The sequence below is a fragment of the Phaethon aethereus genome (genome assembly GCF_964289735.1).
Source record: "Phaethon aethereus genome assembly, chromosome: 4".
Lineage (NCBI taxonomy): Eukaryota > Metazoa > Chordata > Aves > Phaethontiformes > Phaethontidae > Phaethon > Phaethon aethereus.
In genome coordinates this window covers 28,973,275-29,117,453 of record NC_138578.1, presented here as the reverse complement: position 1 = coordinate 29,117,453, position 144,179 = coordinate 28,973,275, and the positions used below count along the sequence as shown (strand labels likewise).

Sequence of the window (144,179 nt, the reverse complement as noted above, 5' to 3'; positions counted from 1 at the left end):
ATAAGCAGAGACAATCCCTACTTTTTAACAGTTCATAAACTGAAGCTAAATATGGAAGAATGAATTGTTGCATATTACTTTCCCCCAAAAAGCTAGAAAATTTTCCAGATACCCAACTGTATTGAGATTTGAGGCAAAGTTGAAAAGGATGCTGACAAAATCCTGAAGAAGCAGTCTGTCTGTGGAATAAGAATGTCCACATAGGGTGTTAAACACATGTAACAGAAGGAAGATGTCACACCTGCCTGGTAAACCTCCTGATGTTGACTGATCTTAAGTTCTGACCCCATAACATGGTCCCTGAAGACAGACTACTGGTGTAAAAGCCCCTTCTTTTCTGCAGTCTGAGCAGGCCTGCAGCTTACATTTTTCCCCTTAAGTCAAAAAGGAAGTCTGCAGCCAAGCTGGAGAGTGAACACGCATGTCCTGAGCTTCAGTTCAAACTGGATTTCTAAAGACCATCCTTTGCCTCCCCTTCCAGTTAAGAATCTCATTCATTTTCGTCATAGTTTTTTCATAATCTATGACTTCAGCCTTTCATATACCAAAACCATTCATGGCTCATGTCAACTGATACGTATGCAGACAGGTGAGGTGCGGTGAGAACAGTTCCTCTCTGCAAGATGTGCAGATTGTCTAGCAGTGTGCTGAGTGGAGCACTGATCAAAGGCAGCACAGCAGGGATCAGTAGCTTCAGTGTAGCTTCAGAATGTCAGCTGTGCTCCCAGTATCATAGCTAGCATCCAGAGAAGGCTGGAAGAGCAGAAGAAGGGGAGGAGGAGGGGAGGACAGAGGCTCTCAACGACAATGTGAAGTTGTTTGATTCAGAGCTGAAGAATTTACCTTATGTATCTTCAGCCTTACGTATTTTCCCCTCAGAAAGTTTCACAAACAAGTTTACATCATGACATCTGATGTGTACTCTTTACAGAATAATCAGACATTTTCCTCTTTCATTATCTTGTCTAATAGCAGGCATTTGCCTACACAAGAAGGAATCATCTTAGGACATCAGACATAGTCATTACAAGCATAAACTCAGATGAGGTAGGGAACTAAGATACTCTGAGATCACAGGAATATTCTCACTAGATAAAGAAGATGATTCATGAGGAAATGTTAATGTAGGGTCACAGGTAGAAAAGTAATATTAAGGCCAGAAGCACAAACAAGCTCGATTTGTTTGTCTAAAACCTAGCTTCCAGTATTTGGGTTTTTCTGCCTTAGTTCTTCTTTATGGTGATTTTAACTTTTGGTTAATATTGTTCTGAATCGACCACTAAAGCAAACTAGTGAAAGAGATCTAGCACTGGGCTTGTATATCCTAGTCAATACAAGGCAAACTCGACTGCCAAGTAGATTCAGGCAAAGACAGACCAGTGGGTTCATCTGACTCAAAAAATACCTATAATTACTCTTTCATTACTTTTCTCAACCCTACCTATTAACTTACCCCAAAACTTCTTACTTACCAATTCTGGGCTGGCAGGAAAAGTGCACAGTTGATACGGGCAGATATGATGTGGTTTCCATACAGTGAGGGAGGAGAGAAAACTGTGGTCCAGTCAATATCATGTAAGGAAGGAGATATGTCTTCTAGAAGCATGCGCTGCTTTAGCCTCCCTGAAGATGCTTGTGCTCTGTGCTATATGTTATTAGCACTTGATGGATTCACTCACAGTAGCAAAGCATCTTGCACCAAACGGCGTTGGACTCATGACCATGGACTAATGCAAGAGTTCTCAGGTCTGGCTGGATCATCTAAATTGACCCAGAATGGATGCATACTTCCCATTTTTTCACCTGGCTATACAGGAGCAATCTTCTACGCCAAAATGACCAATCTCCTTGACACAAAATGAAATAAAATTAAGTAACCCGCTCAGTGATAGAGCTTGTTCTGCGCAAACTATTGCCAAACACGAGGCAGATGGGCCTCTCCTCATAATATTAAACCTCTCAGCAGTCACATTATCCCACCTCAGAAGAGTTATGATACCCTATAAAAAACATCATTCATATAAAGAAAAATTTTCAGTCTTTTACTTCACATTTTTAAGACTGTCGACATGAAATGCACTCTAACGCAACAGGATGATGACAGGTAATATAAGGCCTATAAGTCATAAGCCACACATTATTGAAGTCGTACTCCCTCACCTCCGTAGCTGTTATCTTCAAGTGAGGCCTGCCCAGGCTAAGCAGGGCCCAAGCGACCAGCCGGACATCACCACAGACCCGCAGGCCGGGCGCTGCCTCCAGAGGCACTCTAGTTGGCTGCCAGCGGCCACGGCACCGGCCCGTGCCCCCCACCCCACGCCGCCCCGGCCCGGCCCGGCCCCGCTGCCCACCGGGCTGCGCTCGCGCCGCCGCTCCCTCCTGGCCCTAACGTCCGGCACCGCCCGCGCGCCTCCTCGCGGCGGCAGCATTACCGACCCCCGCGCGGCAGCGCCCCCTCTGCGGCGCCCGCAGGAAACGCGGCCCGAGCGTAGGGGAACAGGGGTGTCTCCCTGAGCGCATGCGCACGCGGGGAGGGCACAAGCGTCGCCCCGCCGCGCATGCGCACGCGGGGAGGGCACAAGCGTCGCCCGCCGCGCATGCGCGGCGGCAGTAGCCCAAGGAAGCGCGCGGGTCGCGGCGGGAGTTGGTGGTCGTGTAGCGCTCCCTTCCCTTCCCAACGGCTGCCGCCATGGTGCTGGAGAGCTTGGCCCGCATCGTCAAGGTCCAGCTGCCCGCGTATCTCAAGCGCCTACCGCTGCCTGAGAGCGTCGGCGGCTTCATCCGCCTCACAGGTAGGTGGAGGGGGCCCGGCAGCCTGGACCCCCTTCCCGCTCTGCCGCCCGCGGGAAGGGGCCGGGTCGGGAGGCGTGCTTCTGCCTGGACATGGGCGTCCGCCGGGCCGCCGGCACATCTCCCGGGCCTGTCGTGTGTCGGGCTGCGACTTCCACTCCTCGCTCCAGGCATAGCTCTTTCCCCCGGCCGTGCTAGACAAGTTATCTGTTACAGAAGCGGGGAACCGCAAACGTTAAGTCGCCTTTAAAGTGTTTCAGCAGGAAAATTATCTGACAAGACGTTTAAGATGTCCTGTGAGGTAGATGATAACAGAGTAAAAGGTAGTGATCGAGCGAACCGTACCAGGCTCCTCGGCCCCAGCTCGTTTGCACTGTACTTAAAATTCCTCTCTGTGCAAGTACCAGCAAGTCACAGGCTGCGCACATAAAGAAAATGGGATTTTAGCTGAAGGCCTAAAACACTGCCTCTTCATTTGCTTAAAAAGTGAAAGGGAGCATCTACACTGATTGAAAAAGATAGATTTGTTTCTGGGAGCCTGCTACATACGCAAGGTTATCTTACTTAATAATTTTATAAGTTATTTTCTGGGTGTGGGAGTGAAAATACTGATTTATTAATCATAGCCCTATCTCAGAGCGAACAAGAAAGAAAACTAAATACTAGCAAATGTATTTCAGTGCTTTGCAAATTGGAACTATCAGAGCCCAGGCTCAGCTGTGATGATAAAGGCAGAACCTCAAGCAGTGTCAAACGACAAGGTTAGTTTGGCTGTAATAAATAAGAGGAATGCTCTAACAGAAACTCCCTGGAAATAGAAAAGGTCTTCAAAGTGTAGAATCAACCTTATATGTTTGTTTTGCAGCACTAAGCTATATGAATTTAATAATGCTGGAAAATGGTTTCATTTAGAACAGGCACAATTTATTTAAAACCAGGTTTGAGTACTTTTTTTCCTAGCATATTTGTGCTGCTTGTAAATGTAAAGTCCCATTATCTTTCCCAGGACAAGGAAACCCATTTTAAGTGAACCGTTCTTTTCCCACAACTACTCTCTCATCTGAAAATGCTGTTAATTACATTTACTGAATAGAGAAATTCAGGTGCTGCAAAGTTGGGAGGATGGGGATACAAAAAGCTACAGAACAGTGCCGCTTCTTAAATTCTTAGCATTTGGCAGTTTCCTGCTTAAGTCATTGCCCTTTTAACCACAAGTTGTACTTAAAATTTGTTAAGCTTAGTAATGCTTGAGTTTAATCTCTTCTTGCTTCACTTGTCCAAATGCACATTTCTGTAACAGAATTATTTGTGCAGTCTCTGTACTTATTCACACTACATAGTAGTAATATAATCTGTTCTGAAAACCTCTAGTCAGAACTGTTGGGGGTTTTTTTTAATAGAATGATCAATGGGGAGAACTGGTTTGCTGTCATGTTATTTACCCCACTGACAGGTACTTCCTTGAATTTGGAGGAAGGGCAAGAAGCAAATGACTGAATCTGTAAGTGCAGACCAAACATGTGAAATGTCAGTCCCAAAAATATTAAACAAAGGTAAAAAAGAAGGAACCGAGTCAGAAATTGCTTTGAGACCTGGTAGGACTCAATGAGCATACATGAAAAAATCTGCTGCCTCTAGTTCTTACTGATTTCTTTGACTGGTCATGTGCTAAACACTCTAAAAGGGAGAAAGAGAGGTGTAATTAAAAATACATAGCTATAGAGACAACATTTTTACAGTTTTTTTCATTTTTTTCAACAGTCAGCTAGACTAGACTAATATCTGCTGTCGTGCTTATATATCTTCCTCTTAGGGCATACATGAATGAAAATGGGAAAACCAGCAAAACTGTACAAGGTGCTTAAAGTTATGGCATAGGGTAAATGCAACATGGTGAGGCTTTTCAAAAGGAAATTGTAGGACACCACTTCCTAGGCACCTACGTTAAGAAATGATCCTCTCTTGGTGCTTAAAAGCTATTGAAAGTCATTGAAACCTCATTGCTCATTAGAGTCCTGTACTTACCTGGACTCAAGAGCTGCTGTCAGCCTAAAGTTTCACCTGAGAAAAATTGATTGCTTCAGCAAGTGCTGCCTTTTTTGTATTGTTGTTGTGGTCTTAGTCTGTCCTGTCCTAAAGTCCTAAGCCTCTAAGGGCAGGGGATTCCCAATTCTGGGAGTTATTTTGCAGCAGCGACTTAGAGGATCATATGTATTGAATTACCATTAGTGAAAGACTATTAGACAATAGAGAAGATTAGATTAATATTATCTTCTGTGTTAACTACTACTACAAATTACAGAGGAGCATATTCTTTGGAAAATGACGTATCAAACATGTCAAGCACTTTTTTTTCCTTTTTGGAAAGTGAGAAATAATACTGATTTTAAAACATTTTAAGTGCATTAGTATTTGTCCTTTGGTAGCATCTACTGAATTTAGTCGGGGACCAGTGCTATAAAACACTGGCTAGCGTAGACGTTGTTTGTGAAGGCAGACCAGAACCCAAATCTAGAACAGTGCAGCCCTTTGCTTGTTCGGTCTTTTATTGCTTCTGTAAACCCTCATTAGCTTCCAGGCAGATGCAACTTCCATTCCTGTAGTGCATCAGTTGTAGAAACAACAGACCAAAAGTATAGGGAGGATCCTTTTGTATAGGTTATTGTATAATGTGCTGGTTAAAAATCTCAAGACACCTGTTGTCTGTCATGACCCCACCAAATCCCAGTGGAAGACTGCTTGCTTGGAGAGAGGAGGACTGTTAACATCCAGTGCAAAACTCCTGAAGGTAAAAGCAATGAGGGAGGAAGGAAAGAATGTTTGACCTTGGGTTTGAAAGTGGATATCTAAATTGTCGTGCTGCTGCTCAGAAGTGTCTTTCAGTTTCATGTCATAGCTGCTTTACCCTTCCCTTCTCAAGTTCACTGAAATGAAGTGTTATCTCATGCTGGCATTGCTTTTTATCCTGGTACATGTCATTAAAATGGCACAGATGTTCACCTCAAAATAGCATGTGGTTAGAGTGAGAAAAGGGAATTTCAAGGTTTATGTAAGAATCTAGGTGCTAGTCTCCTTTCTGTAAACCTGACACAGTCCTGTGTGAGCTGTCTTACACTTGGCCTACATGTTAAGAGGGACTTCAACGTAACAAGTTGCCAGGCAGGAAGACACCAGTTTTGTGGATCATCTTTTACAGGTTGAAGAAGGTTGATACCATGACAACAGAATCTTCAGAACCCATTTGAACAATGAAATTGGCATTTGCAGAGTGTCTTGCTAACCTACCCATAGCTTTGGCTTTTAATTTATTTAAAGTGTGCTATGTCACTAAAAGGACTGTCACCTCTTTACCTTCATACCTGCTGAGTAAGCTAATAGACATATAAAAGTGGTGTGTGGAGTCCTTTGTGTTTAGTTTGTGTAGCAATGAGAACACCTGTAAGAGACCCAAGAAAACAACAGAAAACAGTTAGGATAGAACTGCTTTTTAGTTCTGAAGAGAATGTAATTGAGCAAGTAATTTGAATTTGCATGAAGAATTTAATCAGTTTAGGGAATACACAATCACAGTTCCCATCTTCATTTTGATTTGATATGTGTTAAAATTTTGGCTTGCAGTCAAGCTGTTATCGTAAGAAGTTGCTTTTGGGTCTGCATAGGGTAATTTCCACAGAAGTTAGCTGAAACATAAAGGATATCAAAGGAGTAGTTGGTGAAGGACAAGCAGGGACCACTTGCTTTGATTTGACTCTCAGTGGCTGGCCAGTCCCTTTCTGTTCACAGTGTTTGTGTTTCTTCTTTTTTTTGGATGACTTATTGTTGGACTAAAAGTTAAGACAGCCTCGCCTTGAAAATGTAAATGTGGCCTATGGTCCATGGCCTCAGCTTCTTGGAATTCTCTGGGCATTCCTGTCTCAGTGATGTTCCTGATACTTTCCAGGACTTATCTTTGGGACTGGTCTCTGTCAAACACAAGTCAAGTTTGAAGACTAACCTCTTCGATACTCTACTCTCCATTTCTGGTTCCAAAGACTGCCTCTTCCCATGGAGCAGAACTGATAAAGAATCTCCAAGAATCAATGTAATTACTGAATTCTGAGTTATCAGCTGTGAAAATAAACAGTCTTGTGAATTGCCTTGCATCTGCTTCAGAAAGGTATGAATGGCTTCGAAAAACACAGAGCAGCTTGCAGTTGTAGGAAGATATCATTGCATTAGTTTGGGTGAAGCTTTTCCTCCCATCCCTGCCCATGTGACAGTATCTTGTCTCTCAGCCCCTAGAAGCATGGTCGTGTTGATTTTTCAATCTAAAAGTACCAGCTTCTGGCACTCTTTTGGCAATAACAAGTCAGTTTATGATCAGTATACACATTGGTGTAATTGGGGGCTTATTGGAGGCTCCTAGATTAGAAATATGTAAAGAAATCATTGGCTAGTGAGGACAAAACCCTTTATCAGCAGTTAGCATGACACAAATATTAAATAATAACCATGATAAATAACACCCTGGTCCTTCCTATTCCTGTTTATTTCTAATTTCCTTTATCAGGGGTTACAGCTATCATGTTCCTGTTTCATTTGGATGAACCCAACTGGTTATTAGTCTCCCATAGGCATGACTACTGTTCCAAGTTTGATGTTGTATCAGGGAGTTTCAAGCTGTATTGAGATGCCACTTGCAGTTTAGCTGCAGGTCTCTTTTAACGATGTTTAATTCTGATGCAGGACATTTCATTTTTGTGTGTCAGTCTTAGGCCAATTGTATTCATCACACACTTGATAGGTGCCCTGCTGCTGGTTATCGTGCACCTGTTGGAATGTCTGTTCTGTCTTGATGTTCAGAGTAGCTTTGTAGAGATCCACCTCTTTGCCAACAGTCAGGTTAGATGCTCAATTTGGAAATTTTTTTCAGTGATCAAATACGTTTCCTCTCTTTAAAAGTACATTCCAAGTCGGTCCTTCACGTAAGGTCAGAAAGTGCATTTGGATTTGTATTGACGGGGTGTTCTGGAACAGCGCATCTCAATTGACATTGCTCACATGATACTCTTTTTGCAGTATGAGTGACAAGGCTGGAACGTGGCTTAGTTTATACTGCTTGTCTGTAGTTAATATAATTTACTTCTCAGACTCATTAATATTTCTGAGACGTTGATTAGTCCTTTCTGATACTGCTAATTCAAAGAGTAAGTGAAGTTATGCCGACTGATTCTGACCTACCTAGCATCCTTAGCCTGCTCTATTGCCTTTCCTTTCTTGTACATCTTAATCTTGAAAAACAAACTTTTTGTTATGTCCTGATTCTAAATAGTTTTAAAGAGGAGCTTGATTACAGTGTCTTGTCTTACAAAGTGCTTGTGCAGCTATTTGTGCTCCAGCTCATTACACCTCTCTGTTTCTCATTTTAAAATATTGTTAAACTACTCTCCTATATTTGTATATGAGTGTTTAGATTTAGTGTTTTCTCCAGAAATTTAGAAAAATGCTATTGCACCACAGTACTTAAATTACATTGGAGTATTGTCACAGTATGTTTTGCTGGAAAGTGGATCCACCTTTAATATATACATAGGTATTATGTCAGGTGCTGATGAATTTCTTAAAGTCCAGTAAGCCTTTCTCTTACCAGTGTGTCTAGAAGATTTATAGAGATGCAGCAAGGCAGTTAAGTCTGCAGATGATACTTGAATCTTTTACCTGTACTTACAAGTTCCTCAGCTTGGTAAAAAGCAATTTTCTGTGGCTTGACTTACCTGATCTTAGGACTCTTTTTTTCTCTGTATTGTAGAAACTGGTTGCAGATCCCTGAGCAAACAGAGCTCTGAAAAATAAAACCAAAAAGATTGATGAAGGTTTTGTGAGTGCTTACCTAATAATCTGTGTAACTTCTACCAGAAGTTTCTAAAAAAACTTGGAGCAAATAAAATGGGGAAAACTTCAAGAAGCCAAAAAATCTGAAATTAGCAATTAAAAATTGAATTATGAAACATACTGAAGTTATTCATATAGAGAATGTTAAGATACTGGTACTGAATATACTTACCACATGTAATCATGCCCAGTTTGCTAGTAGACAGTGCTGCATTACCTTGGGTGAGCAGAACCCCTGTAATTTTAGGGTTCCTCATTTCAGTATGTCTTTTTGTTTTGGATTTATTCTCTTCCAATGAGTCATCTTTTAGAGCGTTAAAATTAAACTTCAGGTGAAACTCTAGGAGTCAAATTTTTACCTTGGCTACAGGAACAACCAGGTTTTAATCTGGCTCTTCTTTCTTCTTAAGACTTACCCACAAAGTCTTGTTTGCCCTCAGAGTCTTGCTGACTGAGCAACCCCATTCCTTACCCTAAGCCTAAGTCATTTGAGAGTAGCTGATGCTGCACCATGCTGAAGTGGTGTCAAGAGCCAATCTAAATTCCACCTGTCTTTAGTTTCAGAATGGCTGCGGTTATTGCCTTTCCTGGGTGTGCTGGCCTTGCTTGGCTATCTTGCTGTTCGCCCATTCCTCCCCAAGAAGAAACAGCAAAAGGATAGCTTGATTAACCACAAGATCCAGAAGGAAAATCCAAAAGTAGTGAATGAAATAAACATTGAAGATCTGTGCCTCACTAAAGCTTACTGCAGGTGTTGGCGTTCTAAGACGGTAAGATACTTTGTGCTACTGTAGGATTAAAGATTGAAACTTATATCTTTTTATCAGTGTTTTGGTGGTAATTTGCCACATGTTGACCTGCTGCTTTTCTCTGGAGGTGGAACATGTTCCTGTTTTTTGAGAATGGCACAGTTCTTATTTTTATCCACTGTAAACCTACCTACATGCAGAAAGAAACTGTAGAAACTTGTAAGAAACACAGCAGGGTGTGCCACTTACAGAGTGACTACCTGTGTGTAGATTAAAACTGAGCAAGCCTTGTTTAATATTTGGAAATACATTGCAAGTAATTAGAAGATAGCTACTCTCTTTTGCAAAAACAATGCTTAGAAAGTTGTTCATATTAGAAAGAAAGTAAGGCTGGACCTGTGTTGGTGAGGGAGAGCATATCCCCATGTGGTCCAGACCAGCCAGTAGATGACTGGCTTGGGTAGTCCATATCCCCCAAATCAAGTACATGTACATGGGTATCTGTCATCTACCCTTAATTTCTTTTGAACGTCCTGACTGCACTCTGGTTTTGTCCTCTCTGGACTGGATGCTTTCTTGTTTTAACAAAAAAAATCTGTCCTGGAACCAAAAAACCCTCTCAACTATTCTCCCTTCAGGATAAGCACTTCAGCAAAGTATTCCAGCTTTCCTTAAAAGAGTACTTTCTGGTTGCAAATGATTAAATCTATTCAAGCACTTTTACTAGTTCGACAGTAAACCTTAAACCTTTTGTTGCTGCAATGGCTGCTTTGCTTGCTGTTCTTCCATGGAAAAGGTTTTGTCCTTGACCTTGTGTCTATGAACAGCTATTTTAGGACCTCACAAACTTAGTTACCTGTTAGCAATGTTTTTTTTCCTTAGTAACAGGTGTCCTGTGTCTGATAGGAGAGAGGGAGTTTAATGGTGAAATGTGACGTAGTAGGAAGAGCTAGCAACATCAAAGTGCTCTTGGCATAGGAAGAAATGTGAAGATCACCATGCAATTGCTGTACAGAGTTATACTAATTCCTCATGTATGTTTTCTTTCAGTTCCCTGTCTGTGATGGCTCCCACAACAAGCACAATGAATTAACAGGAGATAATGTAGGTCCACTAATACTCAAGAAGAAAGAAGTATAGCAGATGCTTCATCCACTAGATCATGACTGATAAAAAGTCTTTTTATACAGTTGTAGTTGCAAAGGACAGCATTTTATTTTGTGATTGGTATGATTTAGTCTAATGATTGCTGTAGATTTCTTTTTGGAATAAACTGCACTTAGACAGTGCTAAATCTGCCAGTGTTTGATACTTTATTTTGAGAAGAATTATGTCTGCTTTGTAAAACTGTAAAGTAACTATCTCTGCATATAAGTCAGTCATTTATTTCAACAATAAAATGACTTCCTACAATTAAGCCTTTTTTGTATGAACATGCAATTATAAAACAGTCACTATTTCTGAGTGACAGAAGTGCACTTTTCTGTTGATTTTGTTCTGCTGAGGAGCCATGTTTTATTCTGCTTTTCAGGAACAAATTTAAGTGCACTTAAGTGGGGGAGAAAAAAAGATACTAAATTAATCCGTTGTGAATATACCTAAGCATACCACTGAGGGCAGGCAGCATACCAATGTTAAGCACAGTGCAGGCCAGACCTTCACCTACTGTAACCTAAGTGGGCAGTTTGTTAAGTCTCATGTCCAGCTCAGACAAACTCCACGCAGCTGGAAAGTCTCATACAGCATCCTCAGTGGAGTGCTGCAGTTCCAGACCATATAAACTAAACTATTGAGCAGGTCAGCCACTAACATTATCCTTTTAGTTTGGGCCCCTGTGTTGATCATTCATGAGCTCCTGTAAGGAAACATAAATTTGCTTCTTGCAAGTTCACTTGCCCTGTAGCTGCTACTTTTTGGAAGGAATTGGTTAAATGAGGGAACCAACAAAGCAGACCTGAGTTGTATTCTTGGCTTGTTACACATTCAGAATGATTATTGGGGCAAGTCAGAACTTTAATGTGGTATGGCTTAATTTCAGATACAGGTAAATAATTGCTACTTATCTAACTGCTAGACTTCCAAAAAATTCTTCTAAAGTGCTTTGTTCTCCAATGAAAGACTGTATTAAAAATAAAAATTTGATCCATGCTACCATTTTAGACAATTGTACTAAGGCAGATTTCAACTGTACCTTAACAGCATTTCATTTGACCCAATGTTAGGCAGGTGTGAAGCCCAAGAGCAGTCTGCCATTGCCAAAGCTGATCCCCACAGTGCTGAAACAAAGCAAGTCAGAAAGCAGTGCTCACGTAATGGCTGTCGCAGCAGCAGTACAACCAAGGTAGATTGTTCCTCCTGTGTTTGTAAAGTTGTAGTTCTAGGTACCTAAACCTCTTGCCTTCCTGCAGAAGATGGCAGGTTAGGATGTGATGGTATGTTAAATGCCTGACTCTGTTATAGAACCATGGTACAGTCTCTAACATTTAAATGCTTCATGGTGGTCTTTCTTAACTTAATGGATGAGCAAACTGTAAACATTAGGATATAAGATTAGTAAGAGAGGAAAATCCATAACATTACTAAGCATCTTATATTCAGTCTTCGCAGGAGACAGCTAGCTAAGGACTGCAGTGTCAACAGAGCCCTGTATCTCACCACTACTTGAGAGAGTTGAACCAATTACCTGCTAGGATGTGCTTGGTCATGTCTTGGCACTGAATCACTTTTCTAACCTAATTTGGAAGTTCCACACAAAGGGATACATTTGCCCCTAATGCTAATAAAGACCAGGACTGAGGCAGCAGACCACATCTTCACAGTCTTTATACAAAAGGGGGAAGCTGACCTTAGCGTGTCATGACACACCTTTTTACTCAACAGGAATAGTAGTAATGTTTACCTTTCTTTTGATTATGAATTTGAACAATAGCTATAGTAGACTACAAATAAACTTGTAAAACAAATACATTTAGATAAAGGTGTCTGACTCCTGGCAACTGCTGGACAAAGTAAATTACTTGAAGTGCAGCTGGCACAAAATTTATCTTCTGCACTCTTATTTAAAAAGCAAAACGCAAATACTGTATCATTCACTGTTTTGTGGCTGTATTGCACTGTGAATGTTTCATAGTTAATTTTAACTTAAGTCTAAATTCCCTAAAACATTCAGTTTGGCTGAAAAAAAAGAGAGGGAAAGCAATGATTATAATTACATTATCGCTGCATCCCCTGGCCTGTGCGACCCACTGCTTCCAGATGGCCAGTTTCTGTCCTTTCCCATATGCTGCCTGCTGTAACTCTGCCTGCTGCTCACTGCCAGGTGCGTGCTGTGCTGTCAGACCCTTCTGCTGCAGAGGTTCTTGTGAACCTTCTGGAACCTCACATGCTTACTGTGCTCAATACTCTCCCGCATTATGCCTGTGATCATGTCTGCTTGACAGCGGGCCTCCTCTGGTTATAGTTTACTGCAGATTGTGCTCTAATTTTATTTCCTGCAAATAAGAGGAGGGGCATGGCATTAAGATTTTATTGGCTTGAATTTATGCATTATTTATGAATGATTTCATGGCATTTTGTTAGAAGGGAGGTGATCGTAAATGTCATGACTGTGCCCACACAAACTCACTCTGATAAAAAGTGAAATTGTATCTCTCAAAGTGAACTGCTATTTAAAATCAGCTGAAATTGTCACAATACTTATTTAAAAAAAATAGTCTCAGAGGTTCTTAGCCCTGATATAACATTTCTTTTCATGACAAGATGCAAATGTTTCATTCCTTTCTGGAAGGCAAGGAGAGGAGCATTAGAAAGCACTAATGCTTTCATTTTAGAGCTGGCAAGTCTGTGTAATAGCTTCAACCTGATTCTTTTTGAATTTTTAATAAAAGCCAGGGGAAAGGGGTCTTGTGAGAAACATCCAGACATGGATGCAAGGAAAGGAAAATTGATTCAATTTTATTTAGAGAACAAGAAGATACTTTTCAGTGGTATAGCTATTCAAGCACTCAGAATGGTGGGAGTGATCTAATGAATGAAAGTGCAGTGAGGTTAAGGGAACATGCTAAATACAATTTATGAGATGCTGTCACGATAGTGAGCAAGCATTAGAGGCTAGCATGAACAGGGGCTGTTTGTCAGAGGTTTGCTTGCATGCTTAAGGTTGGGTTCCGATTTAGGGGGGTATAATCCTTACATGTCACACTTCTGTTATTGAACAGACTCCGAATTTGGCATAGTGATCCCATCCTGCAGGAGGATTCTACTTTTTATAAATCTTTATGAAAAAGTGTACTACATAAAGCTTCTACTCCTGTAAGTTTCACTCAAGCAGAATTATTTTATAGACAGTCATTGATGAACCAAACACCATGTTCCCTCATCAGTTAGGTTTACAGACATTAGAATTTCCAAATACAGGAACCTCCTATTAAAACTACCCTGTTTAAGTAACAGAGTGCCTCTGTTAGCTGAGCACAGTAGGCAGAACAGGCACAGAAGTCAATGGCTGACACAATAACCACCAAGCACAGGTGGAAGAGAGAACAGCAGTGTGTATAGTAAGAAAAATGTCAATGTACTTGACCACTGCTAGGGGAAAAACTTACCGAAGTATTTCCTGCTATTTTTATCACTGTGCTGGAATTGCAGGCTATGAACCTTAAATACTTTTCAGGAAGCTTTCTTTTTGGCTTGGAGAGGAGGGCATATACAAAGGCACAAATACTGAGCTATAAGTAACCTATATACAGAGACACTCTGCAAATAATAGTTTCAGACATTTTTTGTTTAAAAGCATTTTTGTACATTTTTGTGTTGCATATTGAAAGTATAAAAGCTAAAATAGAATTGATTAATTCTTACTAATGCCAAAAATATCTAGACACATCAAATGTATTCCATACAGTATCCTGTAAACTGAGTTCAGTGAACTGTAGCATGGAAATCTGCAGGAAGGCATTGTCCACTTCAATTACAGGCACAATCTAACATCCTTACTAAAAAACGAACAAAATAAAACTTTCAGTTTCTGAGGGATGCTGTACAGACTCCATGCCTCAGAATGGAGCTGGAAATGACCTACTTGGAGCTAGTTACTTGTGCAAAACGTAGCAGAATAAGAAAGACTTGCTAGCATCTGTCAATACTAAACCCTAACTGATACCACAGCTGAAGGCAAGAGCAGAATTTTGATCAACAGAGGAAGTTTACTCCTGGCTTTAGGATAGTCAAGGAGAACAGCAAGGAAACTCTCTGGGAACAGGAAAAATCAAATGTGAACTATATTGCAACTGACTGTGCAGGACGCATCTATATTAAATAAAATGAAGAAAACCACATTTGAGCTCTTTGCTCCCCCTGGTGAAATACTTTGGCATGATATTTGACACAAGTGTTGCCAGTCACAACCATGATCCACAGCCGCACACAACTTGTGTTTCTGGAAAGACCCACAGGATCTGTGTGTACATGCTGAGGGTGCTAGTGCTGTCCCCCGAACGCTGCTTCCTCATGACACCTGCCTTCACACAGCAGCCCTTCTGAAGGCTCCTTTCACTTTGCACCACCTGTCTCAGCACTGCATTTTCAAGGCCGTTCATTTAAAGAATGTTAGTTTTCTGCATCAGAGGTAAAAAATGCCCTGGCAAATCTGAGAGGCCTCCACTTTCCGGTCAATCCAGCCAGCCACCTCTTGGAAAAATGAGCATTAACTGGCTGTATTTTTAGCAAATACCTGGTTTTCTTTGCTGCAGTTATACAGATGAAGATGTGAGAAGGACCTGATTATGGCATTTTCTCAGCCAGATGAATATTCAAGTTAGGACAAAGCAACAGGAGATCCCAGCTGACCCATGAATCTTGATTTGAGAAGAGGTCTGCTGCTACTGCATAGTTCCCCAAAAGGAGCTGAGGAAGAAAGGGGCAACTCTTTGCCACCTTGGTCTTGCCCTGTCAGCAAACCCCACCTGAGAAGAGCTCTCCCCTCTGTCCTACAGTGGCCAGCACAAGAATGTAGCCACTCTCAGTGGCTGAAGAGCTGGCTTTCCCTCCCCTGACATCATGTTGTGTGAAGGCTGAGGTATACAGGTGAGGAAGCAGCCATCCCAATCCCATATAACCCTCTCCCAGTCCTTAGAGCCTTCCCACAACCCTCATCCCATTTTCAAGCTCAGTCTTTTTTTCTACTAGCACCAGCAACACCTGTATTACCACAGTCCATGACGGACTCAGCTGTCTCTTTCAGCACATAAGTACCACTTGCTGTTTCTTGCAGAGCAGACAGTCCCTTGAAGGCACAAAGGAGTGCATGAGTTGTAAAAGAAGAACAGCAATAGGAAAAGGCAAGTTTTGGAACTCAAATGAGGAAAGAAGGGGAATCATCAACCCCTGGCAGGACTTGTTCACCGTGCATCACCAGTCTCTTATTCAGAAGTTGCATTCTTTGAGCTGTTGAACTTGTCATCTTATGGCCCATTTTCAACCATCAAGAAGTTATTCATATTAGTCTTCATTTTCTTCTATTTATATTCCATCTCATGACTCCACTCCATGCCTGAACAATTCTGATCCTTTCCCTGGCCTCACACCCACACATTTCAAGTAAGCATTGACTGCTAACTTCTCAGTGACTCACTGCCTGGCCAGCCTATTCACTGCATGTTTAGCTATTTCATCTCTTAAGGCACCATCAACACATAAAAATATTTTATAAAACTCCACCAGGGCTGTTTTTACAATGGCAGACATAACTGATACTTGTTTTGGTTCCCTCCAGAAAGATTACAGACATGCTGTGTTTACTCAACAGAAGTGTAAGGGCTGAAGGACCATATTCCTGTAGATGTCTGTCTTACGAATGTTCACAGGCCTCTGACACTTCTCCAACCTCAGCGCCTTCTTCATCCTCCTTGCTGTTTGTCTGAGCCTTCTGCAAAAGTCTTGGCCCTGCCAAGCCAATAACCAGGGCTCCAACCGGAGCGGTGATCAAGATAGCCAAGAAAGCTACTGTCAGTACATCCATTCCATACTTTTCCAGTTGCTCATCTTGATGACTTCTCGCTGTATCCAGGGCAAGGGAACCTATTGCAGCCTGGAGGAAATAAAACATTGCTGAGATGGAGCAAGTAACCTTTACCACTGAAAGAGGAAAAAAGGAACTAATCATCAGTCACCATTTAACGTAAATTTGACATTTTTAGTATATTTAACCCATTCATTTCTAGGCAGTACATAGAAAAGTAAATGTTTTATCACACCTATGAGAACAATTTTCACTTGGCTACATGTTGAATTTCCCAAGCTAATGAGTTTATCTGTGTGGTTCCCTCCTGCAAAGAACATTGCTTAGCTGTCATCTTATCCAAATTTCTGGAGAATACACAATTACAGAAATGGACCAGTATATTGCATATTACAGCTGTTAAAATGCCACACCTTGAGAAAGTGTCCCGACAGCAGAAGACCAGTAGCAGCTTCTGAAAAATTAATTCACAAATCTTGCAATAATCCTTGCCTGTTCTGATGATTAACTTCTGTTTGCAATTAATCATGCTATTGAGGCGAAGTCTAAATGACTTAATGATCACTGAAATAAAGGAGCAGGAATGCAGCCAGCCTGAGGCTTCTCTAGCAATACGGCTGTCAGACTATCCGTTACAAAAATGACTACAAACTGAAAACCCATCCTGAGCCTCCGGTGTGACTGTCCCTGCAGACATTTCATGTGGTGTAAGAGGGAAACACTTTTACCTTTGTTTTGAGAATTCTCTGAATCGGTATGCAAAGGCACAACAACCTGCAATAGCTGAGAAATAGTTAAACTTCCTACGATATAGGCGCAGTTCTCTGTCATTAAGTGTACAACGCAGGATATAAGCAAAAACACCTTCACACAGAAGGCTCTCCATGCACTTTTCAAGCAGACTTAGTACAGTTTAGAATACGAACTGTCCATATACTAAAGTCTGCTGTTACAGAGCTTGACCTTCTCCCTGTTTAGTGCTGTGCTAATTATGAGGAGCTTTCTAAGCACAACAGATCTAGCCTGGAATGAGAGTGATGTTGGACTGTTTACCTGGACAGTGGCTTTGGGAATCCATGCCAATGAGACAAATACTTTCTCTTTGAAATTAAACCCAGCAAAACACACCATCAGGAACGTTGCTGTGATTCGCACAACTAGGGCGATGCCCAATGTAGCAACACAGAGTCCTGCAACAAAGACAAACACTTCTCAGTACTTTTGTGCATAGATGCCCTAGGAGAATAATCCTCCTAAAACTGTAGCTTCACAGCGGGGTTGAGTTTTGTTTTTTGGGGTTTCTTTGGGCAGCCATAGTCTGCCTTGCTTTAGGTATCTTTACAGGGATTCTTTGGAAGCCAGTCATGAAAACTAGATAATGAATGAGTGATCTTACCAACAGTTTCAGGCCTAAGAGACAAAACAGACACTTCTGCTCCAATTAAACCAAAAAGAAAAGGTTGAAAGATATTCCATGCAACTGCGACAATTTTTTCTACTTCCCTCTGCAATGAAAACAAAAATAATCTGTAAATTCACAAAAATATGGACAAGTAGACACAACATTTAATTAATCAAAGGACAAAGTGAAAATGTATCATAAAGATTGGTCAGAATGGCTCCTCCTCCTTTGACTTAATACTAAAAAGATTCAAAATCGATTGTACAACTTTTGAAGGTCAGAGTGTGTCTAGCTCTGCTAGTAAATAAATGCTTGCTATCTCAAGAAGAGAAATAAAGACCACTGACGTTTGAACAGTAATAGAGCATTTTGCAGAAAGGAGGAAAATAAAGCATAGCTGATATTTAGTATTTAGGAAGAGGTAATTTGAACAGCTTTGCTATGAAGTGTCTGAGCCTTTGGGAACTGCTGCTTAAACATGTTCTTCCATTCGCATCTGAGCAGAGTCAGACTCTCAAAAGTTTCAGTCATGACCTAACTCCACTCATGCTGCACTCAGAGGCCTGTGGCCATGTCAGCAGAAGCAAAGTTAGACTGAACAAGTCTGGAAACCCATACTAGTAAAAAGTGTTGAACTTTCCAGCATGATGTACTGCACAAGGGCAAAGCCATCTTTTCTCCTTGTGTTTGAACTTTACACCTAACAATTTTCCTAAAACAACTGCTGCCAGGATAGACAGGAATCTTCCACTTACGTGAAAAGGTAGACATAGCATATCTAATAGCACTTATTTTTCAATTAAGTGGGTTCTACAATAGCAAATGAACCTTCAGGCTGGAGTGTGTGGAAAATATAAGTGCAGTGCTCTGTCACTTAATAATCAGGCCAGGGCCTAGACTTGTCTTGTCCTTGGTGTTCTCTCTGGGGCTGATCCTGCAACATCTCTTGCTCTTCATCAATGGAATGGTAGAGGACTACAACACAAAAACTTCTGTAACCTGAGAGAGAATGAAGTGGAAATATACAGACTTCTAAACATTTTTCTTTATTTGCCTCATTTCTCCTTGTTATCTCATCCTTTCCTGGTTTTGGGAAAAAAAAAAATTCTCTTTATAGATGTTAGCATTATTTCAGTCTGTTTACCGCCCATTTAACTGTTCCAGCGATAGGTACAATGTTCCTTGTTCTCTGTGGACAGTATTTGCCAAGTGACAGCATGAGGCAGTGGCCTTTGAGAAGCTCAGCAGGAAAATCTTGGTAATATATTGAGTATACAGTATGCAGACAACTCCGTATCTGATAAAGAGCTAAGGCATTTGAAATCAACATCCTCAAGGCCAAGCGGCTTCATTCACTGAACATAATTTAAACCAAGCATTTATAAGCTGCATATACTCTTAAGGTCCTTCCTTCTGAAGCTGTTTAAAAGCTTTTCAATAGAGAGCTTTATCAGCTGTAATGTCCTTAAGTACTTAAGTCCCAAGATGAGTTTTTCGTCTTTTAAAATTGGACAACAATGTAATACTTTTAAACAGAAACCATGGTTTCTTTTTTGTTGTTTTAACAAACCTTGAGATCACACTGAAGTCAGGATCTAGATGGGGATAATAATGTTGACTCTGCTATACCTGATGCCCTTTCCTTTCTCCTCTTCTCCTACTGCATGTCACAAGGCTACAGCTGTGGAGAGAAAGATGCCCTCAAAACATTGAGTGTAGATGGAATCAAGCAAAAGAGGCAGTGAGACATGCCAGGGTACAGAAATGCAGCAGGGCAGCAACAGTAAGAGGAAGCAGGCTTAGCAGCTAACAGTAAGTGACTAAAAAGCAGTCTTTTGTATGGTTTTTATATGTCTTCATATCACCATTTATTGTGGACATCTTGCTCTCTAATTTATCCATAATACACTGGCTGGGATTTGGGAAAGATGAGAGAGCATGGTTAATTACTGTTTTCCATTTCACCCCCCAAAACCCCAGGGAACAAAAGCTCAGGGTATTCAGGCCATGCGTACAACTGTATTTGGGCACCTGTTTGTAAATCTTACCATAAAGTGACTGTGTAAGCTTACAGACACTCACAGAGCGGGGACTAAAGCTTTGGATTCCTAGTCAAATGCCTTGACAACTAAGTCTCCTTTATATGGCTTAAGATGTCTAACAAAAGCTTGTAAGCTTTTCTCTGTCAGTATGTTAGGACTCTGTATCAATATATATTCACATACATGGTAACTTTCTGTGATGCTAAATGTTAAAGACTTTGTAAACAAACAGAGAATGTTTTTTTAATCTGTACAACACCTAAAGCTTCATCAATGCACCTTTACCACTCCTGGCAAGCTGTACATTCAAAGGAGTGCTGGTATGGTATGCTTCTTATGTAAACATTCACCTTTTCATCAGACCATCCCACACCTGCAACAAAAGCTAAGACTAATGTGCAGAGCCCTCCTGATCCAGGGAAGCCAAAGTAGATGCTGCCAAAAACAGCTAACATTGATAGCCCAAGTACAAAGTATGACCTCTTCCATGCCAGAGATGCCTGCAGCCAGGGAAAGAAACAAACAAAAAAGTAAATTGCTTTTAGAAATGGAGGAAAAAAGGTTACTGCTGTTAATTTTAAAAATAGCAATTTGAAAATAACAATTACCATTAACCACTGTGAAAGAATCAAAACTTTCAAGTGAGACTTGAACTATTCAGTTGAGTGTTTTGTCAGACATTAATTCCTAAGAAATTAAAATTTTGGAAATTTAGTATTTTCTTTCCTCTGCCTATCCAAGATTCTTACTGTCAAAAGGCTTTTTGTATCACAAGGAGCATGATGCTCTATTCTAACAGCGCTGCTTCAACTCTGTGATAACAGGATTTTCTACCTGTACAGTCAAGTACTGGAACAGTTTATCCAAGGAGAGGTGAAATCCTTGCCACTAGGTATTTTTAAAGGACAAGTCAAACATTTGACAGGGACAGTCTAATTTTATTTCATTTCACAGCAGACAGTTATATCTCTGCCATTGTTCCCCATTTCCATTTATCTGTTTGGCTCCTGTAACACACTTCTTATGTTATTTAATAAGAGGAAAATTTCATCCTTCTGAGGGCAATAGATGCTTTGCAAATTTACTTCAGTAGTCCAGAACATACCTACTTTCTTCCACAATTTTCTGTTCACTTAATGGCCTCTTGATAGTAAATTCATCTATCACTTTATACTTTTAATTTTCATTGAAAGTAACACATTCTCATTAGCATTAATGATATGCTGAATCACCTAAAGCCCACGATCTGTCTGCTTTACTCATTTTTAATCTTAGGCCTAATGGAAACATCTTACAGAAGTAAAAGTGTTGCACATCAAACTAACTGGTGATTATTTTACTGCCTGAAATAGGTATCAGACCCTTTCTCCTTTAGGTACTGAGATTGCTACCACCTTCAAGGAGAGCAGGATGGCCAGCTGGGTTCCAAACTCTGCATCAGGGAACACTATGAGATTGTATATTGTTGTTGTTGCAGTAAACAAGTAATCACCTATAAAACACATCCTCACTTGATAGGCTTTGCAACCTGGAAGCTGTTAGTGCTGTACACAGCTTTCGCCAAAAGCAGCTTCACATGAAGCTTGAAAATGAGTAACTTGAGTAACTTGAGAATACCATCCCTTAGCAAAGACTCTTTATTTTATAAGTGTGGTTTTTGGTGGGTTGTTTTTTTTTTTTTTTTTTTTTACTGGGTTTTTACCTGATCATGGCTTGGGAAATATCGAACAAACATTCCCAGAATCCCCCCAGCTGCTATGCCAACAGCAACCTCCAGCACTCCATGGAGCACACTGTACAGAGTAGAACCTATTTGGCAAAGAAAAATAGGCTCAGTAAGCCATACACAGACCCTTCATGCACAAACCACAGTGCAAACCTATAAGGGTGATTCTAGGACAGTGTCTGCTTTAAATTACTTGGGGATAAAGGGGCTCAGAAAGGAACCTATGACCCTGAAACAACTGGGTAGTGCAAGTTCATGCCAAGAAAGAATGCCAGAGAAGCCAGAGAAAGAGCCACAGCAAGAACATTGCCAAACCCATGGAAATTTGACAGTACTTATGCTGGGCATGCAGGCACCAGACTTGGCAAACTGAGGGAGCAGACAGGGAAAAATCTTCTCTGAAAGCTGATGTGACCCACAACTCAGAGCAGACAATGTTACACCAAGACTTTTGATCATGGGTCATTGCCCTCTCAATATTCACGTCCACGCATGAACTTTATAAGGAGATGTCATTAAGTTACAAACCAGTCAGTCATAACAGAGCACACATTCCTCAAAATATCACTGTTTGTTCTGGATTTCACTACGTGCAGATTAACCAGCATACCGGAAGAGAAAGCCATCCCAAGGCAAGTGTTGAAGCCTGTAATAGCCAGAATGTCATCAATGCTGCCAGCTGCCATTAGCAAAGTCGGGACACCTTTCTCTACCCCATATCCCCCAGCCTGTAGAATCAGCATTGAGGGAACCACCACAGCAGGGGAGACTGCACCTAGAACAAAACTGAAAACACACAGGTTCAGACTCTCTTAAGAAGAAAACACTGAACTAAACTTCAAAATGTTCTGACCCCAATTCTTTTAAAGTATAAACAAACAGACCTTTACATTAGGTATTTTTCCTTATTTTCCCCCGCTAAGTACAAGCAGGGATATTTCCATGCAGATCTGCAATCAGCTCTTACTTCCTGCTCAACTCAATAGTATTTAAAGTAAAGGGTTCCGCAGACTAAGACTTCAGTCTACGCTGCAAGCCAGTTATGCTCCCCTGATATATGCCTTGATTGTCCAATTTAGGAACCTGGTCTAGACATGCTTATGACTCATTAGCCCAGTTCCTTCTCATAAAAATCAGCGTGTGACAGACAAGAAGTTCATCTGTCTTGCCTCCAGTATATGGGTCTGGACCAAGTCCCCCAGTTTAGGTAGAACTCGATGGAAAAGGTTTCTTCTTCAAGGGTATTACTCCAGAATATAACATGCCATATCCTTATTCTTGACTTGTGACAGGAAGACTCTCCTACATGCATATCTCTGTGGGGAAATTCTGAATTCCAGCATGAATTGTGGTATCATTTTCTGTCCCTAAAAGCCCCTTGTGTTGTGGTTGAAGACTCGGGGATTGCACCATCCTTGTTCTTTCTTCAAGTGCCCAGATCACAAACATAGAAAAGCAATGATGCAAGTACTCCTCCAGAGCCTGAAAATGTGACCTTCAAATTAGCCACAGAGCCAGACATGAATGGCAACAAAAACAACCACAGGGGCTAAGCACAGCTTCCTAATTGGCATTAAACTGAGGTCTCTGCTTGGTACAGAGAACTAACTGCACTTGGACCATTTAACTGTAGCATGAAAACATGCACCTTTGTCATACAGGAGAAAAGAAAGTCCCTTACCCTAATATAAATCCCCATTGCCATGGCAAATGCATGAACAGATAGGCAAGAACAGCAGCTGCGCATGTTTCTGAGATGCATGGTCCAAAAGAAAGCCGTAAACAGACTGCTTTGAGTTTCTTAAGAGCCTGCAACATAAAAGCACATTCAGACATTAGCATCAGTACCCTTGGATTTATAGAGAGAAAACACATTTATGGTCTGATATGTTTTTTAAAAGAATCCCCTCTGAGCTGCAGTACAGGATATTACAGATTACATGGCCTAAGCCAGAGATAAGACTCAAGCACAACTGGGTTTGGATATAAAATTCTAAGTGTGACAGTGAAACCCACTGACTCTAGATTCAACAAGGTTCCTGCATGTCACAGGAAGGAGTGGCAGAGAAGTTTGTTTGGCTTTTTGTGCAGAGCAGATTAAGTATGAGAGGCTGGACTAGCTGGGATCCATTTGAAAAGTGCACCCTCAACACAGCTGACTTACAGTCACTTGAAGTCATTTGCTCCATCCACAAAAGATTTTTGCTATAATCCCACGAGTTGCATGACTGTGATGGAGCACATGTCCTCAAGATGTTCTGCTCACAAAATTCAGGAAATTTCTTTAAGGCAAGGGGGAAAATAGTCATAAAATCAGGACTGCTTGCCTACTTTACAAATCCAACTGCCAATATTAACATATGTCTATACAATAAAAACTATGCTTTCTGTAACACTCTAATTTGCAGATCTTCTACGACTGAAGAGTTAAATATTTTTAACAGAACCAATTATTCAATTTTTTTTGTGGGCTGTTGTATACTTTGCCACACACAAACGGCTGGTGCCATACCTGTGGATCAAGGCCGAGTCCTGCTCGGGTCAAGATAATTGAAAGAGCAATATTCCTCAGTGCTGCAGACCAGCGTAGGTTTATCTGGACAATGTCACTAATGAATGGAGTATTTCGGATTAGGAAACCAGCAAGTAGCATCCCTTAAATGAAAGCAAATAAGCTCCTGTCAAATTATTTGCTTTTATTGCACTAAAAGCTTGCACAAAGTTCTTAAAAATAGACACTATTTTATATATTTATGAGAGACAGAGAAACAATTTATGTTCTGAATTATTAGCCTTATTTTAACGATGGGGACTGAGGCATAGAAAGAGCACCATGTTTAACGCAATGAAAGTAGCCCAAGAACACCCTAGGTCACCAATGAATAAATCTGCAGGATGCTGACACATTGCTTTAGTGCGAGTCAACGGAATTCAGCTTGGTTCACCAGGTGCAGGTCACACTTACCATAAGCAGACACCTCTGCATCCTTAAAGATATTTTGCATGTTAGCTTCTTTTAACATGAAAAGAGGAAGATCATCTAATATTGTGTATTTATCTCAGGAGTTGGAAATTGTCAAAAATCCTCTTAGGTGTAAGAAATGTAGGTATCACAGGAACCATAATGCTGAGTTGATTGGGAAATATAATTTAAAACAGCTAATCATGGACTAACTTAGACATTTTAAAATGCTCTGGCAATATGACTCATGCAAAGAGGGGAGAAAAAAAAGGGGAGGAAACAGGAACTTGGTCTTATCCTCTATTTAAGCTGCTTGCAAGATCCAACCTTTTGCAAATATTAGCAAAACTGTCTAATCAGAGACTTCCTGCAAAGGTATTGGAACTGTAGCTCTGTGAGAACATAGAAAAGTACAGGAAAGGTTGACCTGCATATATAGATCTGCAGAGATTCATTGTAGGTCCTGATGATTCAAAGATACATTTTTGTGGCATAATTTTACATTAGCCACCTTAAGAAACAGGAAACCAAAAAAGACAAAAAGTGAACAAACGCTGTGCTCAGGTTGGCCCCAGCTTGGCGTGAGCCTTGGCTGTGGACTTCATTTGTCCTGGAACACACTAAGCTTTCCGACATTGCTCTTCCCACCACCTCCCGGAAAAAAAACAGTGGCATAATTAATCTGCAGTACCTCATGACAGTTATATCAGACTAGCATAATGATCACATGCTCTTTACAGTGTTTGCATGAGGTCCAAGTTACTGGAGCTACCCTGCTCTAGAAATCTACTTAAAGCAAAAAACTCCACCTCAGGGGATATCTTCACTGTTCTGCTCTGTGTTGCCTGCTGCAAAAACCTCTCTGCAATATATGGCTAAAATATACTATATGACTGTTTCAGTTGCAATTTCACTCCCTTTTTCCTGAGACAGAGGCTCACTATAAGGTGCTTAATTGCTGAGCCAGCCACATTACACTCAACTGCACCTAGCACGAGTGGATTAAAGGCATGTTTGAGTACAAGATTCATATTTTTAGTGTAAAAAAGAATATTAAAAAATATTGTCTATCTCCTCTGACTCATAGATTCCTCCAATTTTCCTCAAAGACTGGGGATCTCAACAGTGAACTCTGACCTAAGCAACTGCCAGGTGCTGTCATGCTTAAGTTTCTGTTGTTCAGTATTACCTGGCTGACAAGTTTCATGCTCAACTCATAGCCTTTAGATACAGATAGAGTTAAAAAAAAGCAGAATCCAAACAGTCAGAAGCTTTTTTTTTTTAAGGGGTGTTTACTTCAAAAGGGCAGACTCCCTGTGTGTTACATTCTGTATTCATATTATTGCCAGCATGCATGCCGTATGCAAAACTTCCCTCATTTGAATTTTCTCTCGCTCGTGAAACTAAGCAGTGCAAGAACACGCAGGGTGCCCGGACACGGCCGTATGTGAAGCTATCCAGCCCCCTGTAAGCAGTGCTGCTTGGGCTAAGTGCATCACCAGCTATGCAGGTTACTAAGTCACATCCGTGCACTACAAGCAGGTATTTGTAGCCTACTCTGCCATGAAGTTTTACTGTCAACAGCTTTACTCATTTACACACTAAGCATAGCAAGGGCGCAGCGTACAGCTGGTGAAGAACCTGGAGCTTCATTTTTCAGCTGTGCTGACATCACAGCACTTCACAATATTGCACCCATCTAAACAAACCCTCCTCTAGGAAAGAAGTCTGAAAAGGTTCCAATGATGTCAGAATAAACGTCATTTTCATCTCCCATTTCTATTTTGCATTTTTATGTAAAATAAGATGTTGATATGAAAAACAATATTATGATTGATTCAACATAACTCTTCAGAAGAATTACTCCTTGTGGTATATTTATTTTCTCAGATTTCAGTTATCTTGAGGTAAGGGAAGGAGAAGAAAAATTGCTTTGGATTACCAGTAGTAGGGAATTCCTGCAGTGTTTTGTTTGGAAAACATTTTCATTGTGTCAGATACATGCGAAACAGCTCAGCAATAATTTCCTTATGAATTAATTATTCTACTGTAACAGGTGGTCTAGATTAAGACTACTGTTTGGTGCTAGTAAACACAAATTTTAAGTAACTGTGAAAGGGGACTGAAGGACTATAACCTGTGAATTTGTAGGTTTAAAATTCTTTGGGGGCCAGAGAATTAAGAGGAGCGCTTTAGTAACATACAAACAATTTCACTTGAGCCAGCTGTGGGAATTTTGCACCTTCTCAGAGAGACCAGATAAGAGTCACTTCAAAAAGCTACAGATTTGGAGCATGACAGTTTGTCTGTTCCCAATCCAAACATACGTAGCATGCAGATATCACCTGACAGTTTAAACAATACAAGTATGTAGGAAGAAAAGAATGAAGGATATCTTACCCAGAAGAGCAGGGAGAGGGGGTAGTGTTCGTATTTTAATTAATCCAAAAATTTTACCTCCAATGACAGCAAAAAAATAAAGAAACAAAATTCCAAACAGATTTCCACCTGGGAGACACTCAGTCCCAGTGATGGACCAAACCACAGCCCAAACCAGGACCACGACTGCAACTGGAACAAAACAAGAAATATTTATATTTAATCATCTCTCAGGGACAACTTTCTTTGCTAATAGATCACATCTGTTTTTCTACTAATGAAAAAGGTACCATAACTTTCAGAAATAAAATCACTTACCTGAAAAATTAGTTTAATCATAACATGTTTAATTTTTGACACTCTCTAAACTGATGTTCTGATTTTACAGATGCTATAAAAAATCGTAACAGGAACATCATTAGGTTCTGAATGAGCCTTGGGCCACTGTGGAAAGCACTTGGTGCCAAACTTAAAGCAGACTTTCACTAACTTATCTTGCATTTGCTTATCTTCCTTCAGCTGCTTCAGAACTCAGTAAGAACCTGCTGCTGTACAGCGTCGCAGATCTTAGAGCTAATGACTGCAGCTACAGTCTAATTTTTAAAAGAATTTGAGTATAATTTTTTGAACGGATGTGCTTGGGCAATACATTGCTATCCCTGGGGAGAAAAAAAAAAAAATTCTGAGACGGTCATGTCTCTGGATAGTGCAAAGCAGTACAGGTACTTCCCTCAATACAGCAATCAAAGAGGGATAATACACAGGGAAAAAATCCTGAAAAATATTACAGGAACATTAAGTGAAAATATTATAAAATATGTGAAAATATTATGCTCTTTCCAGGTTCCCAAATCTGTTCCTACAGTTATCCAACAAGAACAGGCATGCACAGATATAAAAGCAGACGACAGAAGGAGAGGAAAAAATGTGTTGAATAAATCTCTCTTCTCATAATCGTAAGAAAATGTATCGTTGCATTTTCAGATTGGATTTTTCTTAATCTTATTTGAGGGTGACAGGTGGCAAAGGGAAGACCAGTATATTTCCAAACATAAAAGCCTAAGAATCCCAAGTGAGATAGCAGCTGTGGAAGCTTTCAAAGCCACAGGAAGTATCTTTTGTTAGGAAAAGTCTGAAATAGCCTAAGAATCCCAAGTGAGAGAGAAGACTGTGGAAGCAGTCAAAGCCACAGGAAGTGTCTTATTGTTAGGAAAAGTCTGAAATAACTAGTTAGCCAGGCATTCTTTTCTGTGAGCCTTCAGTGTAGGGCAAATCTCAAACTGAATGGGTCAGTTTGCCTTGCAGTTAGGCTTCTTGGCTTTAGAAGGTGGGGCTATTAAGGAACAAAAGAAGGTATCACTGCCTTAATTCAACAAAAAGTCCTCCAGTGTGCCCAAAATACCACTGTGTTTATAATCGTCTTAATGCTCTCACACCAAAATGAACTATCAAGATGAGAATTAAGAGGTCTTTCTTCTGATGAAAACAATTTGCAATGCAAAAACGTATCTACCATGTTAAACACAGAAGAGAGGATGGAGGAACAAAACCTATATATTCAAATCTTTGTTTCACCTCTTTTTTTTCTGCTAAAACATTAAAACAAAAGTGCGTTATGTAAAACATAGCTGTTTCCCTTCATTATTTTGCAAGGCCAGTGGACAGATATCATCACATCCAGAGAAACGAGTACTTCATTTGCCATTTCTCATTTTAATTAAACTCTGTCTTTCTTACATACCATTTGTCACTGTTTGGGCCAGTAAACCCTGAGGTGGACAAGTAAATATTTGCCTCCATGTTCTTGCAGGTGTTGAAGACCCTGCTATGGGTTCCGGGGGCTGCTGAGCACAATGATTCAAGAGAGCAGTTTCTTCTGTTTGTATATTCCCATCAGTACCTTTGGCATCTACTGTTGGTCCCTCCTGAATGAAAACAATGAGACTCTCTCAGAAGCAGCACCGTATACATTTGAAGTAGCGTATAAGACCTGAAATCAGCTGTGATGCACAAGATCCACATTGTCTACAGAAGACTAGATTAACTAAACAATTAGTGTAGGAATGGTTCAGCTTTGTACTACAATTTGGGGTTTTGGGCTATGTGTTTGTTTTTGCATGGCACAGAGAACTGCATATGAGAGACTGCGGGACATTTGCCTTTTTATCTGCAAGTGACAGGACTCCTGTCCCAGTACAAATAGCACCTGGTCAGCACAAATATCAGCATATTTGATGAAGAAACGATATTAACAGGCCAGGTTCAGCTTGTCTTGTGTACAAGCTAAATATGTGTTAATATTTTCTACAATTTTATAAGGTTCTGCTTCCGGAATGGATTTCACAATACAGTTAACAATTAGCATCATTCCAGTGAGACACTGCCTTTAATATAATTCCTAAATAAATTCTGTTGCAAAGCCTTGAACCAAAATAACAAGACATACTTATGATTAGACAAAGATGAAAGAAACAGAACACCTGGCCAGTGCAAGCATTACTCACATGATCCATTGCTGGAAGGCTCAAGCTGGTAAATCAAGGTAGAGATGAAGAAATACTACCCTGGGAGTTATTTCCTTGAAGAATGGTTCCTTGAAGCTGTTCTCTTATACTGATTCATCTACTTATCCATATTCATAGCCAAAGCACTTTTTGACCATTTTTGGATATGTTTCTCAATTTTAGGGTCCTTATTTTTGACAAGTTAATCATCTACCTTCCCTTATGATTATTCACCTTCATGTCAGCTCATTGTCATAGCATGGACATGGAATTCTTGCCTATACTGTGGTTTGGCCCTCCTCCAGTAATAGTTCCACATTTCCAATTATTTTTCTGTCTCCTCTCTCTTGATTTTGTGTGTGTGTGTGTGCGTGTATATATATTTTTTTATACACACACACTCCCTTACTCAGAGTCACAGTTGGAACACAAATCTTGTGAGCTTTCAGGATGGAGTTACTTATTTATTTACCCTGTGATTCTGTGATCACCAGCTATACGTGTGTATAAAGATACGCCATACAGAACTTATCTTTACAGTTAACACTATACATTTACTCTAAAGCGCCTTTCATGTTAAGAATTTTATTCTTATTTGCATTTATTGCAAATCTTTAAGGCCAGAGAAGTTTCCAAGAACACTGGAAATATGCATATAGAAGTTTAAAACTGGGGTTTCTTATTTTTATTAGATAAGAAAAGGAAGATACTCATGAACAACTTCCAGCAAGTGGACCAACAGGCACAATTTGAAACCAAAGCAGCCATCTTAACGTCCACATAATTCTCTTCCATAGCTGATTGTAAAATGTATGCTGATGCATTTTCCAATTCAAGCTGAAATTGCAACCACTGATTTCCAGCAATCCAACACACCACAGACTTCTGAAAACTGAACATTTGTTAATTGTAAGAAATTCCCACTGAGGAGACTTCTCTTTGTATTCCCTTCAGATGTAGGGATTTTAACAGGTGTAGGAGGAAAAAGGAAAGGAAAAGGAGGGTTCCCTCTGACTAAAATTGTACTTTGAGATTCTAATTAGTTACCTCACTTTGCTCATGCATGGGAATCATGCCATTTCTCTCACATATTGGTGGCTTAGAATCTTCACTGTCATTTACAATATCCTCCTTCACCATTGTTGCAAACCTAAGGAAAGCAGTAAAGACAGAAAAGTTAGAGAGAAGCAAGTAATGCTATTTTCCACATAGAAGACTTTTCTATGATGTTGTCTCCTTCCCTGTAGATCAGGTGAAAAAACCCTCATAGCCCAATTTGGAATCTAATGTTTTGTGCATGCTTATGTATGCTATACGGAAGAACAAGAAACAGAAACAAACAGAAGAACAGTATTAAGCTTAAAGTCAGGCAGTTAGAAAAGTAAAATAAGAAAATCTGAGTTTTAAATTGTGATGATCTGTGCTAAGCTGTTATTTCCTCCTTAAAAGTATGGCTGTAATATATATGTATTACAATATATATATTGTGCCTCTTATCAGCACAAGATAAAGGTTATTTGCTGTCAACACCACTTACCAGGACCATTGGTTCTGAGAGTCACAGGCCCTGTGCACATGGCAGTGCCAAGCTTTATGAAATGGATGCTAAGAACAACAAATACAGTTTCTAAAGCATACACATTTTTAACCTAAACCTGACCAGATCCAGCTTGACTTTCAGGGCAGTTTTCAAGAACATGGTTCTGTGAGGCATCACTATTCACAAACACACTGACTGAATGTCTAAGAAACAGGAGATGCCTGTTGGAATAAAAATCAGGGCTATGCACAACTGTGCACTTTATATTCAGGTGAGGCTCATCAAACATGGCTCTTTTTTACTGCTTATATCCCATGGAGATACTTCACAGAGTGGGAAATAAGGTCCAAGTTGTTTGTGGGTAATTGTCATTGTATTTACTCAGTCTAACTGGTCCACTTCTTGTCCCATAGATGCTGACAAGTGATATGGCAGTGAACTGTTCTGTATGTCAGGATTATTTTTTTGTACAATATATTGACTGCAGTTTCACAAGTCTGAGCCACCAGAGTCACATGCACATATCTGAAGACAAGGCTTACTAGTGTTCTTCTCTGTTACAGCAAAGGTGTGTATATATACTCTACCAACTAAATTTCAGTGCTAACAGCATTTTCATGAAGTTTTCTACATTGCTCTGGCCATATAAAACACCACTCAGAACTTTTAAGCCAAGAAATTCCTTCCTTGCAAAATTGCTGGAAGCAAGTCAGAGCACCGATTCTCACAATTATCAAGCCTTCAGTTTATAATAAGTCTGATATTTGGGAACAACTGATGCCACGAACAAAGACAGGGGCTATTGTAACACCTGGGTGGTTTTATTTGAGCTGTTCTGATATGAAACTGGCTTGAGACATGGCCAAGGCATAGAGGAAAAATACAGAGCCATAGGCAAGCACTTTCAATGTGTTACAAGGTAATAATTTTGCTTTCTTTCCTTTCAAAAATGTAAAGTGTTAATTTACTCAAATTCCAGTACTTTTTTGTTCCACAAGTAGTAATTAAAAATACAGAATAGTTGTGATGTCGAAGTTTTTTAAGTAAATAATTGCTGCTTGTTTTTTTTCTCCATAGGATTGTTCAGCTTTTCACTGGGGATGGGAATCCACAAGTACCAGTCTACTAACTAGAATAGAAAGGTATCAACAACCTACCAGCACCTCCTTCCCTTCAGCAACCACTTCCCCAGGGTATGCATACTTAATTTTGTAGTTATGAAAGGGGTGCATGTGCGCAAGTGACAGAAGGATACTGCTCTCCGTCCAGCTTTGCACCGGCAACGTGCCAGTACTTGGGGTCATGTAGTTGTTGACATGAAATACGTTCATACTTCTGAGAAAGCCCAATCCACCTCACAACAGCTTCAGCTCCTGAATGCATTGTTCACAGTAGCACATAGGAAAGGAAAGACTGACTGAGCAAGGAGATCAGATGTTCTGTTTAGCAGAAATGGTTTCAAGGTGCGAATGAGGAGTCTGATAGCCTATGTGCTGTCCTTACCCATTTTGTGACAGGTCTTCACCACATTAGGTTCTTGATACTGCTACAGCCAGTTGGATTAATGAGACCAAAGTGAATAGTTAATTAGTTTACTCACATCAGGGTGAGGGGTTTTTTTGATTCATGGTATTTGTTTGGGGTTTTTTTGGGGGGGGGGGGTGGGGTGGGGCTTGTTTTGTTTTTTAAACTTCACCCCCTTATACAAACAAAATCAGCGATTGAGAAATCATGGAGCAGAATTCATGCCACAGGGTTAACGCCTGTACCATGGAAACCAGCCAGTTCTTCGTATTTTAGTCCCTCCCTGTAAAATATACTTTCCTTATTTTGAAATGAGAAAGTTTTTTGTTAGTTCCTCTCATTTTACTTGTTATTAATGGCAGGGAGGAGGAAAGAGAGGGAGAGCTGAACTGAAGAGATGACTGACAGGGACAGCATGCACATGCCTGTATTAGTAGCTCTATTGCCCTGGTGACCATGAACGTTCTGCTTTGCGCACACACAGTACAGAAAGGAATACAAACAAAATACCACAACCACTGCCAGAGCAGCTAACAAACAAACAAACAAAGACAACCTAAACCATGCATCATCATCCACAAAAAGACGTAAGTAAACCCTGATGCAACCTCCTTCCCCGCCTCCCCAACAGCTTCCTGCCGGCAGAGCCAGCCAACAGCCCCCCACGTTACCTCTCCAGCCACCGGGGACGGAGGCCGAGGGGCTGAGAACTAACCTGGGGAACGGCAGGCAGCGGCGGGAGGGAAGGGGCTCGCTGTGCAGCCGCTCTCGCACGGCTGGTGCCGGCGCACGGAGGCGGGGAGGGGATAACCCGCTGCCTGCGAGCGGCAGCAGCTCTGTGCCAGCCCTGGCTCCTCCTCCGCGCTGCTGCTGCTGCCGCCACAGTCCCTCCTCCAAGGCCACGGCTTCGCTACACCAGCGGCAAAACCGAGCTGAGGCTGGGGCTTGAGAAGACCGAAAGGGCCTCCCGGGTGCCTTTCGTGCCTCTTGGCGCTGTGACTAGGTGGGGGTGAGGGCGGGCTATGGTCGGAGCTGTCAAAGAGGCATCAGGTTGGTTTGAGCAATGGACCAGGCCTGAGCCCACAGCATCCAGGAGGACGAGGGATGAGAAGGAAATAGATTTGTGTGTCTCATGTAGCCAGCCCTCCGCTTCCCATGTCATTTCATTGCAACCTGTACACATTAAAAAGGTTGCTTTCTACACTGCCTTTCCCCTGGCCATGGGAAGAGGCATGGGGAGGCTACATACAACCCTCTTGGAGTGCAGCAAGTTAGAGGTTAGCTGGAAAGAAAGGGTAAGGATCTCGATGATTCTGCTCTGGATGCACGCAGAAGAATTGCATCAGGGCAGGCAGAATAATAATAATAAAAAAAATACTTGCAAGGTTCTGGTGTTCCCATGAAGGCATTTCTACTTCTTAAAGAAGAATCAAGTGTGTCCACCTCATCTGTAAGTGCACAGGAGAGAGTGAAACAGACCTTCTCCGTCAACCTCATTTTGCAAGCTACACTGGGTGCATGCGAAAGGAGATTCAAATGCAACATGTTGCTAATTTGCTCCTAGTAGGATTACACAGAATTAAGCCGACTACAAATCTGAGAGGAAAAAAAGCACTGTTTCTTCATCAGACTAAATTTTCTGGAAGGACTCTGAATCAGGGAAGTCTCTTCTTCCCTCCCCCACAAGAGAAAGGTTTGACCTAGATTCTGAAGAGTCAAAAAAACTCCTCTTTATATTATCACTGGGGTGCAAAGAAAACAGAATTACCCAGTTCTATTAAAAATAGACCAGGGAATTAAGAGGTCACAAGAGTATTAAGCAGCATTCTCCTTTAATAATTCCAGCAAGTCTTCTGTAAAAGCCCTTAGACATTAGAACACATTTCAGAGTTGTAGCTGTTAACACATCCATGAAAAGCATTGCTAATAAGGCAAGCGACACCAGCCTCTGCTGATTTTTTTTTCTGCTCCATCAGCTTCTTGGAGTACCACTGAAAAAAACATACCTCTGTGCTTTTAAGTGCAATGTAAAAAGCAGATGGCATCTCTTTTTCTTGCCAGAGTGCTTTGACGAAAAAGCCATTTCTGAGTAGCATCTGTATATTACAATCACGTATGAGCTTAGAAATATTAACTAATAAAGTTCAATATGCAATAAGTATAATGAATTTTCTCTCAGGTTCTTAATTATATTTTCAGAATGCACAGTGCAAGTTTCCCATGTTACTGCAGTGGGGAGATCCTCTTTTCAAGGTAAGCCATCTACAAGTACTACAGAGGCAGGACTTTGGCCTTCATACTAAACTCTGAAACCACTGAAACAGTATTCTGCCAGCCTGAATTTCTGACCTCTGAGTTTACGTCAGTGAACATTGCTGGAACTGTTTTGGATAACCTTGGATTTCTGCCTCAACTTGATCCTGCTTGGCTGCCAGGGCCACTTTATTGAAATACTAGATACTCAAAAACATACTACACAAGATCAGAATGCTCCAACCATGATTAAAAGGTAAAAGTTAAACCCATAACAAGCCTAAGAAAGCCAACATCCATAATACTTTCTCATTTGTAAAAGTTACATTTACATACAATTTTAAAATAAGAAGCCTGATTTTAACTAAACATGTTCCATTATCTTTGAAATAAAATTATTTATATTAATGCTTCAGCTAATATTGAAAAGCTTAAGCAATAATTTTTTAAAACGTGGTAGTTGTTAGAGACACACACAAAATATTGTACATTTTCCCTGTGCTTTCTGATTACTGATCAAACATACTCAGTAGCATTTATTCTTCAATTCCCCCCCCCATATAGGCATATTTAATATATATGTATATATATGAAATTATATACAGCTTCATTCACAAACTAGGTAAATGGAGCTGTGTGCAATTTTAAGGTAACCATATTTATAGGCAGTCAGCCCATGTCATTCATGTCAATTTTAACTGTATGTTGGCAAAACAAATAGTTTTGGAATTCAGGTTATTCATTGCCTTAGATCTCTGGGTCAGGATCTATGTTTTCTTCCAGAATATGAGACTATGATAATAGGGTTCTGATTCATAAATCAAAGCTCTCATGTGCTACCACAATAGAAACATCAACACAAATTCTTGTAGAAACAGTCCTTTTCAGCGGAACTTAGCCTTGTGTTTTAGCATGAACTACTGTATTGGTATTTGAGAACCAAGCAACAGAATACCAAAGCCTAGCACCTAGCATACAGATTTGACATTATTTAGCCAATATTAGTACATCCTTTTGAAGAGGAATATATTGGCCCTGGATAGAGTGTCAGTGTCACTCCTTTTGCTTTTGTGCCAGAAGCCAACCATATTCATGAAGATTCACCTATGTATGTAAGAATATTTCTCCTACATATACCCCCATCCACACCCACCAGAGTGATGTCCTTGCATAATACTTTCTGTACATGGAAAGGGGGTGGGGGGAAGATATGATACTTCCAAGACCATTTTAGGAGTGATCTATACCATAATGAAACAATTCTGGTCTCTATTTCTCCCACTAGGAATTTTCTAACATTGTAAAACTACATGTGATTCCCTATGCTCTCTACAGGCTGTAACCTTTAGTCTTAAGCGTTAGAGGAGGCTCCTTTCCATTGTTTCTGCTTTATGAAGCCAGTGACTACAGTGGTTATGTGCTTAAACAAACAAACCGTCCCAAACTCCACAAAGTGGCCAAGCCTACTGCTTCTACTGGTAATCTGTTGCCTCACCTTTTGTGCTACTGCTTTCCCAGATTCCAACAGCCTAACTTGCCCAGGATCTGGAAAATGGACATTGTAGTTGCACGCACCAGCTGTGCATGTACTCTGACTCTTTGCAGTATATGCAGGAAGTTTCGTGTACTCATACACCATGTTATCTACAGTGTTTGACTGTCTTGCCCAGCCCACTTTGGATCTGTAAGTGTTGTCAGGCTTGGGACATATTCTTTTCAGCAATTCTGACTGTTTTTCTATAGTTACAGTTCTAAAACATTTTGCTAATGATACTACAGAACAGAAAGAACTTACTTTGTAATTTGAAAAGCAGAATGTGCTTTCAAGTACAATTTGCAACTAGCATGTTCTCTAATATAGAAACACCTATTACCTGTAACAAAATGATTCAAAAGTTCCAATCTTCAAACTTGCTATTACTTCTGCTTTCTTCTGTTTAAACCGCTCTTAGTTCAGAATCCCGTTGGCTGATTAAATAGTAGTTGCTCTGTTTTCTCTGGATAGTGTGTCAGTGCTAGTAGGAAACCTAATTATGAATATTTAGCTTCCACATGCTTTGCAGGGTGAGAATAAAGGTAGTATTTAATTCCTTTCACTCAGATCTGCTTAAAACACAACTCGGATCTTGTACCTTAAATAATATTCTTTGCCTTCTGAAATCTTAAACATTAAATTGCTATTCTTTCATGTTTTTGGAGTTACCATAAATTGAAGGTACATGACATGTGTTTTACTCCAGTGTTTCACTATTTAGGGAAAAGTGAATCAGTAAGATCAATCTAGAAAGAGATCATACAGCAGTAAAAATGCACCAGATTTGTTTTGAAAGACATCATGTGCGTGATCTAAATCTTTGCAAGCTATCTTAACTAAGAAACATGATCCTCACTTTTTGCCTTTCATGGTATGAATTTCCATTTGCAGGTAGGGTCGATCACAAGCTCCATCCTCCATCAATGATCAGTTCATTACCAGTCACGTAGGCAGACTGAAATTACATAAAAAGTAACAAGGATTTTAACTACTTTTTCATGCCTATTAATTACCGGGAAACACTTTTTCTTTAAACTCAAAAAATGCTTTCTTTTTATACAAACAATCTTTTGTTTTACAAAAATATCTGAATAAGTAGAATATAAACAAAATTTGAAATGGAAGCCTTTCAGCTAACTCAGGGGAGTGTAACAAAAGTAGTATTAGAGGCATTAATATGAGAATGCATCCCGAGTGTACAAATTCACATAAGCTAGACTTCAGGTATCACAGACTCATTAAGGTTGGAGAAGACCATTAAGATCATCAAGTCAAACCATCAACCCAACACCACCATGCCCACTAAACCATGTCCTGAAGTGCTATCGCACCTGCAGGAATAATACCTCACACTATGATGTTATTAGCTCTGTTCAACTGAGCAGAATCTCACCAGGTCAGCCAATAATTAAAGGGGACCTCACTGAAAATTTAGATGATGCAGATAGTGAGGTAAGCAACTGACCTGTTGACATTCTCCTCTGTGTCAGTACTGAAGCATACTGGAATATATTGGAAAACTGTAATTCTGTCTACACATGGCTGAAAACCCTATGACCAGACTGGAAAAAAATTAGTAGCTTTACAGAAACACTAAAACAAAGATGAAAATTATAAACAGATTACTGATAGATAGCAACATTAAGACTGAATTAATTCCATTGAAGTATTGTTCTATGCTCAGTAGGACTGCTGGACAAGTCCAGAGGAATCCGGTCCAATTTTAGATTCATAGTAAATTTATGGCACCTGAAATAACCTTGATGTGCGCTCATTAGTATTGGTGGTATTTGCAGTGGCCATTAAAAGTTTGGTGTGTAACAACCTCGGTAGGTCTATTGTCTTCCTTACACTGAAAGGGTAGATTCAATCAGAGCATTAGCCCTTTTTGCTAAAGCGTTCAGCAGTTCTATGCAAATATTTGCTCTTTAATAGTGAACGTAGGTGATGACTACTAATTCTGCCACCTTAAAACATGATCTAGCTGTGGTGCAAACTTGGGAAAGCAGACAAGCCCATTTCTCCTACCATTCAGAATGGTTTGGGGTCAGTCAGTTTGCTCAGATGACATGAAACCACTGGGCTGTGGTAGCATATACATAATGCCTTCGTCACTATCAACATTCAGAGTACTTTTTGTATTGTAGGTTAAACTCAGTAAAAGATCATATTTTTTTTTATTTTTGTAATAATCCAGCTCAAAGACAATATAAATCCTCCTAAAACAAATTCTCTCTACTGTGAAGCAGCAAAGTAGCATGGCATTCTGTGACAGGAAATTTTACTGTTCCATACTTACTTCATCAGAAGCCAAGTACACAAAGAGATGGGCCACTTCTTCAGCAGTAGCCATCCTACCAGTCTTCTGTCTGGCTAGAAAGTCTTTCAATGCCTAGATATACAACAGCATTTAGTACACAAAAAGTAAAAAAACAATTATTTTAACCTGATTAGTATGACATGTACAAAGCAATACTGGAAACAGGCCGTAAGTCATGACTTCTTTTAGTACACTGAGTAGGGAATTTAGGCTAGAAAAAGAAATTAGGTTATTAACAGTGGTATGAATTTCATGTTGAAAAATAGTAGGAGACTGGACCTAAGTCTCTGGTTCCAGAATAAAGCCAACATAAGTTCTTCCTTTGGTGGTAGATATTCCCAGGCTCTTCAAACAAGGGCTCAAAGTTACCTAGTCAGTATGGTTAAGTAATAATTTTGAAATGCATAGGCCAGCATGCCCTTTCTATCATGATTTTGCACTAGTTTGTGGCTGCCACATGCCACAGTAGAACATGTCTTCTACTTTTGCACTAGATACTGTAACCAATGGTTGTAAATGCTTCCATAGATGACAGTCCCTCTGTATTCACTAAGCAATAGTATCCTTCTATGGCATTTTAAGACTTCTGTCTTGAGTACAAACTGACCAAACTGTCAAAGGAGACACTACTGTTTTGTTATCATTGCTCCTTTGAAATATGGGACATTCCTGAATACAGGCAGAAGTGGCACTATATATATTTTTTTTTTTAAAGGGAGTTAAAACATATGTATGCACATGATCAAATTAATAAACTGCTTTCTCACCTGTTCTGGGTTAGGCCGGGCTTGGATTCTTTCCTGTAAAGATGGTGTGTCAACAGTTCCTAAACAAAATTTTAAATTCAATATTAAAAATCAACTGCATCAACAATCATGACAAAAAAATGCAGTTCATTGGCTCTATTTGTATATCTTAACACTTATGTGTATCTTCATAATGTGATTCAGGAGAAAGACTGCAGAACTATCAACGTAGCATAGGATTCTAAATTTCAATAGAAGGCCAGACTTTTGAGAATTAGATTCAATACTTTTCAGAATGTTAAACAGTGGCTAGCTTCTTAGCTAGCCCTTGCCTGATTCTAACTTCCTAGACTATATCTTTGAAAATAAACATTCAAATAATGTGCAATGCATATATAATGTGCATGTGCTGGGTTAACAGACTAAACATACAGTACAAAAGTAACAACTTTTCTATTTTAAATCTCAGAATGTTTCAAGCATTGTCCTGTTCCTTTAGATTGCTGGGAACTTTAGTTGCCACTTGTAAGTCTATTCTTTGTTAATAAGGTTAAGCTAAATCTGACCACTTAGCATCTGCTCCTAGTTTACAAAATAATGTAAGAATACTTACCAGGACATATGCAGTTACATCTGATGCCTTGTTCAATGAAATCAGCAGCCACAGACTTTGTTAGACCAATAACTGCTGCCTTTGAAGTACTATATACACATCTGTTCACAACTCCTAACAGAAGGTCAGCGTGAAGGCAGTGTAGAAACATATTTTGCAAATTAAAAAAAAAAAACAAAACAGGAAGGGGAAAGAAAAAAAGAGAGCCAAGTTTGTTCAATATACACCTGCTTCTGGACTCCAGCATTTGCTGTAGCACCTGTAGTCTTTCCCTAAGGGGAGGCTAACTAGAACGCTGGCTGCCAAAATTCTACTCAGGCATACACCAGAGGAAAGCACACAATCTTTCAACAGTATAAGTTTGGGGAGTAGTCTAGAAAAGTTAACAAAGCAAACAAGGATTTAGGAACAGCAGATACCCATCTGTTAGTCACCATCAGGCTTCCTTGGGAAGCATAGCTATGCCACTTACGTAATTGTCATTTCTTCCTTGTTTCTCTGAAGAACATATGTAGCAAGGTATCACTGGAAGTAATTCCTTTTTAGTTAATACAAACTGATAAAGAGGATTCTACAAAACATTCAGGACAGATTCAAAAGTTCAGAGGCAAGGATCTTAGTGTTTCTGCAATTTTCCATCTTCCTTGCGTGTATGAGTTGATGTGTTCACTTTCTTTTTTTAGCTGCATCCCTCCACAGGATTGGCAATAACCTCTAAATTCAAAGTTGTGCAATATTTATTTTGCATTCCCATAATTTTAAGTTTGAGATAACGAACTCTAGCAAGCTACTGACCTTTAATGCTAGATGCCACAGAAGACATATTTATAATATTTCCAGATTTCTGTTTAAGCATCTGCAAAAGAATCATAAAATTGTTTAGGTTGGAGAAGACATTTAACATCAAGTCCAACTGTCAAGCTAGCACTGCCAAGCCCACCACTAAACCATGTCCTTAAGTGCCACATCTACATGTCTTTCAAATACCTCCAGGGATGGTGACTCAACCACTTCCCTGGGCAGCCTGCTCCTGCGCTTGACAACTCTTTCAGCGAAGAAATTTTTCCTAATATCCAATCTAAACCTCCCCTGGCACAACTTGAGGCTGTTTCCTCTTGCCCTATCACTTGTTACTTGGGAAGAGAGACCAAAACCAACTTTGCTACAACCCCCTTTCAGCTAGTTGTAGAGAGTGATAAGGTCTCCCCCCAACCTCCTTTCGTCCAGGCTAAACAACCCCGGTTCCCTCAGCTGCTCCTCGTAAGACTTGCACTCCGGACCGTTCACCAGCTTCATTGCCCCTTTTTGGACACGCTCCAGCAACTCAATGCCTTTCTTGTCGTGAGGGGCCCAAAACTAAACACGGTATTCGAGGTGCAGCCTCACTAGTGCTGAGTACAGGGGCACAATCACATCCCTCGTCCTGCTGGCCACATGATTTCTGATACAGGCGGGATGCTGTTGGCCTTCTTGGCCACCTGGGCGCACTGCCAGCTCATATTTAGATGGCTGTTGACCAACACCCCCAGGTCATTTTCTACCAGGCAGCTTTTCATCCACTCATCCCCAAGCCTGTAGCGTTGCATGGGGTTGTTGTGGCCGAAGTGCAGGACCCAGCACTTCATACACTTGGCCTCAGCCCATCAATCCAGCCTGTCCAAATCCCTCTGCAGAACCTTCCTATGCTCCAGCAGATCAACACTCCTGCCTGACTTGGTGTCACCTGCAAACTTACTGAGGGTACACGCAAACCCCTCGTCCAGATCCTTGATGAAACTTGCCCCAATACTGAACGCTGAGGAACACCAGCTGCCCACCAGATTTAACTCCATTCACCACAACTCTTTGGGCCCAGCCACCCAGCCAGTTTTTTTACCCAGCGAAGAGTACACCCATCCAAGCCACGAGCAGCCAGTTTCTCCAGGAAAATGCTGTGGGAAATGGTGTCAAAGGTTTTACTAAAGTCCAGGTAAACAACATCCACAGCATTTCCCTCATCTGTTAAGTGGGTCACCTTGTGATAGAAGGAGATCAGGTTAGTCAAACAGGACCTGCCTTTCATAAACCCATGCTGACTGGGCCTGATCACCTGGTTGTCCTGTATGTGCCGTGTGATGGCACTCAAGATAACCTGCTCCGTAACCTTCCCTGGCACTCAGGTCAGACTGACAGGCCTGCAGTTCCCCGGATCCTCCTTCCGACCTTTCTTGTAGATGGGCATCACACTTGCTAACTTCCAGTCAACTGGGACGTCCCTGGTTAGCCAAGACTGCTGATAAAAATGATGGAGAATGGCTTGGTGGGCACTTCTGCCAGCTCCCTCAGTACCCTTGGGTGGATCCCATCCAGACCCATAGATTTATGTGTGTCTAAGTGGTGTAGGAGGTTGCTAGCCATTTCCCCTTGGATTATGGGGGCTTCATTCTGCTCCCAGTCCCTGCCTTCCAGCTTCAGGGGGCTGGGTAACCTGAGAACAGCTGGTCTTACTATTAAAGACTGAAGCAGAGAAGGCATTAAGTACCCCAGCCTTTTCCTCATCCTTGTCACTATGTTTCTCCCCCACATCCAGTGAAGGATGGCGATTCTCCTTAGCTCTCCTTTTGTTGCTAATTTATTTATAGGAACAATTTTTTTATTGTCTTTTACCACAGCAGCTAGATTAAGTTCTAAGTGGACCTTGGCCCTTCTAATTTTCACCCTGCATAACCTCACAACATCCTTGTAGTCCTCCTGAGTTGCCTGCCGCTTCTTCCAGAGGTCATAAACTCTACTTTTTTTTCCCCCCCAAGGTCCAGCCAAAGCTCTCTGTTCAGCCAGTCCAGTCTTCTTCCCCACCAGCTTGTCTCTCAGCACATGGGGATGGCCTGTTCCTGTGACTTTAAGATATTGTTCTTGAAGAATTTCCAGCCTTCCTGGACTCCTTTGCCCTTCAGGACTGCTGCCCAAGGGACTCAGTCAACCAGTCTCCTAAACAGGCCAAAGTCTGCCGTCCGGAAGTCCAAGGCAGCAGTTCTGCTGACCCCCCTCCTTACTTCACCAAGAAATGAAAACTCTATCATTTTGTAATAGCTATGCCCAAGATGGCCTCCAGCCATCACATCACCCACAAGCCCTTCCCTGTTCACAAACAACAGGTCCAGCCTTCCCTAGTTGGCTCACTTACCAGCTCTGTCAAGAAATTATCTCTAGGAACCTCCTAGACTGTTTCCTCTCTGCTCTATTTCCAGCAGACACCTGGTAAGTTGAAGTCCCCCATGAGAACAAGGGATAGCAATTGTGAGACTTCTCCCAGCTGCTTATAGAATATTTAACCTGCCTCTTCATCCTGGTTGGGTGGTCTACAACAGACTCCCACCATGATATCTGCCTTGTTGGCCTTCCCCCGATTCTTCCCCATAAACACTCAACCCTATAATCACCATCACTAAGTTCTAGACAATCAAAACACTCCTTAACATACAGGACTACCCCACTGCCTCTCCTTTCTTGCCTATCGCTTCTGAAGAGTTTATAGCCATCCATTGCAGCATTCCAGTTGTGCGAGTCATCCCACCACGTCTCCGTGATGGCAACTGTATCTTAGTTTTCCTGCTGCACAATGGCTTCCAGCTCCTCGTGTTTGTTGCTTATGCTGCATGCATTGGTGTAGGTGCACTTCAGTTGAGCTATTTATCCCACCACCTTTTTGAGGAGGGAGAAGACCTAATTCCATTTTCAGGCACTTCCATGGTTTCTAACACGTCAATAACCCTTGCGTCTTTGCTGCAGCTTGGGTCTCCAGCCCCTGCCTCCACTAAGACGGCAGATCAATGGACCTGACTAGCGCACTGTCCTTCAAACATCTGTGTGCAACCCCAAGGCTTATCTCTAGCAAGCCTGGATTTACCCCTTCCCCTTGAAATCTAGTTTAAAGCTCTTTCAGTGAGCCCTGCTAAATCCTGTACAAAGATCCTTTTCCCCCTTTGAGACAGGTGTACCCCATCTGTCGCCAGCAGGCCTGGTGTCATGTAAACCAACCCATGATCAAAAAACTCATAATTCTGCTGGTGACACAAGGTTCAGAGCCAGGTATTGATCTGCTGGCTCTTCCTGTTTCTTCCCTCATCATTCCCTGCAACTGAAAGGATAGGGGAGAACACTGCTTGTGCTCCTGATCCCTTAACCAGTCATCCCAAGGCCCTGAAGTCTCTCTTGATTGCCCTCAGACTTCATGTTGCAACCTCATCCCTGCCTACCTGAAAAATCAATAACGGATAATAACCTGAGGACCATACCAGAACAGGAAATTTTCTCTTCACATCTTTAACATGGACTCCAGGGAGGCAGCAGACTTCCCTAAGTAAGTGGGTCTGATCTCCATAGTGGACCTTCTGTTCCCTTCAGAAGGGAGTCTCCTATGACAATGACCTGTCTTCTTCTTGGAAGCAGTTTTGACACAGGGTATAGCCAATTTAAGCTTGGCAAGACTTCCAAGCTAGATGAACCATTGCCCTCATTATTGTTTGGTTCCACTTGCAGAACCTCATACCTATTATGCGAGGGCACCAGGGAAGGTGGGGTAGTCACAGAGGAGATGCACCTGCTGCTCCAGGCAGGAACTTGTCACCATTATGCCCCCATCCTTTAAGTCACTGTGTTCATCCAGGCACAGAGAGGACAGGGAATCAATCGTCTGTATCATGTGTCCTGTCTGCCCATTGGGCCTCTCCTAGGGAAGGCAGGGTGCGATTCCAGTAGTCAGCCTCTCTTTCACCCACCCTGATACTCTTCAACCTGCTCGCCTCTCCCCAGAGCTCTGTCACTAAGCAGAGGGGTTCCTCTACCTGTGCGCAGCTCTCACAGCTGTGCTCACTGCTGCTGTCCCATACTGGCGTTAAGAGCAGAGCACAGACTGCGGCCTGACACCTGGGTGTCTGCATATTCCCACCGGAGCTCTGTCGGTCACGGCAGGTGCAGAGCTTGAGAGGCCATGGCTTTCTGCTGAGTAGATACCATTGCTCCCTGGTCAAGCTGGCAGAGCTTCAGCGCCCTTCCCGCACGCCCTTCTGCATGAACTGACGCACCATGCCCTGTTTGCCAGTGCTCTCCAGGGGCTTCTTTTATAGGTGTGGGGGCTTGGCTGCCATTGCTCCTGGCCCTGCCCATGTCTTGTCAGCCTCTGTGGCATGAGCTGCAGGCTCCTGGCAGCTCTCTCTGCTCCCCTGGAGATTTCCCTGATTTGGGAACCCTGCTGTGCACAGTGCTGGAGTGCTCTGCTGCGCATCTTGCCAGCATCAGAGCCACTCGCCTCGGTGACTTACGTCATTCAAATGCAAACTATTTTTTTATCTGCAGGTCCAGCAAAACAGCCCACTACCACTCGCAGAACAGCCCTACGTGCAATTGATACGCAGGGTAGCAAAGCTTAATTGGCATGAACCGGTGCATATCTCTTTTTGATCTATTCACTGAAGCAGAATCTGCAATTCTCACTAGGTTTTCCTAAGTCATCTCAGGGATGAAGACTATGACAGGGAAGGATTTTTTTCCTAGATAGCCACCTCTGAATCATTGCCCTCTTGTCACCACAGTAAGTTATGCTACACAGACATCTGTTCATGCTATCTACTAATGCAGTAATTCACTGATCCCATTCAAACTCTTCTTGCTTTGGAGAAGACTATAACACAACTCTCTAGCATCTTTGAATTGTAGCTAACTTTTTTTACATTATAACAGTTTTAGGCATCCCAAAACTTGAGATGCCTAAAGTTGTTATAAATAACCTTTGAAAATGAAGATCAGCTAAGAAAACAAACAAACAAACAAAATCAACCAATCAACCAAGGACTAGAACAGCACTTTTCAGAGCAGTCGTTATCCAGTCATGGTCACAGCTTTCACATCTGGCCTTTGCATTTACAGGAATACAAATGCCTTATTCAGTCCACAAGTTTTTGTAGCCCCAAACCTAGTTATTACATCAAACACAAGTGCTCTCAAACTGCTAGACTAATTGAATTGTTCTGATATAACCAGCATGTTAGCATCAGTGGCGCTGAATTGCTTCACAAGATAGTTTCCAGAGTTCCATAAAATTCATGTTAATATACATTAATTATAAATATTTTGTAGCAGTGATAGTGGGCAGCTGTGTGCTATAGTATAAGCTATATATATAGCACTGTATTCAATGGCTCCCTCACTGCTCTGAGTTTGAAGGGGTTTAGTTACAAATTACATAGGGCAAAATCCCTGAATTAGTCTTCTCTACAATATCCTTTAGATAGATTGTCTACTTGAAGGATTACACAGTGCAGAGAATGCTTTAGAGTAGGATCGCTATACTCTAAGGGCCTCCCCACCCAAAGCTGCATGCTTGCATTTTTATCTCAAATTCCATGCTGTCACAGCAGCAACAACTTAAGACCTCTCACTTTAAATACAATGCAGCAGAGACTAAAAGTCATGAGCAAGCCAAGCCTTACCTTCGGAAGGAATGTCTTGATCATTAGATACATGCTGCGAACATTGAGGTTCATAGTGAAGTTCCAGTCTTGCTCCTCACAGTCCACAATGGTTCCATGATGAACAAACCTAGAATAAGCGCATGAAATGGATTACTGTCTGTGGTTTACATTTCTATGGCTTTTTATGCACAAGGCAGTCTCGATATGTGCAAAGAAATGCTTAGCAATAGGGAAATAAAAAAAGTCAAGTAGTAGCAGACCATCAACTTTGCTCACTGTTGTGCTAGGAGGGACACTCACACAGCTGTGCCTGTGCCATAGTATAGGGCACCCACAGAGTGTGGAAAACAACTAATGCCAAAGCCATCCTATCTTGGTCTGGGTAACATGGCTGCGCACAAAAAATTCCGTTTTGATGAAGACACATGAAAGTTTGTATTAAAGGTATAAAATGCATTAAAACAAAAGAAAGAAAAGACATTTAAGTAAAAGAAAGTACTTCTGGAGGACAGGGAAAACTGGAAAAATAGGATCAAATAAAAGCTGGTTACCCTGCAATGTTACAGAGGACGTCAATCTTTTCAATCTCCTTGGCCAGATTTTCTATCTGCTCCTTTTTGGTGACATCCAGAACCCGTATTTGAATGCCTAGAAAAACACGGTATTTGCTTCGCTGTATTTGGCTAAAGATCAGCAGTTTATTTTTCTGAAGTGCTGAGGATTGCATCTGCAATTCAAGCCAGTGGCTTGCCAGGAACGATCCACACTCAGAGGTGCATCAAGACATGGACACTCAATGAGTGAGAATTACACTTAATGATTAAATTAGTGTAATGGTTAAATTGGGACAGCAGTGGACAGCATGTCATACTATTTAAAATTTCAGAAGGGAATTAAAAAGAAATCAACTGATTTGATTGTCATACAGCATCACACAAGCAAAAGAGCTAACATCATTTACCATAAAAACATTTCCAATAAATTTGAATTCCACTCTACTCTCACTGAGGAATTATAGAACCTGTATAATCATAACAAGCTGTCATGCCATTATAGAATAATAATTACTTGGAACTAGTTACATGTGTCACACACTCGCAGTCACATTACATGCCATCTATCCATGTGTAGTTGAGGATATTATGAATCAGCTTTATATAATTTAACTAATGAGGAAAAGTGATTTTACATAAGACATTGATTTATATTATCTGGAATGATATTATAGCAATTATTTAATTGCAAAAACATAGCAAGCATTGTATTTGTAAACTTCTTTATAAACAAAAGAAGGCTTGGAATCTCACTGCTTTTCACTGTAACCGTCTACTTATTTCAGCCTCTGACAGCTGTTACTGTCAGTGCTTATAGCACGAGCTGTGCCTGTGCCATACCTTCAAGACACTGATAACAAAAAAAAACACCCCAAACCTTATATTTTGTTCAGAGAAGTTACCTCTGAAAGATTGAGACACATAGTTACTGCAAAACAAGGACAGGCACAACTCTTCCAGCCACTTTTTGATAGAATCAGCCCCTCTAACAGAACTGCCTTAGGGCCAACCACAGCAGTGCCACTCCTGGGACAGAGGTGGAAAGAGCTAAGTAAAAGAACTTCCAGATGAATTGTAATATATATGATAGATATGATATAATCTAAGTGTTATTTTACCTCATTTTACTTAAGTATCTTCCAGCAATCTAAGACAACTAGCTTCTCTCACCCATGTCAAGGCTGAATGCTTACTATGGAATAGGCATACTTCATGATACATGTTGCCTGCACCCTCACTCCATATTGCATGTAAAGATTGAGCTGTATCCCCTTCTCAAATATGTGAACTTTTCATCCAAAGGAAACCTGGATGAGTAGCAAAGGAGGAGTCGGGGTATACGCCAGTAATTCCCTTAGCAGGTACAATTAGAGTCCCAGGGCACTAAGACTTGCTGCTGATCACCTTTTTGCCACAGCCTCATCACAGCATATCCTGCATCTAGGGTAGAGGGATGTCTAGTGCAGAACACACCTGTGCCCCAAACAGTGTGGGGCAGTTCTGGTTTGGTTGTGTGGTGTGTTGGTTTTTTGGGGTTTTTTTTGTTTATTTGTTTGTTTTTTTAACCACACAATTTAGTCATGTGCAACTAGTGACACACAGTCTAGTAAGCATCTACAACTACCTGGTGAGATTGTAGAAGAGATGGAGCCAGACTTCCAGGGCCCACAGTGGAAGGATGAAAGGCAGTAAAAAGAAGTTGGAACATAAGGAAGTTTGACCGAATGTAACGTGTTTGGTTTTTGTGAGTTTTGGTGGGTTTTTCTTGTTTGGTTGTTTTTTTTAAATATCATTATCATTTTAAAACCATGATAGCAGTTGCACTTGAACAGGGGCCTACAGAGTTCGTTGAGGAAATTCCATCCTTAGAGATGTTCAGAACTTGACTCAACACAGCCCTAAGCAACCTGCTCTAACCAGAGCAGCAGGCAGAACTAAGTGGCCTCCAGAGGTCTCATCCAGTGTACATACTGTAAAGCTGTCTAAAGCATCTGAGTGATGTCTAAATTATGGAAGAATTTGATTTGAAATGGATAAAAACCTGTTTCTTTTGAAGCCAAAATGACAAGACCATGAACAGGCTGTATATGTCTTAGTTAAATGATATAGACACTTTTAAAGAGATTTGTGTATAACAATGCAATTAGACTACAGGCTGGTGATTAACATCAGCACTGGAATTACCTCTCCTGGATAAAATTCAAAGACCACGATGTGCCTTGATGAATTACAGCTTACCTAATCACATGTCAAAAGGCTGGAAATGGCTCAGAGTATATTGAAAATTACCCCTTTCCTTCTGAACACACTAGCAGAGGGAAAAAATGCACAGTTCAAAATGTAACACTCTCCTAAACACCCTCAGAATGACCCTGGAAAGCCCTAAAGGAATTCCTAAGGAATTGCTGGTGGTAAACTCCAGTCAGTAGAGACCGATGTTCACACTAAAAGCTGTGCCAGAGAAAAGTGTTTTTGCATATTTGATTGTCACCCTGTAATAGGAATTCATTAAACCCACTTCCTTCCATCAAATTAAGTTGGAAGCCCTTTCAGTTTTAAAATATATGCAACTCTTAATTTTTATTTCAAGATTGAAAAGATAATTTTTTTAATATAACGTCCCATACTTGTGTCACTTATGATTAAGAAATGCAGCTATGCAAAACCTGCTCCTTGAAGTATGTTCCTGTGATATCAGTAGGAAAGCAACCTTCAGGCATGAGCATTTGTACAAACAGAACAGGCTTATCTAGCACTGGTGGAGTTAGTTTCCGAAGACATACAAATTCTACTAGATAGCTATACTTTTAATACTTTCCTTAGTAAGTATAGACCATGGAAATGCAAGACATTATATCTACTTTTTATATAGCTGGATGTTAGTTCTTGTGATCAGAGAAAAGCATTCCATGCCTTTTAGAATAATATGTTTGACAACTAGCCTAGAGATCTCAAAAGGTAACTGAAATGGGTGCTGTTCTGGGAAGCAGAAATCAACTGCTGCTGTGACACAAGAAACTCAAAGTTATTCCACATGCCTGGAATAATACTGTCTGATGTGCTGATGTTGCAGTATTTTACATGCTAAATCTCTGCCATTCCACACCACAGAATAAAGCAATGCCAACATCTAAAGAATTAGTCTGGACATTTTCCATTTTTTCTGGCCTTTTGAAATTTGCCCTATCCTCAAATCATATTTCAGCCAGTCTACAACAAAACTTCCAAGAGCTGAACTAATGCCAACTGTAAGTCTTTTACCTGGATATTTCTTCAGTTTTTGCAGCTTAGACTCATTGATGTCTATAGCAAGGACTTTGGCTCCTTCTTTAGCAAAAGTCTGAAAAATACAAGTAAGAGAATCAGTTTATATTTAGATATTCCAGATCTTACCAGAAAGAAAATCTGTTTTCTTCTCATTTCATTTTTGGCTCAGAAGAAAAGTTGGCTGAAGGCAGCTGATCTCTCACTTGTCATTCTGGGCATGTCAGGGAGTAATGGACATCAATTACCACACATCCTGGGCACAACTAATATCATGTAACTATACATGATAAAAGATGGATTCAAGATCTTTTCCCTAAGGTAAAGAATCCATAAATGAAGTATAAAACCAGTAACCAGACTAAGACAAGTGGTATTATTATTGCCCTTACTAGCTCCATGTGCACTAGCAAGCACGTTACAAACACGTAGGAGTAGAATTGTCTGTATTGTTGGATTTAAATGAAGTTATGGGATTTGACAGGTAAAGACATGAGTCATAAAAAAGGAATAGTGGTATATAAGCTTTATGAAAATAATTTTCCTCCAAATCATTGGAACAGAGCAATATTAAACAGAGCATGACTTTTCTTTAATACTTAAGCAGAGATACTCCTTCATTCTTGATGCACCCTTCAAAACCTGCTTTCTCTGCATTGTAATTACTCATAAGTCAACAGCTATGCTAAGAGAGTAACCTCCACATCAAAAGTATTCTGACATCTCAGCCTGTAGCCCCTAATCTTCAAAGTAAGTGTCTCAAGTGCAACTTCAGAGGATAGTGGTGTTCAACACGCCAGCCTTCCGTGGCTTGTTGGGTATTTACAAAGTGAAATCATTAGGAAGATTACCTACTCCTTGGACTGAGCATTTTAATGTGAGTGCCAAGATCAGCAGTCTTCTGCATTCTTAACTGCATGCATGAGAAACTAACTAGTCTGGCAAAGATCCTACTTACAGGAGCTTTTCCTGGCTTGTTGACTACATTGCAGGGATACTGAGGTAACTCTACTGGTTTATCTGCTACAGAAGGAAGTAGCAGGGGAAGAACTAGTCAAAAGGAATTAAAAGGTAACCAGAAAGTTAATACATATGTTGAATTCTGTTTAACAGTAATTGAATAAAATTTGTGAAGGATTTCTCGCAGTTGCTCATTGTTAACAACATTGTAGCATTATTAGTATCATGTAGACTTGGTTACGTCAACTATTAATGTAGATAAAATATTTTGGCTTTACTGTAGGGGATCTTTGCAGTATGCACCTTACAACAGGAAATATTTCCTCTATCCTCCTTATCTTCTCCCAGAACAAAGCAGCAGACATATTGGATTAAAGGTACAGACAGTACCAACCATATATTGTTAGAAAAGCAGTTGCAGCTGTTCTCAAATCTTGCCTTTATCCTTGCCTAACATCACCCTCAGAGCTGAAGACTTTCAGAAACTGAAACAGCACAAAGCATGCATGGTACAGTATAGTGATTATTTTATTCCCTAAATTTTTCAACGGGTAGTTCTGGCTTCTTACCTGTGGTTTATTAATTCAAGCACTTGTTTGGTGCAGGTGTCATTGGACAAGCTAGCATTACAGACCGAGCTCAAGTACAGGACAACAAACATTTTCCAACTTACTATAGCAGCTGCTCGTCCAATCCCCTGTGCTGCTGCAGAGAGGAGTATGAACTTCCCATCAAGCCGACCCATATTGCTGACCTGTGCAGACAGAAGGTGTCACAGAATCTTTAACAAAAAGATGAGCCAACAACACTCCCTGGGAATCAGATACAAACGCATTCCAAAAACCAGACGTGATTCAGAGTACCTCTGCCATCAAATCGTATCACAGATTGTCCTGTTTGGCTGCAGTGTGACCATGAGTCATCCAGGGTTCTGCCTCAACTCCCCGCCCCCCCCAAGTAAGAGCCTCAAAAAGATCAAAAGGCATTTGAGCTCAAAAGCCAAGCTTTATTATAACAGAAGCCAGACTTTATTTTCCTTAAACAGGGAAAAAAAAAGTCAAAATGAAACAGAAGTACAATAACTTGTAATCTAGTGCTTCCACGGTCCATGGTGTTCTTAGAAAGGTCTTTCTTCTACTCCTCTCAAACTATAAACTCTTCAACTTCCTAGATTGCAATAAATTCCACACAATACCCTGGCCTTGGTGTCTGCTCTGAATTGACTGAGGAATCTTCCAGCACAGCAGATTCCCAGCTCCAACAAGGCCAGGGTGGGGAATGAAGCTTTGTTCTGTCTTGCCTCTCGCACATTGCTTGCTCTCAGGGAACTACTGAGCATGCTTAGGCAAGCAGTAGAAAGTCTCTAGGAGGTTCCACCTTACTCAATGTGTAGCAGCCAAAAGGCAAAATGTAGCCCTCTTCTGCCCAAGCACTTTCGAATGGTACATTATGTTTAAAAGAAATACAGCATGTAAACAAGTAAAAGCAAATGCCATCCGCTCACTCCTATGGATTCAAAGTGTTCCAGTAGGATTTTTGGTTATTTAAGGAGTAAACTTAATACTTTTTAGACAGTTCTCTGAAACATCGTAAGGTCACTGTTCCAGTCAGAGTGCGATACCTGGTTTGGTAACTGGGCTCCCAATAAGCAAAGCTTTCTGCACTTTATAATTCACAGAGCAAAATTTGTTTATGTAGCCATGAGCGCAGAAAGGTGTCCCAAGAAGCCGAAGTCTTTAAACATATACATGAATCCAACATACCGAGTACTTCACTGAGAAGTTAAGATGCCAGAACCTAGGCATAAGTTAACCCCTAGGTTAGCAGCCAATGCTATCATCTAGAGATGCTCAAATCCATGCTGTGACTCAGGTTACGGAGTCGAATTTAGTGTCCTACATCTCAAACCAGATTAATAATTTCTCTGATTTTGACCAGAAATTCCGTTTCCTCCGCACCTTTTTCTGACAAAAGTTGCGGCAATTCAACAAATTCAACAAATGAGGCTTCTGAAGCAGTTTATCTGAAAAATTCTTTCTGTTCTAATATGCAAAACATTATTTCTTTTGATTTAAAGACAGATTGAGTTACAGACTGCATTTCAAGACATTGAAATTTTTCACTGTAGGTTTTCTGCCCATAATTGGGACGCACAAGCACACAGACACACACACAAAGAAACAAAGCACAAAACAAGAGTCTCCTATGCAAACAGTAACCAAGATGTACCTTTCTAGTTAGGAAAAAGCAAAATAACTTAAAATCACTTTTTAGGCTGGGTAGTAAAAAGACGGCTCTTCAGAAGCCTCTGGTGGTACGCCATATAAGGTTATATGAGACTGGGCCTGTCTTAGCAAAGGTGAAAAATACCAAATTAACTGAGCAAAATGAGATTACACCCACAACTAGGTTGCACTGTCTCTCCAAGGTACAAAGTTTCCAAAATGCAATTCCTCAAACACAAAATTCTGGGAAAGGTTCTATTAATTGTAGCAAGTTCTGAGTATCTCAACAATGAGCTCAAGTGTTCATGCGAGGCAGAGGAAGCTCACTCTTATTCTTTGTCATCACATACATCTTTTCAGTGGAAAAAAACCCGTCAGAGTACTCCCCGAAATCACCTTAACACTTTGGAAGCAAAATGCACTATAAATACATTTTTCAATCTAACAGACAGTTTTTATGAACATTTGCCACACTGATTTTATGACACATTTAGAAATAAATATTAATATAGTCACTCACCAAGAGATCTCAAACAGCTTGTTATGTTTGCTGACCTTTGAACAAAAGGAAGTCTTATGCTTTTTTTTGCTGTGCTTGTTGGGATTTGTAGTCTAACTGGTAAGTTTCTCTATATATGAAGGTAATTTCCTGTTGAAACATTGAGATGCTGCCATCTAGTGAAACTCAATTTTAAAAGTGTGATTTTCTTCTGCACAGGAAAGGACAAAAAAGGATCAGCAGCATTAGCTGTCCATTCTCCCTAAGGAATTAAAAAAATCATCAGGATTCCCACCAAAAAAGGCCACAAACATGTTTTTCCCAAGGAATCCATCTTTATCAATATAAGCTATCAAATTCCAAACTAGGACAACACTTGAATGATGAGTTTTGTTATTTTTAGGGGGTTTTTTGTTTGTTTGTCATAGTATCTAGTGGTTTAACTTACATTTGTTAAGGCAAAGTTAATATCATCAGACTGGAAAATTCTAGGACAAACCAATTTAGTTATAAGCTCACATCAGACCTAAAGCTACCCTAATAGCATTCTTAAAGAATTTGGAGTCCTGCCTGAACTTCAGCTGGGCCCATTTTTCTCAGAAAAGCCATTTCTGTGGGTGAACTGGGACACACATACACAAAGTTCAGTCATACTAAGTTATCTTGTCTTTCTGCTAAGCTATGATAGCTTTCTAAGGCTTTGTAAATCATCTCCCCAGTAAACAAAATCTTTAATGACTAGGTTTTCTAAAAGCATTTATCCTTCTGTCCCTAACCTTTTGCCTACTAAATTCAGACACAGACCTGTACTTGTTTGAACAGGTTCCTGTTTTTCAGCTCAATAACCAGAAAAATCTCCAAATCTAGAAATGATCCAGGCAAGCAATCATTAACATTCCCCCTCCCCCCTTGAAACTGTAGATAAAAGTTAGAGAGAGAGATATACACACACACCCTCACCCCCCTTGGTTCCCCCTCTGGAAGGAGGAAGTCAGTTGAATTAATTTATTAGAACACTGAAATGCAGGGAATGAAAAAAAAAAAAAAACAAACCTGGTAGCCAAAGGAAATCTCTTTCAACCATAGTGGGAAATGGAAAAAAAACCCCACCCAAACCAAAGAAAAAACACCCAACCCCCAAAACAAAACAAAGGACCCACCACACAAACACCAGCACTTTGCACTTACCACTGTCAGGAAATAAATTGCTCCTACATACCTATGGAAAGGAGACACTGCAGTGCTGAACTCAGTAACGGTATTTAGAACATGTGTATTTTTAGCTAGTAGTATCTTTAAAAGTTTCCCAAAATACATTCCAGGTTAGAGATTTAGAGATAAGTACTTGCAATTTTTTAGTAGTTACAGTAGTTGGCAGAGTTTGCAGCTATTCAAGGTAAATAGATAGTTGGTTCTTTATATTAAAGATCTCTGAAGTACCTCCATCAGGTGAATAATCCTTGTGAAACTCTTCCAATTCCAGTAACTGCTGAATGCCCAGGAACATGTCAATGTAACCATTTGCTTATCAGGTTGGGTAACCCAGAACAGAGTACTTAAGAGACCTAGCATCATTTAGAGCTTTATGCCCATAAAATAAGGATGATGCTTTTGATGCAGTTATCTTTGTTAGGTAGTATGACTTTCTCGTCTCATGAGGATGATTTAATTAACAGAGTTGATCTCCTCAGGTTTTGAATACGAAAATTCTTTTTAGCTGGCAGCAGAGGGCATGTGGGAAGAAAGGGAGGAGTATCTATCTTTTAGACTTCAAACATTTCCTTACAGAGAAAGATTCAGTTAGAAAGAAGAATTCAACAAAAACATCTGTGACACAGACTTGTGCAACAGTAAACTTCTGCATAAAGTAATTATTGCAGAAAGTTAGAGAGGACACAGGAAAGAAGCGAAATAATGATGGAATTGGTGAGGTTACTACAAGAGTCTTTAGACACTGAATATCTTAGATCATAGCACAAGTGAAGCGATCAGCAAAAATATTTTTAAATACTTAGCACATTAAAGTTTATTGTCAAAACAAACCTTCTTATACAAAACAAACAAAAATAGGCCTCAATGCAGATAAGCAGGCTAGTAAAATAGTCCATCTTGCAGCCCTGATCATCCAGTTTATTTTCCATTCACTGCAGTAGCAGGAAAGCATCAGGTCCATTGCTTACTATTAAAAAAATCCAATACCCAACTTTAGAGAGGAACTAGAAGTATATTGAAAGACGATGCGAAATACAAAGTTACTCTTGGCACCATAATTGGCTGAGCTGCAGAAATATTGTAGGGCATTTAAGAGGAACTCTTGATTGTGTGCCCTACAAACAGAAAATTAATAACTTCAGTTGCAATGTCCAGACAGAGAGGTTAAAGTTGTGGTGAAAATGCAGTTTCTGTGGACTGAGAGAAAGCATGGTATAAAAACCATATGCTGAGAAACAAAAAGTATAGTTCTTTGCAACTCAACAGCAGTCTGAACATACAAATTTCAACCACCCAGAAGAGGGCTGTTTTAGGAATGACAGAATGAAAAGTTTAAGACTGAGAAGTTTCACAGTAGATTAGTTTGTGATCCATTCCTGCTTCCTTTTTTTTTTTTCCTTCAATACGTTGGCTTTTCTTTCTTTGACATAAAAAAAAAATAAACCCACCAAAGTAGAACCTCATCAGATCAGCAAGTTGTGGGCAACATGACTGCTTTTCCATCTTTGTTCTTTTATTCCAGCTTTTCCAATTGTGGGAAGTAGCAACTCCAAGACAGCAAGGGATCTGCATGCCACCAGAGCTCTTCCCACAATTTGTGGAAAAGGCTGATGGCTTTTGACCTGAAGCAATTGTCTTTTGTATATGCAGATTCTGGCTGTAGCCACAGCAAAAGCAGCTTACAACAGAGCACCTTTACTGGGTGGTACAATCGGGGGCTTTATCTTTCTCTGAAGTTCCAAACCAGTGCTTAAGATGTTCTTCTGTGGGCTCTATTCCTGCAGGTCGCGTATCTATACAGAAGACAAGAACATTAAAGTAACACTTTAACTTTCCCAGTTAGACAAGCAGTAGGAATAAGCAATTTAATCTTGACTGGTGTTTTAAATGTCAACTATCAAAGCTTGCCTCTGAGGAGCTTTGTGTTGTGAGAAAGTCTGTACTATTATGAAGTTAGCCATCACAAGAAACAGCAATGAGTCATTTTTTCAGAAGTCTGCCATTAATACCTTGAAAACTGGTTAACTCTTCAACATGTCTGCTGGGGCCTTCTGAAAGTTTAGAAGCAAGTATATTGATGAGGGCAGTAGCATTAATATGCTAGCTTAGATCACTGGGAGACTTCCCCAGAAGTCATCAGGCCAGGTATAAGAAATCCTGAATAGGGCTGAGGAACTGAAGTTATCAAAACAACTATTACTGCAACTACAGCCAGGCAGATTTGCAGATTCAACATCAAAGACTAAAGTCTACTATCTTGAAGAAGTTTAGAAAAAAGTTAACCAGAGGTTAACTTTGAATAGTTTTGCCAGAGGTCTGTGCTTAACCAATGTGAAGTTAAAAAGCAAAATGTTTTAGAGCATCAGCTATCTAGTAATGACATTCTGCTAATTCACTTTTTAAAGTCAGTCATCAACACTTCCACTGCAGCAAGAGGAAAAAAAGTTTGTATAATCTTCAGGGAGTGCAGGACTCATTTAAGTATTTAGGTTCTGTAGAACACATGTAAGCTTCACAGCTCCAGCTGGTCAACCCTTCAACAGTCAGACTAACCATTCAAGAAACTTGCATTGTCATGCAAGTTTCAGGTCTGAATATAGAAAGTACAGAACATTTACCCTCAACTTACAGACCACCATATTTTGCTTCTCCAAATCTTTATAGGACATCACCACTGCACTACACACCTGTTAGTGTACCCAAGCTGGAATTATCAAAGAAATTCGTTGGACAAGTCAGTGGCAGAGGCTTTGATATGTCCTGAGTCACAATTTCCTGAGAAGTAGGTTCCTTGGAGGGTGAAGGCATTTGCTCTTTAAGCGAATATGACACTGTCTTCCTTGGAGACCTTGGTACTGTCTCTCGAGTGGTTTCTCTTGAGGATCGTTCTTTCCATTTTAGCGCTCTTTCTTTCCATTTTCTGAGTTCGTCTTTCAGTTGAAGTTCATTACTGAAAAAAAAAAAAAAACCAACCAGCACTTAAGAAAAATTCGAAGTAGTTCCTTTAAATAAGAAAAATTCCCGACAGACACTTCCTGTATCTTCAGATGACATACACAAATATAGTCTTGCCTTGCCCTGTCTGTGGTATCTTGCTTCCAGAGGCATAGTTTTTCTAAAGCTAAAATTCCTTCTAACATAAAACTTAAGGATATCTTCCAGCATTTGAGATATTCTTATGAAAGAAAGCACTTTAAAGTTCAAAAGCCATAGATATATATAAACAATAAATCAGCATCTTTAAAGAAAATTTTTTCATCTGAAAGAATCTAGAAAATCTAAAATTAGTAATTACTCACTTCTCCCAGAAAGAAACACTAATGACATGGATAGTTAAATAGCAACAAATGATTTGACATGTCACTGATCAGCATTATACTTACCTTAGTAGAAGGTCATTTTGTTTCTTCAGGTGCAAGTTTTCTTTCTGTAGCTTAGCTTGTTCAGATTTTAGAACAAGTATTTGAGTGCTCTGCACAATACCACTGCCACCACCACAAGTAAGGGGTATTTGAGATTGCTGAGAAACTTCTTTTTCCAGCACTGCTAGGAAACAGTTTTATACAGATGTGCATGTTATTTGGACAGTGCTTAAAACCAAGTCAACATATTTTTTAGCCTATTGTTTCCTACGGTCTTATATGTAAGACCTCAACTAGGTTACAAGTGCCATTACAACAGATTTTTTTTTTTTTTAAATACACAAACATACCTACATTCAGAATGACAGGGAGATGTTAAGAAACATAAAATATTCTTCACTGGGCCATTTAGAGTTAAAATATTTATAGTCTCAGGTACACCATAATTAGGATTAGAACTAGCTATTCATGTGTCAATTCGGTCATGGAAAAAACAGCAACAGGAGCTACTACAGCTGCAGCTTACCCCACCCCAAGTGCAAACATGGCTGGAGAAATAAAAAAAAGAACTGATGTGATTCTAATGCAGTGTACATGCAGATAAAATATTTTACTTTCTACTTCATCTTCAAAAGCACCCAATCCTCCTCATACCCTTTGAAATAAAAGGCCTGCATCTCAGTCTGGACTTCAACCATATAACCTTAAAACTGCATGTTTAACATGAAAGAGTGCCTTATATTTATCTTGAATTTACCAGTAACATCTTGTTCTTGTTGTGCTCTTCTAAGTTCTTCTTTTAACTTTCTTAACTGTTGTTCTTGGTGTTCTGCAAGAGCTTTATAATTAGCAAGTCTATGTTGGGCAGGAAGAGAGGAAAAAAAGAAACCTCTGGTTAGTAATTATTACAGTTGCAGGAGAGCTAGCTTGATTTCCAAATAAGCTATCAAATACAAAACATACCCAAGTTATATAGATAAAACTACATAAAACTGGTTGTCCGTTAGATTTTGGGTAGTAAAGTGCAGAAAACCAAAAGTTGGACTAGAATTATTCTCTGTGTATCCCTTCTCTCCTATGAACTAGAGAGTGATTTCAATTAATGCTTTCCCTTCAACCTTATTTTGTCAGAAGTTATTTCATTTATGGATGGACACGGGTTGGGTTGAGACATTTTGGTGGGTGTATAGAGAAGGAGTTTTGTAATGAACCCAAGATGCATATGGTTTTTACTTTCTCTGGAATTTAGCTACAATAAAGCCCTAGGACACCTAAAGGTTAATGCTCACTTCTTATTCTGTGGAAAAAGTAAACACAAAAGTAGAAGCTAAGAACTAAATAGTTAAGAATTGTAACAAGGTAAAATTTGAACTTACTTCATATCAAAAGAGTTGGATTGTTTCATTCTTTCCATATCATATTTTACCAATTGTGTTTTGAGATGATCAATTTCTTCTTTGTACAACTCAGCACCTTTATCTAATTTTGCCTGAAAATAAAATAAAACATCTAGTGTGAAGAAGCGATTGTTACTTAGCAGTGACTTTAAGGGTTGGTTGCTTTATACGTTTACTATGATCTACTACATTGTGCAGGACAGGACTGGGAGCAGAAGTTATTTTGGAATAAGAATGCCCACATTACTAACTAGCACTATAGTATTAGTTGGCAGCCTAACTCTGGTGTATTACATGCAATCATGTTTTATCAGGTTTTGCTGACTTGTTTGCAAATCTAAGTTGGGAATTTTGAACTAGTATGCAAATACATTACATAGAAAAAACAACTTATGCTTCAGTTTCAGAATTTAAAATTTCTTTTAGAATATTTCAGAAATGCATCACGTACAAGTGATAAATTTAGCTTCTAATATAACAACATGGGTTCGAAATTTTGTCTCTGAAGGTTGCATTGGTAGAATGTGAAACTGCATGCTAAACAGGCAACTAAAGCGTTTTACTAGAAGAATGCCATACAGAACAATACATTGACTTGAGAGCTATGTTTCATCTACAGCTGTTATCAAGCATGCTCTCGCTCTCAGATCAGAGGAGAATGAGAAGAGTAAAGTACTTCGCTCATACCTGGAGACTCTGATTTTCTGCTAAGGCAGTTCTAAGGCACTTCTCTGTCTCATTCAGTTTGGCTTGCAGTTGGGTGAGCTCACTTGTTGCTGTTCTTATTCTTATCTGTGCTTGTAACTTGTTTATCTTGTCATCTTTCTCTTTGACATTTTTTCCTACTTCATTTATTACATTTTCCAACTTGTGAATTTTTACCACCATAGCCTATTGAGATATATCAATCAGTTATGAGTACTTATACCAAGAGATATAACAGTAACAGCACATGGTCATATTCTCAATAAAAACAAACAAAAACCCCAAACTACACAAAGAATCCAACACTATAGGCTCTGTGGCAACTCTTGGTGTCTACCTCACTGTTTTATGTCACCTTTTAGCATTCTGGAACACTCAAGTCTAAGAAAAAAAGCTATTTGAACAAGGGTAACTGTGACATAAAAAACAGGACAGAGAGAAAATGAGTCCTCTATTCCTAGGATTAAAGGCAGAATTCTTCTCCAGCTTCCAGTTTGACGTAGTGAATACCATATACTTAAAAGAAGCATCAAGAGTATAACAATATTAAAATCAATACTTCAAAAAACAAATGGGAACATTTCATATAGATTTCTAAACTGACATCTATTTGTGTACAGAAAACAGGCAATTAAAATAATCACATTACAGGCAAGAGCTCAAACTTTTACTTTGTGAAGAAAAAAGCTACAAAAATAAAGTGCACTCTGGGCCAGTCTATCGTGTGGCAGAGATTCGCAGTCACCATCAATCTTTATTTTCTTTTCAGTTTGAAGTACTCTCACTTAGAAAACAAGCAAAGACGTTTTCCTTAGAAACAAATATTGGTACCTTTATATCCTGTTCCGCAGCCTTTAATTTGTTATGAAGCCTGTAGTTTTCTTCTTCTAACACGAGACTGGCAGAACCTCCAGGTGCCAGTTGTTTTTTAAGAGTATTTAGTTCCTGAAGCAACTCTTCACTTTTCTCTTTTCTCTGTTCTGATTCAACATCAGCATTTTTACAATAATCGGCAGTTCTGGTGTCCAGCTCTGAAGAAAGTTGAAGGAGTATCTGAAAATAAGTAGTGCCATAAAGATAAATTTTAAATAATTTTTGAATCAAGTAGAAATAAGGTAAGTGAAGTAACAGGAAGTATCTTGGCCTGTATTAATTTCACATTCCTGTTTCAGTCTCCCATTTGAAGATGCTTGCTATCAGAAATAGAATCACCTAACACTCAAAAGTCTAGTCTCATTTCCAAAAGAGGGGGAGGCAGGAAGGGGCACAAGAGAAAATTACACATTTTACCAGTATTTCTGCATTAACTCAAACAAACACTAACATTATAGAAACAAAAGAAACTATAATGGAAAGACTACTTGAATGTCAGTAACAGAGAGAAGCACAATTGTTCACAGAAGTTTTGTCTAGAATGTACTCATTGACTAAAGTGAAACCATTTGAGAGAAAACATACACTGGACTATTCTAGAAACCCATAGGCTTAACATGCTAGATAAAGAAAAGCTTCACATTTGGTCAGGAAATGACAACATTATCCTAGATTATTTTTTTTTGTTTGTTTGGTAAAAGCTTTGATCCACATAATACGTCTGTCAGGGAACTCTTCCAAAAAGCCTGCCAGTGTTGGGAAATCCTTAAGAAGTCAAGACTGGCTGTTGACTCTACCAAAGAAAATTTTTAACATTGACTAAACTTTACAACACAGACCAGAGTCACAATAGTGGGGGAAGGAGGGTGATAAGCTCTTCATACTTAAGAGTGATACTAGTCAAAGAAATAATAGTATGAACACACCAGGAACTTCCAGGATACACTTGTTAGGAAGACTGCTCCTAACAACTAATCAAAAGGTAACGGATTCCCTCCCATAATCTGTTTCAAGAAATGTTCAATACATTTAATCAGAGATGAAGTCTCATGAAATCCAGTTCATTATGCACTTAGCCCTGTAAAACACTTTGTCTTTTTTCCCCCCAAAGGGCACGAGAGGTAAAAAGAAGGAAAGAATAGGCAAAGGAAGGCTGAACCACCTCTAGAATAACTTGACTTTCTGAAGTTAGAAAAGGTGTGAGAATATAAATTACAATTGAGTTTAAAAAATGGCTAAAGTAGTTTTGATAAAGTTGGCTTGAAGATGGTAGACAATCTTGTGGGCATAAAGCCTGGAAAAAGCAATTGTATCAGGCTGCCAAGTTCTGCAAGCAAAGCTATGTGGCAATTTTGAGTCTACAGTTTCCAGAATTCAGCCTACCAAAAATGCAAACGAACACAAAACCCACACACACATTTATTGCCTAGAAAGTCTTTTACAAAGCAAGTTTCCAAGTTTGGATGCATGAGGAAAGAAGTCTTTAGAAGTCGTCTTCTAAGTATTCCTACATCTTACCGTTAAGTATGAATTTAGTAAGTGCTGATAAAAATGAATACTCTTTAAATAGCCTTTTGTGTTTTGTTTTCTATCGGACTATAGGCATTTACAGAGTGCTTACACAAAATACATTTCTGATTAAAGAAGATTTAACTTCACCTTTACTTTAGGAGTCCAGAAGTTAATGACTTGCAAAAGCCTTTCACTATCTATCTTTAATTCTTCTTTAAGTTCCTCCGCGTCACAGTGAGTTCCTGAACAGGCTTCCCAGAACCGTGTTGTTTCTTTTCTAGCACTTTCCTCCTGCTGTAACTTTGCCTCTATGCTGAGAAGTTCGCTTTCCATTTCTGATACCTCTTTGAGAATGCTCTTTAAAAAAAAAAAAAAAAAAGAGGGAATTCAAGTTTAAATATTGCTTTGATAATTACATATCTAAACATACATTTTGCCCTCTTCGCGTCCAAATACCATATAAAAGGAATTTTGCCATACTTAAGTTACACCCTACTGTGAAAATGAGAAGACAATCTACATTCCTAGAGCAGGTGGGAAGGGGAAAGGGGAATAATATGCATGTTAGTAAAAGTTCCTCTCATTGTTTTAAAAGTCATCTTGGTATCGGGTAGTACATATTTTACAGGGCAAATGAGTAAATAACATTCTCACTGTTTTATAACCTAGTAATTTCACTTTGAGCCACTTTATAAAACAGAATGTTCATATTATAGAATTAGTAGCACAAAAAAATATAAATTCTAGCCCCCACCTTAAGTGAAGTCTTAACAGGTACAAACACCACCATTAGATTAGCACCACCACCACCACACCCCATGCCTTGAAATATGCAAGTCTTTGTCTGAAAAATGCTTCAAATTCTACCTCTGCATTCAAATGCAAACTCTGCAGCACTTCATTGATGTTGAACAATTTAGAAGATACTTCATCCTGGTTCAAATAAATCTTCCTGAGACAATGAATCTGAGCTTGTAGCTGATCTTGTTTTCTTTTTTCCTCAAGCAATTTCATTTCATACGTGTTAACAGTAGCATGATATTCTCTTTTCTTCGAGCAAACACGACTGAACAGAAACTGTTGTAGAAGTACAGGGTATATCAGTGAGTATGCTTTAAAATGGTAGCCTGCATCCAGCTAGAATTGCATTTTATAATTCAACCTATTTGTTCTCCTAGTCCATAGGTATCCAGGACAACTAAAACATGACTAAGAACATTAAGTTCACATGTGCTGTATAGCAGTGGCATATAAGACTTTTAGCTGGATCAGCATTTCTGAAGTATGCTAATTTTTGTAGACTCCTGAAAAGGCTAAAAAGTCTAAAAGGCTCAGACAGCCTTCCATGAATCTAGACTTTGAAAAGCTAAGTATTCTTTGTTGTATTTATTTTCTCGTAGAGTTGTGAAAGGTGCAGATGATCCACAAGAATAATATCATGATGCTGATTTAAAGCTTTTAAATAGTGATCGCTACTAGAATAATGTTAAACATCTTTAACCATAGAAGTTGAAAGGTATCTATGGGAAAAGAGAACAAGATCAAAACCTAAAAATCGTAAGTGAAGTTATGAAATAAGGCTCTTTGAAATACTTTTTAGCTAATGCATATTTATAGAGATGACTCTCAAGATCACGTCCAGTATTTTTGTACACTGGACATGAATGTTGCCCACTCCTGGCCCTGTCCGCCCGCAAACCGAAAGCCTTTAACATTTCATGGTAAATAAACAGAAAAAAACTTCATGCAGAAGTACAGTAAACGGTATGATAACAGGAATTCTTTTCCAATTCCCCTTAACTTTTCTGATAATTGGCATCAGTTTCTCCACTGAACTATGAATTGGGGAAGGTCTGCAAGGCTATAGACCTTATCAAACTACTTGGGTAGTTTTGCAGAGTAAGCATGCATCTCCAAGGCATGTGTCTCCTCCCCACAATACAATACATTCTTAGGGGTCCATAATTTTATTTATGGAGTACAGGAAGAAAACTTCTTTTTGCAATTAAAATGTATTAATATTAATGAAATATTACTGTGCAAAGCAGCTTACCTACAGTCAAAAACTAAGGTTGACTAACTTACCTAAATAATTCCAGTTTTCCAGGATTGTAAAGCATTTACTATCAATATATTTTCCACAAGATATGCATTCACAAAACTCAAAGCTAGAGTATATGCAATCCTAGCTGTTAATATTGAGAGCTTATTTAAAAAAAAAAAACAAACCCAAGCAATACAAAGCATCCACATGTTCAACATTTTAAGCTGGTACCTTCAGTTTGTTCAATAAACTCTGGAGATGACTGTTTATTTTCTCATTTTCAGTTTGAAGTCTTTTGACTTGTTTACTCTGTTCCGATGAAAGCTGAGTCAGTATGACAGCTATCAGTGCCTTCTGCCTATTCAGTTCATTCTTTAGATTAAGTGACACTGTAGAGAGACATTCATACCTCTTCCCCATATTTGGAAATTTCTCAAGAAGCTCCTAAATGCAAGTGAAACAAATTCATTCAGTCACAATAAGGAGAATTGTGATTAGCTATAAACAGAAGCTTAAAATAAACCATCAGACTCCAGGACTAACCCCTACAGTATGCATTGGTTTTACAACAGAAAATTTAATAGGACTAAGACTTCAGTTTTGACTTGCCACAGGAATATGACAAAAAAAAACTAAGCCAGGCACAAAAGCAGAGAATTTCTCACTTTCCAGAAAAACATGTTTCACAAGCTCAAATTATTTTCATGATTTAAATTGCCTAGTCACATCAAGATATGTAGATCAGGCTCAAAATTAAGTTGTCGCCTGTTCACAAGTGTGCCAGCTGGGCTGCCCTCAGGATGGGCTCCCAAGTTGATCTGTTTGGTCCTTTGTTGAAAAAAAGGGATCATGAAATTGTTCCTAGCACTCTGCTATAAAAAGGGAGATGTGATCAAGGCTGAGAAATGCAATAGACTTCAGGGCATTCCTGGTAAACTACAACTCAAGTATTGCATAGGAAGCTAAGCTATACATTTTCAAGTAAGTATAAAACTTCCTAGGCGTACTGGCTCCATCTTTGTTCCTTAGTTGAAAGAAGCAGGATTCACTAGTTTAACTCTTCACTCCACAGTAGCAACACTGGAACTAACATACACCCTGCATCCAACAGGAGCAAGTACAAGATACTTGAGAAAATTGCCCAAGAAAGAAGCAGACAAGATCTTACCTATTACAAATGTCAGAAGGAGAGAGGGCCATTAAAGGGGATCGATGTTGTTTATTTCCCTCATTATTAGCTCCCTACTGCTGATGTAGGATAGATGGAAAGATGGTGTGAATGGAGAAAGCTACACATACCCGACTTTGGCAATTCAGTCCATTACCACTTTTGGTGTTAACTGAAGAAGCACTCAGGGCTTTTCTAGCATGTATAGAATGATGCCCAAATCTGCTGCACAGATGTACAAACTGCAGCACAATGGTACTCTTTAAAGTGTTTCATACACATTCATAAATCTTGGTTTATTTAGGTTTTCAGTAGGTTAGCAGTACTTCTCACATCTGTGAGAAAGTATACTCAGGGTAGTTAACTAACAAAAGCTCTGAGGAATTACAGGAGCTTCCTATTTTGAGGAGAGAAGCTATTTATTGGAAACCTATTTATTTTTGATGGGGAGTAATGGAAGGGAGGATTTGGTGGGGATTTTGCAAAAAAAGAAAAAGATTAAGTGCTTCTACATAACTAGTTATTTTCATTGGGGTGGCTGGAGGGTGACAAAACCAAGCAAGACGTCTGAACTGAGAAGTTCCATTTAACATTCTCAGAACAGGATGCACAGCCACTGAACAGCAGATCAACTCATCCCATGGTTTGCAGCATCTTAGCAAGATTCACAAACAATTTTATAGATTATACACAGAAACAAGGTTTCCGCTCCAAAACAAACGGTATTAAGGTTTTACATGCATCCCTAAAATAAGCAGAGAAGTTTACCGTAATTTTCAAGGTTTTTTCCTTCAGGCTGTCATCAACCATCTGCTCTGCGTTATCCATTGAATTCACCTGAATGGACACGTCATTCAAGCTTCTCTGCTTCAGCTGGTCTAGAGCACATTTCAGTTTTGCATTTGTTTCAACACACTAAAATAAAAGCATACGTATTTAAGTACCATTCAAGAAGAGAAGTAACGAATAACTTAGGTATGCAACTTGCAACACCAACCATCTCAGAATTTTTTTGCAATTCTGTCTTGAGCTGGTCCCGCTCAGACCTGACATCCTGGAGAATTTTTTGTAGCTCATCTTTTTCTTGATTAATTGATGAGATTTGTTCTTTAAGTTGGAAAGAGTGACTAGTTCTTTCAGCCAATAACTGGTCTTTTTCACATGATATGCTATTTAGCGTCTCAGTTAACTGTTGAATCTATAATAGTGAAGAAAAAACAAGAATTATGATTTGGTCCTGGTCTGTATACTCCCCTATGAAGTACTCAAATCACTTGTGTCAAATGACTCTAAAATTCACACTAACAGCAAGAGAAGTTTAAAAATAATTTTGGTGTTCTAATCACTCAGAAACAGAAATTAAAAGGAAGAGGAATAGCATTACACCCAGAGAACTCTAATCAACTTTGGTCTTCAGTAAAGCAAGGGGAAACAAACAAAAAGGCAGTCAACATAATTCCACATCACAAGAAAATGAAAAGAAATACAAGATTAGCATAAGAGATGGACAATGGAATTGTCTTCATATCTGCTCTAATGATTGGAACAGCAACACATTTGCTAATCTGAAGCAATCCTTAATTATACTTTTTAATCTACACACAAAGGAAGAGTTTGACAGGTCAAAAGTGAAGAAGTGAAAATGGCAAAAAGACTGAGCTGGCAAGAGCTAAGTGCAAGACTTTCTAAATAACAGATACAGTTTGAAAGAGTGCAAAGCACCAAGGATTCCAAACCCACTTAGGTTCACACTGTCTACGCAGTGCCTTTAAAGTCTGAATAAATACATGTACAATTATGACTATTATATTAAGCCTGCACACATTGGATAAATCAGTGTCCATTCTAATGGAGTGACCAACCCAGCTGGTTACAAGGCTGAGACAAGTTGAGGATGCTACTTCTAAAGATCACTGAAGAAACTTCTACAAAATCCTTTGCCCATCTTCATGCTTGTTTAGCACCCATAAAAATGATGCGCTAAGAATAATTAAATTGGATTTGTCTTGAGCAAAAGCTTAGTACAGCAGTGATAAACGTCAGAAGAGAGAACTGCAGAATAGGTACTAAAAAGAAAACTCCTCACCTTGTTTGTTAGGCTGTCCTCCAAAATCTCTGACCGCCTCTGAACCTTTAACAAATGTTCTTCCCTTTCTTCAGCTTTGACCTTCTCATTGCTGAGGAGTTCTTGTTGCCACTTTAATTCCTTTTCAGTTTCAAGAATCTGGAGTAAAAATAAAGCAGCAAATATAAAATTAAGTTCTGAGATAGCATGTGAATCTACCTCTCGCACACCAGGCCATTCGATATTTCATAGGAGTCAAAATACTTGGCACAAAAAACCTGCTTTAGTGTGAGTACAAGAAATTTCAAATTTTGTCTTGGAGTTTCTCCTTTCATCAAGCAGCATGTGCCAACTAACATATTGATAAATCCTTAGTAATGTAAAGAATTAGACAAAATATGCTACAAACATGTTTGGACAAATTTTCTGCAAACCCTGCTTACACAGATGAGTAACACAAAGCAGAGATATAATTTGAGTAGAGTTTACATCAAGTACTATCTAGAAATTGCTACTTTTTTTTTAAATTACACAATTTTGAATTGAACTGTTGTCAGAGTGCTGTTAAATTATCTTTGATAATATTACAGAACTAGCAGTCCTTTCACTAAATCTCTGAATTTCCAGTGAAGTTGAAGTTTCACAGCAAGACAATTGATACTCAAAAAGAGGTGAACTGGTAAGTATTGGTAATGGGTAAGAAGATTCTCCTCCCACCATAGATTTGAATTACCTACAGATATTTGAAATGATTACTCATTATCTGAACAAGGACTACTGCTCAATGGATACCACCCAATTCACTAATCTTCACTGTTGTGAAGATATGCCTCATCCAGAAGAGAAATAAACAGTGTCAGAATTTGTCAGCTTTCAAAACTTTGGAGCTCAATTACAAAACATACCACTACATCAAATTAATTAAAAAAGTCTGTTAAGTATTTTGGTAATGAAGCCCATGTATTTTCTGATTCCTCATTTATTCCCAAATCAAGCAGCCTCAGATAACATTTTCTAAAGAATTTACATACATCTTTACATACTATTCCACGCGACAGAAGTTAAAGCATACCTAGACTGAAGAATATTGACATATAACATTAATACTTGTAAGATATTTTTCAGCTTGAAGACAGCTTCAAGAATTAACCATCTTCCTCTACAAAGCATTTTATAGTCATTATACTTTAATCAAAGGTAAAGTACCTTATCAACACTCTCCTGTAGGTTAGTCTCCAGTTTGTTCTTTTCTGCTCGAATACCTTCCAGCATTTCCCCAAGCTGATCTCTCTCCTGTGTTAACAAATCACACTGTTTCTCCAGCTGTTGAAGTTTACTGCTTTCACTCTCAGTCTTTTCTTTCAGTTCTCCCAGGAGCTGGTGCCTTTCCTTAGTTACCAGATTTAAGTCCTCATTCAACTTGACTACCTATTAAAAACATTTTAAAAAAGTATAAAATCAACACATAACTATTACAAAAAACTCCTGTTCTATTGCTAAGTTGTACTACCGTAACATCATGTATTGGACCAATAAAATAGTACAAGTTATGTGGAACTAATGTGTAATTAAATATGTGTTATTCTAATGAGTCGTTGAGGGGACATGCTCCAAATTATTTTTAAGCGTTTCTTATTATTGTACTTGCCTCTTCCTTCAGTTTGTTTATTTCTCCATTTAGTTTTTCTTCAGTGTTTTGCAATTGCTCTTCTACATTTGCTAGCATGTTCTTCTGGATATCAGTTTGCTCTTTCTGATGCTTTAGTTCTTCCTGTAGATTTTCCATTTCTGTCAGAACTTTTAAGGACTGCAGAACAAGGTATTACATGAATGTTCACTCAGTATGATTAAGTTTTGCTTATCAGGAGTTAAGAATGATAAGTCAAAGCATTTGAATTTCTAGGAGAGAACTATCAGAATAATCAGTCTTTTACTTTAGGAAAAAACCTCAGTTGTCATTCCCCCTGCCAAAGTCTTTAGAAATAGTCTTTATCAGTTTGGGAAAAAGGAAAAAAAAAAGAAAAAAAGAAGTAGGCAGAAGTAAAGAGAAAAGGGAAGACTGTTGTGGATATGTAGAAGGCTATTAAAAAAAGCAAAACCAAAACATCCCACCCTTATTCTTGCGGCAACTGCCACCAGTTACATGAACAATTTGTCCAATTGTTTAGTAGCAAGATGTAAATCTAAAATTAAAGATTTGATAATCCTAGTTTGCTGATTTTAGTTTTTAAGTTAGTTTGTCTATACATACTTAAGAGATCAGTGGTTCTACCTGAGGCTTGCTAAAATTCATATGAAAGCTTTTACTTCTCAAAATAATTTGCAGAGCTTCTCTTAGGAAAAAATACTTTCCAAACTTCCTTTTAACTTTAGAAATTATCAGCTTGTTTTTTGTTAACTACATATCGGAACAAATTTGTCTGAAACAGTGTCAACATAAGCATACTTTTCGTGCAAATACTTGGAATATTGAAGTCACTAATCTGTTGGGAAATAAGACATCTAGAAGGAGAAATATGATAGCTCATCAGTTTCTTCTCTGGGTTTACCTTTCTTTTCATCAATTCAGAATGAGTTGAGGTGGTATGAGAATTAAGCTCTTGGATATCAGAAAACCTGGATTACAGTAGACTATTCATCACTAAATGCAAAGCCACTGTAGATGTAAGGTGTAATAGGAACTTGCTGAGTGTTTGTCCAGCAGGTGGCAGACAATTGTGTCTCAACCCAGGGCAGCAGTGACCAAAAGGGCAGGAAGGGGACAGGGAGAAGAAAAAAAGAGACAGCTTCCAAAATCCAGATTAAATTAGTAAACTACATTTTTAGTTTACTGCTGCTATGAACAAGTGAAAGGAGATGAAGAGATGCTGAATAGCAGAAGGCTTCATAACCGAAATAATTCAGAGTGGTACAACCTGTCTTTAAAACATTTAAGTGATTTTATACATACTCTCTCCTTGCTTTCCCGACAGTCAGCCTCCAACTGATCTCTTTCCGCTTTACAAGTCTCTACAATTTGCTGTAGCTCATCTTTCTCTTGATTAAGTAAAGTGATTTTCTCAAGCTGCTGACAGATATGCTCATTCATTGTTCTTTCAGTTTGTTCTTTTTCTGCTAGTAGCTTGTCATACTCAGAAGAGGCATGAGTCAGGTTTTCAGTTACTTCAGTGAGCTGAAAGAACAAATAAGTACCAGTATTAATATTTCTAATAATCTCTAGTGTGGGTAGAAGTAATTTGATAATTAGTTTGGGAAAAACACAGTAACATTTTAATTTTAACAAATTTTGTTGTCCCAGTAATCAGGTTCTGATTTAAGAGTGTGATTGGGTCATATTTTCACAAATGTACATATCTGTACATATGGGTTGTTATAACTGAATTATTTTACAGAAGGCATCTCCATTAGTTTACTGCTATAAGGAAAGAAAGATGTAACAATTTTGCTTAGAAGTCTTCTAAAGCCACAAGAGCTTCAGACATGAAACTAGTAAGTAGATAAATTTCTAATAGTGCAGAAGTTAAAGAATGAGCTAATCTACCTTTTAGTTGCTCAGGTATCTTCAGCGATACATAGCTAAATGACATATTAGAATTTGAAAAGTTTTAAGACTTGGAAAATGCATTGCAGTCAAAGAGCAGTAGTAATTCCAAATAATATTCCATCATTCAGCACTAAGACATGTTTAGTTATAAGTAAGGGTTGTAGCTTGCAGGTCAAATTGCATTTGATCATCTTTTCACTACCTGTGTTTCTATAAAATTCTTTTGAGAAGCAGTACAGGGGGAAAAAAAAGAAGGGAAAACCTTTTAATTAAGTTTCATTATTACATTTACTGAACCCTTACAAACTGAAGTCTGCAGAGGACATGGGTTGCCAATCCTGATAGAATTTTTAAGTTTACTTGACAAAACTGCATCTGACCTTCTGCTGCAGTACATCAGTTGTTTCCTTCAATATCTCTTGTGCTTTCAAGAGTTGATTTTCTTTCTCTGAAATACTTCCTTTCAGCTCCACAATAGTATCCTGATATTGTCTGAGAGAGTTATGAGCACACCTCAACTCTTCCTGCATCTCTGAATTCTTTGGACACAACACAGTTAAAGTACATTAAAGCCCAAACAACACTTCCAAAAAGTTAAGACAGAAGTTTACTAAAGCTGTTATCCTAAAGGAATAGGACTATTTCTTTTACCATGCTAACGGTCTCCTGTACAGTTCCTCTTAGCTGGTGTCTCTCATTTTGGAGATTCTCCAGTTGCATTTTAAGGTTATTATCTCCTCTTTCTGTCAGAGTGCTCACTTCCTGACAGTCATGTAATTTTGGAATAAAACCTGTTCTCCCCATTTTTTCAGATTCTCTTTGACATTCATTGGCCTTTGCTTCTTCCAGGTCATGCAATTTCCTTTGTGCCTGGCTCAGCTCTTCTCTCAGAAGAATTAATTCTTGCTCAATAGATCTTTCTTGAATCTGTGGTATCTATTTTACAGAGAGATAGAAATCAACACATTTGGGGAAGTAGCTTTAAGAGAAACATATCTAATCTTTGACAGGTTGATTATGTAAAACAAACAGAAACAATGTTTTAGAGAGAATTGTATTTTTTCAGAATAGTAAGATTTGACTGAATTCAATATGCAATTCAAGTTTCTTGAAATAACACACGTAAAAGCAAAATTTGAAGCGAGAACTTCTGAAATAAGTTACCAGAAGTAGAACTCCATGCTCGCAATTTTAGCCTAAGGGGGTTAAAAAAACCCCCCACAACACCCAAACAAACCAACACTCCCCCCACCCAAGCCCCAACCAACCCAAAAAACAATACTACCCAAACAAATAAAACCACAACCACAAAAAGTCCTCACAAACCAGACCACAGAGACCTTATCCATATTTCTAGTCTCAACAGTAGATAGTAATGGTGTCAAAGCAATTATTTCCTTGAAATTTGTCCACTCCCCCCATAAATATAAAAATATATGAATACACTTTTACTTTTTTCAAAGTGTATATATACACACATAAACAAACATGTGCAATCAGCATGTCCAATTAAGGAAAACATTGGCTGCAATGTCCCTTACCGTACACTTCCAGGAAAAAAAGTGAATTCTATCTATGGTTTGAAAAAGACCAGAACCACCCTTTCCAGATGAGCAATTTTTAGCTTCAATTACTTAATTACTCACATCACCATCCTGTATCCTGTTAAAATTCTATTTACAGGAAAAACACTTGTCATATCCTACTACTAGTTGTTCATGTACAACAATATGGGTGGAATATATTTCAAGCAAACAGTAATAATCCTGGTGTTTAGTGGTCTGCAGTTAAGTAGCAGGACCCTTCTCTCCAGTTTGTTTTGCAAGTTATTTTCACTCAAGTGAAAATTTAAATAAGCTTGCTTTCCATTATGGCCTTAGCATAATTACCAAAGTTCCTTCTCCATACTCTTCTTTTTTCAAGGGTAAACTGTCCAGCTTATCCTGCAATGAGTTGTTCTCTTGCGTAAGGAAAAAGATTTGTTCCTTTAGTGCCTGAAGCTGATCATTTTCTCTATAGTCGTTATTTTCTGATTTTTCTTCAGCAAGCTGGTCTCTCTCCGATGTGATGATTTTTATTTCTTCTGTCATTTGTGATAGCTATTAAAAAAATGTGCAAAGATAGTATTTCCATCAATTCAAAACAAAAATTAAATGCAAAAGTTGTTTTATTCACCCTACTACAGTATTTTTAACACCAAACCAGAAAAACTCCAGAACTAAGTCTTTAGCATTTAAAACAAAACAGGTGTCAAAGGCCAACCTTTTAGCAGTCTCTTCTGCAACACTGGCCAGATTTTTATCCGGAAAAAGTCTAAGAGGAAGAAGCCAAATAAGAAACACCTGTTGGATTATTTTTACACATTTATTCCAAAACATGCAAGTGCTGAAGACCACCATTGCCTTACTGGGTCTGGCAGCTGATATACTTCGAGAAAAAACCAATCTCGCATACTGCAGATTCTCCCTCTAGAGAAACTGTGCCACTGAAGCAACTGTGTAATATACAATATTCTCAGCACCCTTCTTTGTCAGTTATTGAACAAACAGGCACAAAAGCAGTGGGTCAGCCTTCTGCTGTATGTTGGGAAGTGAGCTGCCATTTACAACCATGTACGACACTCCTCATTGGGACTGAGTATTATAAACCTCAAAAAAGCCTCATTCCTAGCCTTAGGTACATAGATGTAACCCTTAGATCTTCTTCCATTTGCTATTTATTTCATGCCACCACTCAAACTGACAACCATGGGGCACGCTAGTTAAGCAAAGGCTTATTGGAGTGTACATTACAGCTCGAAGCTCTACAGAAGTAGATCAGCAACTGGTAAAGACTTGGATCAGGCAGTAGTACTTTCTTGCCCACTTTCCAAAAGCCTAGAAATTTTCTAAGGACAAGTAGAAGATTATTATAAACAGACTAACTAGGCTTGCTTTCACAGTGTTAGAAAACACATTCAATGCATTTTATTTTGAATGATTGCATGATGTTTTACCTGTGTTTCGAGTTCTTTGATTGTTTTCCCTAGTGCTTCTTCAACACTTAGAATCTGAGATTCTTTTTCACAAATATTTCTTTCCAACTTCTTGACAGTGTCCTGGGATTGCTTCAGAGAACTCTGTGTATTTCTCAGTTCTTCATGTGCCAAAATGTTCTTTAGAATAAAAGGAAGAAAATCCACAACAGAGAATTCAATTATTCCGCAGCACTAGCAAGTACTCCTTGATTAAAAAAAAAACCAAAACAAACACACAAAACCCCACTACCCTGTATATTTCAATATAGTTTATAAATATTCTTACACTCTTCCCCTTAACATGTATGGTCCATTTCTGTAAAGGTAGAATTCCTACCATTGATACAGTGTCCTTTATATCCTCTTTGAGTTGGTCTGTCTCAGCTTGGAGAGACTCCTCTTTTTGCTTCAAGTAATCTCTTTCCTGGGTTAGCGTTTTTATTTCTTCCCGACATTTGGTAAGCTGCTGAAGAACTGCCTGGATCTCTGAATCCTTGGCCTCCAGTCTCAACTGCATAATCTTTTCTTGTTCTTTTAGTTGCTCCATTTCATTTAACTTCTGCTGAGTCCTAATAAAATCTTCTCTTACTTCAAGAAGTTGTTTGTGCTCTGATGTCTTTTCTTCCAGTTCTTTCATTTTGCTAGAGAGCTTTAGTTTGTAAAGGAAAAGGCCAGACACTTCCATTGTAATGCAGAACTGCATAATGTGTACATGTTCTCACAGAATCTTATATTAGTTTAGAAAGGGTGAGAGAGGCTAGCTTTCAACAAGAGAGTAGGAAGTTCATAATTTCACTTTAAGTTGCTGCTTATATTCTTGCCCACATTAAATAAACATTGGTTTGTGAAACCTTCCTGTGGTTTCTCCTTAGCAGCAAAAGTCTTACTAAAACATAATGCTACACACGAAACTGTAGCATATCTTAGGAGTTATCAAATTAGGATTATCAAATCCATAGCTGGAATATGACAGCCATAGCAGTGCCAAAAGCCTTGTCAAAAATATGAATCTTTAGTTCCCATCTTAATTTTTTTTTCCTTTCTAATTGCCAATTTATGTGGTGATTCCCTTTGCTTTGGAAGTTCCCAATGAGAAAACTTTGTTTCTATGACTTCAGATAGAGTAAGTCATAGCAGCGTATTTAAAAAAAAATTGCATAAAGATAACTTAAGAATGGGAAAAGAAAAGCTCAAGTACAGAAGGAGAACATATAACCTGCAGCAACATACACATTTCTTTGCCTATGAAGAAAGAGACTGCTGAGCTTCATAATCCTGCAACCTTATACACCTAACACAGAATAAGTAATATCCAACTCGTGCTAGAGGAATTTCAATGACAATGTTATTTATACCTTTAAGACTACTTCTCCAAAAAAAGTTGGGTTTTTTTTGTAATACTATCAACAAACTCCTCATGTCTTGTCTGTAAAAAGGAGCAAGCTGACACTGACCTCTAATTTAACTTCATCCAAAGTTGTTTTAGACTCTCGTGCTTCTTTAGATAGAATATCTATTTGGAGCTTCATTTGTTCGTTGTTTTCTAATGCAACTATATATTTTTGCTCTAGTTCTTCATGGAGCTGTTTAAGTGCAACATATTCCTGATCAGACTTTACATATTTAAGTTGTGCATCTGCTAGATCATCTTTTGATTTTCCAATTTCTTCAGTCATATGTTCACATTTAACTTCATTATCAGCTACTTCAGAAAGCAGCTTTTCTCTTTCCAATTTTAATAAGCGTAGCTCCTCACATTTTTCAAGAATCTGCCAACAGAAAAGCAATATTAATAGCATTTTCTAAATCAGCATTTGTCATAGTTGCATAATAAAAAACACGTTCATATGCAGATACAGGAAATAAAGTACAGGCAAACACATAGCTCCCTCCCAACAAACTAAAACCCAATGTACTGTGCTATCTAGCTCTATCTAGAACAATCCTTCAAAGAGAAGCAAGACAGACAAGCCCCTTCCAAAACCTTGAAACCTCTCCTCCAACTCTTTAGATGTTCCCTTTTTTCCTATGTTTGAGCTAGGGCTAAGGACTGATACTCCTAGTTATAACTCCTAAACTGACTAGACGTATTAATACTTTCTTCATGGTACAGAGTTTATAAAGTTGTTAACATCTAATTAAGTTTTGTTTATTAGTGGAAGTAGGCCACTGGAAGGGTTTGGGACTTTTTGCAAAGCATTCCTGAGTTTGAGAGGTTAGTTGGCCTGGGTAATTTTCACTGCACATACTTAGTAGCAGGTATTTAAGGACAAAGAAACCTAGAAAGTGTTTGCAAACAAACCCTTTAAGACACGTTTATAGCAAACAGACTACTAAGCCCTGACCTGTCAGGAAACAGAAAAGTTTCCTTACAAGTTTTCCAGAATTTGCAAGTTAAATCTCTCACTTCTCAAGCAGCATTTCCGCTAAGAGCCCTTGAAATTTTCTCTTTGCCCAATTAGACAAAAATTCAGTTTTAGAACAGTAAACCAGGATCAAACAGTTATACATACACACACAGTTATCAGTGGTGACCATGGCAAATAGGCAGGCAAGTGTTGGACTAGAAATTCCCAATTAATTATAGTAGAATTCGACTAAACATGATTCCCAATTAATTATAGTAGAATTCGACTAAACATGTGATCTTAAATTTATTCCTGGGTGCCAATATTAAATACCTGAGGAACAATAATTAAATGAACTTAGTTGTAAAATCTCAGGTTATTTGATTCAAGACAACTTTTGGTTTTAAAACTTCATATCCAATAGGCCTCCATTAATAGGCTACCGGTGAAGTAAAATATAAAAACAAGGAAAAAAAAGTTAAATTTTTTGTTTACCTCTTTCTGCTGTATCTCAACAGTGTTTTGTAGAGACTGAAATTCTGATAGTTCATTTACTTGTTTTTGTAAAAGTGTGTTCTCTTTCAATGCTTTTTCTAGTTCGCCTTTTAAGTCAGCTGCCTTTTTTTCCAGCTCCACAAGAGAGAGCAGATCTAGAAAATTAAGACGTTTAGATTAATAAGACAGTGTGAAAGAAAGCATGTTTTAAACTAAGCAGAAGATTTCATATCAGTATAGCTCCGGAAAAATATATTTTACAATGGCGAACAATTAAAAGATGAAACTACGGGTCTGAACTTGGTCATCATTTGTCAGGTTGATATCCCGTTTGTTTTAGGTTCTGCCTGACAGCCTTCATTAACTTGACTGTCTTTGTACAAAATACAAAAGTGCCAGCAGTACCAGATATACTCTAACATTTTGTATTGACAGAAGCTCCAACTATTTGAGAAAACAAGAGCCAAAGTCTTCCCTATTCCCTCACCATCACAGTGAAGGGTAAGGAGAGGGGGAGATGGGAAGGGGAAATAAAAAGCACCACCTGAAACCGTACCTTTTGGAATTTTACCCTCCATCAGTGAAGTCAGCCTTGTGTTTTCTTGAAATACAGACTGCAACTCTTTCTGCAAATCAGACTGCATTTTTCTGTAACTGGCTTTTCCTGCTTCTATTTGGCTTTGATAGAGTTGAACATCCTTTTGCATTTGCTTGTAATTATTCAAGAGTTCATTCTTCAGGAAAAGAAAACAACATGCAATTCACATACAAAATAAAAGTCTACTCACTTAACATTTAAACATTGCATTCTGTCACGTTTCCTGTTGTCACTCTGAACAACTCTGGCCTTGATAAATGTGGCAGAATAAGCCACAATTTAATAACTGCATTCCTGTCAGAGTCCTATAAAAAAACCAAACACATACCTTACCTCAGAGGTCAGGGCCATAACTGCTTCCACTATTTTGTCTTTACTTCTTCAAAGCTCAAAGCAAGCTCCATCCCACTTCTAAGTGTGTATCTCCTATTCTTGTTTCTTTTCTGGTAAAATCATATTTGGAGTCTTAAGTCCTAGTAACTCCCTAAAGCCGGTTGATTTATTCTCTCTCTCTCTCCTGGTAAACCAAAAACTAATCACGCACTCCTATAGAATAAACCTCTACTTTCTTTTTATTTTTCTCCTGAAGACCCATTTTCCATGAATTCCAGAATGAAAACATTACTTGGAGCATGAGTCATCAGCTTTCTCCAAATACTCCACCACATCTTGTCTATATCCATTGCCTTCTTCCCTAGTCTGGGAGCAGACAGGCCCTTAACAGCATTTTGTAGGGCTATAAATGCAGTTTAACAAGTACTTGCCATCTTCTCTTTCAGCTCAAAATTTTCAGTTCTGAGAAAAGCAGATTCTCTTTTGGCATCCAAGGCTATGGTTTCACTATCTAAGAGGGATTTATTCAGCTGCTGGATTTCCTCAATTAGCTTATCAGAATCCCCCTGAAAAAGACAGATAAATACTCAAAGAAATTAAAAAACATACAGCCATAATAAAAAAAGTGTTCATTATGTGGTTAAAATGTAAACACATGCTCAGAAAACTTGGCAAGGAACAGTAGGAAGCTCATTTGAGAGACGAGATAAAGAGCAGTATTTCCCATAGCTTTACTTCACCAGAGTACTGCTGTATCATAAGGTAGTAGTTAGCATTTTAAGCTTTGTAAAAGAACTTTCCTAACATCTGTAGGGAAGTAGATTTCAATTATACCAAGGCTATACCTAAATTTAACCTACCTCCAACAAAACCAAAACCATCTCTCAAACCAGCAGAAAACTCAAATTTACCACTGAAAAAGATGTGTCCTTTTTTTCCACTCCTGCTTTCTGCAATTCTTCCACATGATTCTGTAATATCTTTATTTTGTTCTCTTTCTCTTTCAGCTGTTCCAGTTTGGAATTTATTTCTGCCTGAAAGTTGGACAAAAAAAGGAGATGGAAGTTTCTAGTGCCCAGTTTTGTTTTTCAGGTAAGAATTTAACAAAAACCTGTTCTCTATATAGGAAGCGTGCATGGCTTTTTAGACATATCCTCCCTATAGCTGGTAAGGCTAACCAGAGCCCAATGATCTCTAGGTTGTCTTCAGCAGATACAGTATTTCAAGAACACAGTTCATACAAATCTTACTGCATGTAAATTCATGGACAGGCTCACCTCAAGTTCCTCATTGTACACTTCAGCATTTGAAACTAGATTCTTTAAGTTGGTGATTTCATGCATTAGTTGAATCTGTGGAGCAAATTGAAGCAAAATTGCAGAGGATGTTAGAAAGCACCCAGTAGTTTTAGTTGCCAACACCATGAAAGTAAGCAAGGTCTATATTGCATTTCCTTTCCTATTGGTGGGGAAACCATATATACACAGGCATAGCTATTTAAACAGCTACAAAGCAAGTTGCTACATTTTCTTTCAAATGGATAGCTGAGATGCAAAGCTTTGTTTTAGCTTCCCAGTAATTAGAAAGGATTCAAGTACAATTTAATCTGCAACAGCTCAAGAAGAGCAACATTATCAAAGCAATTAATGCAGAAATCCTACAGATATGACACTTCAAATTCTAGTCATGTTAAGCAGCTTTTTATGACACAGTGCAGATATTTATGATTTAATCTATTCACTAACAAGAATGAGAAGGTGCCAAAATTGAGGTAAAGCAAGCCATAAACACATTCAGTGGCATCCTCAGAAAGGAGGCACAAGTAGAAGACTAGATAGAAAAGCACTTCTAAAACTGAAGAACTCTTTTCTTTTGGTCTTTGTTAGAAAAGCTTTACAATAACCACTCATCTACAAGTACTTCTGTATAGTCACAAGTGTAGGTAAGGAGAAAACACAATCTGTAAATTACAGATCAGTGTAAAGCTTTAAAACAAGCACTCTCTTGTAAGTATTTCTATGTTGTTAGGAGTATAGTGAGAAGAAAACTCAATCTGTAATCTTAAAATCAGAGGATGGTTGTAGAAGATAGGGTACAATACCACTGTCAGAAGTTATTTAATGTCATTATTCAGAATAATAGAGTTTACCTATATATATATATATATATATGTATATATATATATATCTGTGGCAATTTAAATTGATGGATTTCAACTAATGTATTTAGTGAAGTATGTGACCTTTCAGTATTGCTGTAATTAATCTACTACATGGTTATCAACAAATGCTTACCTTTTATGGACTGTCTTCAGATACATATCTGAAAACATGAGTCATTCAAAAAGCAGTTCTTGTAATAGAAGCCACTTTAGAACATTTGTTATTAGATACACAAAAGCTTTGCAGTGAAAACTAACTGAAGATTTGTTAAGCGTTGGCTGATAAGGAAGATAGCACAATTAGTTTAGCATACAAAGGGTCTTCTAAAAAATCTTAAATACACGCTAAATCATAATCTATTATGGATCCATTTTGTTTAAGATCCATAAATCTTCGTAGGGAACACAATGGAAATGAGAGGTGATCTTGTTAAATTGTAACCTCAAGCAACAATGCAAAAGGATGTAACTTCAGCTTCAACCTTAGTTTTGTCGTCAGAGGATATTAAACAGACTAGTGTGTACAAGTAACCTGCAGAGACAGTATCAGGAAAGAAATGGAATAATACATCCATGTCTCAATACCTCACGTTGTTGGTTTTGGGGTTTTGTTTGAGGTTGGGTGGGTCTGTCCGTCCCGTTCCCCTCCTCCCCCCGTGACTTATTTTACAATCTAGCCCTTGGGCAGCTAGAACCTAATACAAGTAAAACACATTTTAGGTTCTAGAATCAGAGCATAAAACATTTGGACAAACAAGGTACATCTCCACTAACAGCACAAGTAGGTGAAGGGAACTGAAATTCAGTACTTCCTATATCATAAGTTATCCAGTAGGTAGGTTTAACTTTTTCTCACTTCCTGGCACAAAATACAATGTTTCAATTTTCCACAGACATTACTATTCACACTATTATTTTTAAATATTTTATCACTAAGATAAATAATATGTTAAAAGTTAATGCTCACATAGTCCAACAGATTACCGAAAGCCAGAGCTAGCTTGGATTGTAAACCAAGATGTTTTGCACAAGAAATAGTGAAACATGGTTTAGCAACCATGCTTGAACTTCAAAAAAATTCTAAAATGTATTTACACAGAAAAACTGTCTCTTGTAGAAATCTAGAGTGAAATTCAGATTATGCATATAGAAAAGTAATATATGGGTACATATATACACACACAAATACATGTTTAACCAGACTTCAGTATGCAACTCCCCAAAAATTTAAGTCTGAGTTTTATACTCTGAGTAAATCCAGTTTAAAACCTGGGTTCATTCATTCTGTTGCTGAACATAGCTTATAACACCATCTGTTTGTAAATCAGCAGCTGAGTATATATACACTGAATGAACTCTAGAAAACATTTGAGCATAGAGATTTCTTGTCTCTCTGTATTTATTTCAATGCACCTTACCTCATGATCTTTTTGTGTTTGTTTTTCCAGTGCTTCAAATTCATCCATTTCTTTTTTTTCTTTCAGTTTCTCCTTCATTTCATTTATTTCTAATTTCAACTGCTCATTTTCCAATACTAGGTTATTAAAATTAGCTTGCAGGACGTTGACCTCATTTACAGCAATATCCTGGAGAAGCAGCACAAGAAACTTTAGAAGCTGTTGTTGGAATTGCAGTCTTATTTCTAGAAAATACCAGACAGACTTACCTTTTCTAGTGCTAACGCTTCACAGAGTTGCACAGATTCTTCAAAGTCTCTCTGAGTCTATAAAAAGAATTGCTTGCAGTTAAATGATCTACAAGATCAAGCAAGGTTGTTATTATTATATTCCTTCTTGCTTTCTTTTCACAACTACACCTGTTTAAACACCAAAGCTTACTGGATCATTTGCCACAAAATCATACAATCATCCCACAACTTTACGGAGATGACCAAGAGACTTACTTTCTAACCAGTTATAGTAATTTTTCAGACATATAGAAGAATATTGGTGTTCTACAGAAGGGTAAGGCTGACCTTACTGAAAAGCAAGTAATGTATATGCACTGTATTAGACAGCCGAAATAGATTATGAAGTTACCCAATTCATGTTAGGTCCAGCAGTCCATTCTACATCTGAGATTTGATCAGGAACCATCAGACATTGGTTTTCATATTCAGAATTCTCCAACGTAGCTGAAAATAAAGATGTATTAAAAAAACAGAGTAGCAGTAGATTTTAAACTGGTCATCACGAATTATTTTCTTATCGAAGAATTTTATCACATTGGAAACAACCATTCAATGGCAAAGATGCAGCACACTGAGTAGGACTTCTGAATCTCATGATTTTCTCTTATGAAAGAGAACAACACTAAAGTCCAGTCCCTACACTTATGCTGACCACCTTATCACAAGTTAATGAATACTAAACCAAATTCAGAATAAATACGTAATTGCAGACTAGGAAAAGTGTTTAAGCATCAAGGAAAGAACCACTCAACAGGATCCTGCAAAATTTGAAGAAAAGCACCACCCCCACACAAAGCGAAGAAAACCCTGACAAACCACATGCAAGCAAAAAGTCTTGACAAAATGATAGGTAATAAGGCTGTAAGAAGATGCAATTAAGCAATTCTTCTCATTTTCAGTTCAGCTTTCTTTGTCCCTCACTCCTCTAATATGGAAGTCCTTGAATGTCTCTGTATCTCAATCTGATCTTTGAGTAATGACTTCTCTATTCTTGTTAAGGATTTTGGAATTTCATAGACACCCCACTTTTTTGGGGGTAACAACACTGTTTGGATGGATAGTCTGTGTTAAAGAAAAACTTTGTCTACTTTTACAAAAATCTGGGGGCTGGGGTAAGCTGCATTGCTGAAGTATTTGTAAACCCCGTCTTTTATCTCACAGCCCCTACCTTCGGTTTTAACAACTTAAAAGCTCAAAATCCAAAAGAGAAAAAAAAAGTAATTTCCTTGGAAAGGGGCATTTTTATTTTGTGCTATCAGAGAGTTGATTTATTCCCTTTGGGAAGCTAAGTAATGCTTGCAAAGTTACCAAACAGGAATTTGCTACACATTATTTCATCTGGGATAGTATCCAATAGACTTATGCTCCCACTTTTTAAGGAAAAAAAAAAAAAAAAAAAAAAACCACCCAAACCAAAACCAGCCAAACCTTATTTCCAGCACAAAAACTACTACTTTTATTGTGCTAAAACCACTTCCCTTCCAGGCAGCATTCTTTGCTGGCAGACAAATGCCATTTCCTTGTAGGCTATATGTAACTTTTTCAAAACTGCATTCATGGAACATAATTTGAGTAGTAAAAGCGTAGCTTTTGTGCTGTTAGAAAATTTGCTTTTTGATTTAGATTTATTCAGAAGGGATTATTTCTCATTTCAGAGCTGCTTTGCAGTTTCCTTATTTTTTCCTGAAGATACTTACAATCCTCCATGTCTGGTACTGCCGACAGAGACATTTTCATTTTTTTTGTTTCAGTCAGCATTGGTTTTTCAAAGTCTTCAAAATAGCTCACATTCACCTGGTTTATTTTACCAGGAGCCCAAGTAACTCTTCGTCTTCTCTTGGCCTTTTAAAAAAAAGTATTAACAGAAAAAGTGATACAACCAAAGCACTAAGTAGAGAATGGATGTTGCATTAGGCTAGTTCTATAACAGACCAGCTAGACAGTACCAGTCTAGACAACTTAACATTTTTTTTCAATTTCTTCATAATTAAAGTACAGCATAACAGTTTGAAAGCAAAAGTCTTTGCAGTCTGTTCACTGCAAGGCAACACTGAATTGATACTCACTCAGAAGTTATTTTTAAAGTTACTCCTTTAAAAATAGGCAATTTTCACACAATTTTCCTTATCCAACTTATACTTCATTGTCAGTATAATCTTATGTATTTAATATTACCTTTTGCCAAGTATTTCATAATTAACAAATAAGATCTAGAACAGGTACGTACTTTAGCATTCTGTTTTGAGGAAAAGGAGGCAGAAGTCACCAGCATCTCAGTTAAGTTTCGTATTCTATCTTCCTGCACTTTTTGAAGAGAATTTTTTTCTTCCAACAGCTGGGCCAATTGGTCTTTTTCCATTGCATGAATTTGAGTCTTTGAAGACACCTTCCATAAAAAGAATATTAATCAAACTAACATTTTAAGAACACAAACTACTCCTACAGAAGATACACCACTACTACTATGTAAAAACAACTACAAGCATATATTCTTTTAAGTCTGGAAGAGCTGTCTTTAATCTTTAACAATGAAAATGACAATTTAGTCTACAGTTACATGTAGACTTAGTATTTAAAGAGGTCAAAACTGCCTCACAATATGTCCTCAGATTTTTCTGGGGGCAAAAAACCCCAGAACATTCTTTCAAGTGTAAGATGGTTTAAGATGACCGTCCCATGGTGCCAGAAGCCTGAAGCTCTTTAAGAACTATGATTCAACTGCCAAATAACAGCAAGCTACTCCAATGCATGTGGTCTCTTACAATTTGAAGTACTGAAAATTTATTCTGTTGTAAAGCAACTGCATTACAGTAGCTAGTTTTTCTGACAACTTTATCATAAGCTTACAATATTTTAGAGTAATTTGAAGTTCACATGGGATTTTCTAAGAAATTCTTCTGTAATTAAGTACTTTCCTCACTACCTACCATCTCAGAAGACAGCAAACACACTTCTAGGTGCAAGTTCATACCGCAAATTAATTCTCTCCAAAAACAAGAGGTCACTTATTTTTCCTTAAGCTTTTCCTATGACTATTTTTATTCAAAAGAAAAAAAAAAAAAGCATCTTTTGATGATTTAATTTACCAAAACAGTATGTTCAGGATTGTGATTTTCCTGTGCTTTATCTTTTATGATCTATGCTCTAACACTACTTGAAAGATTGCTCCTCAACTCCACAGGCTTTTGGAGAAAGATGAACACGAGAGACTACACTGTTTGATGGGAAGTTACTATTGTTCATTTTCTAAATGTATCTTCTGCTTATACCTGATGTAAGTTTTGCCACTGATCCTTCGCAGTTGCAACTTCTTGCAACTCAAATGGAAGATAAATGTTGGTAAGGGGGAAAAAATAGGAATTAAGTTGGAATCTTTAATTGCAATGTAAGAAGTTACTGAATGTCAGTTAATTATTCCTTTTGATCTGTGGCAATAAAAGTATGCTATAAAGGCATGACATTTCTTAAATACATTAACCTACAGAAAGAAAATAATTCAGTTAGTTGATCTCACTCAGTGTTAGCTTTCACACAGACATGTTGATTATCATCAGTTGTTCTAAACTTCACATCACCTTTTCAAGTTCTATTCTCTCAAAAGAAATGAGAAAGTGACAGATATAATTTTAAACAGTTTATCTACCCCTCCAGACTTAACTGGTTTCAGTTTAAAACAGAATATTTCCAAATAGCTATCCATACAAAGGATAGGTTAACTTTAATAAGTTTATTACATACTTCCTCCAACTGCTTTTTCAAATCCAGGATTTCTTTGCGATATCTCTTCAGAAGGGCATCGTCATCAAGTACTTCGTTCACTTTTGGAGTATTCTTCATTCTTTTGGCTGTATTGGCAAACTAGAAGAATATTCTCTCATGGGCAATAGTTAGAGAATAAATATATCAGAAGACTTATTGTGTCTCATATTTCCCAACCGAAGTAAATGGACAGTTTATTAGATAAAGAACAAGATATAATAAAGGACACAAATATTTGTATTTGCTTATTTTTCATGTATTCTAAGCTTTGAAAAGATAAGTTTTCTTTGCTTGATATTAATACCTAAAAAGTGAAGCCTACCATTTAAGCAAAAATTCAGCAAGTTATTTTTTATTTAATAAAAAGCTCAAGAGACCAAAAAGGAAGACAGTGCTACCTAAAGAATACAGTTCAATTACCTCCCTTTCCTGTAGGACCTGTCTTAACATCTTGCATTAACAAAGACTTGTAGTTCTGTGTTTGGAAAAGGCAAATGAGAAAACAGAGGTTATCTACTGCCTGCAAGGAGAGAGAAGGAGCTTTGTTCCAACTGCCAGAAAGCTCTAGTTCAACAACCTAGTACAAGATGACAACTGGGAAAAGATGCTGTGTACAAAACTAATATGTCAAGTTCCAAATCCTCAGAAGACCTTTAGAAGATTCAAGTGACTACAAATCCAGCAGATAACATTTTACGCCCCTCCAACCTGTCTACAATGAAGCCTTGAGTCAGAATAATGCTTGAAAACAGGTGAGAAGTTTTACCTGAAGAGTACTGAGCGTTTCATCAAAAGAAACAGGAGTAATTGTACAAATAATAACCGTCTTAGCATTTCCTCCAAGGGAGTTCTGCAGAATTCGAGTCAGTTTGCTGTCTCTATAATTTATGAAGCTGATGAAAAAGAGAGAAGAAAAAAGAAAATTGACATTTTTCTATAGAAAAAACACAGTAAATATCCTTTCTAGAGGTAATAGGTTATTTGAAATAGTTATCTACATAAAACAGGATTATATATAAAGGATTTAAATTTCTTAGTGTATTAGTAACTTCTCTTAAAACAGGTATACAAACACAAATGCTTACCCAGAAGGGTCATCACACAGTTTTTTGATAACTTGACCCAGAATGAACAAGCTCCGGTTTATATTGCAGCCTTCTTTCAGTCGGACACCTAGGTATCACACAGTAAATTTTTTTTATTTTAAATTAAAACAACATTAAGATACATTTTCACCCCATCAAGATTTTGTGCTATGCTACGCTACGTTAAGAGGGATTATCCAAGAGTTAAATCTCAAGTGCCACAATGCATTATGACCCATCACCAGCCAGTATCAAATCCTTTACAATAGCCAAAATGCATCAAAGATAGTAATTTATCACAAATAAACATTAATAATCTTTACATAGTAAGTACCTGGGGCCACAAGAACTTTAATTTTGTTTCCTGTTAAAATTTTGCAAGTGCCCATACTTACATGTATAAGTACGCCAAACCAGCCTTAGATACAACTTTTGGGTTAGTTATTCCTTGCAAGAGAGAATATTAACTTGTGTTCCTCTCAGATCACTTTTTTTGATGATAAAGACATTTTTGTGCAGCTTCATGCTGTCATTGTTAACAGTCAAGCTTCCTCTTAGCTAAAGAGTGAGCCATCTATTTATTCACTCTTCACCTTTAGAAGCTTGTAGGGACTCATATGTAATGATTTCTTTACTACAGGTGAATCTTTACTGATTCATCTCCATTCTATTAGTTCAGTGCATGACTGTTGCTGGACCTGCTATTCTAGAAAAGCCATATTACTACCTAATTGTTTGCACTTTACAGCGTTTTCAGTATTTTCCTGAGTAGATCCTGCCCTGCCAAGGGGAAAAGAGATTATTTATAGACAATAAGTAACACAATGGCACATAGATCAAATAATTTCCTTTCTATCATAGTCTCTCATAAGGGTTAATTAACAGAAACGGTCAGCAGGAGAACCTCATTTAACACTCACCTTCAGATCCTGTTTGACTAGCTCTTTCACTGCCTGCCAGATCTACCAAGTTCTGCAAATTCATTAAATGTTGCACAGGTTAGTTCTGAGGCAATTTAGTTTTAGATCCTCTTAGTTCCAAATATCTGCTAAGAATTTCATAAACTAAAGTTACACTTAGAAAAAAACAAAAGGTCTGTCATTATTGGAAGTAATCCATAGCTACTACACACATACCATCCAATACTTCCAAGGCACATAAGGACATGGAGTAATAAGTTGGTATAAAGTCTATTTATACCATGCTGAACAGTATTTCAAACTTGCAGTGTTATTTCCCCTACCCTCAGTAACAAAAAGATAAACATAGTTTCTCAATATAGATGTGTTAACTACAGATTCAAGCCGTAGGAAGCTTCATAGAATCACAGATCATCTGTTCCAATCGGTCATGGACAAGAAAGCCTAGAAGAGATTATCTAGCACTCTCCCAAATCAGCTGTATGTCTCTCCTTGCCTGTCATTGTGGGGATAAGGAAAGGAAGAAATTAAATACCAGAGGAAAAGCCTCACTCTGAATCTGGTTCAAAGTCAACTAGAACTTTATAGCACCCTGCAAGGATTTGCTTGAGCAAGTAGCCCTCACTTTAATTGGTTTCTGTTTCAGAAGGGCAAAGTCTTGTACTAACCCCACCAAGCAGCAACAAACCAAAAAGGGCAAAACCCTCTCTCTCCCCGCTGCTAACAGAGGTTACTATAAAGTCAGTTGGAACAGAGAGACAGGGCAGAGGGTGGGGGGTGGTGTAAGAAGAGTCGATCCCATAAGCTATGGTGAGAAAAAAAATTAAGTGGGCAGTAGTTTGCTCAGATACTGCATGAGGAATATTTACATTCAAATCATAGAGGTTTTTCACATGAAGCCAGGTCAGAAAGCTCTTTCCACAATGCATGTGATTGACTTCATCCTATTCCCAATTCTGAACAAGAGTGCTCATGCAGATTTTAGCAAGTTCAAATGCTTTCATATTGATTTTACTCCTCCAGTTGATTTGGATTCTTGCCTGAGAATCAAGTGAAGGCTATATGGAGAAGGCTTCAGAAACCAAAAACTCCCCTAGAGATGAGCAGTGTAATCCCCCCAGTTTAGGATATCTCATACACTAGTAAACCACTAAAGGGATACTAAGTGGGGTTACTTCTGAAAAAAAGGAATCTTCTGGTCATTGCAGCTGTAGGTGACATGTTCTTTTAACAACAACTAAATTTGAGGGTAAAAGAAGCCTTAAGGTTAGAATTTATTTCACTAGGCTTGTCAGTGGTCAGGAACTGTGTAGGGGTTGGGAATCTGTGTTTAACAAAACGCAGGAGCATAAGGGACTATTGTCAGAGTGCTCTTGGGAAGGGCATAACACTCCTCAATCCAGCATGAATTGTCTAGGAACTATTTCCATGTCACAATTCCCTTTGGTGGGAAGATAGCCTCCAGATAACACCCCAGGAGTCTCCCTCTATACAGGCAATCAGAAACATCTGATATAAGTTAACAGGAAAGCATGTTCATAATATCATTATAAGGTAACATTCTTCTCTCAAACAAGCAGTTACAATAAGTTCTCTACTGAAATGCCTATTTAATAACTTCTTGGAGTATGGCTTACCAAGTGGGATACCATCACTGCTCCATCACAGCTTGCATTTGCAGGGTCACTTCGTTCTCTGCTTTCAATGATCTAGAAGTAGAGGGTGCAATAAAGTTTTTGTCACTTTGAAAAAAATAAACCCCCTCCTAATAGTGAAACAGTTTTTACCATTCTGAAGATAGTGTGAGAACGGCTGCTGTGTTCATTCATTTTTGTTTCCCCATAATGGCGATTTTCTGTCAAAAAGCAGTATTAGAATACTTTTGCTTATATTCTGATAAACTGGAGATAACAGACAAAAAGTACAAGTTTAAAACTATCTGAAAAACATTGATTTCTGAATATTATCTCAAAGACATACCTTTCCTAAAATAGCAACTGACACTGGCTAAATAACTTACTTTCTCCTTTTCTGATCCATTCCATAACTTGTTCTGGGGCAACCACCACTTCTTCAATCAGATCTTCTACATATGTATTCCTCTTAAGAACAAAAACAGTAATAAATTTTACTGAACTCTAAAACTCACTTCAATACATTAAGTTAACATTACCAGCATTTACTACAGTATTTATTACAGTTTGCTTTCTTCTTAAAAGGAAGCAACAGCAGCTGAATATCTTTTTACTCTGAACGCAAGGAATGAGGAAAGTTTAGATCTTTATCAGAACTGTAGCCTAAAGGCACAGAAAAATCAGACAGATCAAGAAAGTTTCCTAAAAATAAAACTGGTAAGGGAAATATCCTTCTGGACATTTTCTGAGGGAATCCTGGAGTATATTTCTCAGTAAATCATATAAAGCCATAATCATACAACTGATAAATCTCCCTTCTTTGCAAGACCCAAAAGCACTGATAATTTAGGGCATTGAAATAAAAAATACTAAGCGCAAACCACCAATTTTTTATTATTTGCTACAAAACTTAATATAAAGAAACTGAAAACGACATTAATATAGATTTATTTTTCCCTACTGATCATCTTACTAAATAGTTCTAGCCTGAAGGTTATTCTATGATTACAGTAGAAGAAAAGTATATCTACTTTGTAGATGATATGAAGATGGTAAAGTAACCCTGTATATCTGCTGAAGGCTTCATACCATGTTTGCAAAAGTTAGACAACTCCCAAGTATTCACTGTCAAAGTTAAATAAAATATACTATACTGGAAAACTTAAGGGTTTAAGTCTACTTTTACAAACATTTATAAAGATAAACCAGCAACAGCAAGCCCGACTTCACTGTTGTTACTCTACTATATCAAGTGTCCTTCTGCTAACTCCGAAGATCACAATTACACAATCTGACACAGAAAAGTTTTCAACTAGATGCCTCTGAATGCTGCTTTTTTTTAAACTACTGCTTTTAGTCCAGGCAGATACAATATTTATACTACATAACATCCACTTACATTAACATCCTCACGAATTCCCAGAGGCTTCTTTTTCCTGATATCACAAAGCAAATCTGTAATGGTTTCGTTGTAGATTTCCATGTAAGAAACCCTTAGCAAGAATTCTCTATCTGGAATCTAATGTTCACAGAAAAAAAAAAAGAAAAAAGAAAAAAATAACAGACTAATCAATGAACACCTTTTATTGCAAATCAAAGGTGTATGTTTTGGTATCGTTCCACATATTTCTCTCCCCCCATCCTCTTTGCACATTAGAATCTACCAATACAGAATCATTTTTCTTCTATCCCACCTCTTTCCAGCTGCATTAATAGTAAATCACTTTTAGTAGGTTATAAAAGTAAGATAATTGCCCCACAGAAGCATGACATAGTCCTCCCACTTAAATGCCCTTTCCATATCCAATTTCCTCCTGCTTAGGCTCTTTTGTCTCTGTGTACCTAGTCTTCTCTCTGCTTGCTTAGATTTACTTTGCTGCTGCTTCTTCCCCTGCATTCCTGGTAGAGAATACTGGGGTGAGGAAAGACTGCACAGTGGAGAAGTTTTCTTGGCTTTAGTTACTTTTATAGACCCCCCCCTAAGGTACTCTGCACCCCCCCAAAGGAGCAGTGACCATTTCACATAACTGGTAACAATTACTTTAAATCCTCAAGGCAGAAGCAAGTGCTCTGCAGACGTTTTGGAAATCACTGTTTTAACTTACACCTTCTCCTTAATTCCTATTAGCATTGAACAATTAGCCTATAATTCTTTTGAAAGCCTGAAATAAGAAAATTTAGTGTCATATTCTTCCCACTAAAAAAAGTCTTTAATACTGTTAATTTTTTTTAAGTTTTAAAATATCAGAATAAAGAACACAAAGCTTCACATTACCTGATCTACCACATTAATGAGTGAGCATCTATTTATATTTGGAGTCAAGGTTTAGAATATTTGTAAATTTAACAACTCTCCTCAGTTTCAATCTGATTTGATTCCAACTAATAGAGTCCCATTATCTTTTTTTAAACCACTCATCTGTGCAAGGCCAGCAAAGCAACTGCAACACACGGTTCAATTCATTTCCTTCATACTCTCCTTGATACTAAAATTATTTTTTTCTGTAACAATCACACATATTGCTAGTCCTTTCAGTCACTTCAATATAATGGAATTACTGACCTCACAAATAACTTTGAAAACATGTTGAATTGCCTTAGGAATAATACCCACAGAATCTTCATTTCCCATCATTGTGTATGTCTTCCCTGAAGCAGTCTGTCCATAAGCAAAAATTGTGCCTAGAAAGATGGTTAAATTTTACTAATTGCTTAGGAAATACCATCATGGTTTAACTCCAGACGGGAACTGAGCACTGCACAGCAGCTCACTCACTCTCCCATGGTGGGATTTGGGAAAGAATCGGAAAAGTGAGAAAACTCATGGGCTAAGATAAAGACAATTTATTAAGTAAAGCAAAAGCCATGCATGCAAGCAAAGCAAAACAAGGAATTCATTTACCACTTCCCATCGGCAGGTATTCAGCCACCCCCAGGAAAGCAGGGCTCCATCATGCAAAACTGTTACTTGGGAAGACAAACGCCATTACTCTGAATGTCCCTCCCCTTCCTCCTTCTTCTCCCAGCTTTATAAGCTGAGCATGATGTCATAGGGTATGGAATATCCCTTTGGTCAGTTGGGGTCAGCCATCCCAGCTGTGTCCCCTCAACTTTTTGTGCACCCCCAGTCTCCTCCTCGCTGGTGGGGTGGGGCGAGAAGCAGAAAAGGCTTTGACTGTGTGTAATCACTGCTCAGCAATAACGAAAACATCCCTGTATTATCAACACTGCTTTCAGCACAAATCTAAAACATAGCCTCATACGAGCTTCTGTGAAGAAAATTAACTCTATGCAAGCTGAAAACAGCACAAATACATTACAAACAGGATTTAAACACAGTTTAAAACTTACCATTATAACCTTGCACAGCTGACTGTATAATTGGAACAGCTACACCTTCATACAACTGCTGAGTGTTGTCAGTTGAGTGAAAGACACGATCTTAAAAAAACAAAGCATATAAATCCATTGTACTGCACGTCAAAAACAAGCTGTCTTCTTACTCAATATTGCTGACTTCAAATCCAATAAATGGGCATCAGATTGCTTGTAGGATAATTCACACATAAAAGGTAATTGTGACACTATTAAGGCAGGCTTTTTTAAAAAATAATAAATTAAAACCACAACCAAGAAAGATACGATGAACAGACAAGTCAAAAAAACTAAGAATGATGGGCACAGTTAAATAGTCACCCCATTTAATCCTAAAAACAGGTATGGTTAGTTCATCTATGAGGATTGTAAGTCTGAAAAGATAGGCTACTTGTTAAACTCCTAGCTTGGAGCATGCTTTTATTGAATCTATAATTTGGGAAAAATCTTTGTAGTGGCTACATACATATTAACAAGCAGAATGGATCAACAGCAAGAGACTCAAAGCGAGGCAGTTAGTTATGAGGATCTAAGGCCCACATCAGGCACTTTTCAGTTTTGGGTTCCCCCACACCATTCTCCCTAAGTGCTCTGAACTAGCCCTAGTCTAGTCCATTTGTAACTGGAATTCATAAGAAAAGTATCCAGCTTATGAATTCCAAAACCACTCTACAGCATGAACCAGAGGAAAAAAGCAACATCCATCAGGAAGCTGACTTCAAGAGCACACTCATAAGGACTAAAACCAAAATCCTGTGTACCCCAATGGCACTCCTTCAAAATTATGAAGTTGGAAAAAAAACCTCAGGGACGTTGCAAAAAGCTAAGCTCATTGATGTTAGCATACATTCAAGCAGTACAGTAACAAAGGACCATGTAAGCATCAAAATAAAATAATTGCTTTCACATTCTTACCATAACTGAATACTTTTGTACCATTCACTTCAGAAATAGTATTATCTTCACTTTTCCAATGGAGTGACACTTTATCTTCGAGAGCATTTTCTCTAAAAGAAGAGATGTTCTGTTAACTTTATTAGGTTAGGCCTGTGCTCCTATAACGCGGGTCTACCCCCTTGCCGCGAGCACCTCTCCCCCCGAAGCCCTCACCAGCCCTGTTTGCTCCGGCTCACTCCCACCCCCACGGCGACAGACGCCGCATTTACGCCCCCACCTCCCCCTTTTCGTAGGGGGGCAGCGGCGGTCCCCGAGGCCCAGTTTGAAGGTGACAGGGGCACAGCAACACCCAGGGAAGCCGAGAGACCCCACGGCCGCGGGAAGCACTGCGGCCTCCCCTCAGACCGGAGGCTCAGGTGCGGCCCTCCCGCCTGGACGGAGCCTCACCTGGCGATGAGCGGCCGCACGCGCACGCAGACCGTCACGGCTCCCTCGTCCGCCATCCCCGCGGCCGGTGGGCACGAGGCCGCACTCCCGGGCACAGGCTGCCGATGACAGGGAAACCGCCCGCACCCAAGCGAGCAACGCAGCGACCTAACCGCCACCACAGTTTGAACTTCTCCGGAGGCCGCTTCCCATTGGCCCGCGCAGGGCAGACGCCATGGCGGAGCGTACCACTCGCCAAAGGCTGCCGGGGGTGGGCAGGGAAAGCGTAGTGAGGGGTAGGTGGCTGAACAGCCAATGGGCTGACCCGCGATACACCCCCATCCGTCCAGACTCCTGGGACGGTGGCGGCCAGGGCAGCGGTGCTGCAGGCTGGAAGGGAGCGCTTGGCCGTATGCGGCCAGTCGCTGAATAAGCCATCTGCCGAATACGTGAAGGTGACATTGTTACCTACGTATGTTTGGGGGTTTTTTGGGTTTTTTTTTTTTAAAGTAAAATTTATATAGGTATTGGAAATGCGGGTTAGAAAACCAACGTGAACGTTTGGTGGATGGCAGCTACCTGGTTGAAAGCAGAATTATTTTAGGAAAGGGAAGCAGGCTGTTTGCCTGCTTTTCTGAAAAAGGCTGCTTTATTGTGTGGTCGTCTGGTGAGAGCAATGCAGTCTCACGCCAGCGTGGGTGGGCTTGGAGGGCAGGGAGGGAGGGGAAGGTAGCTGTAAAGAAGAGCCTGCAGAGGTCAAAAAAGAAGGCACACTCCAATTGCATTTCTTTTAAGATCAAATCATTCATGACTAATTTATGAAAATACCATTCATGTTCAAACTTTAAAAGTATGTTTCCCCCTGTATTTTAATCATCATCCTCCTCTTCATCATCTTCAACATCATCCTCCTCTTCCTCTTCCTCAGCTGCAGCTAAGGCTTCTTCCCTCGCAGCCTTGAAAGCCAGTTCCTCCTCCAGAGTGGGGTCTCTTGTCTCAGTGATTTCTGGCCCGCTGGGGTATTCTGTTTGCACGGGTGGAGGCAGGGCAGGGGTGTGGGTCTCTGGACTGTATTTGTGACCCCACCCAAAGTAGATGTTGTCAAATTTCCTGAGAAAGAAAAGTGAAAGATCACATGTTCTTCTCCCAACAAAATATCAGCGGAGATATTGGCAGGCTTCCTTACTCTGCTGTGCAAAAAGTCACTGTGCTGCAGATATCCTCTAACAGAAGTATTTAAAGACAGCACCTCTTTTTAACTACTGTAACTGTTGATTAATAATGTATCTTCCACTTAAAAATCTCCAAATGCTAAAATGATGAAGGCTGTACTCTGTCACTGCACTGTATCGTGATACAACTCCAAATTCATGTTGGTAACAATAGTGCCATTTCAGACACTAACCCCAGGGCCCACTAAAAAGCACATAGAGGTAATGACTGTACCATGTGTGGTGGAAGCAAATTAACATTAGAATCACAGAATGTAGCTGAATATAGGTTTTAAATCAAGGGCTGTGGCCAAATACTAACTGGACATTTATACCCATTAACTTTATACTAGCCCTTCCAACTATTATTCATTTTCAGTCTTAAATTACTGTTGCTGTGCACATTTAAGTGGCCTTGTCCAACAGTCTCTGGAATAGTTAGAAGTAATGAATTATTAATAAAGCACCTTCGACTTCATTAGACAGGTATCTGTGTTTAGCATATGCAGTCTGTGTTGTAACCATGTCAACTAGCTACTCACTTGCCAGATGCAAAGGCATATGCTCCAGGCCATCGGTTAGACTGAAGGATTGCAACAGCATATTGTGGGATCAGGTTTGTAGAAGGCTGAGCTGTCCAAGCAGGGATGTTTTGAATTCCTGGAGGCAGCAAAACACAGTCTATGAATAAATTGACTTATGAGCCTCTACAAAATATGTAAGACTAAGCTACAAGACTTTCACAGAATTCAAGCAACAGTTGTAGTAAGTCGCATATTTGAAGAGCCAGAAGTCAGAAACAGTAAATGTATGTGCTGCATTTAAACAGGTGGTTTGGATGTATGAGTAGGAAGCACAGAAGTGCTGATAGAGCCACATACAGAAAAGATCATGCTCCCAAAATTCAGTAGTGCTCACTGCTGTTCCTTTTGTCACGGACTTTTTACCACTTTTGGATAAATTATATAGTTATATTTCACCTTGATCAAAGAACGGAGAGTAGGAAAATAATTTACTATTGATGTAATCTAATATTCAGGTTCCCATATTCCCATGATTTGCTGCAGTAATATGCTACAGGATCTAAATTCTTGTTTGTATATCTATGTATGTGTGTACATACATATATCTTTATTTACCTGTGCAGACACAATTTTTTTTTTGTCTAAAAAGATGATGTACAAATAGCTGAATATATTTCACATAGTGAGTTGTCTTGAACTTGCAGTAGCCTGACAAGTCTGAGGTATTTTTTCCCTTTATTCTCAACAAGATTGTTAACAGGTAAACCCAATTATTTCAGTTCTAATGTCAATACTGTTTACCATTTTGCTTTTGATCAATTTTGTAAAACAATGTGCTTACCCTACAGGACAAACTATATTGCTCCATGAAGCATCAGAGTGCTATAACTTCAGATATTTACTACCTAAATGCCAACATTCCTAGTGGCTCTCTATCAAAAACTTCATATTCCATGAAGAATACCTTCATCTTCAGAGAGTGGAGTGAGAAGAGGAGGTCCTATTTCTTGCTGCAATTCATCTGGATCCTCTGCTTTCTCCTCCTCTTCACCTTCTTCTTCTTCTTCCTCTGATTTTTTAAAAGGATTAAGCCAAATACAGCGGCCCTATAATTGATGTGGAAAAATAATAAATGCATGTAACAACGACTGAAAGAATGAAAACCAGTTAAAACAATTGGCTCAGGCACAGGCACACACAGTCAAGGGGGGAAGAAAAATATATATTACATAGTTGGTGTACTGCTGGCAGAATATTGTATCCTGTTGGCAGAGCATTTCCTATATCCCTCATTCCTCCCTCATCCTTGCTTGCTATTTCAGAATACCTCTGTCATCAGCTTTTTTTTTTTTTTTTGGTAGTCTTTAGTTCCTTCCCAGTTTGGTTTGTATCTTTGCTAGATTAGCAGTTACTGCAAACTAAGAGGCTACCGCTTACAGAGGTTGCCCCTTCCTTTTAAAGTCTGCCTTGGTATTTAGCTGCCAGTCAGAGAAACACAACAAAATGTTCTTAAGATTCTAATGCATATAGATTTTATTTTTTCAACTATTGTTTTTCTGGTAATAATTTTAAACCTTATTTCCTACCATTTGGTGTTATTTTACACGAGCATTCTTGAATTTGGAGACAGGCCAGCAAGTCATCCAGCAATGATCATCAAATTAGTAATACCTCTTTCTAGCACTAGCCTGATATCATGAATATTTTATGCTACAATTTTATTTACAATATTTTGGTTTAAAGCTTTTTTATTCTCTTGTATCACAGAAGAAAGTAAGCAACAAAAAATAAACCAGAAAAAAATATCAACTAAGTTCCATTTAGCATATAGTTATAAGCTATCTGCATTCTAGCATCCTACCCAAGAAAAGACAATCTAAAACATTTTTGCCAAGTAAGGACTTCAAAAGAGAAAACCTCATATAGAAGATTACTGGAGATTATTGTAATCTATCAAGGCCTAATTCCACACTGTTATCTAAAGTTAGGTTTTGATCTAAAGAACACACTACTGAAAAAAGTAGTTACACCTAGAAGGCTTCTAAATATATAGATATATATTAAAAAGTATATGCTGTATGTAAATATGTGCAACATATTTATATATTAAATGTATTTTAGGTAGAAAAATATTTCAGTACAATACTATTTCTGGTGAATAGTTCAAATGTGCAGGTGAGGAGTTTCATTTACATTCTGAAACCCTATGAGTAGTACAATGTGAAAGGTATCCACGGTCCAGGTGAGCTATGCCAGAACATACCTGCTTAAGAATACTCTGTACATGGTGTACCCACGCGGAGAGAGAATCCACCATTTCAGCCACAGAAAGAGGCTGAAAATCAGGGTTTTCTTCGTATGTATCTCTTCCTCCTCCCCCCTCCTCCTCTTCATCTCCTTCTTCCTCTGCAAACTGGTAGAATCCAATGGGAGAGATTTGGGTTCCTGCTGAGATCCGAGCTATCTGTGCACGCAGGTAATTGGCCTCATTTCCAGGGAAAGGAGGAAAGCTCACAACAGGAGCATCCAGCCTACCAGTGAAGAACTTCTTGATTTTCCTGGCACAGACAATCTGGGCTGGCGTCACTGGAGGTAACTTCACCCAGGGTTTGCCTGGCTCATTACAGACAAAGTAGACATATTTATTAGCCCCAGTCCCATTTTGTTCTTTTGGGATGACAGGTGGGGGCTTATAGGTGGACTTTGGTGGTTCATCTTGTTTTTCTTTCTCCTCATCTTCATCTTCGATTTCACTCAGCCCTTTCCCTCCTTCCTCAATAACTTCTTCCTCTTCTGTTTCCTCCTCCTCTTCCCCCTCATGGTACTGTACTTCAGCTATAATATAGTTCATCTCCAGGCCCAAAATTTTGCCCCAGAAGCGACAGGTCTGGATTGGCTGAACACTAATTAGTTTTTTAAGGGCAAGGAATATGAGATAGGATTCATCTTTGCTCAAGCCAATTCCAGCCTGTTCAAAATAAAAGGCTGTTTCCATCACATTAGGTAGAGGGGTCTCTCCCTGTGAAAGAAGATCTGGAGTTAGAGCTGAAGAATAGTATAATTACCTATTTGAAAAATTAAATGTTATCCATGGAATGTTATACTTCACTTTCCTGTAGTGCCACTCATTCTGTCAAAGTGCTTTGCAGACATTCATTCACTACATCTTTGACTATCATTTAGAAAAATTAAAAATGCCATGTTAAGGGTAAGGAAGAGAACACTGATGAACTGCAGCTTTTAGAACACAGGATTTCAAAATTCAAACTCCTAATTACTGCAAAATAAGGAAAGTCAGAATTCTTACACAGAATCTACAAAGAACTTCAGTGCTAGGGTTTGTCAGCTATGTAAGAGGCCTTGATACTTGCAAACAGTGTCACTGTGTTCCCTTGTGTTTGTGTCAGATGCATTTGGCGAAAATATATTACATATTTTATATATTTAGACACTAGACCAGCAATATTTCTCTGGAGTAAATGTTTTGTTTTGAAAACCTTGGCATAAAGCTCCCTGCATTTTTTTAAATACTGGCCCCTGCTCTTACTGAAGTCCATAACGACTCCAGCTGGCTTCAGTGGAAGCAGAACTAGGCCAATAATGAAGATTTCATTAAGTATCTCCATTTCCTTTATCACCCTTCTGTCATTTCATGGGGGTGGGTGATTATATCGCACAGACAAAGATATTAGAAGTGTAGGGAATTTGGAAGAAGTAGTGCTAGTTTCATATGGAATTTCTTTGGCACTTCCAGGTTTCTTTATCAAAGCAAGATAGACAGGAGTATGAAAAATTCAAAATTCCTTTCTGAAACATTTTTACCATTGTATACCATTACTGTAAAACAAGTAATAGGCTATGGAAAAGATGAAAGGCTATCTCTTCTGTTGTTAGTATTTGTATTCTGCAATGGCAATTCATTTGCATACATACTGGTAACTTCATATGAAAGTCAACATCTTGTTGACTAGTTCCCCTTGGTTATTACAAGAATTCTCTTAATTTTTCATTGGGTACAAATGGTTTTGCATATAAACAACTGAGTACTGAAAAATGCCCTGTTTTAAGAAGTGGCTTTTCAATTCTACTAGTTCTTCGTTATAACCATATTTTTTTTTTATTTGGAGAAGGACAGACTGGAACCACAGCTGGAGCTGGAAGGGTTACAAAATTGTCCATTCTCTATTTTACAGTAGCAGCTGTGCACAATATTCTCGAACTGGTGTTCAGAATTATGGTCACTTTAGGTAAAGAAATGTCACTTTTAGATAAAGAAAATAAATTTGGATGCAATATTCCATGATGAACTGGCATATAGGAGATATTGTAAACTTTACTTTCTGTTCATGTCTAGAACATCTATGATTTTAAAGGCTCGGGTTATTAGATTTACTATAGGAGAAAATCCCAACTAAGTAACCAGATGTGTTTTCTTCTTCACAACTAGACAAGGGACCAACTCAGCTATCAAGAGGGTACATGGTACTGTGGCTGCAATTATTTATATGCTCATGAGAGGCAATAACTACAAAGGAGACCACAACTTCCTCCCTTCCTGCCATCCTCCCACCCATTCCCTAGTACATATGATATCTATTTTTCTCTGATAATAACTCACTATCTCTTCTTCTAGTTCTTCATCTCCTCCATTTGCCTTGAGGAACAAAGCTTTATGCTTTTCTGCAGCTTCAAATGTTGGAAGAATCTCATGTTCATCTCGAAGAGTGTCCATTTTTTTCTGAAACTGAGCCCACTTCACGTCCTTGCTGATATTCTCAATTATGTCTACTGCATTTGTCGGCTGTTCATCCAGGATCTTTGTTAGCATATTAGCAAGATGATCATATCTGTCATATAAATGAAAATATTATTTGCCTATTACACAAAGGTCTTAGAATATTATGTTTTAATACCAAAAGTAGAAGCTAATCACCTGGAGCTTTGGAGAAATTGTTGGAATAGTTAGATGAAAGGGGATCATGGAGCATTATGGGAAATTAGACTTGAAACTAGCCTGATTATGAAATATTTAGGAGTAGTCCCATCTTCCATTTTTGATATATACCCCAACTGCCTCAGGAGCTGAAGCTGAATTTAAACTTGCTCTTAATCAAATCAATTCCTACTTTTGAACTCTATAAATTCCTTTAGGAGTTTTGATTCTGAAAGATGTTGGACACACACAAATATCACGTAGGGATGAATTATTGCATTTATAACATGTTTTCTCATTCTATATATACTCCCCTGAGATCCCTCCCTTTCTTAATATAACCCTTTGCCCTTTTACCAACACTACTTTTCCCTCCACTCATACTTCCTACCCCTTTCAATTGTGTCCCTTTTTCAGACTTACAAGTTCAGGCCAGATGTTGTGCTGCTCTTCAGTAAATAGGCTTTTGCATTCTGAATTGCCAGCGTTCGGGATTTGGGATCCGGTATCTGATCATCATATGGACTGTATCCTGGCTGATAAAGACCATAACCTGGTTCATGTGGCTGATAGGGGCCATGCCCACGTTCGTAGACTTGATGGGGATCATGTCCTACTGCATCTGTCTGATAGGCACTTTTTGGTTCCTGTGCTTGGTAAGGGTCTAATCCTAGTGCATAGGACTGATACAGGCTTTGCCTTTCCTCCTGTGCCTGATGAGAGTCTTGTCCCAGCGCGTAACTCTGGCTGATGTTCATTTCTGGCACCTGCAGCCTGTTCGAGGCTTGTTCTCCTCCCCGTGGATGACAGACGTGTTGAATTGGGGTCTGTGATTCATATGGTGCTTGCCCTGGCGTGTGGGTCTGGCCGACGCTCTTTGGTCTTGTGCTAAGTAGGGGTCTTGGTCGTGTGCTTGTGGCTGCTAGATGCTCTTTCTGAGTCCTTGTGGCTGATCAGACCGTTGCCTCACCCCCTGGTATTCAGAGGAACCGGTCCCGGTTCCGACTGCTGAGGCTGATACGGGTCTCGTTCAAGCTCAAACGCCTCAGAAGGCGGCTGCCCGGGGCCCCGCTGAGGCGGGCGGGAAGCGCGCGGCTCGGGCCGGTCGGGGCTGTGCCCGGGCCACAGGTGCTCCCGGAGGCCTCGCTCCTGCCCTTTGCGGGACAGCCTGGTCCGCGGGCTCTCCAGGAGGCCCGGCCGTGGCCTGGCCCGTGGGCTCTAAGCTGCCCCTCAGCCGCCGCCGGCTCCGCTCGTCACGCAGCAACGACGGAGCCTGGCCGAGGTAAAGCGGCCGCCGTTGCCTGGGACACCCGGCGGGGCGGGGCCGGAAGGGGTGGGCCCGCGGCGGGATTTCTGTCGGGACTCGGCGCTGCCGCCTTATTGCTCCCGGCGCTCGGGAGTAGGTAGCAGCCTGGCTCGGCGTGCTGGCCGTGCCCGCTGCAGCCTGGGGCCCTTCGGCGGGGCTGAGGTGGGCCGCTGGGGGTGCCGCCGCGCCCAGGTGCCTCCCGTTACGTGGGAAGAGCAGTTGGGTGGGAGAACGACCTGATGTCTGAGGGGGTCGCAGTGCCCCGCCAGCCTTCCTTAGCCCTGGGCGGGAGGCACGGCGGCTCCCTGAGGGGGCGGTCACGGTGGGACGGCCTGAGGGGAACCGCCCTGAGGGGACCCCGGCTGGGCTCGCTTCCCCGTGTCCGACAGGCTTGGTGCGTTTGCTAGGTGGGAAACCCCCGCAAACTGCCCGAGCTGTTACCTCTTTTTCTAGAGGGGTTTTCAGGCCCTGCTTGATTCCTTTCATCGTGGCCCACAGACCATGAACTCCTGTTAGTACTCTTGTCCTGAATCTTTGTGGTGTGAGTATCTTGGAGATGTCTGCTGAGAGCAGAAGAATAGGTCTTCAAAAGCTAAATTTTGATTTAAAAAGAAATAAGTAACACTCATTTGCTTTTGTTGTATGCACTAGAAAATGCAGTTTAATCCTCTGCATTTTAGTCATGATATATCATGCTGTTGCCATGAGGTACAAAGTGGTTTTTTTTTTTCTTTTAGGAGGAGAAAAATATTGTAGAATCTAATAGTTACTTTAGAACACTATATTCACAGATCAAGGGAAAAAGCAACTAAATTAAGTTGGAATGAAGGTGTTTGGAGAGAAAACAGTTTTGTAATGTGATGCTCTCAGTGTTAAGGAGGCAGCTGGCCATAATGTGAGTAACTTCTGTTTGCAACGCTGTTCAAACACTAAAATGTGAAGGACAAATGTCACATTATAGAGGAAGAACCTGCTAGCTTCTATTTATCTAACTACTTGAGATTTCTTTTACAGAAATATAGTAGTTCAGTGCTGTATGCTTTTGTAGTCCCTTCAGGTATTATGTGCTACTTTGCTATCTACTTGAGCAGATATTTGAAGTTATGTTAATATCTAGAGCCCTCATCATGTGTGTAAAATTTGCTTACATGAATTGTTTCCTTAATTGCTCATAATTAAGTCAGTGAAGAACTTTTACTGTTTGAGTAATGTTAAACATGTACCTAGTATTCAACAAGGAGGTTATGAAACAAATATGTAGAGCAGGTGAGGTTTAAAAAAGTCCTTTTAAGGAGTTGCATTTTAGCAAGTATCTACATCTGGCCCAAGCACAACTGTCAAGTGTTCTCTAACAATTCAACAGGGAAAATAATACTGTCTTAGGGTATCCACGTGAAGAAGTTGGTGCTGTACAAATCTCAGCAAAATGCCTGGTGAAGGTTATAAGCTGTGTCAAAGTATTGCAATACCCAAACTGCAAAATATACTTCTCTGTCATTGATGAATCAGTTAATGTAACTTTTTTTTAAAAAATGCAGTTTATTTTGGATATTTATTAGAAGTAACCAGATGGGCATTGCAAACTTCTGTCAAGTTCCAAGAAAGTAAATGCCAGAAGAATTGAGGAATCTGACCCATTCTGAAACAGCAGCAAAACATACGTTTCCACATCCTTTAATAGGCAGAGCATTCACATGAAGAATTAAAATTTTCTGTATTGTGTTCCTATAATTCCAAGAAGTAAGATAATATAATAAAAACGTTACTTCTGCCGGGTTTCGACTTGTAGAGGTTTTATTGTTGACCTACCGATCTTTGCAAGGAACGTGCACAAATTCGTTTTGCAGATGTGTTTGCAGAACTTACACATTGACTGCAGAGGGCGGTACAGTACTTGCAAATTACTTGTGAATTCCTTTTTATTTTGTATCCGTATTTCATATTTGGAGGAAAAACTTCACTTGTTTAGTAGTTCACGTCTATAAAAATTGTATGGAATTAAGTTATCTTTCTACCTGTGATGTTCTGTGAAGCAGCTACTCAAGAAAGGGCAACTGCTTTATCTTTTCAGTCTTGTTCAGCAAAGAAAGAGAAAACTAAGGGCACCTAGTTGCAATTATATAAGTTAGGACACATATAAAATGTCTCAGGGCAAAGAGCACCTCATTGCAAAAGGATGTTTCAGCAAAGTGCTGGGATGATCTTTTGTTGATACAGAAAAGTAGGAAATGGGTATATGTAATATTGCTGTGGAATCTTACTCTGATGGACACTGTCAGTAGCATGGGTTAATTAGCTGAACAGTAACTAAAATATTAATGTTTTCTCTTTCCAAAGGAGATATGTTAGTGGTTTGTGTTGTCTCTGCTGTGGCCAGGTAGCAATAGTCTCTTGTCCTGGGGATTCAAGCCTGTTTTTTCAGTAGCCTTTTTTTTAAACTGAACTCTTGTCTGTTGCTGATTTCCAAGTGGAGATCCAAAGATGGTATAAAATGTTGCATGTAGAACTGGACATCTGTTGCATTTCTTTACAGTTGCATTGGTGAATTTTGTACATGCTTGCACTGGGAAGAGAATGGCAGGCAATCTGAGTAGAGCTTCCTGTTTCAAGTGGTAATCCTTCTGTGCTCTGTTGATTTCTGTGCAAAAAACTATTGAATTGGAAAGCCCAGATTCAGGTCCCACGTGTGTCTTCCTGGAAGAATGGCTTCATCACCAGACCAAGAACTGTAACTACTGCAGTGAAGCTGCTCTTTACTGCGTAGCACGCAAGGCAACTTTAACTGAATGTTAACTGAACAGAACTTTAACTGCCTGTACACTAGGAATCAGGTGCTATTGCTTTCTGTGCGAAGCTTGTTCTGGCAAGCAGCTGCCAGGTGTGCTGTCAGCTCACTTAAGAGGAAGGCATATGTATTAGTAGATCCTTTTTGGATTTGGTATGGCATAGGTTTCAAACTGCATATCATGGTCAAGACTAAAATTGCCTGAGCATATGAAGATGATCTTAGTTTTTCCTTTATAATATGTTTGTGAATTAAATCCTTATGCTTGCTCTGACTGCTTCTAAATGACTTTGGGAGGAAACGTACTTGAAAAGTGCAGGTTCTGTCTTGTTACCTTTGTTAATTCTCATGAAAAGACTATTAACTACATAACTACTTTTTAATCTCTTTTTTTCTGTTCAGAAGCCAGTGACATTCATTTCTCTTGCAGTTCCAAAAAAGCCACATGCGATTTTTATGCTTAGTTAAACCTACAGCAAGTGGTTTTAATTGTGCAACAGTTTTCTCTTTTACTCTTTTTTAAAGCCAGAGAGGATCAAAATGTATTTCTTCATCACTTTCACAATATAGTTTTCCATTTGATTGAAATTCTTTTTTTCATGTCACTTCTGATAGCAATTTCCTGCTAAATATCTAAGTGCTTGTATATATAAAACCAAATATTATTCTGTGAATCTTAGATGTTTATTGTGCAGAGAGGAATAGATGCTCATGCAAGATCTCCTTAAAATACGACAGTGACTTTTTTTTGTTAGTTACAAGGTTATCATTGAGTCATTACTTCTGGTGTGCCTCTTTCTTCTTCTGTAGGGCTTGATTCTCTTCTTGTGTTATATGCTGAAGTCAAACTGTATCCCTCGGGTGGTCATAGATGTTAGATTAGTGCTGGCAGTTTGAGATGCTTTTCCATGAGGCAGTATTATTGGAAAGCTGAGTCATCCTTCTGCAGGGGGCTGATAGGAAATGCATATGGTGCTCTGAAGAGAATAATAATAATTTTTGGAGATCTAGTGCTGGCTTTTTCTCTTATTGAAGTCAGTGGGAGTCTTGCTACTGACTTCAGTGAAAGTAAGATTAGATCCTTTGTCATTTTGCTATCATTTTTTGACATAGACCAGGTTATATGCTGGGAGACAAACTGATTTTAGTCCTGGCTTATAATGGAGAGTTGCTGTGGTGAAGGCTGAACATGAGCTTGCATCCTGAGGTGTGAATTTTGTATTTTACATCCTCTGAGTTCAGAAAATCACTGTGAGTTATAGCATAATGTTCAGTAGACGTTTAGCTATAACTGTGCAGTGGCAACAATGTTAGTGTGGACCAGCAAAGTTTCAAGGGGGTAAAAAAATCTTGTATCACTGGTAATCTGAGTACTAAACCTATGTTGTAAACAAAGCTTTTCTTCAAACTATGTTATTACAGTGACATGGTGAGGATTTTTTTAGAAGTGCATGAAATTGAAGCTGATAGTTTTTCAGATACTGGAATGTAATGTCCTTGTGATAATGATTTCTATTACTGAAGGTGATGGTATTTCTCTGTGTTTGGGCACTGTGTGACTAAAAATTGCAGCGGGCACCACATGATTAGTGCTTTCTGGATTCTGTATCTCTAATTTATTATAACTTTCATGGGTGTTGGTATGCCATTTCTTACCTGACAGTGCCATCAGAGTGCAGTGTGTTTTGGTTCCTGTTTATGAGGAGAAAACTTAGTTTTCTGGCAAAGAGGGTGTGGCAGTTGTGCATATTTTAAATACATGCTGGGTTTAACCAGAGTCAGCCTAGGTACTTTGTGCTGGTGCTCAGAACTGTCCATTTCATACAAGTCTGTTAGTTCAGAACGGCAGATTTTGAAGGCAGTGTGGTGTGATATTTGGTACGGTGAGACGAAAAGCAGTGGTGAATCTTGCTAGCATGTTACAGCTGTGATACAGAGTTCGAGTGGGCCTGTTTTGGATCTATGTAGGGCTATCTTGGCTTCTGTTATGTGTTTTTGTTGACTGTTATGCAGAGAAATCTGAATGTCTGTGGGGGATCGTGCCTTCTCTTCAAAAGGTCTAACTACGTATAATTGTGCATTTTTATACTATTCTCATAGACTGAACCTGTTTCGGTGGTTCATGTTGAAGATATCGATCTCTTCCTCAGAGCTGTAGAGGTCCTGACGACTGTGGTGTTGCAACCATGGAAAACCATGGAAAAATGGGCTGTTGGAATTTAGGATTGCTGCAACAGTGTTAGTAAGTGGCAGTGTGGTTGAATGAGCTTCAGATACCCTCCTCTGCTCTGGCTTGTTGCAGGCTTGTGAAACCTTAACAGGTTTGTTTCTCCTTGCTGTGCACCTGAAGTTCTCCTTTCTTGGAGGATGGGGAGGTGGAAGGGAAGGGAGGGGACGTTTTGTTCACTGTAGAAATTATTGAGGATTTTGTTTCTGTTTATATTTGAATAAGTAATAGTTAAAATGGAGCAATGATTTATTGTGATTAATAAAAGGGAGATTCACTTTTCACTTTGCAGATCTGTAACCTTTACTGTATTTCTGAGAGTAATAAAATAAGCTTTTATATTTATTAGATATTGCATTCAATTTACAATGATTATACGTAATGGTTTTATTCTTACATGAAGCTGAGCAGGTGCAATCACTTCAAGAGGATTATAATTTTCAGTCAATTCCTATTTTGCTTTTCCCAAGCTGTGTGTGTGTTATAGCACTTCTCATTGTAGAGAGAATGGATGTGATCATTTTTTTCTCCTACTGTGGTAAACCTTCTAGTCTGCAGCAGCAGTGTAAAACAGGGTATAATGATTCAGCAGTATTTTTTGAAACTATGCAGAACATGAGGAAATCAAGAACCAGGCCTGACATTTTGCCCTTTCAAATAATTGAGAAGGAATACCTAAGCATATTCTTTGCTATTTATCAAATACTTACAAAATAAATATTCTAAAATCAAAATCATTTGGAAGTGTAGATGGCATTGTTTTCATTAGGGACCCTGGAAATGATTTAGGAGGTTTTGTGGTACTTGAGGATATACAGAAGAAGTTTCAGTATTTCACTAGGATTAGTCATACATTGAAGTTCACACTTGAATCCTTTACAGTAGGAGCTTGCCATGTTAGACTCAATAAATATGGAATTTTGTGCAAAAATCCATCTTTATATAGCAGTCCTGTCGGAAAATCCATGCTACTCAATATCACTTTTAAAAAATACAACTTTTCAGGCTATGTTTTTTCAACAATGTCCAAACAAGTTGGCTTATATTATTGTATCTTGACTGTGTGATTTGTAAGAATTGACTTGTTTGAGGATAGCTGTATGCTTAGAAACAGTATATTTAATTTGTATCTACTAAGTTTATAATGCAATTGCATTCTTCATTTGAAATGCTACTCAAAGTGTCATGGGGAAGCAAGCCTATTGAAGTTTACTTTGTGATGATTTCCAATAAAGAGAAACCCATCTCTATCATTGTGACTTCATGAAATACCATTAGATCAACCTTTTCCTCTGGAAATAATTTCTGTAAGTTCAAATATGCTTTCATTATAAATTGGACGTCTAGGTTCAGTCTCCATTGTTGCAGACAGCTTTGTCCCATTTTCTTTTTCCAGAGAAGTAGAAATTCCTGTAAACAACCTTATTCTAGGAACAAAGATGTTTGCTTGAAAACAATTTTTTTGTTTGTTTTCCTTTTTATTTTGGATATGGCTTCTATTTTCACTTAGTCACCGAGTCTCCACATCTTTTTATATCTATGAAAAGCATGACAAAAATGAGGCAAAAATTTGCATCAGCAATCAAAAGACTATATTTATGTGAAGTAAACAGGAGTACCTATGAAGTGTCTGAGATGTTTTCCTGTATTTTATATTAGTAAGTTTGCAATATCATATCACTAGATTTTTGGTGCAACAATTTCCATCCTATTTTACATATAAATAAGTTTTCCATAGAAAATATACTATGAATTGAGATAGTAGAATAGATTCTATTAGTCTGTTTTTTTTCTTGCAAAATATTTATGCAACCATTGTAAATGATGTCTTGCTCAGCTGCATTTGAAACTTGCTTTCTTCTTCTATATACTGCTTCTTTAGCTGTTAGTTTTGAGTGTTCAAAGCATCCATATTAAACCATAAATGTATTTGTATTCCTTTGTCAAAATATGAAAAAAGATTGTGTCCATGTAAGAAACTGTAAGAACATCTTAAAAGGTGCTCTTAAGTGTGTAAAACTTAAGGGCTGTAACAATTTAGTTTTACCTGTCTGGAGTTGAAATTGAGACCTTTTTAATGCTTAGAGTTTTTATATATATTATATTAAAATATTTGGAAGTTAGAGACATGACAGTCCATGCATCGAACAAGGATTGCTTAACTGAATGATGTGGAAATTCTGTCATGATACACTATAAATTATGCATCACTTCAGGCTTTAGTCACCCTTCTCAAAACTGAAAGGGATCATGATTATCTATTTCGGAGTCCCAGTTTATAGATCTTCTACTGAAGGAGAAAGCAACTTCCCCCCTTTTCCTTCACTCTCCAAAGAAATAAGTAGGACTTGTTTTCTAAAGAACAGCTGCTGGGAGCATACACCATTTATAGCAGCCTAGGCAGAGCTCAGGATGGGAGAGACCAGAATTCAAGTCCCTTCAGGCTAAGACTCAAATCATGTTCCCAGGGGAACTGGGTGGGTCTGAGGGGACTTGGGTACACTACAAAATTCCACTGTCCTTTTCCTTGCTTAATATTCAAAGTTTTTTTTATCTTTTGTAAAGGAAAAACATGATCTTGGAGCATGGTCATGAGTGGTTTCTTAAGAGATTCCAGTACAGTAAGTAAAAAGATAGAAACAGAGCTAATACTTCATAATCAATAGTAGCTTTCCAGGATACATTAATAACTGTAACAAGGAAACATGGGGAGCAAAAAGTCAAGGTAGGTTTGTGTCCTGAAGTGACCGTGATTTTATTGAGGGCCAAATTCCATTGTGGAGTTAATTAGTGAAATTCCCTGTACCTTACTGAGACAGTTATGGCTCAAATTCCTGTCTGTTAGGAAACTGCATTGTGGGTTTTTCATTAATGATATTCCACAGAAGGACATACTAAATGTATGCATTTTTTACACAGATATAAATGTGAAGCAATAAGAATAATGCGTCAAGTTTTAAAGAACACAAAAAAAGTGCCCAAGCTTCTTTCTTATGAGGTGGTATATCTACAGATTGAAAGTAAATCATAATGGGAAAAATTTCATCAGGCTTAATATGCCTACCTGTGTTGCATTTCCACTCTCCTTGACAACTCATGATAATAGGTGTTTTAGGTTGGGTTTTAATAAATACTACTCAGTATTGTGAGGTTCTGCTTGAACCACTGCTTTGAAACAAACATCAAATACTTGGGTGAATAGGTTTATGTAGTTATTAGTATTCAAAAGGATATCATGGCTATGGAATTCTGAGCTAACAGGTTTAATTATGTACCATTTGACTTTGGATTTGCTTCCCCTGAGCCTGAAGACACATCTTGTTAACATTCTTCTTTCTGTGGAGATTAAAATAGCATCTAGTTGGTTTCGTTACTATGAATACTGTACCTGTTAGAGAGACACTTCCTCAGCCTGAGATCTTAAGAGGAGCTCTGACTCAAAACTTCTTTTAATACGTAATCTAGAGTTTGAACTTTACTTAGGTTTGACCTTTATTTAAATTATGTATAGACCTTGTATTCGTCTCTGTATGGTGATTAATTCAGCAATTTTTGCCATGTATGTTTAGTCAACCTTTCACTCTGCGTATTTATTAAAAAAATTTGTGATCAGAAAGTTAACTTTGAATAATTAAAGCCGATAATAAAACTACTGGATTATAGTGAGATTGTTCTCAAAAAAATCTTGTCCAGTTTTAAATCGTATAGTTTGCCTTTTTCTTCATCTGCTTAATACTAAAGCACAACAAAAATGAGGAGGGGGAGGTTTCTAAACAGAAGTATTAATTCTTTGATCTTACAGGATTTCAGTCTGTATTATGAAAACACAGAAATCCAAATATAATAGGAATCAAGAAACAGTAATGGTAAAACTTTCCAAGTAGCCAAAAAAAGTAGATGTTTGAGTTACTTTTGGTAAACAGTGTAGTTTCTGAAATTCGGTATCTCTTCCAAAAGTTACATTTCTTCCCTTAGCCTTATCTGTTCCCTGTTTTAGTTGTGGTGGTAAGCTTTTTTTTTGAAAGCTGTCACTAGAGACATAGGCGTATCTTGCATATGCAGCTGAAATATTGTTCATTTCCTCTAAGCATGTACTGTAAATTCACTTACTTGCCATCTGTCTTCCATTCCAGCTCTTCCTCCTGCATGTGGAACTTGCCCTTCAGTGACTTTAAGAGTTCATGACTTAGGGTCTATGAGCTCTGAATAAATCAACACATTTACCTGGGGTGGGTGGAGAAAGGAATGAAAGATTATTAATGAATTTCCTGCTAGGGAGAACTCAGTTACTGAGTTGAGTCTCCTCTCTCTTCTGCTCCACCCAGCCCTGCAACAATTGCAATAAGGTCACAAATTAGCTTTTGCCTGGGTTTAATTGCAATAAGGTCACAAATTAGCTTTTGCCTGGGTTTGAGATTTTTAATGTTTTGGTCCAGTGTTAACAGAAAAGTTTGCCAGTTTTCATTCTACTTTAGTTGTACAGAAGTTACTGCCTGAACTATGGGACAAAGAGAATAGTACTTTTTGGCAAAAAACACTTCTAAATGTGTCACTGTTTAAAGGTATTGTGTTTAAGTGAACCCCATTTGTAATTGTAAATAATTTTTATTTTTTATTTTGGACAAAGATGGTGAGAGGAAGAGAAATAGTCCTAATACTGACTTTCTAAATGGATAAAATTATGAGGCTATTCTCAACTACTTATAAACAGAACAGTTCTATTACAATCCATGAAACTGCATGCTTTTGCTAGTTGAAGATCTCTTGTGGTGTCTGTCTCTTGATATTTCTTGATGTTGTCTTGCCGTCTTCTTCCCTTCTAACTTTCTCTACCTGTTTGTATTCCAAAGTGAAGGAGAAAGTGTGTTTTGAGATGAGCAGATAAAAGTGTCAAGCTGATGGACCTTTTACTAATCAACAAGTTGATTAACTGTCAGGAAAGGCAGATTTAGTTAATAATAGGCCAGAAAATAGGAAAACACCATGCATAAAATTCAACAGTTGAAGGTAATATTCATTTCACTTGTGGAGTTACCACTGTTGAAAGAGGTTGGAGTTGCAGTAATAATAACTCTGTTCCTAAAATGGATTTCCTGAATCAGAGCTTTCTGGATAAACAGCCTGAATTGCACCCTGAGCTAACCCCTGCACAACCTCCAACACAGCAAACAGAGTCAACAGCAACCCCCACCCTGCTACCAAAAATATCCCCACCCCACACAAATGAAACATAGCTACACCACTAAAATCCAACAAAACAGAAAACACCCCCCCCCCTGCCCCATCTACAGTAACAACCCCTAACCCATAGGACCCAATCAACCCCCCTACAAGTTACAAGAGAGGAAGCTGAGGTTTTACTGGAAGGCTTCTAAGATCTAGCCCAGAAAGATGTACAGTCATTTAACAGGCAAAATCATGGTAAGTTTAAAATACTGAAAGAAAAGACCTGATCTAACTTTATATTGACACTCTGTTTCAGTTGGCTAGATTCCTTCTAGCTCTGAGATTCAACAATATATACAGGAGGCAAAATTTGTAGAAAACATTTCTGTAGTTAGATGCAATGTACTTTCAGGAGTATGAGATTCATCTAGTAATGCCTTTTTTTCTATAAACAGGCAGTAAAGTGAAGTAATAGGATTGAGGCAGTCATTGCTCAATGATGGGAGAATATAAATTATCTGTTGTCAGAAATAATAAAGGGTCCACCATGTCTGGCTTATATTATTCAGGCAGCAAAATCTGTTAAATCAGTAGGCACACAAGAGTAAAAAATGAAAGGGAAACATTAGTTTTCTTACCACTATTTCATGTGTTTCATCTGAAATGTATAAAATTTGCTGTTCCAACAGTAACTCAACCTCTCTTTGAATGCTGCAACTGCTTTTTCTCCATTGTTATATATCTTAATGTAAATGACAGTTAACAATATCCCTCCTGCCTCATTTAATTATGTTTAACAAGTAATCAATCTGAATTAACAGCAGGAGGCTTCATGCCATTCATATATTTTTAACAGATGTGTTCATATAATTCTGGGAATATATTTGGCAATGAAATGAATCTGCTGTGACTCACCAGTTTCCTGGGAGAACACTCAGGGCACACATCATCTTAATTAAGCATTGTTGTTTTAGACCTCTGACACTTGTGATGAAGTTAAATAATAGTTTCTATTTATCAAATACTTGTGTTGATGGAGGTTTTTAATCTGTAAGACGGGCCTTTTAAATTCTTTGTTGAAAGATTTTTCTGCTAATACCTTTGGGGGATAGAATGAAAAATGCTGCTAAAACATATGACTCAAAAAATTCAAATAATCACAAATTGGCTTGTCTGAAGTATTCAATTTTCAGTTAATATACTCAACAATAAATATAACAGGGATTAGTTACATGAGAGAATGTTTGGCTTGTTATGGATTGTATAGCAGCCTTTAGCTTTTATATACTGTTTAAATTAAGTCTGGATTTTTAGCTAATTGGAAAGTTTGCCCATATTGTCCACCCATGACTTCATTATATGTAGTGTTTTGTGTTTCTCTAATATTGGGCACTGCCCATTTGCTTTATATGAAAGAGTTATACCTAGGGCAGCAAACCTTGTGCTTTATTTACATGGAAGATTTGAATCCTGAAGCATGGCGGAGTGATGTAGAAGGTTAACTCTAGCTGTAGATTTAAAAATGTGGTCTGATTCTATTATGGCGGAATGAGTTTTGTAACTTAAAAACAAATCTAAAACTAATTTAATGTTGTAAGCTCTGTCCTTCACCAACTTGTAAATAATGTACACCAGTGGCAGCATTTTCTCACTAGCTGTTTGGATGTCAAATGTTGATGCTATAAAAGCCTCACCAGTGGACAGTTCAATCAACCTCCTAGAAAGAGTAGGTAAGATTTTCTCAGATGACTTGACAGTTACGTGTTTATGGCATATAATCTATATGGCATCTGATAAGACACAGGTGAGAAACAAAATGAGGAAAGATGTGTGTGTAGTTAAAGAATTCACTATTTAAATATTTTTTTGTTTGTTTTCCAGCAAGCTGAATTGCAGAAGTTAGTAACATTTCTTTAAAGATGTACTTTTGAACTTCATAGTGAGAGCAGTTAGGAAAACTCTGTAGCTCTTGGGAGGCTACAAGAACAAACATTATTACTCCGATGGCGCTCTGTGCAAAATCAAGGACCTCTTTCCCTTTTGTCATTAGGTAACTGTGTCTTGTGATTTCAGGTATATTTGCTTTATTTTTTGATGCTAATGTGCAAACAATGGGAACACCAGCCCATGTCTTAGAGGGCAGCAATTCATCCTTGCAACAGCTGTTGTGGTGACTGGCATCTGTGTGTGTGGGGCTTTCTTGCATCACACTTGTGGAATTATGGCAGGAACGGTTTTAGTACAGCTTAGAGCATAAATATTCTAATAAACTCAGCTTCTGTTGTAGAAGATAGTTTATATTTGAAATATATAATTTCTGTCACTTGTCTGAGTATTTCAAGTGAAATGACTTCAATCTTGGGAGTGGAACATTATCACAATGGTAGCAAGAATTGACTCATAGGTTAGACGATCAATGTTTCAAGTGTCATCAAGTCTAATTGTTGAGAGGTACTGTAGCCTAATGTAAAGAATAGATTTTTACCCATGTGTTAGGTGCAAATTTCCATTCACTGACATGTTGAACTTCTGAAATTAGAAGCATTATTTTTTTATTTCATGAAAACAAGCTGCATTATAACTCCTACTGAACTGGCTCAAAGATTACAAAAGCTAGTATTGCACTGAAAGCAGTTCCACTGGCTTTTGGTCTTTTAGGAGGGGCTCAGGCCAGGAAGGAGGAGGAGTACAACTCCCACTTCTCACTTACTTTACCTGGTAAAAAAGAGTGTAGATCTCATGCTGGGCTTTCATAGGTAAGGAATTGTCTTGATTGTCAAATCCTGGATTTTTAGTCTTCCTGCTGAGGATGTAATAGCAACATTCCATAACGATTTCCAAGCATCTCCCCTGACTCTTCTTTAAGTGAAAGAATCAAGACTTTGCTTTCCAGCTTTAAAACTTTTTTGTCTTTTAAAATTCCTAAAGTAAACATGAAATCGTACTCATGGCAATCATCCAAGAGATCATAAAACTGAATCATTGACTTCCAACGCTGGGAACTCTTTTGGATCAATGGAACTGTTTTGATAAGCAATTACCTGCACAGTTACACTAATGTGAAGTTGCTTAGACATATTAAAACAGTGATGTGGCAATGCTGTTTAGGGTCATGATAATATACGCAGTTTTACTCAAGGGGTACATTAATGGGGAAAAACAAAGTGCTACCATATTCAGAGGCATCTTAGATCTTTGTATTCATAAGCTGTTATTAGCATTGACCACCTGGATGGGGCAACTGGACTACTCTCTGCTAACTTTTTTTCCCATACCATATGAATTTGTTTAAGTGAACAAATAAAAAGACAAACCTTGATACTGCTTTAGGCAGATGGACCAAGCAATAGTACAGTTTACTAATAAAAACTATTTTTGAGAATTATTTCATATGTGTAGAAAAGCTTGCATAAATGTCAGGCAAGAGCTGCTCTAATTTCCTGTAGCAGTGCACTCTTGCCCATGAAGAGCAGCTGTTGCCTGAAGCTTGCCAGTTTCCTTGGTATGATGTGATATTTTGTTTTCTGCTACAACCAGGAACCACTGTGGCTGTTAGGTATGTAAATGGCTGGTCATCATTGTTACAATTTTGGCTATGGTCTTTAGACAAAACAATCCCAGACTTCATATGAGCCACTTGGCACAGGAGATCAGTAGATTCCCAGTCATTAAGTGTTCAAAGACATATGGGATGGCAGTGATAGGCAGTAGCTTTCATTTACAACTTCTGAAAGGAGCTAGTGTGAATAGCACATGTGGGACTATGGAGTATCCAAAAGGCCTTGCTAAAGCCAAAGTACATCAGTTCCAAGGTTTCTAGTGCTGAGAGCTAATGGTAAATTAATAGCATGTGCAATCATTCTTTAAAGCAGACATTAAGCCACACACATATGTGGGTGGTAATTTATCACTGAGCTGCTCTCAAATAAAAATGATTCTGGGCAATTTGTGATGAACAGGTTTTTTTGTTGATATTGATATGCTTGGACCTGACTGTTGTTATGAGTAATTAAGCTTAATTAGAAGATCATTCATTATTATTTTTTTCCTAATTCAAAATGGAAGTGCTTTCAAAATCACCACTTAAAATGAAAATGGGATTGGATATTTTGGGCCTGTTTTATTCCTTAGTTTTTACTCAAGTTATCAGAGTAACTTCTAGAGGACCTGTTTGCTTTCTTAAATAAATAAATCCAAATAAAACCCCCAAACACCCTGTGTGTTCCTCTGTGTGGAAAAGTGGGTTTTTAAAAAAATGTCGTCTTATCATATGTTTGCCTCAGTCTTGGAAAACACATTCTAATCCTTCATTCTGAGAAGAGAGATGACACTATGCTCTTTCTAAATGGTCAAAAGTAGGAAATTCTGGAATACAGTTTTGCTGGGTCAATATATTTCTTTCCCAGTCTTGAAAAGGCAGTGCTGCCAGTTAAACCTAATTATGTTACAGAAAAAAGAATTGGACTAGTGTGTAACTCCAAAACAAGGTGTTCAGTCTACTGTATTAGTAGTTGTCCTTTATGTGCAATGGTTAATTTTGAAGTGTTCATTGATCTCCTTGAGTGGGGAGATTACTGCTGTTTCAGTTTGTGGCAAAGTTTCAGGTTATAGGGAAGGTGACTCCAGTTTGCCAGAAGCAAATGTTCAAATAGTTCTCCCTAAGAGAGGCAGCCATTCGATGTCATATCGTCAGGAATAAGTAAATGCTGCAAAACTTGAATCAAATCCCAACTTTGGTGAAACTCAAATTTAGGATTTCATTTGTTTTAAAAGATGCATATTAGCCACAAAAACAATCTCAAATTATGCTCTAAACTCTCTCAAAATTAAGGATTATTCTAATGAAGCTGAAATTGGACTATTAGAATGCTCTTTGGTATTGAAATATACAATTGACTTTAATGAGCTTAAGTCCTGGGCTTATAATGTTTTGGTCTTGCTTTTTTAGAAAAAGGTTACATTTCCATTTCCTACCTACTTTTTCTTTTTCTATATGTAAGCATTTTTGCAGGTGTTTTGGTAGCTCTGCTTTGCTTGTGGTACTAATCCTTTCTCATAGGCTTGGCAGTCAAGTCTTGCTATGTTAATCACACTGAATTTCTTTTTTTTTCAGCATCAGCTAAATTTAATCACTGCCCTGAGCAGAAATGGAAATTGAACTTGCCTCCAGCACACTTCAACTCAGTAAATACTGGTGTGATAGGAGTGAGAAAATGAAAAAGGCTGCAAAACCCACTGCACGTAATCCCTTAATCCAATATTAAGGATCCTGGGTTTGTCTGTACAAATACTGAGTACTGTCCAAGAACGTGAAAGAAGCAGTTTAGCATTAAAAGAGAGATGAGCGCTGTTCATTCTTGGGGACAGTATTGGGAAAGAAAATATTTTTCTTCCATAAAAATTAGAAGTGTGGGTGGCCAGGCAGTATTTATTTGTGCCATTATGATACGAACATTTATTTGATTATTCCATCCTAGTCTTCCTTTCTTTGGCCCACAGCTGTCCTCTGGTTAGATAACATCTGCCTTCTAACATTTACAATTGGTTTGAGTTTTGAGGTTGAATTATCTGATTATTTCCTGTTCTTACCCATGTTGGTTATAGTCTCTCAGCATAATTTAGAGCCCTAATTGTGCACAGGAGCTGAGGCTGAGAGAGGAAAGAAGAGGGACAAGGAGAGAAATTTTGCTGAGGCTGAAAGATCAGCTTGTAGGCAGATATTTCACATTTTTTATCCTAATGCAAACTCAGCTTCTCTGCTGTGATTATGTTAGAAGAAGTAATGAGAAAACTTGAAGGTTTATTAGGTAAAATTATGAAATGAGAACAAAGTCCCCAAATGACTAAGCAAGCTGAGTAATTCTGAAATTACTGAGACCCCCGCCTAATTTAATAACTGAACGTTCATGTACCTGAGGATGAGTTGGAAGTAGCTTTTGTCAGCCATATGATGATCCTAAAATATTGAAGTCCAATTCCACACTCATCGGCCCAGACATTAATCTGGAGTAATTCTCCTGAATGAAGTCTAGTCACTGGAGTAGCATAAGTATGAAAGTGATGCAAGAAAGAGAACTGGCTGTATGTTAGAGATCCTACTATCTTTCCTCTTACATGAGTGTACTTATAGTGGAGGGCAGTTCTTTACCCTGAGAATGGTCTAGGAATGCAAGACATGTTTCCATTGCAAACTTAACTTGTGTATATGGCTGGGGATGTATCTTGTAATTCTTTCTCTGGGCATGTAGCCTGTAATTCTTTTCCAGGTACTTCAAAGGAGCTTGTTTCCCCCCTTCTGACAAATACTGGAGAAGATTTGTCCATGTTTTTCCATTTTTTTTTCCATGATGGGGGATTTGAAGTTGGGGGTCTCTGAGCAATGGGCTTATTTGATTCAGGAATGAGGATTCTGGCCATACATCAAGTTAATTCATGACAAAGTTAAATCCATATTCTAACCTGTAGGTCACATGAAGTTAGGATTAAAATACTTCCCCAGAGGTTTTCTGTATCTTTTATGTGTATTTGGGGTGTAGGTTGAAGTCTAAGCCTGTCCTGGAGCTGTTGTACTTGAAGAGACTTACCTTTCGTTTTGCTTTTAAAATGTCAGGCATCATCTGTGCCTATGAATTTCGACAATGAGCTTAATATAGCTTTATTATAGTAAATTTTGGTGTAGCTAAGAACAGATTCTGATTCTAAATTGGTGTAGAATGCAAGAATGCTGACATAAAATCAATATAGAAGAAAGCACCCTCTTCCTGTAATTAAAAAAAAAAATCAATTTTGTATATTTTCTTTTTTATTTCACACTCTTCCCAGTGAGACCTCATGGAGAATTTCAGTGGAGGAAAAAAGTGTAGTTATTGGTTGGGCTTGGTATAAGGTACATTTTTGAACTGCTTTGCTCAGTTCTCTGTGTGTACGGGACAGTAACCTGAAAGTCACACTGAGAAGTGGCACTAGCAGCATTAGGTGTCTGCTGTGATTTTTTTTTTTTAGCCTATAGTTTAAATTCTTTCTATGCACACTTCAGTTCTGAGCCCTTTTTTTTACATCTGTGTTGGTATTATGGATCCTGATGTCCTTCACAAACACAATGGATTTGTTAGAATGCTGACTGAAAGAAACCAAATCTTAATTTTTCCTGAGATTCACTAATGCAATCTTTCAGGTTCCTAATTCTTTTGATTACTTGTTGTATGATTTCAGAGTTTTTGATAATTTAAGCTTCTTGATTTTTTTTAATGCTGAAATCTTACTTAGTGTCCATTATGTTGTCTCCTTCTTAGTTTAGGGAAATTGTTGTAGTAAAGGATTTTTCCACACTCAAATTTACCTTACAGTACACAAGCAGGTTTTTAGTGGTGGCAGGTCATGGTCAACTCATCCTTCTGGCTGCTTTCCTTGAACATGAGAGATACACTGTTTTAATGCTCCTCATAGGGCAGGACAGCATGTAATTTCTAATAGCACAGAAGAGCATTGAACATCTCTTGATAGGTAACAATTTTAAAAATGTAGTTTGGAGCCAAATAAATTATTAGTGCTTCTAGCAAGAAAGCTAAAAGCATTATGAACTCCATCACAGGAGTGACAGATAGATAACTCTTCAAGACTTTTAAGGAAGGCTTTGCATTTATAAGGTCTAGATGTATGTATGGTTTTGGCTGTGGAGTGAGACGTATGAAAACCAGAGTTCAGGTCTGCAAGATAAATGCCCATGTCTAATACAATACTCTGTCCGTGGCATTTCCCTTGAGATATAATCTCACTGCATATGCACTTCAAGCTGTCCAAAACAATATACTTCAATGAGTGTGGCTCTGAGCCTGAGCCAATTGTCCTTGTTCAGGAGTTTACTGCCTATTGTTAAAAGCTGCACCCACACAGTTATGTGTATTACAATTGGCTGCATGTAAGCAGGACTGCCCAGAGAGCAGGTAGAATGTCAGCCTGTGAAAGATCAGTTAGACACCTCCTCACTCAAATTTAAGCATAACAAGAATTCCACTGAAGCAGCATACTGCAATGAATGCATGATGTACCACCATGAATATAGGTTTTGAGTGTTTCACTAGAGTGCTCATAAAGAACAGTGCACCCAACAGGGTCATTCTCCAGTGACTACCTCATTTTGTTTGCGTGGGTTTTATTCTCTTTCCTTCCTTCCCTTTTGTAAATAATTCAGTCAGCCTTTTTTGCAGAAAGTAGTTATTCATCAAAAGGACAGGCGAGGTAAAAATTTTATCAATAGTTGGTTGCTAATCTATCTATCCAAATAAAGCCCTGTATTTCCTATGGCACCAGGAATCTTGCTCAGTCCTTGATCATTGTCTTTGTTGTTTCTTATATTGAGATAGAAATGCTATAGGGAAATTGTACTTGTTTTCCATTATACACTATACTTTATACTTCATCTTTTCCTACAGAGCAAGGGAGATAGTTCACCTTACTGCTCTTGTTGCATACAATGTGTGTGCGCAGTTTACTTGGCATAGAATAATCACTTACTTGGAGAATTGGAAGCATGAAGAAAATTAGCCACATAGCATCCTGGGGAGGAGGAAAGTAAGAAAAAGGTACCCTTTATTTCCTAATCACTAGCAAATTGGGATTTGGTTTTTGCTGGACCTTAGGCAGGAGTGTAAAAAAATCCTTATAAGTAACATGTCTATTGTCCAGTTTCTCTCTCTCTTTTTTCCCTCCTTAAAAATACTCTGAAAAGGGATGTTTTGTTTTCCAGGATGAGTCTCCTGAAGAGACCTGATGGGTTTTGGTAGCTTGCTGGCACAGAATAAAACGGAATGTTACTGAGAGGCAAGGAAGATATAAAATGAGTTTTCTCAGTAGAGCAGTAAAATGCCAAATAATGCTAATGTGCTTTTATCTGCTGTCAGCTTTCAGGTTGTCTGTACTTGCCAAATCACCTTGTGTAAAGCTGGCAGCATGTTTGATCAAATCTGCAAATTTAGATATGCAGTTTTATCAAAAGAGCACATACAAAACCCAAAAGGTCTATTTTTTTTTGTCTGTAAACTAGAGTCTTTTTAATTTTAGTACTTCATATTACTTCTATTTATACATCTAGCGGAGTAAAAAACTATTCCATTGCTTGCTACTTTTACATAGCAGTATGGTTCTGGACTCCACACAAGGTAAAAAGTGTTACAAAGTTGTATTAGTGGTGTCAGGTCACCTAGAAACATGATAGTGTTGCAAGATACAGTTAGTGCTGGTGATTACCGGCAACCTGATCTAGTTGATGTCCCTGCTCACTGCAGGGGGGTTGGATTAGGTGACCTTTAAAGGGCCTTTCCAACCCAAACTATTATATGATTCTATAATTATATACTAGCTGTTTTCTCATTCCTCCTATTAATGAATTCATGTCCAGTGGTGGTGTTAGGCATATGTCTGGCAATGAGAGCTTTAAGTGGAGCGTTTAGCTATGATGAGTCTTTAAAACAACAGTAAGCAAGCTGGAAAGCATAATGTAAAAGAGCCTGTGAGAAAGGGTCTCAAGAATCTTGGGCTAAGTCTGTAAGTAAAAAGCTATGGACACCTCATGCCAAAATCTGGCAGCATTTTGCCGTTATCTCTTGCTCTGGTTCTTAAAAATGTTGTTGCATACCACTGAAAGCAAGGGGTAGGGGATGTCAGTAGCTGTGTTAAACTGGATCAGGTGTTTCTCCTCACTCACTGAGCCTGATTTACTGCTTTCTCTGTTCCTCCAGCATTCCTGTGCTTGACTATTAGGGACTTAGGAAAATGGTTTTATTACTGTTTCATGGCTTTCCAGAGATATATATGTGGAGTTTGTACCAAGATATTGTGAAAGTTTTGTAAGCTTTGATCCAGACTCATGAAAAGTTAGTAATCTTTTACTGCATGTTGTCTTTTTGAAGTTCCCTGGGGTACATAGGGATAGGAGAGCAGAACACGGTTTTCCAGGGGCTGAAATGCCACAGGAAACTAAGTTATTAGGAGCAGGCAGGTATCTAACACATTTTGAAAAATCAATATACTGATTTATCTTTCTGTGCTCCCCTCAACACATGAAAACTATGTTAGATAAGCACTGTCAACTGCAGATTGTATTACGCTTTGAAGCATGAACATAAAGTTAATACACAAATTTGGCTTCTGATTTTTCCAATCTAGTTTTATTTTGTTAGACATGGAAATTGCATCATCTATGTATCAGACTTATCAGGCTTTGAACTAAATAAAAGGAAAATATATTCCTCAGCAAGATGCCTCCTAAGAGGCAGCTGCTTGACTCTTGGCATGTTAGAGCAGAGTGCACCTATTCTGCTAAGGTGTTTTTTTTTTGCATAGTTCATTTCTGTGTTTGAGTGACTACCTCATACATCTTGACTTTAATAAATATGCAAAGAAACTCAAGTGTTTGAAAACTAGCAGTTAGGCTTTTCCCTCACATTTTGAAGTCCCAATTCAGCTTGATAGCAATCAGATTATCCCAGATATTTGGTTGGAAAATTGCGTTGATTGTTCCAGAGTATATGTTGAATATTGTGCATAGCGATATATCAGTGACTATGGAGTACAAGCAGGCAGCTATATATTTGGTGTATTTATTTGTATCTGTCCATGGACAAAACAATGTGAATGTTTTATGTAGGTCTGTGTCAGTGATTAACTAGCAATGTTACTACTGAAGTATTTTTCAGTCACAGTTTTTGTGGCCTTGTATAATCCTTTCTCACTAGGTTAGTGAGAACTGATAGAATTCTAAATGTTTCTGTATGCTCATACTCGGATAGGTCAGATAGGCAAAAATTGGAGCTGACTGGTTTGATTTTACTGGCAGGTAAGGTATTTTAAGGTGTGTTGCAAGGAGTTAATTTTGAGTGCAGTAATATCCTAAAATATGACTAATTACCATGACTCTTGTTTTTCTGTCTGCCTGGCAGAGGGGGAGGTATCTTCAGCATTTAACATTTCTAGAAAATGTATACCTTACTGAGATTTTTGGATGGACTAATTATCAGGACTAGAAGCAGCCAGACCTGGTAGTGGTTTCTGTTTCCCTACTAGAAAGCTCAGAAAACTGATAAAAATTGTGAAATAAATTAATGAGGTTCCATTAGCTGTACTTGGTAAAACTTTACTCCATGGCATACATATATAGCTTTACTTTGCTAGTCTTTTATAACCTTTCTGCTCTGTTTGCTTTCTGATGCTTCCTATCTGTGAACATATTTAATTCATAAAGCTTTCAAGAATATTCTTTGGAAAAACTACTGCGAATATTTTTGATGTGGTAAACTTTCACTGTATTATCAAGAGACTATGCTTTTTGGGTGTAATTATTTTAACTTAGTGCATGTTTTGGTTTTTCTTTCTTTTCCCCTCAGTGTATTTTGGCATGTTTTTATATCTTGAGATGAAGGCGTTGTTGCTACTTAAATGCACAAAGACTTTTTTAACTTGAGGTTGAAAAGTATACAAGAATGGTCTCTCCATGACTTTTTAGTCTTCTATCAGGAGATCCTTTAGTCAGCTGCAGTTTTCCACACTCTGAATTTCTTCCAGATCTGTAGAGCCCAATTCCTAACTATATTCCCTCTGCTAGGCTGGGTGCCCTGAAATACCTTGCTCTGTACATGGCAATGTTTTCCTCAGCGTAATTGCGGCTGACATGCTGCTAGTGGATCTGGGGGCCATTAGCCACAGGCGCTCAAAGATCTCGGTCCTGTGTCTGAGGCGTATAAGAAAACAAGCCTGTCATTCACAGCAAGGTTTGGATAAGCCCACAATTGTGCTTAATTGGCTTCCTAGTAATGCATAGGCTGGATTCACTCAGCTGTAGATCATGGTACAGAAGAAGCCATGAGAAGGGATGAAGCTCCCTGGAGTCCAGAAGCATCTGAGAGTCATGGAGTGAAGTCATGGCTCTGGGGTCCTCTTTACTGACCTAAGAAGCCACTACAGTGACCACACTGCACATTGATGTTCTTCTGTAGCAGTCTGTAGATGAGAGTTACAATGGAAAAAATAGCAAGGGGAAGACGTGGTGTGTTTGTGTTGTCAAGGCACTTAGCAACTCTGAAGTAAGCTATCTGCATTTAATTGTTCTCTTTTGTAACAAAATGTGCCCTTAAAATAGTATGTTCAGATATATGATAATGTTCCATCCCTGAGTCCTTATCTTTCTTTCAGTTTTTTTAATTGAAAAGAGGTAATTTGGAAAATAAATACTATGAGTAGCAGGCTAATGTTCTATTATGTATATGAAAAGCAGAAACAGTATAAAAAAGATAAAGGAAAACACTTTCCATAGATCCTTATTAGTAGATCAAGCAAAAACCAGAAAATGGTAACTCATGTACACAAACCAGCTTCATCTTGCAACAGAAGCTGAATTAACTTATTTCCAAAGTATCACACTTGAAGATGGAAGTCTGGAAACTTTATTTTTCAGGTAGTTCTGTTGTGTGTTCACAGGTACAAAAAAAAATATTTTGGATGAGTTAGGATAAAATTGTAGCTAAATGACTTGCACAGTTGAGGATCCTGACTTGGAAGTGAGGCAGGCAGGAGAGCAAGGAAGTACCTGAAAATTGTATGTTGAGTTAGGGCCTTGTGTAAATTGTATTTTGAAATACAGTGGAGAAGGTGAAGGGTATGGAGTTGGTGATGAAAGGCTGGAGGAAGAACACATGAATTAGCTTAAAACATTAAAAACCTTGTGCCTGATGATATAAACCAACCCGTAGGACAGAAGTGAGCACGCACTTTCTGTATGCTGAGGTTACTAGATAATTGTGTACTATAGAATTTCTTGAGTTGTCACTGAAGCATCAGGCACAGAACTAATCCACTAATACAGTTCCCCCATGACAAATGATAAAGTATGTATGCATTTAAAAAGTTATGAAAATTGACCATAGTTTATATAATGTGAACATAGTTAGTGTTAAAATGGTCTTACTGAAAAAGCCTGCTCTGTAAATAAGTAAATTAGTGATTGCATAATTTTTTGATTGATTATAAATAGAGCAATAGTCTTTTTAATGAAGTTCCTTGTTGAAGTCACTGAAGTCCAACAGCTGCAGAAAGTCTTTACATGATGACACACTGCTGAGGCTGGAATTTCTTAATGGAAATCACTACAGAAAAGGAGAATCTTTGTTTAGGTGGTTCGTTTAGCCAAGGGCGATCACACAGCAAATACTTCTATGCTTCCTGACAAAAACTTCTGCTAGTGAGTTAATTGTTGTGTTATCATAGACACCTGGCCAAAGAAATCATCAGCTCAAAGAATACATTAAAAAAATGCAATACAAAAAAATTACCTCTGGAAAGCATTTATTTAATTTGAGATTTGATAGGCTTTGACATCAGAACATCAACTGTGGAGCAGAAAAGTTATAGTAGTGGAAAGACTTTTGACTGCTGTCAACAAAGTGTCAGCAGACAAATCCCCGTGAAGCAGCATGTCCTGAAAAGCAGAGCTTGTCTTTGGATGAATAACTGGGGATGCTCTGGTTCTCCTTTCATACATAACAAGTCCCTTCATTGCTTATGTGCAGACAGGTTCCAGTGAAATATGAGTTAAGCAGAACTCTTTTTGACTAGGAGTAGCATGACTGAGTTACAATTAGCAATATTTTCGATAATTAGCTTCTACCATGCTAGAGAATTTTGTGATTGAATTTGGAAGAGTGCTAGCTAGTAGAATCCTTTTAAATCAAACTCTGGGTGCATGAATACTTTCTAGTCCCTTGGGAAATAATAATGAAAATGTTTTAAAGGGGATTTTATTAACATGCTTCAGTTCAGAAATGATTCAGAAGTTATTCTTCCCTGTCTGGGTGGTACATCCACTTGTCTGTCATCAAATAATTTGGGTTTGATTGCAGAAACACTTGTTGGAATCATAATTCAGTCAGTGGACTACTTATGTTCTTAGAGTTATGGCTGTGCATAAATAATTGCAGGATCAACACCTAGCGTGAATTCTTTAATACAGAACCATATTTGTTATTTGTCTGCAGTTTTTCACATGCTCTAATTGCTATTTCCTGTGTTTGCATTGGAATTCATATAAGACTCAGAATTCTATATATTTATATATTATGTATATTATAATACCTAAAAATAATAAAATTATGTCTTCTCCATTTATACATTAACAGTGATAGAAACACTTTCCACTCCCTGATATATCTATTCTCTCCCAACACTGACGATGTAGGAGAATACTTATGAGACAAGGACCTGAGGAAATGAGACACTGAAGCTCAGATTTTTATTGTCTTTCTATCTACCATTAATTTTGATTACCTAAATCGTTTTATGGATACAAAAATCCTCTGACTGAAGAGGGAGCTGTACCAAGAACTCCTGAGTCCAGAAGGCACACTTCAGTATTTGGATGGCTATTTCTCCAAATAGCTGCAATAATCTTATTTCTGTAACTCTTATTTAAAGAGTTAATTTCCTAAACAAAATAACCTGTTCTGTTGAATGCTATCATTTCCAAACTTGCACATATATGAATGCAGAATTTTAGAAATCTTAAAGGAAAACTACTTCATGATTTTAGATATAGCACCTGTGGCTTCTCTTCTTCCCTAAATTGTTTGCTTTATGGCCTTTTTCTATGATAGGGTCACCTGCCAAGTGGATGAAGGGAAGGTGGTGGATGTAGTTTTTCTAGGTTTTTAGTAAGGCTTTTGATACTGTCCCTCACAGCATCTTTCTGAACAAGTTGTCTAGCTGTGGGATGAGCAGGTTTATGGTGTCCTGGGTGAAGAATTGGCTGAAGGGCAGAGCTCAAAGGGTTGTAGTGAATGGGGCTACATCTGGCTGGTGACCAGTCACCATCAGTGTTCCTCAGGGTTCGATTCTAGGGCTGGTTCTGTTCAATATATTTATCAATAGTTTGGATGCAGGAGTTGAATGCACAACTAGCAAGTTTGATACCAAACTGGGAGGTGTTGTTGACTCTCTTGAGGGGCCTTGCAGAGGGATCTAGATAAGTTGGAGCATTTGGCTATGATTAAGGGGATGAAATTTAACAAATTGAAATGCTGCATTCTGCTTGTAGGATGGAGTAACGCCAGGCACAAGTATAAATTGGGAGAGGAGTGCCTGGAGAACAGCCCTGCAGAAAGGGATCTGGGGGTGCTGGTTGACAGGAGGCTCAACATGAGTCAGCAGTGTGCCCTGGCAGCCAAAGGGGCAAACACATCCTGGGTGTGTCAAACACAGCACAACCAGCCGGTCAAAAGAGGGGATTATCCCGCTGTATTCAGTGTTGGTGCAACCTCACCTTGAGCACTGTGTGCAGTTCTGGGCCCCACAATATAAGAATGATGTGAAGGTCCTGGAATGCATCCAGAGAAGGGCAACAAAGCTGGTGAAAGGGCTGGAAGGCATGTCCTATGAGGAGCGCCTAAGGACTTTGGGCTTGTCTAGTTTGGAGAAAAGGAGGCTGAGGGGTGATCTCGCTGTTCTCCACAACTTTCTGAGAAGGGGAAGTGGAGATGGAGGTGCTGGTCTCTTCTCCCTGGTATCCAGTGATACAATGCATGGGAATGGTTCAAAGTTGCACCAGGGGAAGTTTAGACTGGACATTGGGAAGCATTTCTTTACTGAGAAGGTGATCAAACACTGGAAGAGGCTTCCTAGCGAGGTGGTCGATGCCCCAAGCCTGTTAGTGTTTAAGAGGCATTTGGACAATGCCCGTAACAACATGCTTTAACTTGTCATCAGCCCTGAATTGGTCAGACAGTGGGACTAGATCATTTTAAGTCCCTTCCAACTGAAACAGTCTTTTCTATTTCTTGAAATTAGTTCTTTTACGATAATGTACAGGGAATTTAGATATATATTCCCTATAATAATGATGTATGATCTTTCTTAGTACAATGAGGAACACAGAGTAAGATTCAGAGTCTCTTACTTCTCAGTCATTAATTTCTCATACCTAACCCAAAACTAAGAGTGCTGTGAACAGATTGCACCAAGCCATGTAGTACTAGAAAAAGACCTGACATTTGAGTCACACTGTAGGCAAATTCTGTGCTTCTTTGTTCACAAATGGTAGATACAACATTGTAATTTGGACACTGGCTATTGAGTCTGGGCAGGTGTTATCTTACAGGTCTGAAAGAGTAATACGTTAAACCCTTTTAATATTTTTTTAAATTATATGTTCTCTTCTGTGACAGCCATTTTATTTAGAAGTGAAACATAATAGTCTTCTTCCAATGCTTCATCCTTGCTCTGACCTTGCCATAACATATTGTATCAACTGTATTAGCCCATGAATTTTAGCAAACTGAAATTGTGTTCCCCATACCATCCTGGTTCTCCAACAAGGAATGGAGAAGACAATAAGACCTGTCATGATATCTAATGAAATAGTTCACTAAGCACAAAGAAGTATCTCTTAATCTTCTTCCAGAGTTACCTTCAGGTGGTAATTCTGCACTTTTTCTTTTAACCCTAAGCTAAGCCCAAGCTGGAACCATAGACTAGGGGCCCCACTCCATTTACAGAGCCAGTAATCCACAGAGGAAAACATTGCAGCCTCGGTTTCCTTTGACAGCACTTTTCCAGCAGCACTCTAAATCTAGGTCAGTGCTTTCTCTCTTTCTTTATTCAGAACTCTAACCGAGGGGCTGATCAGTAGGCCAGGAGACCCCAGCCACAGGCTTAGTGTTTCTTACAGGAGCATTCATCAAGCAGTCCTTGCTTGCTTGCATTTGGCAGCCCCTTTGCAGTCCTTTTAGAGCCCCAGTGCAGTTATGGCACTGCGCTTCCTCTGAACTCTAAAGCCTGATTGTTTCCCTGAACCTAGCTAGGAACCCCACTCCACCTAGATAGTTTATATCCTTCAAAGGAGAATAACTTTTGCAGCCCCTAAAAGTTTAACCTTAGTTAAAAGCTTTGTAAGAGGTAGAAAGGAGAGATGCTCACAACTATGTACAGGTAATAAGAGGTTTGCAAATCCCGTGGTTGCTCAAGAGAATTTGATGCTGGAATAAGCTGCAAGAAAAGGAGGAATTGCTGTATGATACTGACTGACTTTTAAGAATGCATATATATGAGGGTAGCTTTTAAATTGTGTGTTCTCCGTGGACAACTATATTAGCGCTAATAAACTATGCCTTGAAGCATGTTTAAACTAGATTCTGAAAGACAGGAGGGAGACTCTTCCTCTGTTGGATAAGGGTCATTCAGGCACTCAGGACTGTGTGTCAAGGCTGAGGGGAAGAAGATGGGATTCTTTAATGTAATTGAGGCTGATCACATGAAGTTGTCTTTTGTAGGGTAAGCTCTTCTGCTTACCTTATATGGATCCCTGTGTGCATGGGGTGAATGAATTTCAATGTGACAAAGATCATGTTCTGTATGGAAAGATTTCTCTTTGCCTCAGCTTTTAGTCTTCTGAAGCATTTCACTTTTATATTTGAATTGTAGCTTTTAAATATTGTGGTGAGTCCTGGGTAAAATCTGAAGTGACTTTCTCAAAGACAAAAAGGAAGTCTGAAGCAGGGAAAGTAGTTTATATCTGAGACTTGGGTCTCACCTAGCCAATGGATTAACTTTTCTCAAGGTCCTGTTAGCTTCTGAGGGCATTGCAGCCTGTCTTACAGTCCACGAAATTATTGAAAACTGAAGCTAAGTGCTTACTGGATAATGATGATAATCTTCTAAGGCTTTTGGTTTGTCTTTTGCTTTGGTTGGATCGGAATGAAATAATCTGATTTGTATTCACTTCATATGTCTTCAGTCTCTTTTAACCTTTAGTAGATTCAAGTTCTCCATGAAGAGTATACAGAAACTGACCAGAAGGCTGCAGGAGATTAAGTAAGCAAAAGAAGAATTAATCTTTTCCCCCCACCTCCCTTTCACCCCTTGACTATTGAGAAGATAAAGGGATAGACTGGTTCCCACAAACTCTGCTTCCTTTGAATGAAACCATTTCTATCCCCTGTCTTTGTGCAGTAGGCTGAGTGTCCCTTTTCAAATTCTGTTGCTAAAGATCATGCGTATCATCTTATAGATAAAGCATGGTGTCTGGCTTTAGAGTGGAAAGCTTGCTGCTTCTTCAGCACTTAGTGTGGTCAGCTCTTTATATGTGCCTCATAATTTACTAGGATGAAAACATTAAGTTGAAAACCAGCCATGTTATGAAGCAGCAATTGAAGATGAATAGTCAGTGTCCAACTGAAAAGTATAGGAAAAACTTTAAAATCCCAGTTCAGGTAATTATTTTTTTCTTCACTGGCCAATACACTGGAAATGGAAAGCCTGAATTTATACAGTGTGTTGCCAGAGTAGAAAAAATACCTGACAGATAATAGCTCCATTGCGGTGGTCTTGGCCTGCATTTCAGGGAATGGATACTTGGTGTCAAATGCATCAGTTTCTGGAGCACCAACATGTTCATGGTCCTCAGAGGCTTCCCAAATGGTTATGAGATGATTCTGAAGCATGGTGGGCAGCTTCTTCACACTAACTATATAGTAATGTTGTAAATGCTGACAGGTATGTTGTGCGACTTCATTTGAGAGAAGAAGGTTCTTTTTTTTCTGTATATAGTTCATGCTTCATGGACAGGCCAAGAGAAAAAGCAGGTAGCAATTTAACCTCATGAACTAGTAATTAAAGGTAAAGAACACTTCTGCATTGCAGAATATTATTTTGTGGGAAATGTTGCAAGACAATTTAGTAATTCCAGTCCCAATCTATGTTAATAAACTTACTCGCTACAAATTTTGTTGATGTAGTGTAAACTCATTTTCCCTGTGGAAGTGTAGCAATAAATACTGACTGAATTAAATTATGGACACAGAGATGTAGTGAGAAGGAACTTTTAGCCAGAAGCTATGAGGTCTGTGAACTAAACTGACGATTGAAGCAGTCATTCTGTCATTGATATGTTCTAGCATCTTGGTCTATGTTTATTTCCGCATGTTGAGTGTAAGTAAATAGCTCAATGGAAGTAATATTCTAATGAAATACAATGAAGCAATATCTGGTATGTTTTGTTATAATATTTTAGCAGAGATGTGTTTGGTCTAATTGCAAATTACTTAGTGAAGAGGGTGTTATGTTTTGTGAGTTTTGTTCTAACAGAAAAGTCATAACACAAGTTTTACACATAAGATCTGCATGAACGTTGCTCTGGAGAAGAAAGTGGACAAAAGACTCCAGTGCAACTTACGTTCTGTGTGAACTTTAGAAGACTCAAACAGCATGATACTGCAATTTGACCTGGTGCTTAAGGGCTGGAAGCCTTCATTGCTGGGGAATGGCAAAGCTACTTGATAGTAGTAGCGTAATAGGTAGCCTTGAAGCACTAGTGTAAAAGAATACCAATGCCCATTCAAAAGAAAAAGCAGAAATTAATTAATACAGGAATAGGATAATGATATGCAAAAGGAAGTCTTGCCTTAGCTGCCTGGAAAAGTTAAAAGCATGATGTATGATTTTGAGTTTCATGGCTTGTGGTGGCAGCTGAGGTTTGCTTTTTTGGTTTTTCCTTCTCTTGAGCTCTGACCGTGTCTCTGTGCATGATGAGCTAATGATCCATTAAACTGGTTATAGAATCATAGAATAGTTTGGGTTGGAAGGGACCTTTGAAGGTCATCCAGTCCAACCCCCCTGCAATGAGCAAGATCATTTTCCACTTGACCAGGTTGCTCAGAGCCCTGTCCAACCTGACCTGGAATTGTTCCAGGGCTACGGCATTTACTGCCTCTCTGGGCAACCCATGCCAGTGTTTCATCAACCTCATTGTGAAAAATGTCTTCCTTATGTCTAGTCTAAAGCTACCCTCTTTTAGTTTAAAGACATTACCCCTTGTCCTATCACTACAGGCCCTTGTAAAAAGTCCCTCTCCAGCTTGCTTGTAGGACCCCTTCGGGTCCTGGAAGGCTGCTATAAGGTCTCCCCAGAGCCTTCTCTTCTCTAGGCTGAAAAACCCCTCAATCTGTCCTCAGAGGAGAGGTGTTCCATCCCTCTGATCATCTTCGTGGCCCTCCTCTAGACCTGCTCCAACAGGTCCATGTCTTTCCTGTGCTGAGGGCTCCAGAGCTGGATGCAGGACTCGGGTGGGGTCTCACCAGAGTGACATAGAGGGGTAGTTATACTTGCATACAGTGCAAAATTCAGTTGTGATAAATTTCTAGACACCTTGTTTTTATAGTAAGGCCTAATCATATATGTCATCCCCTACACTGGAAAATAAGCAGCAGTCTCAGTGGGAGACTGAGTAGTAATTTCTATTCCTGTAGTGTTTAGAAATGAGTGTAGTATTACCAGTACTGATGATAGAATGAAAAATTACTGGAATGGGAGGCTAAAGTAAGATAACAGAGGGAATGTCAAAATGGAAATAATAATCCAGATAGAAGAGATTATTAGAAGATCAGTGGAATACAGTGGTGAAAACTGAGCCTGGTTTTGTGGAATGCCTGGGGATTCAGTAATTCAATTAGCAGTACCACAGTAATTAAAACTCTGGGCAAACTATATAGTTCTACCATCCAAAAGGTCCATCTGCTTAATGAGGCAACTAAAATCCTGGCAAATATGATCATACAGGAAACCTTGCTGTCATAGGCAAAGTTGGTGAAGTAATGGTTTTCACAAGTGAAGCCCTTTATGAAAGTGAGCAAGAAGAACTTCTTTGAGCTATGTAATGAGCATTTGAAAAATTTATCAGATGACTGCATGTATGAAAAGTGAAACAAATATTATTTTAGTCTAGACCTGTTACTACTATCACTTTAGGTTTTTAAACCGTGTGTATCTGTCACCTAACTTTCTCAAATGCACTACATGTAACCTATAAAGAATTACATGTCCAAAAGGTAGACAAACTGTAACTAGTCACCTAGTGAAACCCTTGCAAACTGAAGTTGTGTGGTGTTCATTACACTGCTGTGTAGAGGGAACTGCTCAATCTCAACAGCAGCAAGGTATGCTTGAAGTTAAATTGTATTATGCTGCCATTTAAATACCTAAGATTCAGTAGTCAAAGTTTATATCAACACAGAGATAATGCAGATTTGTCACTTTGATTTGGAGTTGAAATCTGTTTTTCTGCCTTTTGCACTAATTTTATTATATTCTTACCTAGTTTCTGCTCATGTTCTTCAGCTGAAGAGTTTTGTGCCTTGTATGATACACATTTTGAATTATTTTCTTATTATCTCCTAATAGACTTTTCCCTCATATGCATAGTAATGTGAAACAGTTATGAACTGATTTATGAACAAATAAGGTGATGATTGGTTTGTTGGAAAAGAACTGATAATTTATACAATTCTCTCACAGGAGAGAGCTGCATGTAATAACATCAATTTTTCAGCCCTTCTGTTCCATTATGGAACTTCAAAGATAACAGGTCAGCAATAAGTCACTTTATTATTGCTGTAGTGGAATGCTGATGGTTTGAGGTAGGACACTTATAAAAGGTGATTTAGAAGAATATAGGATGAAAATGAGAGAAATGCTGAAATTTCTCACACCTGAGCATTCTGTGGTAGGAATTTTGCCTGAGTTCAAATAAAGACTTAGCCTTGATCTATTTCCAAACTATTAGTGTTTGCTTTAAAGTGGAAGAAACACAAATCCTTAAACAAAAGCACCAGCATGTGATTCTAACAACCTATTTCTCTCTGCTGGTTGGTCTTTCTGTACCTATTTGTCCATTCTTTCTTCTTTATTAATGAAGAAAAAGCTTTAGCACATGTACTCCCAGCATTAAAACTTGAAAAAATGCACTTCTGATTATTACCCTTGAAGTATTTTGAAGAAAGTAAGGGAAATGTGCATGATTTTACCTAACTAATTTTTTGTAATTGTTGGGGTTAGAAGACCCTGAACTGTGATCTGCTTTTTAATTTCTTTAAGATTTTATGGAAATGTTTAAGTAATGTTTTTTCTTTGCTTCTGCTGTCTCAAGAAAGGTTAAATTTGCTTTCCTTCTCATGGTTGTTGACACTGTGGGCATAAATTATTTCCTTTGAGGTAGCTTGAGTGACATGGTGTCTAGGAGAAATTTCACACACCTATCAAAACGCTTTTCTTTTTTGAAGGCTGAAGGGAAGGCTGAAAGGTGGATCATATATTTAAAATAGCAGAGTTGTATGGTGCATTAAGAACAACTGTCTATTCCAGCTCAAAGTGTAACAGAATTTTGTATTTTGAATAGGTGTATTTTGAATAGGTGTATTTTGAATAGGTGTATTTTGAATAGGTGTATTTTGAATAGGTGTATTTTGAATAGGTGTATTTTGAATAGGTGTATTTTGAATAGGTGTATTTTGAATAGGTGTATTTTGAATAGGTGTATTTTGAATAGGTGTATTTTGAATAGGTGTATTTTGAATAGGTGTATTTTGAATAGGTGTATTTTGAATAGGTGTATTTTGAATAGGTGTATTTTGAATAGGTGTATTTTGAATAGGTGTATTTTGAATAGGTGTATTTTGAATACGAATTTTTCTGGGGAGAGGAAAAAAAAAAGACAAAATTATTATTGCTAAAAAGTATTACATCTTATAGCACAATAAGTGGATATTTTGTGAAGAGTGTAGTCTTTATTTAAACAACTGTATGATCCTTGTGCTTATGCATAAATCTTCAAAATGTGAGTCACTGATGTAACATGCTCTGTCAGAATCTGTAAACTGTTGAATAGTAGCTGCATGATAGCAGATGCTGAGTTACAGCCTCAGTGACATGTCAGACTTTAGTATGACTGTTTAATTGCTGCTAACTTACAGGAAAGTAGAGGGTTGATCATGTTGCGGATTTACAAAATACCTAAGGAGTGTTTTCTTGCAGCACTCCAGATGAAGCCAAGGGGAATACCATTTCTTATTTCCACATTCCATGATGAAGAGAGAGCTTGAGCTAAAGTGTTTAAGTGAGAGACATATGAATACTCCACTGTTCTTGAGACCTCATAACAGATGCACAATTGTAAATAATTCTTAGTTTGTCAGCTCAGGTGATGATATCTGGGGTCATCTTCCTTTTTTTGACCCTTGTCTGAAATACTTACAAAGGGTAGACGCTTTGTTTGTTACCTGGTCTATAAAGAGCAGGTGCTGGAATGCAAAAGCTGATGATTGTTTGCAGTGCTGTTAAGTCAAATCCTTAGAAACTAGGAGGCGTGTGTACTGAAATTTGAATGCCTATTTAAAACAAAGCTTTGTGTCTTAGGGACTACTTATTGGTATATGTCAAATCCCACCTCCAAAACTTCACTATGAGCTATTGTTCTTCTAGCATTTTCATCGGGTAAGGATGGATCTTGGGCTAATGGAAACTACAGTGGCTTAGCTGAAATCCACAGCAGCACCAACTTTTACCTTGCATATCAGCTTTCCCTATGAAGCTCAACAATTATGAATAGGGTTATGTTATGTGATTTATTGTTGCTGCCTAACTGGGTAACAGGAGTGTTCTTAGTGGTATAAGCAGGAATGCTTCGCACTGACAATGAATTTAATCTGTAAAAATAATTCATCTAACTGCCTCTGTAAATACAAGCAAAAGCTAGCAGATAAACTGTCTTTATAACTAGAGGTTTGAATTAGTGCCTGTATGTTGATCTGAACAGAAGGCATGTGGTCTACATGCTTTTTAAATTAATATAGAGCCTGCTCACATCTCAAAGGCATTGAGAAGGATTTTATTCAAAAGTAGCTTAATAGAAAAACTCCTTCAAAACTGAAGTTCAGCCACTATGCTAAAAGACAACACAAAGCCTAAAAGCTTCTGGCAGAATTAATAATCTAAAAATAAATCTAAAGTTGCTAAACTAGAAAAAAAAAAAGGATATTGACTTTTTTAAAAGACTGTTGATACGACTGAAGGAAAACAGTCCTTACAAAGAGAAGGTAGAAAAGAAGACAGGTAAGTTCAAAGTAACTCATCTCAGTTCCTTCCAAATATGACCTTTCAGGTTTAAAACAAATCCATGTCTGATAAATGTCCCTTCCACACCACTCTTACAATCATCAAAAAATGAATTCTATTAATGATCGTTTCCACACCAAATAGAGCTGCTTCTGAGCTGTTTCTTGCTGCTTCTACAGGGACTCTGGAATTAAGTACTTTTTCAGGTGTATATTTGGGTAAGAGAATGGGAGCGGAGGAGTGGAACACAAGATGACTGTTATCTAGAGTCCGGGATGATTAAGGAGAGAGTGGTTAGATTCCTAACTCTGATCAGTAACACAGAGTTCAATGTAGACTAGTGCACTCTGCAGTTTCACATGCCTGGCAAATAGAGGGAGGGAACAAAAAATCTGCAGCACTACGAAGTAGCATGTTGATCTAACTGTGATCCTGTTGCCATTAACAGGATTTTGAACGGATTCTAGGAGGCCTCTGTTTAGGCAGTTACATGTCCTTTACTGAGTACTTGCCTGTATCCTTCCCAGCCCCCCCTTTCTTTTTTTCTTGCACTCGTATGTATATGGCACTGGCTTTAATCCATACATCCCCTTTCAAATTTTGTTTTCAGGTTACTTCAGCATAGAAGAGAATAGGATTTACCCATTGAAATCTACACTGGCAACACAATAACTTCTCAGCAGACTCTTCTCATGAATGTGAGCAAGGAGTTCTACATAAGACATTGTTGTGAGTTCACTTTTTATTTTCAGCCTTTTTCCTATTGGGTTTGCATCTGTAAACAGCAATTAATGAAGGGTCAGAACCAGTCTTGCCTATGTCTTGACATGTTCTGTTAGAAAATGCAAATTAAAAATTCAAACCAAATATAGTAACTGACCTTATGAGATGTGAATTTTTTTTTTTCCTTTGGATCTGGAGGCAGAACTCAGCTCTAATTGATATTAATTTGGGAGATCTAGAAGTTTATTCTGTCTTTTAGGATGCAAAATTGATCTGGGAATGAATGAGGATTTATCTTTTTCAAATATGTAGTAGTTTCTGTCCACTGAAGCCCAAAACACAGGTAAAATATCTTAAGCTAGGCAATCTGGCTACTGCAGAAGCAAACAGGCATACACACAAAATCATCCACAAGATTTGAGCCTTAAAATTAGTATGGATAATGTATTGACTTATTAGTGTAAACCTCTCCCCCAAACACCAGCACCACTCCCCAGCCCACCCACCCCCAAACAAAAAGAAAGCCCCAAACTAATGAATTATTGTTAACTTGAAAAACTTGAGTTTGATTTGCTATCCTCTATAGAGTAATATTTAAGTAATTGATAGTACTCATGACAAGTTTTTGTGAATTTGTCAGCAAAAAATGAGTCAACATATAACATAATTTTCTGTTCATCACTTGGTATTGATGGCATGCCAGTCACGCAACAGAAATAATTCTGAGAGTGATGATTTAAAACCTTTATTGCCAGAGTGAATAGAAAACATCTTTAGCAGGTGGAATGAGCTAATTTTATTTGAAGATGGCTCAGGGCCTAATACAAAGAACTTGTCATATCTTATACTTGCATACTACATCAACTATATCAACCTTAAGGATGGCCAGGATAATGATCATATCAGAAATATGTGTGGTCGCATAAACTAACAACTGAAGTGGTCGCAGTTGAAACTACTGAAGAAATTCTTCTAAGAATTTACATCAGTATGTGTCAGGAATAGTTTCAAATCAGTGCATAAGCTAGTAAAAGACAAATGTACTGCCAAATATTTCATTTCATGTAACAGATGGCTTAAGTCTCTTTTCTAATTAGGTCCCTGATACTGTTTCTAGAAACAATCTAATGATTTTCTCTCTCAGTCAAATTTACTGAAAACTGACCAATGCTGCAGTGATGACCAGGCCTCCTTCTTCAGGTGAGTTTCAGAGATTTTTGCATATGAAGATGCCGAAGGGTAAGAAAACAGAAAGAAGACATAAGAAAATTTGTTTTGTTAACTGAATAAGTTCTTTATCTATGGCCTGACTTTTAATATGCATAGTTTTTTTAAGGCTAAAACTCCATTCTTCAAAATACCACAGAGTATAAATTTGAAAGGTTGTTTACATTATTGGGAAGGATACTTCACTCACTGCAGGAAATGCCATGTGAAATTCCATAAGGTTTGCTATACAATAAACAGGTTTAAAAATCCATGGGAATCCTCTCTCCATAGTAATTCTGTAAATGGGTACTTGGGACAAGTGGAATAAACAGGTAACAAATATTACCAGCATCTTGTAAATAGATTAAAACCCGTGGAAGCTGTCCCAGTAGAGTCCACCTCAATACTTTTTCACCCTGCAGCCAGGAGCAACTCTGCAGGAGTTACATTAAAATGGAGTAATAGATGAGACGAAAATAAAACTGCTGCGTTTCTTTTCCTTAGAGTTTCTTCAGGGAGCAAGAGTTGGAGTATCATGTTGAATTTCCATATTTGAAACATACTTTGTAAAGCTATGTCTTTTTATGCGGTCTGTTTTGTTATACTGTTTTAACCTCTTTTCTAGATATGATTTTATTATACAGAAAATCTTACTTTTTAAATTAAAGCAGCAACAACAGCATAACTTGTCTGCTGCAGGTAGAAGTATCACATTAAAAGAATCTGTGCTGTTACTGTCAAAATGCAGTAGCAATTTTCATTTTCTGTATTCTTGCTTTGAGTGCTGCTTTCATGGCTCTACTCTTTTAACATTTTTAGTGACATTGAAAATCAAACATTATGTGAAAAGTGCTTTCCTTACCAGGTATATGTAGAGATTTTTCTTCAGAAAAGTCAGTTAATCAACATTTGAATCTCTGTAGAAAGAAGGGTGGAGATCTTTCAAAATATGAGCAAAATAAGTACCCAACTCACACCTGGTCCTTGCATTTATATCAACTGAAAACTCTAAATTTGGACTTTTGGTATTTTCCTTCAGGAAAGATGAGACCATCTTCCATGACAGTGGAGGATGAAATGTGCTAGCTCTTCTCATAGCTATGAAACACATAGAGTAGCTTAGGTAGACAGAGCAATGGTTTTAGTGCATAACAGTATGGTGCATTCTCTTGAGGATCCCTCCTCAGTTACTGCGTTTCTTAGGTCCATTCCTTCCCTATTTCCAAAATGGTTTTATTTTGCAGAGTTGAGCTCAATGTGAATAAAAACTCCCAATCTGGGAATGTAACAGGTGTGACTTCTCAAATATGGTGTTTGTGAAAAAAATTGAGCCAGTAAGAAAGTGGGAATATAGAAGAACTTGATAAACCTAAGAGGCAGGTTACAGATTTGGGATAGTATAATAACAACAGTTTTATACTTGTTGGTTAAGGAATTTTTTCTGAACTGCCTTTGAACACAAATGTATCAATTTAGCCTTCAGACATTAATTCATCAAAGCTAGAAATTAGATTTTTAAACAATAAAACTCAACTTGACATAGCTTTAATCCTTATGATTCATCTAAGGTTTTAAAATGGTAAAATTTAAAATGATGGACTGGAGGTTACAACTAAATTGTCCATAGACAAATGTGCTGAATGTTTCTCAAAGGCAATTTACACAAAAAATTACAGATGTTCAAACAAAGTAATTCAAATCTTATCAGAATTAATCAGAAAGAATACCGAATGATAGTATCTTAATTGAAGTAACTCAGTTACGAACTGATCTAGTTTACTGTGACTCTCAAAAAACTCCCCTGAGAAGGACAGGAGCTCATATTCCAGAAGACAGAGTAGTTTTCTATATTTAGCAATGACATGTTTAAGTAAAATTTTCCTTGCCCTTTTTCATGCTAACATAAAACTTCATCTACATAGAACTGGCTTCCAGGGAGAAGAGTGAGATGATAGTGTCTCTTTTTGAAAGCATCTATTGATTGTAGACTATATTATATACTTTTGTGGGAAGAGTAAAATAAAATCCTTTTCATCTCCTTAATTGGAATCAATGGAATAGAAACAACAATTGTCTGATTTTACTTTAATATCTTCATGGTCCAAATGCCGACTGATACAAGGACAAGTCTTGCACAATCAAATTGGGATACACCAGAAGAGAGAAGGAGTCAGTCCTTGCACTTTGAGTGTAAGATAATGTTAAGACAAGACAGAATCCCTACAGGAGTTCAGAGTAAAGACTGACCAGCAGAAGGTAGTGTGTCCCTGTAGAACCAGTGTCATTTAGTGACTGCCTCAGTCTTTTAACCATTAAAAAGGAAAAACAACTCTAGCTTTGAAACCCAAAGCATTTTAGCTCTCTGCCAGTTATAGACTGCCACTCTGTACTGGTTTTGGCTGGGATACAGTTAAGGTTCTTCATAGTTGTATGGGGCTATGTTTTGGATCTGTGCTGAAAGTGGTGTTGATAACACAGGGATGTTTTAGTTACTGCTGACCAATGCTTACACGGAGTCAAGGCCTTTTCTGCTTCTCACCCCACCCCACCAGTGAGTAGGCTGGGAGTGCACAAGATGTTGGGAGGGGACACAGCTGGGACAGCTGACCCCAACTTACCCAAGCGATATCCCATACCATATGACATCATGCCCAGCATATAAAGCTGGGGTAAGAAGGAAGGGGGGGGGACGACACGATGGTGGACATTCGAAGTTATGATGTTTGTCTTCCCAAGTAACCATTACATGTGATGGACCCCTGCTTTCCTGAGATGGCTGAACACCTGCCTGCAATGGGAAGTAGTGAGTGAATTCCTTGTTTTGCTTTGCTTGCATGTGCGGCTTTTGCTTTACCCACTAAACTGTCTTTAACTCAACCCACAATTTTTTGCCCTTTCACCCTTCCAATTCTCTCCCCCATCCCACTGTGGAGTGAATGAGCAGCTCTGGTGCTTAGCTGCCTACCAGGGTTAAACCACAACACACTCCCAGCATCAAACTTCGTTCTTGAGGGAAATTTATTTAATCTGAAACAGATACTGCATTTTCAATGACGGGTTATAACATCCTGAATAATCTAGTAGTATGAATGGATATAAAATATGGGAATAATGTAGTATGATGTATTAGTACAAACAAAACCACAGACTCATGTTAGAGTCTGACTAGAGAGAGTAGCTTCATTGGGGCTTTTCCAAGTCCTTTGTTTCATTAACTCAAACATGGTGCGTACTAAGATATCAGTAGATTAGATAAGTTTACATGCTTCCAGGATTAAATATTTGGTTAATCAGATTGCGACTATTTGAAGAATTTTCTTTCTGAACCTAGTATCAGCATTAAGGTGGCTCTTTATTTCTTACATTTACATGTACAGTTAAATATTTGAAAGTATTTGATCATCTTTTATTCTCAAAGAGAGCCCTTGCTACTCTCTTTACTCCACTTTTGTACATGTGGATTCAATCTTCCGTTACCTTGAGATGGACAAAACTAAAAGTCACTGAGAGAATTTGTGTAACGATGCTCATGAGAAAGGATAGGATAAATCTTGCATCATGTGCTCCATGAAATGTCAAAACTGAGTACTTTTAAATTTCAAGAAATATACAGTCTTAGTGAGATACTTAAAGTATAATTACTGAGCTTATCAGCTAGAAGAGAAAAAGAAGAAAAAATGCTAAATATAATCTTATTAGATTATATTTGGAAAACATTATTCTAATCTGAAGGTTGTGTGGTTATGAAACTGTCTTTCTGTGTTTCCGAAAGGCTAAGTTGCACGAAGAGAAAAAAATTTAAAGCAATTATTTCCTGGAAGCTAACTACCGTTGTTTGTCAATAGAAATTGTTTGCTGGTAGATAGGCTGATGATAATGTTCTTGCAAATAATGATGGATGTTGTTCCATCTAATACAGATGCACAATCAATGCATCAGTGCACAAATACAGATGGATGTTGTTAAGCATAGCCATAATGTTTGGGAATGTGGGGGAAGCTGTTGGAGAGATGGAGTCTTAATGTGGACAGAGGCACTTAATAGAACATATAAGTACTCCTGCTTTGTGGCCGTAAGATAATTACTGGTAATGCAGTGTAACAGGGTTTGGTTTTTTTATTAAAAATTGATATTGTGTGTGGACGAGGATTGTCATTATATTGATTTGGTTATCTGTAAGTGGAAATTTGCTGGAGATTTAGTGCACTACAAATAAGAGATTGCACTATGTTTATTTTATTGTACCAAGTGCCTTGCAAACTTTAGACATATGTGTTTGCTTTGTGGCCAGATTGCACACTGACAGAATCATGGAAAAAATGTGTCTACAGAGCTGCTTGTTATTTCTGAGGGTGATGCAACAATATCTTTATAGTAACAAGATGTGATTGTGTTAATTGAAGATGGTCTCTATTTGAATGAGATTGAAGTATGGTTTTGTAACAGCAGGCACTTAATTGGAAGGTTTTGGAGATCATCTGGCTGTGGAGGTGGGTGTAGTTCCACCTGAACAAAGATGAACCTCCTGCCAGGGACTGCTTTTGAGGGAAGCAAATAGTTCTTGCAACGAGTATTTTTAGACAGTATGCTGCTTTTCAGGTATTATACACTGAAGGATGAGAGTGACATCTCAAGCAGTCACTTTTCACAGTTTAGAAGTGTAAATAGAGTGAGGACCTAATGGAGATCAGATATTTGTGTTGGCAACTCTGTTTTATCACCTAGCTATTAAAAGGTTTTGAGGGGACAAGGGCAGAAGCTGAATCCCAATCTTAATTTCCTGTGATTTCTTAATACCTGTGTAAGAATACTGCTGTGATGCTACACATTTCCCAGGTGTAGGACATATCCTAAACCTGCCTTATTTACTTAATGTTAAGCCTGTGTTTCTCTTGATCTTCAGTATCCTGTAAGTACTATGTTGAGTCTGAGATTTGTTACCAGTTCAGTCTTTCACTGTAGATGAATGAATACTGAGGCAATTTCAAAGCTCATACAAGTCTGTTGCTGTGACAGCTATGAAATTCCAAATAAACACTTTTAAAAATACTTCTATCTTCAGTTTCTACTAAAATCACTCAGCATTGAGAATGCTCTGCTCCTTATGGAGATACTGTGAGAGCAGCCAGAACGTTATCAGGAAACTTCCTGCATGGATTACATGCATGACTAGTTTAATATCTGCTATTTTCAAATAGGCAGGAATGAATTTTGTGAAATCCCAAAAGCTAGAATGAAGACCTGAGGTATTGGTTAATGAAAAAGAATACTAATGTTGCCCTTATGGTTCTATTTTGCATTTTGTTCTAATAAAGGCTTCCTTGGAGTAAGGGAGGAGGTAGGGGGTACCATGCTTCTTCCAGGTCTATTTTACTCTGCAAGGCGCTATCTCTGGAAGAAGAGGAGAGGAAGTGCCAGCAGAAAGGTATTTAATGACAGGCTCAAATTTTAGGGATGAACATCACCCACTGTTTAACAGTAGGATAAATGTATTTATAATTTTGCAGATTTGAAGAGAGTGCCTTCACGAATAGTTGTTTGTCACAGTGGAGTAGTTTCAGGTGGCGGAATAACTACTTAGAACCATGTGAGTTTGTTGTTTTCTGTCTCTCAGAAATAAATCAAACTTT

At 38.6% G+C, this 144,179-nt stretch overlaps 5 protein-coding genes across 5 annotated transcripts; 1 reads left to right on the top strand and 4 right to left on the bottom strand.

The window, feature by feature from the left end:
* Positions 1-2,689: 2,689 nt before the first annotated feature.
* On the top strand, positions 2,690-10,550 carry CISD2 (CDGSH iron sulfur domain 2; the record flags this gene model as incomplete). The annotated part of the gene is made up of 3 exons (XM_081999674.1): positions 2,690-2,792; positions 9,220-9,431; positions 10,461-10,550. The coding sequence occupies 3 exons, from the start codon at positions 2,690-2,692 to the stop codon at positions 10,548-10,550; spliced, it is 405 nt and encodes a 134-aa protein (XP_081855800.1).
* Positions 10,551-16,257: 5,707 nt separating this feature from the next.
* On the bottom strand, positions 16,258-30,583 carry LOC309404999 (sodium/hydrogen exchanger 9B2-like; the record flags this gene model as incomplete). Its single annotated transcript, XM_081999673.1, has 11 exons — positions 16,258-16,497; positions 17,482-17,618; positions 17,825-17,933; positions 20,223-20,372; positions 21,575-21,681; positions 22,209-22,384; positions 23,280-23,407; positions 24,111-24,253; positions 26,961-27,131; positions 28,681-28,864; positions 30,491-30,583. 11 exons carry the CDS (start codon positions 30,581-30,583, stop codon positions 16,258-16,260), a joined length of 1,638 nt encoding a protein of 545 aa, XP_081855799.1.
* Positions 30,584-37,195: 6,612 nt separating this feature from the next.
* Positions 37,196-51,945, bottom strand: BDH2 (3-hydroxybutyrate dehydrogenase 2; the record flags this gene model as incomplete). The annotated part of the gene is made up of 9 exons (XM_081999271.1): positions 37,196-37,249; positions 38,594-38,686; positions 39,382-39,440; positions 39,974-40,087; positions 40,769-40,829; positions 46,441-46,549; positions 46,974-47,070; positions 50,238-50,316; positions 51,874-51,945. 9 exons carry the CDS (start codon positions 51,943-51,945, stop codon positions 37,196-37,198), a joined length of 738 nt encoding a protein of 245 aa, XP_081855397.1.
* Positions 51,946-56,831: 4,886 nt separating this feature from the next.
* Positions 56,832-95,410, bottom strand: CENPE (centromere protein E; the record flags this gene model as incomplete). The annotated part of the gene is made up of 44 exons (XM_081999410.1): positions 94,565-95,410; positions 94,136-94,227; positions 93,197-93,286; positions 92,409-92,527; positions 91,245-91,364; positions 90,232-90,313; positions 89,999-90,066; positions 89,849-89,920; positions 88,212-88,263; positions 87,292-87,379; positions 86,973-87,099; positions 86,186-86,305; positions 84,675-84,833; positions 84,145-84,289; positions 82,797-82,891; positions 82,424-82,480; positions 82,176-82,343; positions 79,874-79,948; positions 79,508-79,630; positions 79,028-79,162; positions 78,222-78,399; positions 77,666-77,820; positions 76,277-76,591; positions 75,160-75,471; positions 74,802-74,960; positions 73,696-73,905; positions 72,458-72,742; positions 72,187-72,345; positions 71,213-71,434; positions 69,907-70,069; positions 69,469-69,686; positions 68,284-68,421; positions 67,195-67,395; positions 66,966-67,112; positions 65,261-65,473; positions 63,853-64,062; positions 63,133-63,342; positions 61,432-61,653; positions 60,583-60,786; positions 59,875-59,987; positions 59,256-59,353; positions 58,520-58,682; positions 57,824-58,086; positions 56,832-56,929 (listed from the first exon to the last, which is right to left on the bottom strand). The coding sequence occupies exons 1-44, from the start codon at positions 94,618-94,620 to the stop codon at positions 56,832-56,834; spliced, it is 6,699 nt and encodes a 2,232-aa protein (XP_081855536.1). The 5' UTR covers positions 94,621-95,410.
* A 2-nt stretch (positions 95,411-95,412) lies between these two features.
* LOC309404406 (radial spoke head protein 6 homolog A-like) lies at positions 95,413-103,003 on the bottom strand (the record flags this gene model as incomplete). Its single annotated transcript, XM_081998876.1, is given in 10 exon segments — positions 95,413-95,653; positions 96,297-96,414; positions 97,243-97,384; positions 98,542-99,297; positions 100,897-101,125; positions 101,635-102,085; positions 102,088-102,133; positions 102,137-102,195; positions 102,198-102,370; positions 102,372-103,003. Coding segments are annotated over 10 exon segments (2,847 nt in total).
* Between the last annotated feature and the right edge of the window lie 41,176 nt (positions 103,004-144,179).